This window comes from Pseudorca crassidens, chromosome 13 (genome assembly GCF_039906515.1).
Source record: "Pseudorca crassidens isolate mPseCra1 chromosome 13, mPseCra1.hap1, whole genome shotgun sequence".
Classification (NCBI taxonomy): domain Eukaryota; kingdom Metazoa; phylum Chordata; class Mammalia; order Artiodactyla; family Delphinidae; genus Pseudorca; species Pseudorca crassidens.
Window position 1 is genome coordinate 27,924,444 of NC_090308.1, and position 121,896 is coordinate 28,046,339.

General features: G+C 35.6%; 1 protein-coding gene across 8 annotated transcripts; it reads left to right on the forward strand.

Moving 5' to 3' along the window:
• Positions 1 to 40,448: 40,448 nt before the first annotated feature.
• Positions 40,449 to 121,210, forward strand: HBS1L (HBS1 like translational GTPase). 8 transcript variants are annotated; one of them, XM_067702030.1, is made up of 20 exons: positions 40,449 to 40,642; positions 44,067 to 44,132; positions 52,410 to 52,538; positions 55,646 to 55,840; positions 57,049 to 57,267; positions 83,358 to 83,480; positions 91,178 to 91,286; positions 95,675 to 95,937; positions 96,409 to 96,574; positions 99,281 to 99,398; positions 101,980 to 102,126; positions 103,804 to 103,878; positions 104,599 to 104,716; positions 105,340 to 105,408; positions 108,165 to 108,269; positions 111,129 to 111,219; positions 111,646 to 111,754; positions 115,826 to 115,926; positions 118,425 to 118,569; positions 120,543 to 121,210. In XM_067702030.1, exons 1-20 carry the CDS (start codon positions 40,600 to 40,602, stop codon positions 120,552 to 120,554), a joined length of 2,403 nt encoding a protein of 800 aa, XP_067558131.1. In that variant the 5' UTR covers positions 40,449 to 40,599; the 3' UTR covers positions 120,555 to 121,210. The 8 variants fall into 8 exon arrangements, with proteins under 8 accessions (XP_067558131.1, XP_067558127.1, XP_067558124.1 ...); XM_067702023.1 differs by lacking the exon at positions 57,049 to 57,267 and having other exon boundaries at positions 40,451 to 40,642; XM_067702024.1 differs by lacking the exons at positions 57,049 to 57,267; positions 83,358 to 83,480 and having other exon boundaries at positions 40,453 to 40,642.
• Positions 121,211 to 121,896: the final 686 nt, after the last annotated feature.

The window sequence follows — 121,896 nt, forward strand, 5'->3', positions numbered from 1 at the left end:
TATTCTCTGAATGCTTTCACATTGAAGAATGCCTGTACCTGTATATCTGAACGTAAAATTGGCAGGGAACAATATTCTTGAGTCATATTTTCTCTCCTTCAGAGCACTGTAAGCATTGCTCTACTGTCTTATGGTATTGAACATTGCTATGAAGATATGTGAGACCACTGATACACCCTTACCCCCTCACCTGTAGATAACTTCACTTTTCTGTCTGCCTGGATTTCAGAAGAATCCTTTCTTTGACCTTGAAGCTCAATAACTTGACCAGTATATGCCCAATGTTGGCAATCAATATCAATCTTTCCTAGTAGACAGTGTGTCCATTTGACCTGTTGAATCAGTTTTTCCTTCATTTCAGAAAAATTTTGTTGAATTACACCTTTCTTTCTTTCTCTTTCTTTTTCTTTTCTTTCTTTCTTTCTTTCTCTTTCTTCTTCTTTCTTTCTTTCCCTTTCTTTCTTTCTTTCTTTCTATTACATCTATAACTTTTTCACTAAGTTTGTTGAGATGCTATTTCAAGGACCAAATTTTCAATATGTTGGATAAATTATCTCTATCTTCTAATTACCTAATTATCTTTGTCCTCTATTTCCATAGTTTTTAAAATATCTTTATCTTTGGATTCACAATGGATATTTCAAGCTTTTTTTCATTGAGTATCAGACAGTTCAGTGTTCATATGTGCCTACATATATGCATATATACATTCAGATCCTTGTGACCTATAGATATTAAAATCTATAATAGTATAATTTTGTGTCTCAATTTTTTCATTGCTCACTAAGAGCAGGGGTCAGCACGCTTTTTTTTGTAAAGGGTCTGAGAGTAAATATTTTAGGCTTTGCCAACCATATTATGGTCTCTGTCATATATTTGTCTTTGTGTTTTACAATCCTTTAAAAATGTAAAAACCAATATTTAGTTGCAGTCACAGATTGTACAAAACAAAAGCTGTAGTGTGTGTATGCCTCCTTTAGAATCACTTTATCATCTCATTCTGTTGTTTATCAGCTTGACTTTCTGTACTTTTTATTAAATCTATACACATATTAGATTATTTTATATACAAAATACTATGGAGAAATCTGCTTCTGTTGCTTCATTTTCTTCTTTCGAACAAGGTTCTTTACCTAATTTTGATGCTAAAATATTTTCCTCCCTCCCGCTCTCCCCACCTCTTTCTCCTTTCTCTCCTTTTACTCTTTTTCTCTCTTCCTCCCTCCCTTCTTCCCCCTCTTTCTTTTCTTTTCTGTTTTCCTTCCTCTCTTCCTTCTTTCCTTCCTTCCTTCCTTCCATCCTTCCTTCCTTCCTGTTCCTTGCTCCCTCCCTCCCTCTCTCCCTCCCTCTTTCTCTTCCTCCTTTCCTCTTTCTTTCTTTCTTTTTCTTTCTTTCTTTCTTCTCTAGTGTGTTTGTCTAGTTGCTGTGACGTTTCTTTTCCTCTTATCCAGGTTTACTTGGACGGCTTAGTTCAAACACTCTGTCTTCTATAATAAAGTGTGGGTGTGTTCTCCCTAATTCTCTTCCCACTTATCCCTGGGACCTATTTGTTCTTTCCCTTCTGGGCTAATGTTTGAGGGTAGTTTTATTCTTTCAATTTGCTTTTTCTGTAACCTAACAACAGAGAGGAAGGAAGAGAAAGAGAGTGAGCTTAACTTGGGCTGGTACAGTCCATGCTGGGAAATCTTATTTTGCAGTCTTCCTAGGGTGTTACATGTCCTGTCCCATGGCCCACTCCGGTTAGCCAGAGGTATATCTCATCTATGGGCTTTGACTTACCACCCCAAGATACCACCGCACCTATAAGATGGTAAGTACTGCTAGCCTACTGCTTCAGACAAGCTTCTAAGTTAATTTTAGGTGATTCTACTCTTGAAGAATTTCTCTTGACTTTTCCCACCGCTAACAGTAGGCTCCTTGAGCCTACTCTACAAAATGTTTAGCTCATTTTTTTTACTCCTTACTGATTATGTCTGGGGAAAGAATTGGAAACTATACAATGTTAAATTGTGTCCCGTCAAAAATTTTTCCCTCCTATTCACCCCTTTTCTAATTTTATAGTCCAAGTTTATTTACTTTTCCTGGTATGCTTGGAAGGGAGATTCTGTGATTCTGCTTTATTCTACAATTTTTCCCCAGAAATCTTTAGAAAAATATATCTCCAAAATAAAGATCCTTATATGATCTACACCAACATAATGCCAATCAGTGTTATTAAATTTGAAAGCTATGATATTCTAAATCAAATAAGTGTTATAATACTTAAATACTGGTGTGAAACTATAATAAAGTTATGATTATGATTGAATAGGTAGCATAATCTTGGGGAAATTAAAAAGAAAAAAACATGGATCACAGGATTGGAAATGACCAATGAAGAACACATTTTGACTGTGTACTCTCTCTGGATCATGGGGCTAATGGCGTGTAGAGCAATCTGCTGTAGAGAGACTGGATAGATATAACACACACACACACATAGGGAAACAAGAGTGTAGCATGTGAACAAAGTGGCATTTCAAATCAATGGGGAAAGACAAAGTTATTCAATAAATGGTATTATAACAAATGACTAATCATTTGAGTGAAAAAATATAAATATATAGTATACATATCTTTTTATGCAGGAGTCTCTAATGTATATGTGTATTCCTACCTCAAGTAATGTCCAAAAACAGATGCGAGAGATATTGTGTTTGTAAATGTTAAAACCAAAAAAAAAAAGTTAAAACCCAAATCTTTAACTTCCAGAGAATAACTGTTGATATTTTTACAATCTCTGGGTAGAGTGAAACTTTCCAAGTTTGATGCCAAAGGTAACAGATTAAATTACATAAAAGTGAAAACCTTGAGTTTTTTTGATAACAACATCAAAGATTAAAAATCAGAAGGAAAGAGACTGATGAAAGTATTGCTACGTATGTAACAAAGGATTACTGCATAAAGAGTTCACAGAAATAAATAATAAAAATATCCAATATGAAAGTGACAAAGAACATGAATAAGCATTTCACAAAAGAAGAATATAAAAGAGAGATAAATATATTTTTAAAATTGGGTATTATTAGTAACCAAAGAAGTACAGGGGTTTAAAAACCTAGCAAGGTATCATTTAAAGAAAAACAACAACAGATAGACAAAGATTGTTTTTAGTGATAATATTTGTTGTTGGCAAGTTTTATTCACTTCTGGAAGTACTTTGGTGAGAATTCAAAGTATTTAAAATTTTGACCAGGTGATTCCACTTCCAGAATTCTATCCTAATAATTGAACTATATCTGTGCATAGGAATTTCATAGCAGTAGTGCTTATAGTAGTGAATAAATTGTAAGCAACTGTATGTTCAGTTAACTAAATTATTGTGTATCCATGCAATAGAATCCCACATAGCCTTTTAAGGTGATGCTGTACAGGAATATTTAATGACATGAAGGTATATCTACTCTAGAAGTAAAATGCAAATTATAAACATTGCATACACTTCAGAACAGTTCCCTACCCCGCCATACCACACACACACACACACACACACACACACACACACACACACACACACACATACACACACACCACACAGGCCTGTGCTTTTCTCAGAGATGGCATTTCTGGACATTTTTATTTTACTCTTCTTTTTTCCTTTGTACTTTCTAAGTTTTCTACCATAAACTCTTATAAAGAGAAAAATGTTAAATTTTTTGATAGTAAGTATCAGAAGTTTTTGCCAGTAAGTGTCTTCTGAGGGAACCGCCCTGATAACATTTTGTGGTTTTGATATTGTAACATCTGCTTTCTAGAGTGAATTTAATCCTGATGTAGTGTCAGTAGAACTCCTTAATCAGAAAGACCAAATTGTTTTGTTCTCCTGCAATGTCGCAAAATTATTTTCCCAATCAGGCTTAAAAACAGAACTTAAAAATGGTGTGCACTGAAACCATGGTGGTGGTGGTAGGTGAATGTAAAAGTTATTTAATTTGCCCCTAATAACCATAGAGGAGAAGAATAACAAAAGTGTCTGGGCAGGCTGGAAGAGAAATCTGAAGACCCAGCTTCTAGTTCCATTTGGTCCATCAGCTAAAAGAGTGATTTGCAGCTAATGAGAAAAAGAATAATAATTACAGGCATTATTATTATTAACCTCTTGATTACTATATATTACTTTCTACAGCACTTTATTATATTATCACTAATTCTCACAAGCTCTTTCTCAGGATATTAAGTATCCCAATTTTACTGCTGAAGAAACTGAGGTTTAGAAAGCTTGCTGACTGTTAGCTACCTTCCTAGTTTCAGAAAAAGGTGTGACAATATTTCCAGTTTGTTTCGTTCACTAAAGCCCTGATTGCCCCAATAAACACCTATTAAAGGCAGTAGCTTTAATTTACTTTAGATGCAGTGGCTTACAAAGAAAGGCTCAATAAATTATCCTGACCGAAAAACTTTCACTACTGTCATAATTCTATTCAACAAATACTTAATAAATGCTTCTAAATACAATGTACTGCATTCATTATGGCAGGAGCACATGATTGTTGAAAATGATCCTTGCTCTGTAGAAGTTTAAAATGCAGAGTGCTGGGTTTGGATTCCAGGTCCTTCACTTACTAGCTATGTGGACCTTTGACTTCTCTGTGTCCCAGTTCTTTATCCATAAAATGAGAACAATAATAATACCTACCTGAAACCTCTTTAGGAGGATTAAAAGAGTTATATATAATGTGTTTAGAATAGTGTTTGGTACTTATTAAGGTGCTAATATGTATTTATTGTGGTGAATTATATAATATTGATAGTGTTCATTGATAGAACTACTGGTCTACTTCTTTGAATTTGTAATTCCTTCAAGCCACATCCACATTTCTCTTGAGCAATGGCCCTGTGTGTGTGTATATATATATATGCATTGAACTAATTTATGCCTTTTTACTACCTGGTCCTCTGCTTGACTATAGTATCTGAAAAATAGGATCAGTAATATTACTAAATTCACCAGTCCATTGGCTAGGTTAAATAATACAAGATATTTGAAAAAAATTGTATTCAAAATGTGTATTTATTATTGGTATGTATCAGTCAGTTGTCTTCTCAGCAGCTTTTTTTTAAATACAGAGGTTTAAGAGAAGATAAAATTTCACTAAAAATCATAATTAGGGTCAAATCTAGAATGAACTCTCACAACAAGGTAGTTCCTAAGTGTTTGAGGTATTGCTTCTTTTAAATATGTTCCAAACATGCCAGACATTGTGAATAGATGTTCTTCTAAAATTTCACAGGATTCTGTGAGTAGGTATCGGGTGTAAGTCTTGTTTTAATACTTTAATAGGCTTGAACACTAGTCTTTTAATGAGTTTGTGATATCATACAAAGTTCTGAGTATGCATCCTCACCAAAGTTGGCAAGTACCAAGAATATAATATTCATACATTGATAAAGTCAGAAAAGACAGCCCTATTTCATAAATAATAAGAGAGTTATTCGAACAAACGTGAAGAAACAGGGGAGTAAGTGACTTGGTTAAGCACATGATGTAAATTAGTAGCAGAGCTGATTAGTTAAATATTGAAACTCTTGGCAAGGAACAGTTTTCTGTCCATTAAGTCAGATGAGACTGTTAAACTATATATACAGAAATGCACACTTTCTTTCTTAATCTGGTTTATTTTTCTATGACTTCATTGCAATTCAAAGAATAACAAAGAACAAGGACTGACCACACTCAGGAGATGATCTGGTCTTTGGAAAATATGCTTTTGCTATTCTTTAGAGTATTTAAGGTAATTTCCTTATTCATGAATTATCAGGCATTAAGAAAAAAAACTCAATTACTAAATGGAGAGTTCAACTGTGACCAATCTACCTATCAAGTGAACTCACTAACGAACAAATGGAGTGGTGAGAATATCTGAAGTGGTTAGTATCTCAGAAGATTCTCAACCTCGGGCCAGGCCATTTTCACTTAAAATATAACCATAATCATGCACATGTCAAAACTCATTTACTATGAAACTGATATTGGTTTTGAAATAGGTTTAAGTGTAGCCAGTGAAATATCTCATAGACTTCCCTACTGAGCTCTCTGTCTTCCTTTGCTTATCTTGAAATGCTCACTGTTTGAAATACATTAAAATAACATCTTATAATATAGCTTTAAAAATTCTACTTTATAGCTAACTTGCAATTTGAAAAATCTTTTTATTTTTTCAAAAAAATTCTCTAGAATAGAAACTCAAAATACATCCTGTATTACAAAAGTATAACCAAGTCTCATGTTAGACTCGAAAGGCTCAGAGTATTTAATCTTATTTACATTAAACAATGCAATAAAAATCCAACAAAGCCTCAAGTGTTTAAAAAATTGTTTTTGGAAATAAGAAAAGCTTAATTTAAGCAGTAAAGATAATTATCATGCTTAAAAAAGAATAAGTAGCAGTGAATCACCAAGGACCATTTTACTATGAGTCATAATGATATGTGATCAGAGTTTTTAGTGGGTAGACTTTTTTTTTTTTTTTTTTTTTTTTTAAAGAATACCCTTTGGTGGTTTTCTCCTGCCTCCGGATTTTTCATAATTTGACATTGCTTTCTGGGGTTGAGACTTTTCATCTCTAGAAGATTCACTACACTATAAATACAGTGCTTGTGGTTCACATGGTACAACAGAGTTGATCATACAGATGAGTTCCCTTCAGTGTCACCTGCTAAGGTGTTTTCTCCACCCCACTCTGTCTCATGTGCAGACAAGTAAAATGTTCAGTTGATAAACAGGATGGTTTAAGGTGAAAGGTGAGAAGAGAAAAAGGATAATGTGAAGTTTTTTGAGGGTAGATATATTACATCTTTGTATTCACTCCTTGTGACTAGCATGGTTACTCCGCCCGTAATAGGACATCAGTAAGTATTTGTTGGTAAAGAGAATAAATGGATAAATGAGTAATCATTGAGAATTGTTTGTAGCCTCTTTTTAAAATTTTTTTTATTTTTATTTTTTTAATTTTATTGAAGTATAAGTTGATTTACAATGCTGTGTTTAATTTCTGCTGTAGAGCAAAGTGACTCAGTTATACATATATATTCTTTTTCATATTCTTTTCCATTATGGTTTATCACAGCATATTAAATACAGTTCCCTGTGCTCTACAGTAGGACCTTGCTGTTTATTCATCCTAAATATAATAGTTTGCATTTTGTAGCCTCTTTCATTGTATTCGGGAAAGCAATTTGAATAAAACAAAATTGTGAATAAGGACGTTGGAATAATAATGTATGTTAATAGTGTTTTATAGTACATGTAAAACACTTTCACATAATTTATCTCATTTGAACCTCACAAAACTCTTGTAAAGGAGGCAAGTGTTATTATAGGTGGAAAATACAAGGTTCAGGATCAAAAGATGACAGTGTTTTTCTTCAATATCTCACTAACAAAGCACCGACCTCCGGGAGTGTCTATCTTCTGGATAGCATATCATTAGTTGTGGTCATTGTGGTGAGCAACAAACCATCCCAAAGATTAGAGTTACAGCAGTTTAGGGATGAAATAATTAGTCTAATGAGTAGCTTTATGTATATGTGGACAGAGTGAAAGGGAATGGAATGGAGAAGCTTATAAATTAATATTATGCAAACAATAAACATTTAATGAGAGCTTACTATGTGCCAGGCACTTTGATAGGTCCCTTCTCATACATTTTCTCCATTTTACAAATGAGGAAATTGAGGTTTTTAGAGATTGAGTGACTTTCACAAGGCCACATGGCAAATACATGGCAGGGGTAGCATTTTAACATCCAGAAAGAGTGATGAAGTTTTCTGTCTTAAAGAGCTTGAAATTTGGTTGGAGGAAGAACCATGAGTTACATGCATCAACTGAATAAGTAGAGATACAGCACAGAACAAACTCAGTTGTTCAAATAGTGTATATGGCATGAGCTAGAAGGATGAAGTTCTTAGGAGAGGTGGAAAACTTGAGTTGACCCTTGATAGGTGGGCAGGATTTAGTTACCTGTAATGGAAAGGTGTTTCAGACAAAGTGAAAGGCATCAGTAAATTATCAAGACAGGGATGAACATAACAGAGTCAAGGGACAATAAAAAACCTGGGAGGAGTTTCATGACCACTAACAGCTATCATCTTACATGATTTAGGGCATGATGCTGGATATGTCAGAAAATTCAGAGGCATCTGACATGTGATATGAGGGATCAGAGAGGGCAGTCAAGGGCTGGGTTAGTTGAGAAAGGCATCACGGCAGAGCTGGATCTTCAGCTCAATTCTCGTAAAATCTTAGAATTTAGATATGCGTAGAGGGGGAAAGAGAGACCAGGAGAATGCTCTCAATAAAGACATGCTGGGTTTATGGTATGTTTTGGTGGAGAGCAACATTGCTATGGGCCTTGGAGTCCATGCTAAAGGGTTTATGCTTTTTCAGTCAAAATTTCAAACCATTGAAAGTTTACAATTGCCTGTCAAGAAAGACAGACAGAGATAAGACTTTGTTTTTGTAAAACCTACTAAAGGAAAAAAGAAACAGCAGCTTGAGTTAGAACTATTAGGAGACCATTAAAATAATTAAGCATTAACATGTGGAATGGGCAGTGGAAAAGGAAAAAATAGATGGAAAGACCTCAGGACCTATTGGACGTGAATTGAGGAGAGGGCAAAGAGAAAAATGAAGGAGTCTGGTCTGGTGACAAGAAGACTGAGAGCATCTTGGTCATCTGCATGATATTCGGTAATATCCACCGTTCTTCACATTTATGATGTTATTTCACCCATCACCCTTATGGGTGATTTATTTCACCCATCACCCTTATGAACCTATGGAGTGGATATCATTTTTCCTGTCTACAAAAGAGGAAACTGAGAGGTTAAACCAGGGCCCCTAGGCCCCAGGCAAGTAATACCTCTGAGCACATGGAGCTGGCGGTGGGGAGTGGTGGGGATGTGAAGATCTCGAAAGCATGGTCCCTATCTTCCATACTGTAGAGATTCTATCCGTTTACATTTCAACATTTTTGAAATTGGGATGCATCTTACAATGCTATAGTCTTTGTCAATGGGGTGGCAGTTGTAATGTCCTTGCCTGAGCGTGCATGAACTTGTCACAGCTGTTTATGTTCTGGTCGATTCAATTTAATTACATGCATGTTGATACTACATATATTGAGTTTAATTGTCATATAAGATGTCTTTTAAAAGAGTATTATTTGGCATTGAAATCTGAAACTATTATTTGGAATTGAAATTAAAAGTGACTGTTTACAAAAAAAGGCATTTAAACAAGGCAGTGGGGCCTACCTTTGATATTTGTTGTATTAGTTTTCTACTGCTTCCGTAACAAGTTTACACAAATTTAGTGGCCTAAAACAACATGTGTTTATTATCTTATGGTTCTATAGATCATAACTCTGACACAGGTTTCACCAGACTGAAATTAAGATGTTGGTTGGGCTGAATTCCTTTCTGGAGACTCTAGGGGAGAAGCTGTTTCCAGCTTCCTGGGGCCGCTCCCATTCCTTGGCTTCTGGGCCTCTTCCTCCATCTTCAATGCCAGCAACAGCAGGTTGATTCCTCAAATCATATCTCTCTAACCTTCTATATTCACATCTCCCTCTGAGCCTGACCTTAGCTGGGAAATGTTCTCTGCTTTTAAAGACTTATGTGAGTAGGTTGGGTCTACCTACATAGGCTGGGATAATCTCCTCATCTCAAGGTCCTTAACCTTAATCTTTACACTTTTACTTCTTAATTTTTTTTTTTTTCCTGCGGTATATGGGATTCTCACTGTTGTGGCCTCTCCTGTTGCAGAGCACAGGCTCCGGATGCACAGGCTCAGTGGCCATGGCTCACAGGCCCAGCCGCTCCGCGGCATGTGGGATCCTCCTGGACCGGGACATGAACCCGTGTCCCCTGCATCGGCAGGCGGACTCTCAACCACTACGCCACGAGGGAAACCCACTTCTTAATCTTTAGATCCGTAAAGTCCCCTTTGTTTCCGTGTAATCTAACATAGTCATAGCTTCCAGGAATTAGGACTTGGATGTCCATGAAAATTATTATTCTGCTTACCACACTGGGTAAAGCAAAAATTTGTCTTTTGAGAAATGACCACAGCTCTATATTTCTTGCAAAGCAACAACAAATACTTTATAGCACCCCCAAAAGGAAGTTATCACAAAGCAGGTGCAACTATATTATGTTTTATTATTGAGATGTATGCAGAAGATTTTATCACAAGCCAAGCAATGCAACTAGGTGAAGGGGAAATTGTCCAGTCTGCCAGAATGGGTATAAGATATTTCAGTGCCGAGAGGCTTTCCTGATAGAGATTTAGAATATCAGAAGGATAATGATTTTCTAGACTGTGCAAAACCTGAGCCATGTGGGACTTCCCTGGTGGTCCAGTGGTAAAGAATTCACCTTACAATGCAGGGGACGTGGTTCGATCCCTGGTCAGGGAACTAAGATCCCACATGCCATGGGGCAAGTAAGCCCAAGCACCACACTACTGAACTTGCGCGCCTCAACTAGAGAGCCTGAGTGCCGCAAACTACAGAGCCCACGTGCTCTGGAACTCGCGTGCCACAACTACAGAGCCCACGTGCCCTGGAGCCTGCGCTCCACAACTAGAGAGAGAAAACCCACACGCCACAATAAGAGAGAAGCCCACATACTGCAACGGAGAGCCCGTGTGCCACAACGAAAGATCTTGTATGCGTCAGCGAAGATCCAGGGTGCCACAACTAAGGCCTGATGCAGCCAAAAATAAATAAATAATAAATAAATAAATCTTTAAGAAAATATTCAGCATTAAAAAAAAAATCTGAGCCACATAACTTCCCACTTCTTTAGTGTCTAAATTAGCTCAGCATTTTTTGCCCAGTTAAGTTCCAAATGTATATAAAACTGGCTTTGTTAGAACTATAAATTATCCTCTCTTTGCTTCTTGACCTCTTTCTATATAAGAGTAAAAGAACAAGACTAGCTTTATAAGTCGGAGTACGTGTTATTCCTGGGCAAGAGTACGTTAGTGACAATTTCCAGTGTGGGTGGATTTGAGCTTCTGAAAGATGAATATTTTCCAGTTTGACTTTCTATCAACATCAAAGACTCTATTGTCATATCTGCCCCCATTTACGGCTTCAATCTTGGGCCTCTTATAAAATATGTTCTCAACCTTAAGATCTTTTACAGAGGTCTTGTTTCACATATTTGTTTATAGTTAATTAAATGGAGGCTTTCTGAGTACCTACCTGGGCCAAAACTGTGCTAGAGGCTTCAACATGTGTCAGCATATCACAGTTAATCCTCAGAGTGTGTCCAGGAGGCATATAGCCCATTACTGGGAGCTGGGCCTTGTTTGTTCCCAACAGTGTTCCCCATGTTACCACTCACCAACATATAGCCTGGACTTGGCTCCATATGTTATTGACTACAGTAATCATTCCTCCTCCAATATCAAAGATTTGCTAAGGTGGAGGCTATTGAAAGCTCCAGAGGCTCTGGTAGATTTTAGAAATATTACAATACATAGGCAAGACCACTGCTTTTAAGAAAATAATAGTTATTTAGATAATTGGTTTCTGCTACTTTTATTTAGCAAAAATCAGTGTTACTTTTCAGTCATATACGTGTGAGGGTTGTAGGTGGTTAAGACTAACAACCTTTTGGATCTAAAGCCCTAGCTCCTATAGATTTTCTCAACACATGTGATCACTCAATAAATGTTAGCTTACATATGTGACTTAAAAGTAAAATATTAAGCACTACCAAAACCTAAAGAGAAGTAGCTGGCTAGATAGTGCATAAATAAATAAGAAATGTGAAACAGATAACCTGTTTATGTAAATTTTCAATTCCCCTTTCAATATTTCCATCTATTGCTCCCATCTATTGAGGCCCACAGAGCCTGTTTATAGAGTAAACATTATTTTCCTAGTATCAAATGAGCGACATTCTAAAATGAGAATCCGTGTTCCCAAGTCACTATTTCCCCAGAGTGCAAATGTGAATCTATGTTCCATCACACAGCATCTTAACTATATTTTCAATCCTACGCAGATTAAAAAATTAACATGCCATTCCTAATGGCGCTGGCTTTTCCTGGTGAATCATTCGCATGTGACTGTGTTTCATGAGCTCTCTGATTACATGCTACCAGAGGACAGAAGTTACTGTAGGTTGCTCTTTTGTCTATAGATATGATAAACCATAGCAACAATGCAATATTTAAGAATATCAAGAGTAGCCCTGGGTGCGAGGCAGCAGGAGGCTGGTGCTGGTTCAGACTGGCTCCTGAGAACTGACTGTGTACATTTCTTCTCAACTTAGCTTCAGTGACTTCCTGATGGTAACCTGAAATGGGATATGGTAGGAGTCTTTATACCATGGAAAATGGCAAACAATGCAAATCAGGTTCATTTGTTTGTTTGTCTATTTATTTGTTTATTTATTGGGAGCTGGCCTACCAGCTCACCACTGGTGTGGGTGATTTCTGCTCCCAAAGAAAGAAATGCACACTGTCTCTCAATATTTACTCACTTTATCCCAGCTGACCCCACGCTAGGTCAGCTAAGCTATTACCTTAAGAGTATGTAAGACTGCAGGCAACAAAAGGATCCGCAATCGTTAACAAATTTATACTGAGTGCCTGTTACACACTGTGGATGTACATGGAGGTGACAAGAGTCAGGGACGGTCCCTTGCTCCCAAGGTGCTTACAACTGGTGGAGGAGACTGATGTTAATCCAAGAAGAATATAAGTGTAAAACTCAGCTGTAGTAAGAGCTGTGAAGGAGAGATAAATAATATTTCCAGCGTGTATAAAAGGAGGATTTGAACTCTTCAGGGAAGGAAGGAAAGTCCGTACTAAATGATGATTCCTTGAGATTTAAAGAAACAGCCGGATTTAAACAGACAAAGATGGGGAGGTGCAGTACAAAGAAGGTGCTCAATAAAGATAAATGGTAGGTAAATTGCCTGCTTGTGTACTGGAATCTCTGTTCAACCTTGATAGCAATTTCTCGGGAAACCTGGGTTTCTTTCGATTTCAAAAGCGTATCACTCTGAGACAACAGCTGGAGGTGTCTTTCTGACCCCTCTTTGGTCTCTTAAAAACTGGCTTTCAGGGACCGTTGGCACCTGCTCACTGGAAGCACTCCAGCTCTGTGTGAGATCAGATGATAGGAAAGCCATGGCCTTTAGGTACACACCAACCACACAGGTAGCTGTGGTTTGCCTAGTTAAAAAAAAAAATTATTCTACATTAGAAGCCCAGAAACTGCCAGCCTCTTGAGTTGTTGTGACGCCGTCTGTCTTCATGTCTGGCTGTTTGTTCCCATGTGCACTGTGACTCATGTTCTGTCTTGTCCCTTTGCCATATGGTTTATAGAGGTAAAATTCCCTCAAGGAAACACACACACACACACACACACACACACACACACGCTACCATTGTTAAAGTAGCGGAACTTCGGTTTGGAATGCAATTGTATGTAGAATGTCAGAATATTTTGCAGAAAAAAAGAAAACATAATCATAATATATATTTTTTGGTGGTGAAAGGGCTAGGAGGTGTGGAAGGTAGGCAGGACACAAGTATTATTTGGTGAGAGTCATTGGTAGATATGCCAACTGGGACCTGTGGTGGGAGATCTTAGTTGCCTCATGCGGGAAGGTACAAAGCTCACACAGTAGTCTAAGAGTTGTGGGCTGGGAAGGGGAAGAAGATAGGTGTGCTCAACCATCAGGCACTGCATTAATTTAACCATTGCTGTCCTGACACTTAGCCCTCAACACTCCCAGCTCTTTCTTTCTCATTGAGTCTCATAAAAGGTTTAGAAAGTTCTGTCTTAATTCCTATATCCATGACATCACCACGGAACACAGTTTTTCCACGGAATCATTATAAATACCCTGATCCAGCTCTTAACCACTGTCTATACCATGAGCAGAAAGAGCCCCTCCTAATACTGACAGCATCCATATATTGCGTGTATACTGAGTGCCAATTATTAGAGTTCACCTATCATGCTGTAATCCTCACAGAAATGCCACGGAGGAGGTATCATCTCCATTCCATAGATAAGGAAACTGAAGCGTAATGATATTAAATAGCTTCACAAAATGCACTTACGCAGGGAGTGTGGCTATATGTGGCTCTAAAGCCTACACTCTTTCTACTATGTTAAAACAGTATTTTTGTTTCTCTCTTTTTTTCCCCCATACTCTAGTCATCATGGGTAAGAATTTGGAATAAATTATTTAGTTGCTCTTTCTAAATCTCAGACTAATTTTTCCTAGTTTTAACAATGAAGTAAACATACTATTCAAGTGATGGTGTCCAGAGTAAATTTCCTTATCTTCTTTCAAATGCTTCTGAAGTTAAGTAAAAATAGGTGTTTTTTTTTTTAACACATCTTTGAAATATAAAAATCTTTAAGGGTTTCTGAGAGCCTGGGGTGTTCAAGGGAAGGTTTCTGTGCTGAGTTCCTGTTGATGGAATATTTTAAACAGAGCCACTGGTGTTGACTTACCGTGATTATCTTTGAGACTTTAAAGTCCAGAGTGTAGAACCACAACAATAGTAACAGACACAAGGTGTGTAATATAGAAACACAAAGTTCCGAAACTTTGCCAAAATCATAATGAATTTAGAACCCAGCCAATCCAGAGTAAATTATTACATAAACAAAAAGAGAAAATGCATGAAGAGAACTACCTCTGTGAAAGCAAAGTGAAAGCAGGTGACTTTGTCTCTCTACCATATAATTGCATATGCAAAACACATTAAAACATCAGCCTGAATTAGGTGATCTTGAGCAGGCCATCCTTAGAGTCAATCCGCAGAAGCATTTTTGTCTGTCTGTAGACGTGGATGTGCCAGGGATGTCAAATCAGCATGCTCCACCCCAGACACCCCTCTGCTGAGGGGCTCCCCTACAGGCCCCAAGGTAGCGTAAAGCAAATCTTCTGAAAGTAAGCCCCAGCCCTAAGCCGAGAGCTTAACTGGAGGTAATTTTACAGCCTACCTTCTCTATTTGTAGGGGAAGAGGAGTCCCAGCTTTGACTCAAAGATGTATACCAATGTCACTGTTTTAAAAAAATGGGTTGTGGGCTTCCCTGCTGGTGCAGTGGTTAAGAATCCACCTGCCAATGCAGGGGACACGGGTTCGAGCCCTGGTCCAGGTACATCCCACATGCCACGGAGCAACTAAGCCTGCGCGCCACAACTACTGAAGCCTGCGCGCCTAGAGCCCGTGCTCCGCAACAAGAGAGGCCACCACAATAAAAAGCCCGCGCACCACAACGAAGAGTAGCGCCTCCTCGCCACAACTAGAGAAAGGCCGCTCAGCAACAAAGACCTAACACAGCCAAAAATAAATTTAATAAAATAAATAAATTTATTTTTAAAAATGGATTGTAATCATCATCCTCCACCTCTTATTTATCATGGATAATTTTTGCTTTGACAACCCAAAGTCTATCACATAGATTCTTTTTCTTTCTTAGGATTTTCTTGATGAAATATTTCCTACATATAATTATTAGTGAAAGGCAGCAATAAGTTACAGTGATTTTACTGCTACTTATTTTGATGATTGCAGCATCTCCACCAAGTTTACAAGATTTTTCATTAATTTTGATTTTTTTTTTTTTTTTTTTTTGGTCCATGCTTTAAATTTGCAGCATGAATTCAATTCTCAGCAGGTTGGTTAGAGTGACGATTGAATTTCAGAAACTACTATCTGTCTGTCTGTCTGTCTATTTATCTATCCATCCATTTATTTATTCATTCATATATATATTTTTTGTTTTTTATTTTTTTTTTTTGCGGTACGCGGGCCTCTCACCGCTGTGGCCTCTCACCGCTGTGGCTTCTCCTGCCGCGGAGCACAGGCTCTGGACGCGCAGGCCCAGCGGCCATGGCTCACGGGCCCAGCCGCTCCTTTGCACGCGGGATCCTCCCAGACCGGGGCACGAACCCGTGTCCCCTGCATCGGCAGGCAGACTCTCAACCACTGCGCCACCAGGGAAGCCCCATTCATTTATTTTTTCCACTCTTCATAAAATTATGGTTTTCTATATTTGACTAATACTATAAACACTACTTCTAATTAGGACGTTTTCATGGCTATTACATCACAGTTAAAATGTATTGATTTTCAGTAAATATTTATTTGGCATCTTCCCTCTGAATAGATGAAAGGTTGAGCAACTGTAAATAAAACCTGCAAAAGATTGAAGGAAATATTCATTCTAAGCCATTATACTTATTGAAATTAGCTGCCTATGCTAATCAAATAAATGAAAATACTCAATACAATTATTACTGTAGGACTTCCCTGGTGGCGCAGTGGTTGAGAGTCCACCTGCCTGATGCAGGGGACACGGGTTCGTGCCCCGGTCTGGGAAGATCCCACATGCCGCGGAGCGGCTGGGCCCGTGAGCCATGGCCACTGAGCCTGCGCGTCTGGAGCCCGTGTCCTGCAACAGCAGAGGCCACAACAGTGAGAGGCCTGCGTACCGCAAAAAAAAAAAAAGAAGTAGGGAAGTAGGGTGATCTTACATACCGATTAACCAGAGACATTTCCTATTTATGCCTTTTGTCCTGACGTAATTATTAACAATGTCCTGTGTTACTCTCAAAACTGCTTTGATTTCCATGATAAATTTTATGGTCATCTTGACAAATGAGAACTCAGTGGTTTAATTTTACCACATTAAGCCAAAGAGTTGAATGAAATTTGATAATAATCACCTGCCTTTATGTTAAATTGGTATAGTCTTGTGTTAAGATTTTAATTCCCTTGTTGTGTATATATACATACATATATATAAATATTTGTTATTTCTTTAGTGGTTTCCTTGGGATTATTGTTAACATGTAAGTTTTAAGACCATCTATTTGTATTGAGTGACAATTTCAATAGTATGCAAACATTTTGCTCCAATATTGCTCTGCTTCCTCCCTCTCCATTGTGTCAGTGTTGTCATACTAATTACATCTTTATAGATTATAAGCCCATCGATACAGTCATATGATTGTTGTTTATACAGTTGTCTTTTAAATCAGATAGGAGAAGAAAAGAATTACCAAAAAAAATGCATGTATGTAGTCTTTTATATTGACCTGTATATTTTTCATTACTGGTGTTTTTACTGCTTCATATGGATTCAAATTATTATCTAGTGTTCTTTCATTTCAGCTTGAAGGCCTACGTTTAATATTTTTTGTATTTTGTTTATTTTTTAATGTCTTAATTTCCTCTTCATTAAAAAAAATTGTTTATTTATTTATTTATTTTGGCTCTGCTGGGTCTTAGTTGCAGCACATGGGATCTTTGTTGAGGCATGCAGGATCTTTTAGTTGTGGCATGTGGGATCTTTTAGTGGTGGCATGCAGGCTCTTATTTGTGGCATGTGAACTCTTAGTTGCCACATGCATGCAGGATCTAGTTTCCTGACCAGGGATTGAACCAGGCCCCCTGTATTGGGACCATGGAGTCATACCCACTGGACCACCAGGGAAGTTCCCCCTCTTCATTCCTGGCTGGACATAAAATTCTTGTTTGACCGTCTTTTTCTTTCAGTGTTTGAATATGTTATCACACTGCCTCTGGCCTTATTAGATTCTGATTAGAGGTCAGAATCTTATAGTTACTGAGGATCCTTTGTACATGTTGAGTCACATTTCTCTTGGTTTTCCAAGATTCTTTATCTTTGCTTTTCTACAGTTTGGCAATGATTTGTCTAGGTCTTGATCTCTTTGAGTTTATCACATTTGGGATCTACTGAGTTTTTCGAATGTGCAGATTAATGTTTTTCATCAAATTTGGAAAGTTTTTAATAATTATTTGTTCAGATATTCCTCCTGCTTCTTTCTCTGTCTCCTTTCCTTCTGGGACTTCCACTATATTTATCTTGGTACAACTGATGTTGTCACACAGGTCTCTAAGTTTCTGTTTATTTTTTTTCATTCTCTCAACTTCTCTGCTCTTTAGGCTGGATAATCTCAATCTATTTATCTTCAAGTTCATTGATTCTTTCTTCTGTCAGTTCTAATTTGATATTGAGCCCTTCTGGTGAAATTTTTATTTTGGTTATTGTAATTATCAACTCCAGAACTTTCATTTGGTTTATATATTATAATTTCTACTTCTTTGTTGATATTCTTTATTTGATGAAACATCATTCTCATACTTTTCTGTAATTCTTTAGTATGGGTTCCTTTAGTTCTTTAAACATATATGTAATAGCTGATCTAAGTCTTTGTCTAGGCAATCCGAAGTCTGTGTTTCTTCAGGATAGTTTTTATTTACTACCTTTTTCCTATAATAGCCATACTTTCCTGTTTCTTTGTTTCTTAAGACACATCTTCTGTGTCTTAAGTTAAAAGCAATGTAAAAATTCCTAAAACATTTTTAAACAGCAAAAATCAGCGCTGCTTCTTTCTAGTCTATACATTGCCTTTGTTTTCTAATTTAAAAAAATGACTTTCTTACTGTACTCAGACATCCCTAGAACCATGTGGCAATGCTTACAAACACCTTCTTTCTATAGCAAAATACTTGCTGTTCACAGAAATAAATGTGTCAGGCTTACATTAGACTTAGAGTGTAAATAATTGGGCAAGCAGAAGTCTTGAACAGATTGTCTGCTTAAATACCATTGTTAGTATAAAAAGTGTTGCAGTGAAACCACGATCCCAAGAATTCACTGTAATTCTACAATATGCCCTCCAGCATATGGAATGGGGATGTTTCAGAATGTTTTAAAATGTTCTGTTGCATTTGATATCTTTTTGTGTATACCCCAAAGCATGATTAGACATTTAATGTTCTTTAAATTAATAAAAATTCTGAAGAAAACACTATGAAAAGCATCTGTAAAGGCTTGCTTCATCTAATTAAAGATTAAAGGGTTCTAAAGGAAATGCATGGTTAGAATTTGGAAGCATAGCTTCCAGGTTCCTTTTCAAACATCTTAGCACACTACTTTTCATAGTAAAACATATGCTTAATGCACAGAAGCTGCTGACTTTTGGGGTTCTTTATATGAGAGACTAAGTGAGAGAAAGGCCCCCCAAAATAAAGCATATCCTAAATACAAGCATGATATTAAATTAGCCTAAATATTTGTGATTTGTGTTTCCCATGTTTCATATAATTAGTAACGTCTAAGTTAATTGGCACATTTTAACTGCATCAAAATTTCACACCAGGGATATGTATTATCAATGGGAACCTACAAAGGTTTCTGAATCTCATACAAGAGTTCGTGCTTTAAACTGAAAATATCAATAGCTATTTAATGAATGCCTCGCCGAGATATCAAAATGTTACTTCAAAAGCTGTTTGTACAGTAGAGAATAATGAGGGAAGAATCTAAGATTTGTGGAAGAACTTCTCTTCTGAGTTATGTCTTTAACTCTGTTCCCTATTAGACACATGCATTTTCTGATTTTCAGCATTGCAGTGGTCCACTGTGTGCTGAACACCACCATATGTAATTTAGCTCTTATCACGCCAGTGTGGCACTGTATTTTTGCCAGAAACTGGGGTGCAGAGCACTCATTCCCTGCAGTTTGTGATACACTTTGTCATGTGGAAATCTAAGAGGTATCCCTAGTGCCTTGTGGTTTTTTTTGTTTTTTTTCTTCTTTTTGCGGTACGCGGGCCTCTCACTGTTGTGGCCTCTCCCGTTGCGGAGCACTGGCTCCGGACGCGCAGGCTCAGCGGCCATGGCTCATGGGCCCAGCCGCTCCGCGGCATGTGGGATCCTCCCTGACCGGGGCACGAACCCGCGTCCCCTGCATCGGCAGGCGTACTCTAACCACTGCGCCACCAGGGAAGCCCGTGCCTTGTGTTTTATGAAGACTTCATGGATATGATCTCTTTAGCCTGTTTTCATTTTCTCGCTCTCCTTATAGGATTCCAAATTTATCAAAGAGACCAAGCTGGGACTTGAATGCCATGCATACTCTTTATTCTCCAATTTCTCTGTATAGGCACTTGATCATTAAAATCTATTTCCTCCTCCTTGAGCCAAAAGAAATAGACAAAGAAGCAAACTAACAAATATATCAACTGATATAGATTAACTTCTCTTAGGCAAATCTCAAAAGCTCAGTAAAGATACTTAGATATCCCTGAATCACGATAATGGACATAGTCTAGGCTCAAACTGAGTTTTTTTTCTTCTACATGTTGTACCAGCCAGGCAGCACCTCCAACTTCAGGGCTAAGTCCCAGTTCCATGAACCTCTTCCTCTGAGTTCCTGGGGTTTCAGTACCAACAAGCCATGGCTCCTCCTCAGGGGCTCTGCTGGGTCCTTCCTCTAGGCTTCCAGGTTCTTTTAAGTCTTTTGGCAGTGCCACATGACATGTGGGATCTTAGTTCCCAGAGCAGGGATTGAACCTGCGCCCCCTGCGTTGGAAGCACGGAGTCTTAACCACTGGACCACCAGGGATGTCCGAGGCTTCCAGGTTCTGATAACTCCTCCTTTCTTTTAGCCTTTGGGTGGCAGCTGCTCCCTGGGATTGCTTATCTGTTTTACCTCAGTGTCCCCCTTTCGCTTTTTCAGTTTTCTAATACGTATTTGATCTTTCATTTCATTAACTTGGTGTTGTTTTTGTTTTCCTGACTGGGCCCTGGTTGTACCAGTGTGGGACACCACAAGGCTGACAGGAGATGAATCATTGCCTCTGCCAGGATGAGAGACCTTTGCTGAGACAACGCCAATGAAATAGGAAGCCGACAGGAAGGGGCAAGCCCTTTCTTCAGCCCCAGCCTTCCTGCCTTCCTCTAACATCTTCTGTTGGTTGAGCCCAGCAGGGAGCCAGATGGCAAAGGAAGGATGTGCTTTGCAGAGTCTCAGCCCCAGTAACACAAACCCAAGTATAAAGGGTGGGTTTGGGGCTGAAACCCTTTATAATCGGCACACACAGTTTTGATCATTGCTCTTGAATATCAGTGACCTCAGCTGGACTTCTGATAGCGTTAGAAGTCAATGTATTATGTTAGGCACCAGGAAAAGAGGCATTCCACAACATTAAAAAAACACTAATTTTTTTTTTTTTGGTCTTGAATACATATAGAGATGTACATTTTTATTTCATTACTAAGAATTTTCATTTAGCAAAAAAAAAAGTGAATATGTGTGCATACTTTCCAAGATAATTTGATGGTTCTATAATTAAAACTAGAAATCAGAAGGTAATAAAGATGGAGTTGTAGAGCTTAGTGTAACGTTCTGTTGAAAGACTTGAAAGTGCATGTGGACTCTGAACAGCAGAAAGTTATAGTGCTGAAGTCACAGTACTATCATGTTTTAATCTTTTTTTTTTTCTTAAGTAGAAGGATTTTTATTTCTTTTTTATTTTTGGCTGTGTTGGGTCTTCGTTGCTGCGTGCGGGCTTTCTCTAGTTGCGGCGAGTGGGGGCTACTCTTTGTTTTGGTGCGCAGGCTTCTCATTGTGGTGGCTTCTTTTGCTGAGGAGCATGGGCTCTAGGCATGTGGGCTTCAGTAGTTGTGGCGTTCGGGCTCAGTAGTTGTGGTGCATGGGCTTAGTTGCTCCACGGCACGTGGGACCTTCGTGGACCAGGGCTTGAACCTGTGTCCCCTGCATTGGCAGCCGGATTCTTAAACACTGAACCACAACAGAAGCCCCTATCATGTTTTAATCTTTGCTTTAAAAACTATCTTTTTATTTTACTCAACTTATTTGTTAAATTAATCCTTTTTTTTCTTTATAAATGTTGAACTGAATCTTTTCATTCATTTTTTCATTTAAAAGTATTTATTGAGCACTTACCATGAGCCTGGAAATGTGCAGGGTATTAAGGATATAGTAGCAAAAAAAAAAAAAAAATCAGGATGTTTCCTGCTTTAAATGTCCAAAGATAGACATTAAGCAAGTGGTATAATAAAATTGTTGGGTTTTATTATAAGGAAAAATTGTTAGTTTATAGCCCTTGTACCTATGTCTATGGAGTTAGAGAAGGTCTTCCTTGTGTCCAAGGAGCATGGTTTAAGTTGAAACCCTGAAAGAGGAATAGGAATTGAACAAGGGATGTAAAGTGGGATGGAATGAAGGAGGAATGTGGAGCAAGTGAGAAGAGTCAAGAGAAAGGGGAATGGAGAAAGAGGATTCCAGGTCAAGAATAGTTCATATTCAATGACAATATTACTTTCTCTAGTTTGGACTCTCCTACAGTTTTTTTTTTTTTTTCTTTTTGCGGTACGCGGGCCTCTCACTGCTGTGGCCTCTCCCATCGCGGAGCACAGGCTCCAGACGTGCACGTTCAGAGGCCATGGCTCATGGACCCAGCCGCTCCGCGGCATGTGGGATCCTCCCAGACCAGGGCGCGAACCCGCATCGCTCGCATCAGCAGGCGGACTCTCAACCACTGCGCCACCAGGGAAGCCCTCTCCTACAGTTTTATATTATCTTTTCTTTTTCAGTTTGTATCTCTGGTTTCTAATGAAAGGCTTATCATATAGTAGGTGTTCAACAAATGAATGAAAAATGTCTGAGTGAATGTGTTTTCCCTTTTCCCAATATTGAACCTCACTGATTTTTCTGGTGACCAAGATTCCAACGACTAGGCACTTAATAGTTTCAGGTTTAGGCATGCTGGTTTTAGGAAGCCCAGTTTAAAGTACAAAGTTCTCAACCCCTAAAAGAAAATAATACATTGACTCATATTCAGTCAATAGTAGAAAAATTTGAGACAATACTAGCATTTGAGGGTTCCCGAAAGCACTAGAGGTTCAGGACCTCAAAGAGGAAATCAGATGTTGTCATGCTTTGGCTTTACCTAAAACACTCAAATGTAAAATATCATCATTATTTGCTCAGTTCTCTAAAATGGAATTAAAAAATCCTTGCATCTAATTCACTTAATAACTTTTAAGTTTGCACTTTTAATGGACATAGGAATAGAAAGCTATTTATTTGTACGTGAATTTTTCTAATAAAATTCTTAAAGATGTGAGAGGTGAGATGCTATTCTATAAAGATAAAAATAAAAATAACATGAGTTTTTCCACAGGTCTATATAATCAAATGTCTAATTAGACAAAAGAAATAGGGACTTCCCTGGTGGTCCAGTGGTAAAGAATCCACCTTCCAATGCAGGGGATGTGGGTGTGATTCCTGGTTGGAGAACTAAGATCCCACATGCCGCAACTGAGCCCGTGTGCTACAATTACTGGGCTCGCGTGCTTCAACTAGAGAGCCTGTGTGCCACAAACTACAGAGCCCACGTGCTCTGGAGCCTGTGTGCCACAACTAGAGGAGAGAAAAACCTGCACGCCACAACTAGAGAGAAGCCTGTGCGCTGCAACAAAAGATTCCACACGCTGCAACAAAGATCCCATGTGCTGCAACTAAGACCTGACACAGGCAAAAAAAAAAAAAAAAAAAACAGTCAAAAAAGAAAATAAAAAAGAAATAAGCACAAACACACAATAACCAACCAAACAAAAAATATTTAAAAGTGAAAAAAAACAAGTACTTTATTTAAATTCCTAAGTTCTTAACTAGAGGAAGAAAGAAATGAAGGAAGGAAGGAAAGAAGGAAGGGAGGGAGGGAGGAGGTGAGGAAGAGGGGCAAGGAAGCAAGGATAATTTTTATTCCTGCTACCTCATGTCATAGTAAAATGGTAAAATGAAGTCAAGTCAAGTAGTCAACTTCTCACCTTCCTCCCTCCTTCCCCCCACGTAACACTTTGGTATGTATTATGCAAAAATATATGGTCATGGGTTTAGCCCACTTCCTGGGCTTTTCCCACCTAAACAGCTATATTTTCAAAGTCACTGAGTGCCTGACCTATCTTTGGCCCTGGGTCTTAACAGTCATCAACTCCTCTAAAGCATCACATTGACTTTCTGATTCGTTCCCGTTCTATTCTGGTTAACCTGTCAACTTCTGGTTGCATTTTTGGTTCAAGGTCCCAACCATCGTCCTGAAGTTAGAAGTCAAGTGAAAAAGTCAGGTGAAGAGCAATTAATTATCCATTCATGAAGTAAGGATAGAGATCCTAATTTACTATAATTAAAAAAAAAATTTAGGGACTTGCCTAGCGGTCCAGTGGTTAAGATTCCTTCCCAAGCAGCGGGCACAGGTTCAATCCCTAGTAGGGGAACTAAGATTCCACATGCCCTGTGGCACAGCCAAAAAAAAAAAGTTTTTTTTAAATCCCTGAGAATAGTACAGAAACCTGACCAATATGTCCAATAATAATACTCTTGTTTGACTATGTATGCATAGCTCTTGTTTCTGAGGTAGGGAGGGGCTGGCTGAAATAATTAGGAAAATGTGGCTTTTTAGGGCTGGACTTTGTGAACTTTTAAAAATGTTCCTATCTTAGATTCGTTTAATTAGATTTTAGAGGAACAGTTTTGAGACCGTGTACCGCACATTGGGACTTGAACCCACGGTCTTTTAATTAGAATCACTCACCTGGTGACTAGACTTACTGAGGCTCAGCTTCTTTGTGTCTCAGCGCAGAAGGAATTCATCGAGAGGCAAAGTGATAAGCAAGTGGATTTATTAATACAGGATGCTTGTGAGAGATTCAAGCGAGCAGTCGAGGAGGCTCTGCCCCGAGGATGAAGTGGGCTAAAATTTTATAATCAAAGGAAAGTGGGGGAGGGGAAAAGACCGCCTTCTCTGAGTAGACGTCCGGCTTACATCACTAGCTCTTCCTTCGTATTGGGCAGGAGAGTGTCTGACCCTATGATGTCAGACTGTCATAGCGCTTATTCAAATCAGTAGAAGAGTGGTAACATTTTTCTTTCACCTAATGACCTGGAGCATGTCTCATGCCTTTATTTATGTCTTCATAGTTAAACAAGCCTGCTTCGTTCCACAACGTTCCGATAGCTTTCTTGAGCGATCATCATCTTACAGTGGTCTCCCATAGTTTCCTAGGTTTCCCTATCTATAATCACCTACTGGAATTTCTACAACTACCTGCATATCCCTATCAGTTTCTCATTTGAAATTTGACATAGGTAAAGTGCCCTATTAAAGTATTAATGAATATATAGAAAACCACCCTCATTTTCAGTTATTGGCTATTGGACTTGACCCACGGTTGCTACAAATAAAATTAATTATAGTGTATTTACAACTAACTAAATAAAGACTCTGGGACAAGAAAATAGGGGAAACTGGGAAATAGAGGGGAGATAGAGCACATTTTCTACAAGAGAGCTCTCCTGGACTTCCCTGGTGGCCGTGGTTAAGAATCCGCCTGCCAATGCAGGGGACACGCGTTCAAGCCCTGGTCCGGGAAGATCTCACATGCTGTGGAGCAGCTAAGCCCTGTGCCACAACTACTGAGCCTGCACTCTAAAGCCTGTGAGCCACAACTACTGAGCCTGTGTGCATGCCTAGAGCCCATGCTCTGCAACAAGACAAGCCACCGCAATGAGAAGCCCGCGTACTGCAACGAAGAGCAGCCCCCGCTCGCCACAACTAGAGAAAGCCTGCGCACAGCAATGAAGACCCAACACAGCCAAAATAGTTAATTAATTAATTTTAAAAAAAGAGAGCTCTCCCTCCTTACTAGTATGCAAAATGGACTACAATGTTTGAAGCAAAGAAGAATTATAGTCCCAATTTCAAGCACATCATTTGAGAATGAGTCAGGGCAATATGTTTAATCTCAATTTTAAAATGAAGATAATGGCCAAAGTAAATAAAACCTTTCTAAAGATTTACTAATTTTTCAGGCAAAATGACAGTTTGTCTCTTTGTACTCATGTAATAAAGTCTGAAAAAACTTATTAGACAATTTTTTTGCCTGGAACTTAAATAAATGTTTCTTCTTTTCATCTTGTGGCTAATGTTTTCCTATTATCAAGACTTTGCATGCTTCTAACACCCACCCAGCCCCATCACATAATTTTTTTGGGGGGGTGAGTTCTGAGTGACAAGTGCATGGATACAACTGAATCATCCTTCTGCAGGCATGTTTTTATTATCAGATTGGTTTTCAAGTAAATTTATACATTTTAAAAGTGCATCCGTTGAACAAGATTAGTCTTTGCAAGATATGACATTTATCCTAGCAATGGGTGATAGAATTTTACACTTTAGACATGTGAAGCAAACTAGATAGTAAGCTGACATATTGTTAAGTAGTTCCTTTATTTCTGGTTATCAGAGTAATCTTTCATTAACCAAAATGAAGCTGAAAGAGTGTTATCATGAAAGTTTATTGGATTAGGGCCAAGTTTCCACCCTCCTATGATGCTAGGATTTTCCAATAACCAAGCCAAGTTAGGTCTTGCCTTAATGTAAAAGAGAATTCAGAAAGGCTGACAACTGAGAGGTGGAGTGAAGAAGCAAGCAGAAGTTGATATTTTCTTGGATTTCTATGGTGAGCCTTCCAAAGAGAACCATGCAAAATATAAGAAAAGCTGGAAGTTGCTTCCTATCATGTAATTTTAGGAAAGATGCCATCTTGCTATATAAAAATAATCATATTAAATTATATTCCTAACCATGATGTTCCGTAAACATATATTGCTAACATAATAAAGATATATATTACTAAATAAAGATCCAAAATGTTATTGTTGGGAAAAATATTAACAACCTAAATTTAAAGCATCTTTTTTGAGGGATATAAAGAATCTGTGGACTTTTAGAAATCTGAGAATCACATTCTACCACATAGTATAATGGTGTGAACAACTCCAGACATGTTTTATTAGCTTTTAAGGAAGTGAAGCATGACTTCCCTCAAATAAGCAGCGGAGGGTTTAGGTAGAGAAAATAAAATTATTTGACCTGGAATTTGACCAGGATGTGGAGATATTAGCACACCTTCCTCTTGAAGTAGTATGTAATCTTTAACAAATACAAGTGTGTAAATGACTTAGATTTTACTTATTTTCCAGAAAATAATTCCCTTTGCTTGACGGATAAATAAAACCATTATGTGTAAGTTCTGCAGGCCTTTTGGAAAGTTCTCTCCCTTACCTTCACACAAATTTCTCTCATCTCCTTTTCCATCCATTTCTCCCAACTTCTCACCTTCCTCCCTCCTTCCCCCCCATGTAACCCTTTGGTACGTATTATGCAAAAATATATGGTCATGGGTTTAGCCCATTTCCTGGGCTTTTCCCACCTAAACAGCTATATTTTCAAAGTCACTGAGTGCCTGACCTATCTTTGGCCCTGGGTCTTAACAGTCATCAACTCCTCTAAAGCATCACATTGACTTTCTGATTCGTTCCCGTTCTATTCTGGTTAATCTGTCAACTTCTGGTTGCATTTTTGGTTCAAGGTCCCAACCATCGTCCTGAAGTTAGAATGCTTTATTATGTCTGTCTAAATTTCTTTACTGATCTTGTCTTTTCCTATTCCATTCTCTTTTTTTCTGCTAATTCCCCGTTTATACCTCTGTTACTTCCCCAATGCTTTTCTTTCAGTCTATTATTTGCTTAAAATAATTTCTTGACTTAGCTTACTATTTGATTAAAAATTGAATCATAGACCAGAGTTGCATGAGCTTTTGAAAGGACAACTAGTGCAATCTCTAACCAAATGAAGAAATAATCCTAGAATTTTCTCGGTAGGATGTTCTCCATAATGGGAAATTAACTATCTCTTAAGACATTCCATTCCATTGCTGAAAAACTTTGTTTAAATTGTCCTTGTAGTCAACTGAAATTTCGTCCTTGTAAAGCCCACCCTTCTAGGGCAACACAAAATCAATTGATTCCATTACCTATAGGGAAGTTCTTAATATACTTCATAATAGCTGTTGTAACTTCCTTTGGTCTTCTCTTCTCTAGACTAATTAGTTCCAAGCTATTCAATCATTTTTTTCTAGAGTGTGGTATTCATTTTCTTACATCAGCCCTGGGTCCAGGGCTGAGAAGAAGAAAGAGGGGCCAATATAAAGGCCAGTCTGTTTGGCTCTTCCTGTTGGACTTGTTGGCCAAATTGTGATTTTTAAAAAAGAATCCTAATTTCCAATATCATTTTCCTCTTAAACTTTTTATTGTTTTCTCTTTTTTTTCCTCATTGACTGTCAGTGGTTATGACTTACCTATACTTACCAGCACATTAAAACAAATGTATGTACATTAATATGTTCTGAGTGTGGGAAAAGCATTGTCTCACCTTTTGCCAGGTCTAAAACACCTGACTGGACTTCCCTGGTGGCGCAGTGGTTGGGAATCTGCCTTTACCAATGCAAGGGACGTGGGTTCAAGTCCTGGTCCAGGAGGATCCCACATGCCATGGAGCAACTAAGCCCGTGTGCCACAACTACTGAGCCTGTGCTCTAGAGCCTGCAAGCCACAACTACTGATCCCATGTGCTACAACCACTGAAGCCCACGCGCCTAGAGCCCGTGCTCTGCAACAAGAGAAGCCATCGCAATGAGAAGCCTGTGCACCGCAACAAAGAGTAGCCCCCACTCGCCGCAACTAGAGAAAGCCCACACGGCAACGAAGACCCAACGCAGCCAAAAATAAATTAATTAATTAAAAATAAAATAAAATGCCTGCTAGGGAACAATTAATTCTTAAGCATTTTATTAAAGTTTTAAAAACATTCTTATAGAGAATGTTGTGTATTTATTGAAATTGATTAAGACTATTTTAGTGACATGGGTAGTGGTCACTTGCTTAATTTCTTGCTCTCTTTCTCTTTCACTACTCAAAAAATGACTTAAGGAATAAAAAGTCCTTGAGATAAGTTTGAATCAATTATCAGCACAATTAAAACGTAATAACATTGTAATAATATTTTTTTAAAAAATCATAAATGACCCATATTAAATTACTTGGGAAGGGGGCATTGTATCAAACGTTTCTTTGTTGAGTTGTGGTTTTTAAAAAAAGCATAAACCTTTGAATAAAATATTTGTTCCTTAATACTTTTCAGGAAATTAATGTGTTGGGTAACATGTTAAAGAGTAGAGACTACAGAATTTCATAACATAAATTTTTAAATTAGAAAATCAAGTCCTTGTTACACTAGCCTTCCTGAGTTATTTTAGTATAAAATATCAATGGAATGGAATAAAAAGATCTTTTGTGATTATTCATGGAATACCTAGGAGGCAGTTTTCAGAATTGTGGCTAGTAACCAAAAAAAAAAAAAAAAAAAAAAACCTACCACAATACCAAAACCCCACTTAAAACAGACTGTTGAAACTTTTATTCTTTGTCATACAAATGATCATAATCAATAGTGTTGAACATTAACTTTAACTAATGTTAATATTTTTATGAATTATCAGTCTGTAGGTATGTGAAGTCTTTATTAAAACATGGCAGTATTTATTGCTATCGCCCCCTGAAATATTTTTGGGTTGATAATTATTCTGGTTATCTGTTGCTACATATCAAATCACCCCAAAACTTATTGGTTTAAAACAAAGACAACATTTATTTTTGCTCATAAATCTGCAATATGAGTAGGATTGGTGAGGACAGGTTTTCTCTATTCCCCTCAGCATCAGCTGAGGCATCTGGAAGGCTGGGGCCTGGGATCATCTGAAGCCTCATGGTTGTAGATGCTGGCTGTCATCTGGGACCTCAGCTAAGGCTGATGCTGAAACACTGACACATGGTCTTCCCATGTGGCTATTTGGTGTCTTTACAATACTAAGTGGCTAAGTTCCAAGAATGAGCATCCCAAGAGGATTGGGTGGAAGCTGCATCATCTCTTATGGCAGCGTAGAAGATGCATAACGTTGCTTCCACTGTAGGCACTGGTCTACCCAGTTTTAAGAGGGGATATATAGCCCCCCTTCCATCTCTCAATGGAAGAGTGCCAGCATTCACACGGTAAGGAAAATATGTTGGACGGAACACACTGGTGCAAACATTTTAGGAAAGTATAATCTACCACAATTGTGATGGGAAACCATTAGGAGTAATTGCTCAATGTTCTACTTGAAAAGGATTAATGTCTATTCAATTATTTATCTAAATGCAAACATGGCTATAAACCTTCTAGTCATATCAATGTGATTATGTACATTTCAACCATAGTCAAAGAAACTCTTGCTTATTTAAATCATACCCCTAGAATCACAAATCAGTATAAGGAAACTAAGCAGAAAATGACTAATCACATTGAGAATTTTCCTGGTTCAAATAAAAATTAGGAGCCAAGCTCCTATATTACCTTTGGTCATAAAAAGTTAATCAGTATCAAGTGGCCTCTTCTCAGTGTGATGTTTTCAAAACTGCTAACAGATTTTATGGGATAGTGTGCAAAATCAGTGGTCTAATATATAGGCAACAGTGTTGTGTGACTGTCCCATACCCCAATTTGCCAAGATGACCAACACCTCCAGACTTATACACATATTGAGATGAGAAAGAAAAAAATACTTCCCTTCTGCTTTTCCTGTTTTCCAACTTTCCTCTTAAGAAATTCTAAGAACTATCCCAGTGGCTTAAATGGTTTTGATTTAAATTATTTTACTCTTGTCTTCTCAGAATTTTTCCAGATTTAGGTTCCTAGACAACCCATTGACACCATACCTCATCTCTGCCTTTTCAAAGAAAACAGAGCATGACAAGGCAAGGGAGGGAAATTCCTCAAACAGTTCACTGTTCTGAATGACTTCTAATGAGACCCTATTTTACCTTTTCAAACCCTACCTTTTATGTGTATGCTTTTTTTCTCCTTTAAATTTAATTTGTAAATTTTCTTTGCTTTGAATTTTCACTTGGGATTTAAAAGTGCTTTGCCCTTTGATGTGTTATTAATATCCTGCTGGTGCCTTGCAGCATTTTGTACCGTGGATACACCTCTTTCCCATGGCTAAGGTGCCGTATACGTCCCTAAACTAAACATAACACAGGCAGCATTCAAGGGGACACAAAGAAATGGACAAGCTGGAGATCCAAGAAGAAGTTATGTGTGCACTAACAACGTATTTCCAGCAAGCCTGAATCGAGACCAGAATGGACAAATAAGTATTTCATCTTCTCACTGAAGTATTTCCACCCAACTATCTTTCTTATCCAATGTTCTTCAAATTTCCAGTCAGAACTAATACGTTTCCCTTGCTTATGTTTTTTCAGACAATGCAACAATCAGACCACATGATCCTCCTTTTCTTATTTGGTATCTTCACCACTGCTCTACATTATTCCTTGTCTAAGAAACTGTAGACTTTTAAGGTGCAACTTCTGATCGATGCTTGAAGGAGAGGAGTAAAATGCAGGAAGTTAGCCCATTAATTCAGCTTATTTATCCTTGACTTTGCTTATCAAAGTAGATTCAGGTTTGGTGGGGTTTGTAGCTTATTAGCTTAGTTTTGGAGTTCTTCTTTAGGAAGAGAAACGTGAAATAATTATAAAATTATTTTGAAAAGTAGGTACATATTTAGATTGAAAAGAAGAATCTCAAAAGATTATAAATGTATTTAAAAAGCTGACAAATACCACCACCATCATAAAATCCTTAAAAATAACAATACATCTATGAATTGCCTATCACACTTCTATAATACTTTTTCCTATATCTTTATTTGCATATAATTTGATTACCTCTTCCCATGACAATAATTTTGTAATATTTCCTGTAGAGAGAATAGAAGGATAATTCAATCTTTCTATTTGTATAAAATTTTCAACAAATATTTTTTAAAAATCTATTATGTGCTTGGCATCGTGAAATATAAATATGAGTTTATAGTTTGGTGAGTTCAGATTTCTTGATGACTTGCTTTAAATTATGATTTGTTGGCATTTTCAACATTCTTTCAACATGCATCTTTCAAATGCATTTATGTTTCATGGTAGAATTCTACAGGTATAATTCAAAGCATCATTCCGTCATAAAGGCAACAAAGTACACATATTAACCATCAAATATAAGTACAAAATAATTCCATAGAAAATATGTTTTAGTGCTAAGGGAATGATCACTGTGGAATAAACTTATATTAGAAAAAAAGTTTTGAAGTTGTCTTGCTACAGCACAGAGCTGAGAAAACATTTGAGAATGATCAGCCCTGCCAAGGGGCAAGAAAGTACTAAACATTCTGATGGGCCAAGAGGCCTGAAGTAATGTTGTGAAGGCCTCATGGGGGCATTACCCCTGGAGGTAGTCGTAAAGTTCAAGGGTGTCAGTGTGATGGATGTCAGCACCAAGGCACGAAACCAGACCAATCCCATCTCAGTGGGGACTGACATGACATTCAAAGACAAGATGGGCTTCGGAACGCAACGGAAGTCAATGGGGCCTAAGGAGAATTGTTGGAATGCTTTCTATATAACAGGAGATGTTATATTTAAATCCTCACTGTCCTTTAAGGCTGTTCAGTTTTTATCCACCATCTTACAGCATGGTAAATAAGGCATCAGAGGACAAGCAATTGACCGAAGATTGCATAGTTGGTAAATGGAAGAACAAGGCTTTTCACTCAGGTAGCTCTTAACCACTGTAGTAAGTTGCCACTGTGCTAGATATTTCTCCTTCTCAGCTGAGAATTTGCAGAAGCTTCTCACTGCATCCATGTTCCTCAATTTCAAGGATGAAAATTTGATCTTCAAATTGACTAAATATTTATCTGAAAGAGATTGAATTTCACTGAGACTCTTCAAAAAAACCCAGCTTTATTGATATATAATTAACATATCATACATTTCACCCATTTAAAGTGTACAATTTTTAAAGCGTTTTTTATGTATATTTGCAGAGATGTGTAGCCGTCACCACAATCAGTTTTAGAACAAGTCCATTACTCCCAAAAGAAACACCCTGCCCATAAGCAGTCACTCCCCATTTGCCCCTAACTTCCCTAGCCCTATGTAGTCATTAACCTATTTTCTTTCTCTACGAATTTGCCTTTGCTGGACATTTCTTATAAATGCAATCATGCAATATATGTTTTCTTACTGACTTCTTTCACTTAATGGAATGTTTTCAAGATTCATCCATGTTGTAGCATATTATCAGTATTTCATTCCTTTTTATTGTCAGATAATATTCTACTGTGTGGAATTACCACTTCAAAAAAGAATCCCTTCATCAGTTAATGGATATTTCAGTTGATCCTGCCTTTTGACTATCATGGATAATGTTGCAGTGAACATTTGTCTGCAACATTTTGTGTGAACATGTGTTTTGTTTCTTTTGGGTATATATAAAAGAGACTTGTAATCTAGAAATTTCTACCCACAGCCTATATTTCCGTATTGTTCACTCTCTCTTTCTCATTCCTTGCAAAAAGTTTCTTTTTATCCTATTGATATTGATGTCTCCAAAGTTATGAAATTCTTCTACCTTACAAACATATTTATTTTATAAGTTATAAATTTACTCAACAATCATTCAACAAAATGTATTTTATTTTTTCCAGTTTTGTACTAGTCACTATATTGAATGCTGGAGATACAAAATAAGCTAAAGGATGTCCTGCTTTTAAGGAATTTACATCTAGCTGGGGAAACGGATAGATACTAACATAGACAATTAGAATATTATTAATATGTGTTATAACAGAGACTACCAGCAGGTACTTTGAGTGTCCAGAGTAGGGGTGCTTATTCTGTGAGAGTCAAGGAAGGCATCACAGAATGTGTGATGCTACTGGGGTTCTCCTGAGTAATATAAGAGGGCATGAAGATTGAAGGGAATTCTAGGCAGAAAGGGTAGCATCTGCAAATGTCCTGGGGCAGGAGGAGCATGAAACACTAAAAGCAAGAACTATGGTGTAGATTGACTCAGGTAGGGTGGAAGAGTGATGGCAGGTGATGTGTGAAACCAGGCAGCAGTGAAATTACAAAGGATGCCAATGCCTTTCTAAGGATTTAAACTTACTTTGTAAGTAATGTGGCTCCATTGAAAGATTTTAAACTGGAGGATTAGTTATTTTTAGAACACTTAGAACAACATGAACTTGAAAAAGTGAATCTTATAAAGAATTCCTGAACCATATTTACTGTCATATTTTATGACAAAGTGCTTGACAGTTAGACAGCCCAGGATTGGTGGTTGAAAGAACTTACCTGTGTAGGAAGGTTTTGCCCTCGCATTATTGTTTTGCTGGTATTCCCCAATGAGTGTAGTTCACATCTAAATGTAGAACACTTTGACTTCTATTTTGTTCTTGTAGAGAATCATTCTGCCTTATGAAGTTCAGGACCCCACCATTGCCTTTTCAAAGTTTTGATATGTTCTGCATTAAGCTCTATAATACCACACAGAAATTTTAAAATCACCCACTGAATTTCTTTGAAGATCTCTTTCAGCTTCCCTGAACACCTTCTTGTTTGTTTAGTTATGCTGTCAATGCTTCTGTCAAACAAGGAATCCCTGGATGGCCTCAAGCCCTTTGGGGGAAAAGCTTTATCTTGATGTAGCACCTATTCACTGGATCTTGCCAGTTTTCACTCATCTATGTGCATGTTTAAAAAAAAGAGAGGGGGCTTCCCCGGGGCTTCCCCGGGGCTTCCCCGGTGGCGCAGTGGTTGGGAGTCCGCCTACCGATGCGGGGGACGCGGGTTCGTGCCCCGGTCCGGGAGGATCCCGCGTGCCGCGGAGCAGCTGGGCCCGTGGGCTGTGGCCTCTGAGCCTGTGCGTCCGGAGCCTGTGCTCCGCGGCGGGAGGGGCCGCAATGGTGAGGAGCCCGCGTACTACAAAAAAAAAAAAAAAAAAAAAAAAAAAAAAAGAGAGAGAGAGAGAGAGGAAGAAAGTAAGAAAGAAAATAAATGAAAGAAAAAAGGAAAGAAGAGAAAAAAATGAATAATACACGAAGATAGGGGAAGTTCCATAGAGGAGGGTAAGAATATCATTAGGTCAGACAGAGGGTTACGTAACTAATTTAGAAGGTGAGTAGGAAAATTGTCACCTGTTTATAGTTTTACAGATATTTGGTAATAATAAAGATGAATAGATGTACATTATTAATGTGTAATCATAATCACAGAACTGCAAAGGACCCCAAAATGATCCTCTACCTACATATGTTGTTTTACATTTTGGACTATAGGCCATACTTTCCTAGGCATTTAATTAGAAAACTCTAGACTTTTCTCATACGCTGTGTCTACTGTCACAATTACAATGATTCTCCCTCTCTTCCAACTCTTCCTTTCTTAATGAGTAAGAGTAATTCCTTTATTTCTTTTTAAGAAGTATGGAGTACAGAAGTCACCATAATGTATTTTCCAAAATTCCTATGAGTATTTAAGTAGGTGCCAAAGTAGTGTTGTTTCAGCAACAATAGAAAATTCTAAATTTCAGTCTAAATTGATTGGTTTAGAATAGAAAACAGAAAACAAACTGCATTCTGGGAAATATTGATATATTACCAAATGAATTCTAACCCAGATATATCAAAGTTCTTAGTTTTTATATACATCTTAAAAATTGCACACTAAGAGGGTATAAAGGAAACATTTGAAAACTGTATGGTATATATAGTCTCTTATTCTATATCAAAGATAGGCTTGAATATACCAAGGATTTTCCCCCCATTTTTCTTTTTATTTAGTTTTTTTTATAGAGGTATAACTTATGTACTGAAAGGTGCAGATATCTTAAATATACAGCACAATAAAATTTTACATATGTATAAAACCTCCCTTGCTGTTTTTCAGTGCTGTGTATTTTCCTACTAAATGGACATGCCACATTTCATTAATCTAGTCTACTGTTGAAAACATTTGGTTTGTTTACATTTTGGAGCTATTATGAATAAAATTGTTATAAACATTCTTGTACACAAGCACTGATTTTTGTGGAGTCTGTACTTAGATGTGGCATTTCTGGGTCACAAGGCATACAAATGTTTAGTATTTGGCAATGCTGCCGAAAGTTTTCAAAGTGGTTATACCAATTTGCACATGCACTAGCTATGAGACTTCCAACTGCTCCACATCCTCGTCAACCCTTACTATTGTCAGTGCTTCTAATTTTAGTCATTCTGGTAGGGGTACACCCATTATGATTTTATTTGCATTTTTTGATGATGGATGACGTTGAGGATGCTCAATGCCCATTACAGATATTATTTTTTTGTGAAGTGCCTCTTTGGGACTCCTACTCATTTTTAAATTGTTGGGGTTTTGGGGGGGGGTGCATAGGCTTCTTTGTATATTATAGATACGAGTTCTTTGTGAGATATATTTGCTGCAAGTATTTTCTCCTAGTCTGCAACTTGCCTTTTTACTTTCTGAATGTTGTCTTTTGATGAACAGAAGTTCTTAATTTTAATAAAGTTCACTTTATGAATCTTTTATGGTTAGTGCTTTCTGTGCCCTGATTAAAAATCTTTGCCCCCCTTCATGCTCTAAAGATATTCTCTTATGTTTGTTTTTTTTTTCTACAGTTGTGATGAAACAACTTATTGACAAGACTATCCTCTTCCTTTCTAAACTGCAGTGGTATCTCAGTTGTAAATTAGATGATCACACGTGATGATTTCTTTCTTCACAGTGTTTCAATAGTATATTTGTCTATCCTTATCAGTATCACACTGTTGTACTTACTATGGCATTAAAGCAAGTCTTAGTGATAGTGTAAGTCTTCCAACTTGATTCTTTTCTGAGATTGTCTTGGCTATTCTAGGATCTTTGCAGCTCCATTTTTATTACAGAATATGTCAATATCCATCAAAAAACTTGTAGGATTTGACTAGGATAATATCAAATATAGATTAACTTGGGAGGAATTGAGCTGTCTTCCATTTAACATAATACTAGTGACTCTTCCAATCCATGGACATTGTATATTTTTCCATTTAATGTTATTTTATTTTTCTCAGCAATGTTTTCTAGTTTCAGTTTAGGGCTTACCCATTTTTCCTATATTCATCCTAGGTATTTGATATTTTTTATGCTAATATAGCTAATTTATTTTTAATTTTTATTTTCCTACTGTTTTTTCTTATATATATTTTGTGGGTATTGATGGTGCTAAACAACTTAATAATTTTAATAGTTTAATTATATATATTTACCTTGATATTAAAAATATATTATTCACAACAGAATAAAAATATTATGGAATAATTAGAATTAAATCTTCAAAAGTTGTGCAAACAAGTCATTGAAAACCAGAAAGCATTACTGAAAGAAATTAGACATATGATGTGCATGTGTTGAAAGACTGCATGTTTAAAATGTCAATTTTCCCCAAATTGATCTATAGATTCAACAAAATATTAGAGTCCCAGCCAGAATATCTGTAGTAATTGATAACCTCATTTTAAAATTCATATGGAAATGCCAGGGACCTAAAATAGCTAAGAGAATTTTGAAAAAGAAGATGAAATTTGGAGGATTAACATTACCTGATTTTAAGATTTTTGAAGCTACAATAATCATGACAGCATGGTATTGGTGTCAAGCTAGATCAAAAGATCAGTAGATCAATGGAACATAATGGAGAGTCCAGAAATAGACCACACATATATGAATAACAGATTTTTGATAAATAGCAGATGTAATTCAGTGGAGAAAGGACCTTCTTTTCAACAATGGTGCTGGAACCATTGAAAATACATATAAAAAAACAATCTTTGATCCAAACCTTACATTATATACAAAAATCAACTGAAAACAGATCATAAATCTAAATGTAGAACCTAACACTAATTTAAAAATAGGAGAAATTTTTTGTAACCTTGGGTTAAGCAAAGGTTTCTTATGTATGAAATCAATAGCACAATCCATTATTAAAAAAATTTGATAAATTGAACTTCCTCAAAACTAACTTCTCCTATTTGAAAGACACTATTAAGAGAATGAAAAGGCCAGTTACAAATTGAAAGAGGTATGTCCAAATTATATATCAAAGAAATTGTACCCAGAATATAAAAAGAACTCTCCAAAGTAAAATTAATATTGATATTAAAAATTGAAAAAAGATTCAAACAGACACTTTACCAAAGAGGATACAGAAATGTCAAACACACATAACATCTTTAGACCATACCAACTGCTGGCAAGGTTGTGAAGAAAATGGAACTATGTTGCTGGTAGGAATGTAAAATATTGCAACCACTTTGGAAAACAGTTTGGCAGTTTCTCAAAAAACTAAAGATAGGGGTTTCCCTGGTGGCGCAGTGGTTGAGAGTCCGCCTGCCAATGCAGGGAACACGGGTTCGTGCCCCGGTCCGGGAAGATCCCACATGCCGCGGAGCGGCTGGGCCCGTGAGCCATGGCCGCTGAGCCTGCGCGTCCGGAGCCTGTGCTCCGCAATGGGAGAGGCCACAACAGTGAGAGGCCCGCGTACCGCAAAAACAAAAAACAAAAAAAAAAAAACTAAAGATAACATCATATTGATAATCCAACCATTCTGCTCCTAGGTATTGACCCAGGATTAATAAGTTTATGTCCATACAAAGAGTTGTACATGATTCAAGCACCTACATGGATGAATCTCAAAATTACTATGCTGAGTGAATGAAGCCAGAGAAGAAAATAATACATATTACATGACTTCCTCTACATAAAATTTTATAAAATACATCCTATATCTATAGCGACAGAAAGGTGATCAGTTTTTGCCTAAGGCCAGGGTGAGGAGGCAGCGAGGTGCAGGAGGGAGAGATAATAAAGATACTTGAGGAAATTTTGCAAATTTGGGTAAGTTCATTATCTCGGTTGGGTTGATGGTTTCGCTGGTGAATATATATGTCAAAGCTCATCAAATTGTATATTTTAAATATGTGCAGTTTATTCCTTGTCAATGATTCTTCAATAAAGGTGTTAAAAACTTTATAAGGTAGTTATGCTACTTTCACTTATAATTTTTTTAAAAAATTGATATTAAGATGAATTAGTTGTATAGTTGTTTGTGGTATTTGTTAAATATCTCATAGCAAGATATTATATCTATTATATATTATATCTATCTTTTCAAATTCATTAATTTATTTAGCAAACATTCAAAGTGCCAGACATTAGGGTGCTAGAGAAACAAACATAAAGCTTTCCAATTAGTGGGGTAGAGAACTAGAATTTACTGAGTACTGAAGGAGTTCAGGGCATGTCACCCTAAAATATGCTTTGGTATATTGATTATTTTGAATTGAAGTAACTTGAGAAACATCAAGAAGGGCTCTCAGGCCTTTTCCTTTCCACCTAAAAGCAGGTCATAAAATTTCCTATGAGAAAACTGTACTTCCTATACCAGAAGACAGATAAGATACCATCCTTATCAACAGAAACTAGGAATTGATGCTGAAATGGGTTTGTACAAACTTACTGAAACATCCCTTATCTTCCACTAGTTTTGCTGCCCCTCCCTTGCCCCCAGAATACTTTTCCTAGTCACAATTTACAACCCATAGCCCAAACCTTTGTCTTGTCTGTGTGAAATCCTTCTACAAGGATAATTATTCACAACTCTGTACGTTACACACTATTACTATCGCCATTTTACAGACGAAGAAACAGGCTACAACATAAACATTACCTAAAAGTGTAAACACTTAAGCCATATGAAATTAGCAACTATTTTTGTGTAAAATTTTGTCTTGGAGTTACATTGAACAGCAATGATAGTTAAAAACAAACATTTGGTGGTTAGACACATTCAAACACATGTGTAAGTTACCATTCAAGCCACTTACAAATATGAGTTGAATTTGTATCATTATTTTTTTCCATTATGGATAATAAAAAGCTAAGTAAGCTTTTATTTCTAGAATTTGATATATCACCACTTCAAAAATATAAAAGTAAAACTAAAGTGTAGTTTCTTCAGTAAAATGAGGAGGTTGATTTTTTACATAGCATCATTCACTTTGTGACCTAAGAAATGATGCTTAATAATAGGTATAGATTTATTCATTAACAACATTCATCACCATTTAAGGCCAATATCTAAGAAGCTATATTTAGTAATCTTAGCATGTTACTGTGTTGAATGAGTGTTCACTGAATCCTCTATGATCTGATGATAATCATTTACATGGCTAAGGGCAGACAGGTGTTTACTAGAGGTATTAATGCAGGATGGAGCACATACATGAAACCACGAATTGCATACACAAATGCATGGTGACCTATTGTAGCCAGGTTCTCAATGAAAATATACCCGTTTATGAAGAGTCTTTTTTTCGCCTTTAAAACTTGGACTAATTCTTACACCAAACGTATACAAGTTTGTTAATGCCCATTAGCGCCTAAGTAGGCCGCAAAGATGAAAGCTGGGTAAGACAAGGTTCGTGCTCTTACTGAGCACACAGTCAGCTTTTTCACTAGATTATCAGAAACCAAATTTGGAAAATAATCTGGAACGCCGGCGTAGGTCAAGGATCCCGACTCGAAATATTAAGTCCAAACTAACAAATTATAAGCGGTGTAATTCGTCTCCGGCGAAAGCCCCGTCAGTCAATTTATCTATGGGCGCGGCCTCGCCGAAACGCACCCCTCCCGTGAGCATGAGTGCGCATGCGTTCTCAGAGAGGCGAATGACCCTGAGAGGTTGCCGTACTCAGATAAGACGTCGTGCGTGCGCAGGCGCTCAGCGCTGAGGCCTGCCGGAAGCCAAGATGGCGTATAGGTAATCGGCAGGCCGCAGTTGGCGCCTTGTCAGTATTAGAACTGGTAGTTTGTAAGCGGCTGTGGCGAACGCCCTCTCCGCCGTCATGGCCAGGCATCGGAATGTCCGAGGCTATAACTACGATGAAGGTAGGTGGCAGGGTTATGCCGGGCCGTCATTTTTATCGTTCCAGCCGGGATAGCAGCCGGTTGGCACTCACTTCCATATGTTAGTTTCTCGTCAGTGGTGCCAGGTTGGCGTTCAGAGGAGGCTCATTTGGAGAAAATTACAGGACGCCTGAGCTCCACCGAATGGCGTTGTTTTAAGTAGTGTTTTTTTCCTTCTGGGATTGGTTTTATTTAGGGTAGGGGAGATGCTGCAGGGCCTCATATGGGAAGGACTTTTGAAAAGGTTGGGATCCGGTGATAGTTACCCACGTAAGCATTATTACCTCTCCCATTGTTTCCCCCCAGGTCGGCTACACACTTTCCTACTTCGAGCTTCTCTCCCCGACCCTCCTTTCAAACAGGCCCATGAAACTTTCTTATTTGTAAAACAAGGACTGACCTAATGCTTACATTCAGCCGTTCTGCTGTAACTGTTAGATTTAAAGGGTAAATCTTGTGTGTTTGTTCCTACACACTTAGTGCAGAACCTGGCTTGAATTAGCTGACTAACTTATTTTGTATGCTTTTCAAGTTAAATTGGAAACTTAGGAGATGGTAGAAAAAAATACATATTAAAAAGGCCCAAAGAGTAAGTTGATCAGATGATCTTGAGGTGTGTACTCAGTTCTTGGTTGGTCATGCTGAATATAAATGTACTTTTTGGGGAAAAAAAGTAGTATTAGAAGAAAGGGGGCTTCTAAAAGGACTTACTGATTTTAAAAGTGAAATAAAAAAATATGAATGTTGTCCAGAAGTTTAATTTCTATACAGTGGATACTTGTAGGCATCACCAAGCATCACACAAACTAAAACTGTAAACAAGTATGAAGGAGTGCAAATGAATAAAGATCTATCACTTTGTTGAGTACAGGGCATGCAGTGTGCTTAGTATATTGGTGGTGGTTATTAGCATTCCCAGCAGATTATTCTAGAACATCAGTATGCTCTAATCATAGCGGAGGGCAGCTAATACCCTTTGCTGCATTTGAAGGCAGTGATCCAGTTAGCCTGGCACGTGTTAGGTTCCTGGTGGTCACTTCAGAATGGAATTCTTTTTCAGTATTGCGGTGGATGTTAAGTATTGCCTGTGGACCACTGTTACCTGAGAAATGACTTTAGCTTGGGAGATATTTTTGCAAATATGCTGTAAAAGACACGAATAGGTCTAATTACTACTTACGCATTTCTTTAATAGATATTTATCATGTCCTCAATCAACAGTGAGTGCTTGGAGTACTGTTTGAGCTTTGGGGACCAACAGCAAGATGTTTGAGGGAGTTTAAAGAGGGAGATACACAAGTAACGGATGATTATGAAGTGCTATGGGAGCTACTTAAGTGAGAACAACTGTTCAGAATGAGTCGGAGGACTTTAAGCAGAACTCGTATGTGAAGGAAGGTATCCTGAAGGAGAGGTGCTTGGCTTGAGGGAGTGAGTGCTAAGTATCTTCTCACCTTAGCCACCCCACATCAGGTGTTCAGATTTCTTTGGAACAGTTGACGACATCATAACCAAGCTGTTCCTATAGCATTGGAGGTCCATCCCCTTTTCTTGCTTGTGAAAGTTCTACTTATTTTAAGTGTCCAGTTTTTTTCTCTTCTCAGTTAAGCTTTCCCTTCTCTCAGATAATAATTTAAAAATTCTCAAAAGTAATATAACTTCACTACAGAGATTTTTTTTTTCATTACAGAGATTTTTATGCTCCAAAATCTATTGGCTCCTCTCCTTAACTCTCATTGTGTTCTTCTCTGTAATATGGGTAGTAGTTTACAAGACTGCCTCACCTACTAATTAATAAAAGTCCCAGGAAGGCAAAGCCCATACTTTATTTTTATATTTACTCCATTAGCCAGTACAATGCTTTATGTGCAGCAAATACTCCAAAATATTGTTGAGGAAAAGAACCACTTGACAAAAATCCCAGGAAAGAATTCTCTTTATCTTCTGATACTCTAACACTTTTAGGGTTCATTTCAGTAGTGAAAAATTGACCCAGTATAAAAAGATTCTTGTCTTTAATATCCAAATATATTTTTTTGTGAATGGCTTTTCATTTATTTGCTAATATTTTTTATTAAGTCGGGATTGTGATCTAATAATTTATTGAATGTGTAAAAATTTACACATTTTCATCCAATAGTAGCATTTATGTAATTTTTCTTTGCCATAAATATTTGGTCTCAGCCTTTGAACATGCTGTTCCTGCTGCTGCTACATGAATACCCTCAGAAATTAGCTAACTATCCTTTAGAATTGGTTTAAAATATGATATTCCTGGGAATCTTTCCCTAGCCACCCCACTCCCAATTCTGTTTTTGTTGTTCCTATGTGTGTTCCCAGATCATTCTGTATTCTTATGTCTCAAACAGTCGTAATATCGTTTTATAATTGCTCGTTTTCTCGTCTGTCTTCCCTTGTTAGATTTTAGGTTTGTAGAGATCTGGGAATGTGCCTGCCACTCAGTCTTGTACCCCAAATGTCTCTGATAGCCCCTGGCATAGTGTTAGTATTTGTTGAATGAATAAATACACTTATGTAAACATGTTTATGTTCTTTGTGGGGTTTTATAGATTGATTCATTAATTTATAATAAAACAAGTATTAATTTATGCCAAGCATGTGTCAGGTAGTTGTCTAGACAGTCTTGCCCTGAAGGAGCTTATAGTCAATGGAGTGAACCAGGTATGGTGCTTTGAAGACATTCAGTTAGAGGAGTGTGCTAGAGAATAAAAGTGGCAGGCAGGGCTTGCTGCTTTACCCGGAGTGGTCAGGGAAGACTTCTGAAATAGATGACATTTGAGCTGGAACCTTAACTAGGAGAAGGAAACAGCGGTAGGAAAATCTGGGCAAAGAGCATATTGTAGTCAGTTTGAAAAAAGGCCAATTAGCTAGAGCAGAGGGGAGTTTAGGATAAGCTGGGTTTTGTGCATTACCTAGCTTTACATGAAGAAAAACTGCCTTCATGGTCTGATTGTATACCCTGCGCTAGTCAGTTGTATGGAAAATAAATGTTTTGTTTAGAGCAGGCATCTGGTGAAAAAATGGATGGAAGGCTTATTTCAGATTTTTGTCAATACTGGAAGGACAATTCAAGTACATGGGGTATGGGATTATTCTTTGATCACACGGAGTGAAAACTTGGAAAAACTTCTTAAAACTCAATTAGCTTAAAAATCTAAAAACATGTATGTCTTTATAAATATAGAAAGTCGGTAAATAACTACTTTGGGTAGAATTTTTAGAATTTTTTTTGAAAAGTGGACATTCTAAGTTCCTTTAATTTAGATGAACAATTTAATTAATTTAATTTAATTTATTTCGGAGAGAATTCAGATGTTTCCTCATTAATAACTAAGAATATAAAAAGAACTTGTAAGTGAATTTATCTCTTGTATTTTTATTTTAGATTTTGAAGATGATGATCTCTATGGCCAGTCTGTAGAGGATGATTATTGTATTTCACCATCAACAGGTGAATTTTTAAAAATAATTTGATTTTCATTATTTGGGTATTTAAAAATGTTAAGTAAATGTTATTGTCATTCTAGGACAAGCATGTTCCAGGAGACTGTTACATTATGTACCCTTTAGAAAGATAATTGTATGTGAACTTTAAAGGTATATAAAATAATTTCTTAACTTACAAATGGAATTTAAAATTTTGATTCCATCATTTGACTTTAAACAGTTTGAAGAAAATTCTGAAAACTATGGTTTTCCGATATTCTTTGCAGCATGCAATTAATCTGAATTGACTAAAATGGTAATTTAGTCAATAATGCAAATCTAAAACTTCTGAAGGAAGACAGCAGTTAATTTTATATTCCCAGGAAAATCTTGAATATTAGAAACACTGAAGTGTTATGCATAGACTTCCCTTCATACAGTACTTTATCTACTGTAAATAAACCAAATACATGTAATTCAAACTTCTGATGGAACTGCAAAGTGATTTAGAGTTCAAATTCCTGTAGGATTCCAAATAAGAGCTGCATCTTCTGTCTCATTTGCTGAAAAATTTCTTCTTTGCGACCATATTACAAAAACATTTCCTATGTTCTTTACAGCAGAGACAGTGTCTTTATATATATATTTTAATGTCTTTATTGGAGTATAATTGCTTTACAGTGCTGTGTTAGTTTCTGCTTTACAACATAGTGAATCAGCTATACATAATGTCTTTATTGGAGTATAATTGCTTTACAGTGCTGTGTTAGTTTCTGCTTTACAACATAGTGAATCAGCTATACATATACATATATCCCCATATTTCCTCCCTCTTTTGTGTCTCCCTCCCACCCTCCCTGTCCCACCCCTCTAGGTGGTCACAAAGCACCCAGCTGCTATGTGGCTGCTTCCCACTAGCTATCTATCTTACGTTTGGTAGTGTATATATGTCCACACCACTCTCTGACTTTGTCCCAGCTTACCCTTCTCCCTCACTGTGTCCTCAAGTCCATTCTCTACGTCTGCATCTTTATTCCTGTCCTGCCCCTAGGTTCTTCAGAACCTTTTTTTTTTAGATGCCATATATATGTGTTAGCATACAGTATGTGTTTTTCTCTTTCTGACTTACTTCACTCTGTATGACAGACTCTGGGTCCATCCACCTCACTACAAATAACTCAATTTCATTTCTTTTTATGGCTGAGTAATATTCCATTGTATATATGTGCCACATCTTCTTTATCCATTCATCTGTTGATGGACAGTTAGGTTGCTTCCATGTCCTGGCGATTGTAAATAGTGCTGCAGTGAACATTGTGGTACATGAGAGACAGTGTCTTTGATCCAGACCTTTTCTCACTAATTTCCCTAAAAATGCGTTTGTCTTCAAATTTTAGCCTACTCCATAAACAGTTGGTTAAAATGCCTTGATAAATTTTACTATGCCATAAAAGTGGGTACAGTTACATATAGCTATGTACAGCATAAATATAATTCATAAAACTCACTTTCCACAAGTTGGAAGGTTTGATATAGTAATTAAAATTTCTGTCAGTGTGCCTTGTCTTTAATAACTTATCGTCTCCTGAGCTGTTTTGTGAACCTGCTTTATGCCTCCTCTTAGTCTCTGAAGACCAACTATGTCCCTTCTGACTTTTTAGAATTTCTTTTTCTTTATAAAGGCATAGGTGCTCTAGAAGTTGTCATAGCACCTCTACTCTTCCTGTCATCTTTTTTCCTGTTAACTTATTACTCTGTAATGCATCTAGCTCTTTATGTGTACTTTAATCATTTAGCCTAACTAATCAGAGCCTTTCTTCTCTTCCTTTAGTGTTACACTGTTATCAGTCACGATTTTATTAGAAGATAGAAATTACACCAGTTGTTTTGCCAGAGATTCTAATGTAAAAAGTTGTTAACTAGGTATTAGAGACAAAAAATGCAAACCAAAATATCAAGGAGGTAGTAACTTTAGGAAGCATTTATCATCTCTAGTTCCTAGGGGAACCAATGGACAAGGTTGAAGCCAACCTTTAGAATCTGGTGGGGGGCTCCTTTGAGCTGGGACCTAGATGTGTAACAAGAGGGTTCTGCTTTGTTGCTTTGCCATTGAAGTTCAGAGGAGGGACTGTAGAGCTGGGACTGAGACCTGGGGAGGGGATGCTCTGTGGCTGGTGTCTCTGAAGGGACACTGTGAAGCTGGGCTTCAGCCTTTTGAAGAGGGAATTCTAGCGGGCTGTATGATCATGGTTGAAGCTGGTTCTGGGAGTTTTGGAAAAACTGCAAACTGATATAAATTGCAGTTACTGGAACAAATGATTTCTGCAAGATGAAGTGTTGCTGGGGTGATGGTGACCAGATAAGAAACAAAAAGGAAAGGAGCATGTGTGTTCCTCTTCCAGCCTTCCAGTCTCCCTTTAGCATCTGCCCGTTGGCTCATCCTAAAAGGGAGCCAGCTGTCATAGAAGAAGTGTGCTTTGCAGACTTCAACCCCAGCGTCACAGGGCAGAGTAAAGAGACTGGGTTAGAAGCTGAGAGGCGGCTTAATCAGCATTCCTTTAAAGCTTCTTATTCAGTGATTCAAAAAGACCATATTTTGTAGGGATTAGGGATAAAAGAAATTTCAGTTTTTCCAAGGAACCTCCCAGGCACTTGTCATTTGCAGTGTGTTAAAAAAAACTATGAGTTAACCTTTTGGGGTGCCTACAGTTCATTATCATCAGTTGACAAGGTGACAAAGTAATGTCTGGTAGCACTAACTAGTGTTACAAGTGAAGTAAAGGTCATGGCATGTTCATGAAACTGAGAAGGTGATGTGGGTGTGATAATTAGATTTGAGTTTTTAAAAAAAATCTCATATAATAGAGACTGGATTGAAGGTGGTACATAAGTGGTTGTAGATAGAGTAGTTAGGAGACTATTATACTAATCTAGAGGAGATGAGGATATTTCAGGACTGTGTTCTCAGAATGTGGTCCATGTATCATTTGCATTACTTGAGGATTTGTTCAAAAAGTAATTCTGGGCCCCACCCCGTAGTCAGAAACTCTTGAGGGTGGGACACAGCTACTGCTTTGAGAACCATTTGTTTAGGACAGGGGTGACAGCAGGGGATTTGCAGATAGATTCAAGAGATAATTGCAGGAGCTAAGGTCTACTTGGAAGTTGGTTGACTATGGCTTGCACAAGGAAACCTTCATAGGGAGAGGGACTACTGAAAGACATCTTAATATTGCAGATTAATGCATTCATTTATCTAGGCTTGTCTAAATAAATCATGCTTAACCTTGAGTAATGAGCTAACACTACACAAGGTCAGGCATTCTGAAGGTGTTTTTCTGAGATTTGCTTTTATGGCCTACCTTTCTTGAGGTCATAGTTTATCCCTTGTCTCTCACAGCCCTTGATATGTGTCTTGTCTGTGGTTCATATTCAGGACAGACTGACTCTTTGAGAGTTACTTTTGTATATACTCCAGGAAGTCAACCGACTTTATCAAAGCATGAGATAGTTAAATGGTTTTGACTTTCTTCTGTGACAAACTGGTATTTTTAACAAAAGCATGTAGTTTTGGATTTTTAAATTTTCCAGAACATGTATAAAGTAGTAGTAATATCAGATCAGACACTTTTCCTCTTTAGTGGTATATTTTTCCAAGCAATTTTCAATTAAAAATGAATAGTTTTAGAAGGATACTTTCTGTTCTTAAAGAAGCAGCTAATGTCATCGAAGAGATGATTGAATTCATGGTCTAATGAATTCTGGTAATTGAATGACTTTATCAATTAATAGGAGTTTCTCTAAATTTTATTATGTATTTTTTTAACTCTGCTAAGCACAGTTTTCTTGATGGAAAGGTGATTTCTAAATGTTGTTGCTTTTTTTTTTTTCTTTAGAAAGATTGACTTTGATGCTGAATATTGAACATACATTAGGGAGCTGGTGATAGCAAAAAGAGCCTATAAATAAAACTTTGAACAGTTACAAATCTTGTTTCAACTAATATAATTAGAAGTGGTAAAAGATAAACTGAAGCATATTAACATTTTTAAGAGTTTATTTGAGCAGATATCAGTTTGAATCAGGTAGCTCCAAACTGGAAGTGGTTAGGAGCACTCCACCAACAGGAGCTGGGGCAAGGTTTTTATAGAGAAGACATGAAGCAAAGCAAGGAAATTATTTGGTTGGCTGCAGCTTAACCCATTACATTATTTGGGGGAGAGTAGTTGGCTTTCTGTGATTGGTTGTTCTTAGTTCTGAGGCCTTTGCAGGATTGACTCTGGATTGGTTTTCCCTTTGCAACGAAGGCGTTAGAGCCACTTCAGTCTCATGGCCACCTTGTATGATTAATTTAACAGTAGTTAACCTTATTCAGTCCATTCCATGTTAATTTATTGAGCATCAATTAACATGTAAGGAAGCTTGTTAAAAGTTCCCTTCAAATGACAGTATGGTGGGTAAAGAAGTAGTCCTGCCTGAAGGAGTCTGGAAAGGCTTCTGGAAGGAGGTGGGATTGGGACTGGTAAATTTGGGAGTGAGAATGGCATTCTAGAGAGGAAACAACAGTGCTTGAGCAGTGGCCTCTAAGTGAGGCATGTTTGGGAAGACTCACATGATTAATGCAGTTGCAGCACAAAGAGGGCTCAGAAAGGAAATAGCCAAATTGTGGAAGATGGTTTTTAATTTTAGGTGTGTAGTTTTAGCTTATTGAAGGTTTTTTAGTTAAGGGGGTCATGTTTTAGGAAAGTACCTGATGACAGTATACAAAGTGGACTACATCTGGGACAGATGAAAGGGGAGACTTGTAGGCTCTTTCCTACCTTCCCTGATGATACCAGTCAGCTGGGAGTAATTGTAAAAATAGAGATTCCCTGCCCCATTCCAACACCACTTAACCAGAACCTCCAGGGGAAGAAGCCTAGAAAGCTGTATCTTTAATGAGTGCCTCACATGATTTTTATTTTAAGACGTTTAGGAAGCAATATTAGGCAATTGCAGAGTCAGGTTTTGAATTCTCTGAATTTTTATGTTTAGCAAAATGCTTTAAATTGTAAAAGTCACTATGAGTGTCCAATTTTTCAGAAAGCATTTCTGTCAAAGTTTGTGATTAAATTTTTAGAAAAGAAGAGCACTTTATATTTATCCTTTTCTCTCCATTGCTTTTCTCTCACTCTTTTTTATCATATTTGTTGCCTTTTGGCTCTCATTTCAACTTCAGAGATCTGGATACTTCTTTTTTCCCCCAGCAACTATTTTCCCTGGGGAATTTTCCTACCCACCATCCCTCTGCACTCCTGGGCAAATCCAACCATCATTTACTTCTAAAACAATGGCCACAGTTTCTGAGTTGGATTTGTATGTGGGAGGGGGTAGGAAGCCTCCAGGAAGAATAGCTTCTTGGGGGTAGAGTAGAATTCTGGATTTTGATAACTTCCTTTTTCCCTGTCAGTATTTCCTAAGTGAAAATTGTTCACGGACGTATCTGATTTCTTCTCTCACTTAATTTTTTTTTTTTTTTTTTGCGGTACGCGGGCCTCTCACTGTTGTGGCCTCTCCTGTTGCAGAGCACAGGCTCCGGACGCGCAGGCTCAGTGGCCATGGCTCACGAGCCCAGCCGCTCCGCGGCATGTGGGATCTTCCCAGACCGGGGCACGAACCCGTGTCCCCTGCATCGGCAGGTGGACTCTCAACCACTGCGCCACCAGGGAAGCCCACTCACTTAATTTTTGATTTGTCTTAGGTTTTTCCTCACAGTTCAGAGCTATGAGAGAAAGTTGGGGAAAGTATATTTGTTACTTTTAGGCTAAACTGAATAGTTAATTACAGCCAGGAAAGTAGTTTGAAAATCATCAGGCACAAAATGGCCTGGTTTACATTTTTTAATGCTACCACATTTTATTGTATCTAAAATACCATGGATTGTAAGACATATTGTTATTTTACGTACCACTTAAAAAATAATCAGCTGTCAGTCTAAGTATTATATAATACTAAGATGCCATTTGATTGTAAGACATCCCTCATTCTGAGATTTTTAACATATGAAAAAAGTGGTCATCTTAGAAAATCTGTGAAACAGGATATTTTTCCTGCTGTTTAACCATGTTGACTTTATAATGGCAGTATTGTATTTTACTTGCACAAGAGGGAGGGAAAATAGTGATATGTATATAGCATAATATGTACATTTTTGAAAAAGCTTGTGGTCTTTAAAATTGTATACTAAAAAATAGCAAAACCTCTGGGAAAAAATAGGATCATAACAGACCACTCAGCCCGTAAAGTATCAATACTAATAAACCAGTAATCATCTAATAAAAATGCTTGCACATTTGGAAAGTTACATTAACTTCCTAATAAAGATATATTCCAATATATATGGGACTTTACATTTAACAAAAAGGTAGAAGCTTGATAGAGGTGTAAGGAAGAGTTGAAACTAATGAGTAATGTTGCAAAGGCAAAATACTCACAGGTCTTAGAGAACCAAGCGGTAAGCATGCACAAAACAGGACACATGGCCAAATGGAGCCAAAAGGAAGAATGTGGGGCTATCTGGCATTAAAGTACAATTCCAATTACAGTATAATGTTCTATGGTTGGTGTTACTGAACTTTGTATTTGCATTACAAAGTGTTGGGGGGAAAATCTCATAAACCAAAGCAACTTGAATGTTACTGTCATCATTCCCCTGTTGACCATTTGATATAAACTAGTTTATGTTAAGGAAACATGCATTATAGCAGAACAGATTAAATTCTCTCAACTGCTCTTTATTTGTCTTATTCTGTTCTCCTTGTTCAGGATGTCTTCCACCTCTTCTTCAGTTTTTCTGATGTTCTTGCCTTCTTTATTATAACTGCTGTAGTCTTCAGTGATTACTTAATCTTCTATGCTTCTGTAGCACTTGTCATCTGTACTACTCATTTGGCTTTATAAAATATGTCATTACCTTTTCTTTTTTTGCCTTTCCTGCTAATCTGTAAGGCCATCATTGATTTATACTATAAATAAGCACTTACGCCATGACCGTCTGAGTATAGGTGTTACCCTTAAGTCATAGTATTTTCTATTGTCTATATATGTGTTATCTTTACATTTTGAATGCAGTTAGAGATTCCCTTTCATGAATAGTGCCTTCCTGAAAACATGCACAAAAGTCAAATGTGGGAACTCTGAGCAATAGACATACATGTTATGTGCTCTTCCAGAAAGCTAAATAATATAAAATCCTTGATAACACCTTGCCTTTAGAATACTGTATTGATGTTTTTATCCTTCTTAAACTTATTCTTTAATTTTATTCCTTGGCAATTGAACACATTCTCCAGGACTTGAGTTCAGTGGGCATCCAGTTGACGTGGAAGAGTGAACACTTTGGGCATTCATGATGATTCTCTCCTTTGCTCACACGTATTTCGTGTATGATACTCAAGCATATGTTGGCACTTTGATATTTTGTCTTTCTACCTATTAATGAAAAATATAATGCCCAGTTATATATTGAGTAATGACACTGCCAATACTGCAGAGTAGCACAGACTTCTGTCTGAAAGTCAAAGTTAGGTATATGACATTAATATACAGTCTCAGTGTATGATTGAAGTATAAACTGTTTAAAAGTTAAGGCCTATGGGGACTTCCTGGGCGGTCCAGTGGTTAAGACTTCGCCTTCCAATGCAGTGGGTTCGATTCCTGGTTGGGGAGCTAAGATCCCACATGCCCTGTGGCCAAAAAACCAAAACATAAAACAGAAGCAGTGTTGTAACAGATTCACTAAAGGCTTTAAAAATGGTCCACATCAAAAAAAAAATCTTAAAAAAAAAATAGTTAAGGCCTATGATTTTGGTCAACTCTTGGGTTCAGGCAAAATTAGTAGTTCTTGGAAAGTGAAAATCTAGTCTGTTTTTGGTATTTTTTAATTATGCAAATGAACAAATTTGATATGAGGTTTAAAGTATTTGTATCAAAGAAACAATTTCAGAGAAGATGGAATAGCAGGCAAGGATTAGGAAAGATAATTTTTGAAAACTGTGGAGAAAGTAAGCTCAGTGTTTATGAGATAGAAGGAAAGAAGGGAGACAATTATAAGAGGCTAGTGAATGGTTAGGTTAGTAAGGACATTTGAGCAGAATTTGGGTGTGATATGTTTTGTCTTTGTTTTCATCCATTATTATAAATGTGGGCAAATGGCTGTAGGTGGTAGGTCAGAATCTTTGATTTTTATTTTAACTGTTGTTAAAGAAAAAAGTTAATGGGAAATGGCTATAGTACAACATTCTTTAATCATTGTATATTCTAGCTGCTCAGTTTATTTACTCACGACGTGACAGACCTTCAGTTGTTGAACCTGTAGAAGAATATGATTATGAAGATTTGAAAGAATCCTCCAATTCTCTTTTGAACCATCAGCTAAGCGGAATTGATCAAGGTATAGTAAAAAGTAGTCTATCTATGTTTCTTATCTGAAAATGATTAATAATCAGTTTACCGGAAATTATCAATTTTATTTTTCATAATAATGATCGTGGGTAGTAATGGTATGAACTACCATTATATCTTATATCTTCAAGGAAAATGTACATTTTATTATATTTTGTGAGGACTAGATGGTTAACAGTATGGTTGAAAAATTGTGTGGCTGTTATTTAATAACTGGAATTTTTTATTGAAATCTCCTTAGGAGAGAAACTTCAATGATTTGTTTTCTTTTAGCAATATTTATTGTTTCATAAGCTCTATGTAGAGCTTATGGTTAGATTACAGAAGCTCATTTCCTTGCAAAATGTTAGGTTCCAAAAGTCTGGTTTTTATTAAAAAAAAAAATTAAGTCTGAAGTAATACTATACAGTGTCCTGATTGGTCACAGTCATGTAAATTAAGTTTCAAGGTAGAACTCGTAAATGGTAATGGCATTGGTTCTGAGTTTGCTTCTTTTTAGTTCTCTTAAACATTTTAACAAAGATATATTATATTTTGGTTTTTGCCTTTTATAAATAAATTTCAAATATGACATTGTTTCAAACATACTACTCAAGCTATAGATTGATGAACAATGTAGTAGACCTAAAATCACCAAGTATAACAGTAATGCCATCCGTTGGTAATGAGTAGGGCTGAGCTGATTTGCTCTTTCTGTGGAGTGTGGCTTTGTTCTAGAAATGTTTTTAAATTGAAAATTTATAACAATTTAAAAGCAGGAAGGGGGGAGTATATGAATCTGAGAGCTGATCTTTGAATAAATTGGTAAAATATATGTCAGCTGCTAGCCAAATCAAGAAAAATGGAGGAAGCACAAATATACAAAATTAGAAAGCGGAAAGGGAAACAACAGAGAATAAAAAAATTCATCAACTCGGCAAATACATTTGTCAATCTGGATAAAAGTTTGTAGAGGAGCTGCTGTATAAATTCCTTGATAGTTTCTATTATATTTTTAAAGACTGTGTTATAGTTGTCATTGTCGGGGGAGAGGGTAGGAATAAAGTAGAATCTCTGCTGTGCCTCAGAATGATTAAGGAGGTATGAAATTCAGAGTTATGTTTGAGAATGAAAGTTAATCATTCCCACCTGACATATGTGAGTAACTGCATGATAACAATAATGATTGTAGCTCACCTCTACTAACTGCTTTCTGGGTATTGTTCTAAGTGCTGTTCAGGTAATTGCATATTTAGTCTTCATAACAACCTTATGAGGTAGGCCAGGTATTGTCTTCATTTTACAGGGGAAAAAAATGAGACGCAAAGTTACTTGGCTGAAGTTGCACCAGCTAGTAAGTGGCATTAGGATATGAACCAAGACAGCCTGACTCTGTATGTCTACTCTTTGTGTATGTGTAGACAACAGTTACTATAATTAATTAGAAGAGGCCCTGATGCTAGCTATATACTAAGTATTCTTAGTATTACTATACTAAGTAGTATTACTATATTAATATAGTAGTATAATAGTAGTATTAGTAGTATAATAATAGTATAATAGTATAATATTATAATAGTATAATAATAATAATAGTAGTATTACTATACTAATAGTATATACTATATAGTATATATATATATACTATATACTGTACTATAGTATACTATTAGTATACTAATAGTATACTATATACTAAGTATACTAAGTATTCCAGTTTTAGTAATTCATGTATTTATGAAATAGGTATAATTTTTCAAGTTTAGCTTATTAGCCTATAATTAATTTTGGACTCAAGCAAAGCACAATTACCCAAATATTTGAGAATTTATTTTTAATAATTAAAAAAGGGAGCAATGGAAAAAGTATTAAATACTTCTTTTTTTAAAAAGAAAGTATATTGTGAGTAGATTCCTTGTTCAGTATGTAAGCATGTAAAAATGTAATGTACAGTGCATTCTGTGAACTGGTTTCATTGGATTAGGGAGTCTGAAAACTTGAGTTATATTTTGATTACTGCTAAACTTAGTAGTGCCATGATTTTCAGTCCTCTTTATGACTTAGAATTTGATATATCTAAGTCATAGAGTTACCGTGAGGATTACAAAGGATATATATACATATGTGTATATGTATAGTGCATATATATGTATTAATATTTTGAAAATTGTCAACTGCTATACAAATATAAATTAATATATTCATGCATTTTTATTTGGTGGCCCCTAGGTACCAGGTACTATTTTAGGATCTAGGGATATAAAGCCTTTGCTGTCGTGGAATTTACGTCATTATTGAATGTTATTAGTAATTACTTTTTATAGTAACATAGTCATCAGAAAATAAAAATCCTTAAATATTTTAGACATCCAGATTTAAATTTTTGTGTTTAAAATGAATGTCCAGGGACTTCCCTGGCAGTCCAGTGGCTGGAAATCCATGCTTCCACTGTAGGGGGTGCGGGTTTGATCCCTGGTTGGGGAACTAAGATCCCACATGCTGTGCGATGTGGCCAAAAAAAAAAAAAAAAAAGAAAAGAAATGTCCATCCTTTCCTTAACCTATTGGATTTCCTAATATTTATGGCATTTTTATGCCAAGTTATCTTGCCCATTTTTAAAGCATTGTTAAGGATGATTTTAGTCGGCTGAGTAGAAACTGAAGTTAGCCTAAAATAGAATGTACTTAATAATAGTTAAGGTAGTAATGCAAGAAATTTAAGAAATGTACTTAGTGATTAACTGGGTTCACTAACTCGTTAGAAATATTTTCATAATTAACCCTCCCTTTCTACACACGTAAAAACTCATCAGTATAGACCTCATCATCCTCATTGACTGAAATAGATTTTAGTGTATACAATTTACGCTTTTTTCAAGGATTAGTCAGTATTACTTTGGAGACATTTATTGTAGTGATTTCTTAATTATTGAAATTGTTCCTCTGATAAGGGAAGCTAGGTATATTGTGGATAAAAATATAATCACTGTAATTTTTGCCAAGGGAAAATGAGTTGAACATCCTACTATAGTTTCAAATCCTTTTTTCAGTTTTGAAGATTGAGGGTTCTTTCATGACACCACGTAGTATAGATTTTAATTATTGTTGTCTGTTCTAGCTCGTCTTTTTTCATGCCTTGATCACATGAGAGAGGTACTTGGAGATGCTGTGCCAGATGACATACTGATTGAAGCAGTTCTGAAGAACAAGTTTGATGTGCAGAAGGCTTTGTCAGTGGTTCTGGAGCAAGATAAAATGCAGAATTTGAAGGTCAAGAGTGAGGGAGCAATATCTACAGGAAAGATAGCAAAAGGTATGCTTTTACTTGTTCTCTTTTAGTTTTACAGTTAATGCTTTGAAAGAGGCTTTGATTTGATTGAGCTGTTAAGAAAAATGGGCAGAAAATTTTGCATGTTATAATAATTCTTAATTATTATCAATTGATTTTCCAGTTTGTGAATTTTTAAGCTCAATGGCTGCGTTCCCTTCACTCTGTTAAAGCCTGTTTTTTAATTTCCTTGCTTGTTCTTGTAACTAACAGAATATAAGGGAAATAAAATTAGATAACAGCAAGACAGAACACTTTTTGCTTTTAATTATTGGGTTTTTTTTTAACTTTAATGGGTCAGGAGATAGAAATTAATAGCCAGACAATGTCAAAAAAATCCCTTTATGGTTATAACATTTTATGAATATAATTTAGTTTTATTTAAATATCCTAAGTATTATAATCCTACTACTCTTTCATTTTATAGCCAGATCTTTAATTTTAAATTTTAGTATTTGGGGTTAAATTTAGAACTTAGTCCACAAGAGAAGGGAACCAATTATATTAATTGGTATGATGCCTGTCAGTAGGAGCATGGTGATTTGTTAACTGGGTTGATATTTCTCATAACCTAAAGACTAGATTTTTGCCATAGCGAAATTGTATACAGTCTGTTACTATGAAATAAGGGTCATTTTTATGTAAATTAAGATTTTTTTATTTTGGTGGGGGATGGGATGCACTTTTAACTGACCAGTAATATGAGAATGAGTCTGTAATGTGTCATCTATATTAATAGTTTATCCCAGATCACAGTAGAAACTATAGGGTATTATTTGTTTGCATGTTTTTAATACATTAAAAATACAGAAGATGAACCTAGTTCTTTCCATTGGTTTTTTAAACGTTTTGAATTTGAGACAATCCTGACTATAGTTTAAGTATCTTAAAACCTCACATTTATAAAACTTGTGAAAATTAGAACATTGACTAACTTGGTAATTACCTTTGTATATATCAGTGAACAAAGTATGAAGGTCACTTAAGATGGTTAAAGGAAGGTAAAATCCTTTTTTTTTTTAGAATGTTCGCTTTTTATTAAATAATGATCAAGTGTCACTTTATTCATGCCATAATCAAAAGAAACATTTAGTAATTAAATGCCTCATTTCATGTTTCCTTTTGGTTGCTGTGACTGTCTTCTGCATATGTGAACCTATTCATCTGAAAATTAATGGCTCTTGTAAGGTAAGGAGTCTTATTATCTTCCTCTGAAGTTTCAGCTGATAATGTTCAAAGCTCTTGTCCTCAATCTGCAAACCATTTGGATTGCAGTAGCAAACCCTTTGATTTTTCTGGCCCAGTAGCGAAATATGGATTATATCATAATTCTTCGGTTGTACCAAGTCACTATTTACTCCGTAAAAAAAAGAAACTTGACAGACCTAAAAGTGAAAAGAAACTAGAATCATGTAAGTTAACAAAAGAGCTGTCGCTAGCTGACCTAATTGATGATATGCCAAGAGATTCTTGTAAAAGTCAGCCATCAGTCAGATTATCATCCACAGATAGTCTGGAGAGTCTACTTTCAAAGCGTCTAGATGCTGATTTGTTAAGACCTCATGCATCTGAATGTATTTCCAAAGATGATTCTGCGTTCAAAGGAATACCAGATTTAAAATCCTTGATGATAAAGAGCACAGCACCTAATAACTCTTTATTTATTCACAATAATTCAGTACCTGATTTGCAAAACATTCCAGTACAAAACAGTTTAGGAAGTTTAAATAATCCTTTGCTCTTAACTAGCTCATTGGAAAATATGGCTGTTGGTAATTTAAATGCTAGTAAAATGACTGAAGTTGGAAGTGTTTCTTCAGTTGAACAAAGCACCAAGAATTGCATATTAAAAAATGACAACTTGCAGTTTTTCCAATGTGAAAGTCCATCCTTAGCTGAACTGTTTCAGGAGCACAAAGAGAACAATCCGAGCCAATGCTTTACTTTATCTGATCTTTGTAACCAACCATCTGCCAGTTTCACAGATCTAAGTTTGGGATCCTTTCCCTTGTCACAACTAGCAAATCAGTATCAGTCTTCAACTGGAATATCAGAATTAACAGGATCTCTGTCATCTTTGGCGTTTTGTAAAGCTTCTCCAACAAGAGACGTTGAGAATTTGTCACTTTCTGATTTGATTGCAGAAACAATTGATATAGATAGCTCTCAGATTAAGAAAGATTCCTGTATGCTCAGTTTATGTGAAATGAGGTCACCTGGAATAGATTCTAATATCGATCTTAGTGTCCTCATAAAAGCCCCAGATTTTGTTCCAAAACGTGTAGTAGACCAATCAGTTGCTCCAATAGCAGGAACTAAAGTTCTAAGTTCAAAATTAGGGAAAAGTTCCAATTCTTCTGATGATAATAAGAAAAACACTAAAGGCTCTCTGACTAGGAAACCACCTTTTTCTGTCTCTTGGACCAAGGCCCTTGCTGCCAGACCTTCAGCTTTTGCTGCAACACTGTGTCTTCGTTACCCATTGAAAAGCTGCAAGCGACGCACCCTTAACCTCTATAAGACTTTTCTGTATAGTAGACAAGTTCAAGACGTAAAGGACAAAGAGATAAGTCCTCTTATAGCAATAACACCATTTGACTTCAAATCAGCATCTCCTGATGACACTGTGAAAGCTAATCAAAAGAAAGCTTTTACTAGAGAATAGTAACAAAAGGAAAACTTAATAACTGTTGTAGAGCTTTTTCTTTTAAAGTCTTTATAGGATTACTTTATATTATGGGATTTAAGTTGTGATTTTTGTATTAAAATTGTCTTAAGTCAGTTGATAACTTCAGTTGATATGTACTTTTGCACTGAACTATTTTTTTTTACTCTGTCTTCTTTTAGTGATAATTGGCTTTAAGTTGATAGCCTACAATGGGTGTATGTTTACAAAGTGCTTATGGAAACTTGATATTGTGAAATCAAACCGCAGCTATTTTTGTTTAAAGCATTCAGCTTTATAAGTTTTTACGATGAGACATTTTCTTTTATAAAATAATTTTGTGCTTTGTTCTTAAATGAAAATGCCACCACTTGGGATTATTACGGTTTAGTGATGAAGATTTTTCTTATGATATGTGGCATAGCATAGCTGAGACCGTATTATATTTTAAAATATTAGTGAAATCATTCCCAGTTTCATTATTTTTCTGCAGGTGAGTACTAAAACTTTTCTATTAGAAAATCTTAAAATTTCTGACTTTTAATAATAGTGTGGAGGTTGTTGAAGTACATTTTTCATGATAATGAAATGAAAATCCTTTTAAGGGACCATGTACATATTAAAGATGGATTAATACATAAATTATTTTTATACATTTTCAAAACCATTTGTGCTAAATGAACACTTTAAAATAAATATATATAAAGTCTTTTCAAGTATGGTTGCATGTTCTTGACTAGATAATCTTATCAGATTTCCTTCACTTTTTTTACTATAAGTAATGAAATGTGGAGTTTTCCTCTTTGCTACTGACAGCTTTATGTGCTATAATGACAAAGTTTCAACAGTGGCAGGCCAAATAAGAGCTTTTCTAGTCAGTAGAACAAGTACGTAATTCATCCCTTAAAGCAGTCATCCTCAACTAGCAGTCAGAATCACTGGGGGAGTTTTTTTCAAAACACAGGTACTGTGGTTTCACTCCAGCTATGGTGAAATCAATCTCTGAGGGATGACACTTGGGAATGTGTATTTTCAAAATTGTCCCCAGTTGATTCTGATGAGTTACTTCTACTTGAGAACCGCTGCCTTAAAGAAATCAGTAGAATGAAAGAAATTACTAATGCTAAGGATAACATTGGCCAACTTGAATTTTTAATTTGTATTTTCCAGTAATTAGGAATACCAAGGAATATTGCTAATTAGGAATTTAGGGTCTTTTGCCTAAGAAGATGCTGTTTTCATATTATTAGTTATTTCTTGCAGGAAAAAATATATAAAATGTTATTTCTTAATGAGAATAAAATAGCTATATTTTCCCAGTAAAGAAATATTTTTCTGTCACAACTACTTTACTATGCATTTGATAATTTTTTTTGTTGTTTCTTGTTTATTTTCAGAATGACATTCCAATCTTTTTTGTTGTGTATGATGTTTTTATATCCAGTGTTTTGGTGGGAAAGCTTAAGCCAGCCTATGTCTTCATTGTTCTTGACCACTTTCTTGTGATGTCTTCAGTTTTTGTTTTTAATTGCAGATTTCAGTATGTATCATTACTGATGCTTAGATAATATAAATCACAAGTTATATTTTATGCTTGATTTTAAAGTTTGAATTACTCCAACTGCTGATTTTGTTTTTCTAGTCTTGAACCTTAATCAAACATTTTAGTAATTTTGAACTATTAGTCTATGACTCATCAACTAGGTTTATATAGTGTAGGCAGTCTCCAGTTTAGAAGTGAATTATATTCTAAGTGTTTGTTTGGAACTGACAATAATTCCCGATAGATTAAATGCTACACAAGTGGTCCCTTTACTTATGAATCCACAAATACTTGTTTAATCCATATTGAAGTTGAATAGTGTTACTGTTATATTACCTTCTTTTATAACAAACTAATTTTCAAGTGGAAATATACTTTTTAAACCATATAGCAGATCTTGTAGAGTGAACTAGATCTCCTTTTGTTGGCTGATCAGAATTGTAACTACTATTTATGAGATTAATTTTTTTAGGGGAAAAAGTTTCTGTATTACAGGGTGATAGGGAAGGTAACAATTTTTAAATGTCTCCCTATTTCCGTTTTCACGGCTACTGGTCTGTCAGGCATGTATCTGACATGCTCTTGTCCTGTTGACTGAGATCTCTGAGATTCAGAGACTGGAACCAAGAAGACCCACTGTCCCTTCTACCCTTGGCCATTGGCCCTAGGTAGACAAGTGCCTGCTTGTTCACGGATACATTGCTAGTGACAGCAGTTGTTTGCACTAAGTGCATATTCTGCACCAGCTGCTGTTTATTGACTGACTGCTGTCTTGGTAGCTCAGGTATGCTAAGTTTTTTGGTTTATTTTCCAGTTCAAATACCAGTTTTGAAGTGCAAAGCCATTTTTATTTGCATTATGATCAAGTGCATTAATAGTTTAGGAATAGAAATAATGTAATTATCTTCTAAATGATATAAAATACAAAAGACTTAAAATGACCATTTTTCCTCTTCACTTTTTTTGGTTTTTAAAAGAGCTGGTGTTCATAGATGTTTTTCCCTCTTGCATTCTAAAGTCTTTAGTGGGCTTTTTTGGTTATGGTTCTTACCATTAATTGCCAAGAACCAGGGTTTCACTTCTGTACAGAATATTTTGCTTAACTTTTCTTTCTTAATTGTTATATCTTTTTCCTATTTCCTAGTTACTGAACTGGTATTCTAGCCTCTTTTCCTCCCTTTAGCTTTGAATCTTTCTTTCTTAAACTTTTCTTTCACCTTTTTTTCTCATGTAAATACTAATAACCATTTCCAGTGTTTTATATTTAACTTTTAGTAGTCAGTGGGAGGTCGTAGAACTAATTGTCATACCAAGGATAAAACTAGTCCAGTGCTTTTCTATATGTGGACCATTGCAAATAAACAAGTACACAGTTTATATATTGAGGAGGAACTATGTATCAGGTTTCTGTTTTGTGTTCACACAAGTGTATATTTACTTGTAAAATCAGTTTTGTAATAACCTAGAAATTATTTTCTATTACTTTTATAAACAAAGGTAATGCTGACTAGACGGGGGGATTCATATGAATTTCTTTAGTAGTTTTCTTTTATAATTATATAAGGCTCAGTGTATGCAGTTGTATATTGTAATTTTAATTTCTAGGGTGTAAAAGACTTGTTACATTTTGAGAGTATATATACATTTTTATAAAAGTACATTGAAATAAATTATAATTTCAGAGGTTTTCTAAAATCAGGTGTGAAAACATCACAATTTATCCATTAGGATTTTTTATGTAGGCTTGATATTTCAGATTGGTATTTTAATAATTTATGATGAAGGTTTCTGTAAACAAATTGGAAAACAAGCTACGTGGTTGTGAAGACTTTCTTTGAAGATATTTGTCATTTAGAATTCTTGTTTTCCAAAAGGTAGAATTTTATGTTTTTACTTTTTAGGACTCACATAGAAACATTATTAAAGTATAGAATATGGTGACATGGGTAATATTGCAAAGATGGCAGTGGAAAGTAAAAGAATCGATAAAACTACACATTTGTGATGTTGACATGCCTGGTTTATATGACTTAAAGGAAAGTGTCATTTTAGTTATAGGACATGTCCTGAGATGAACAAAGATCTGATTCTCAAATGGGAGGGGAAAATGGGTTCTTAAACACATAATTATATTTGTTACAGTGTGTGTAGCATGCATGACATTACACTCTCCAGAGCTGACATCTTTGTCTTCCTGATGCAAGCTGCCACCTCCTCCTCTGCTTGCTGTCTTTATAAGCAGTATCACCGTCTTCCAGTTGCTTAAGCCAGAAACCTAGTTAGCATCATCCTTGATTTCTCTTCCTCATTTACTTCTTATAGCTGATTACCAGTCCTATTATTTCTGCTTTACAAATAAGTAAATATATGTGTGTAGATATATAGTTGATTGTTGTTATTTGTGGTAGTTATGTTTTATAAATTCATAAATTAGTGAACGAAATATGGGAACATTGACTTGGTGAATACTGAACCATTGCTCCTACAAGAAACACAGGGTTAGGTTCCTGTGATCCTCTGGTCACAACATTTTTGTCAGCCAATCAATACATAACCTTATTTTATGTATGTTTAAAGACACTTTATTTAATATATATTATTTATATATTATTGATTAATTGACATTGAACTCACAGCCAGTAGCACTATAACTTAATGCCTAAACAAAGTGTTATCTAACATGAATCTTTTATTTGTAAGGCATATTGCAGCTGCCTTGTGCTTAGGAACACTAAACAGTGCTTCAGACTACTCTTGGGGACCATTTTAAACAGCAAAACTACCAACTAACAGCTCAGTGTGAAAAATGTGGCAATAAAGAGGCCATGAAAAGGGCACTTGCTTATAGTATGAGAGCTGAAACAAGAAGGCAGAATGTCACCTTGTTTGACCTCAGCTGGGAACGTGCCTATTGGGCTACTCAAATTTTGTCCTGCTCTGCACTTGTCCACAAGAGACTACAAAATTGTCGAAGTAATGATTTTTAGTGAGTAGTTGAATTCATGAATATGGAATCCTAAAATGAGGATTGATTGTACATTTTTTGACCCACTACTCTGTGGTCTTACTGCTACTTTTTCTCTTAAAGGCTATTAGCTTTGCAGAATTACTAAAATATTTAACTGGCTTCTTTACTTCTCAGTTAATTTTCTCCAAAACAATTTCTGCAATACAGCCAGAGTAACTTTTGTAAAATGTAGCTCTAATTTTCTGTTCCCCATATAAACCCTTTATTTTATAAGACCTTTTATCAACTGGTTTCACTTTGTGTAACCCACTACCCAAATCCACCCAAGAACACCTACCTGAGTTTCCTCTGCTTCTATAGTACTTTGCCCTTCCCCCTCCATTTCTCCACCTGGCAATTAGCTCTTGAGGTTGTAGTTTATATTCACTTTACTCCTAATCCTGAGATAGGGGAACCTTCGTATGTACCCATAATTCACTGTATTCCTTTTTATTACCACCCCATATAAAATCATAACCCCCCCATACATATAGTTCCTTTCCTTTGTAACCCTGCTTTATTGTTCCTCACAACCCTTACATCATCTGACATTGCGTGTGTGTACACAGTTTTTATCTGTCTTCCTACTGCTCCCCAGTCTCCCCCCACCCTCCCACGCAATTTCTATGAATGTAGGGTTTTTATGTGTTTATTGCTGTATTCCCAGCTTAGAATACGTCTGGCACATAAATGTCGGAAAGGATTTTTAAAGTAAAAAGTAAGTCCCACTCTTAAATACTGTCCCACATCTTGTTCCCTAGAGGAAGCTGTAAAACCTGAAAAGAAAATTTCTTTTATATTCTTCTAGAAACTATTTGCATGTTACACATATCAAATGTATATATGTCATTACACAAATGGGAAGATATTAAACACTTCAGTGTCTATATCACTTAGCAAAGTATATTGCAGATCTTTCCTTACCAGTGTATAGAGATCAATCTCACTCTTTTTAAAAGCTGTGTAGAATTCCATAATATGTTTGTACATTAAACAGCCCCTGTTGATAAACATTTTAACTTGCTATCACTAAATGATCCCAAAATGAACATCCTATGTTTCTAGAAATTGAATTTCTATGCCAATGAGTATATACTTCAAAATTTTTGATAAATACTGCCTAATTGTTGTTAATAGCGGCTGTGCTAATTTCCTTCCCACAAGTTCACGAGTGTTTTTGTTCAGATTCTCACAGATAGGATTATTACTCTTTTTGGTGTTTTTTTCCTGATAATTGGAAAATATTTTTTTCATTTATTTATATGTCTTTAATGAGTGAGGCTGGCTGCTTTCTCACATATTTAAATCTATTTGTATTTCTCCTCCTTAGAACTACCTATTCCTAATCCTCACCCATTTGTCTGCTAGCTGTCTTTCATAATGACTTATATATGTGTGTGTGTGTATTTAATATATTCAATTTTTATATTTAAATTCTTAGAAAATCCTTTTGTTATATGCATGGCATATACTTTTTCTTACTTTCAGTTTGTCATCTTTTAAATCATTATTTATAAGACAAATTGTTGACTTTATTATATTCAAATTTACTAATCTTTTCTGGGCTTTTGTTTGAAAGTTCTACTTTACTACAAGATAATTTTAAAAAATTATTTCTTATATGTTTGACAGTTTCTCTCTGTTTTTTAATTTATTTTTTTAAACATTTGAGTGTTTAGTCTAGCTGCTATTAGGGGATAAGGTAGAAATAGAGTTTTTCTGCCAACATCTTTTCTTTTTTGATGGCTGGATTTGTCACAGTTACCTTTTGTTGTGTTACACATCCTTTTTCTTTTTTAACCTGCTTAGAAATGCCATCTTTGAAATATGCTAAATTCTTCTCTCTCCATCTGTCTTGTCTGTTTTGGGACTCTGTACTATTCCATTTCTTTGTCTTGTTCTATGCCAGTATCAGCTTTTTAATTACTGTAGCTTTTTATTACTATTAGTTTTTAAATATTTTATAGGCTGTCCTATTTTTTTTCTCCTTTTTCATAGTTTTCTTGAATTACCTTACGTGGCTCTTTTTCCCACATGAGCTTTAGAAACAACTTATCAAATTACTGAAAAAAATCTAGTTCTAATTTTTATTGGGATGTTTAATGTTATCGAAAGATTTTTGGAGGAAAAAATAAACCATTTTCATAGATGTAAAAGGCTTTAGCATTACACTAATAGACAGTAAACATTACATTATTTAAATAGGTTTTCTAGTATTGGTCAACACTGGAACATTCCTAATTGGTCATGGTGGTTTATTCTTTTAATGGGATGGATTTTATTTGAAAATATTTTATTTAAAATTGTTCTATCCATAAAATTAATTTACAGTTTTGTGTGTGTGTGTGTGTGTGTGTGTGTTGTCAGGTTTTGGTTTCTCGTGGTTTTATAGAGAGCTTAGAAAGTTTTCCTGTATCCTATAATAATTTGAAGAGCATTAAAATTATTTGTTTTATGATAGGAATTATCTTTCTCAGTATTCTAAGCTTAGTTTGGGAAGCTTTAGTTTTCTGAGAAAGCTGTCCATTTCATCCAGGTTGACAAATGTATTTGTTTAGCATTGTAACAAACATTGTCTTACTATTATTTTAGATTCTTCTATACTGTGGTTAAATCTCCATTCTTATTTTAAATATTGTTTTCTTTCCTCTACTTTCCCCCTCTGCCTGCTCTTTTTCCTCTTGAGTTTTACCTTGTAATTTAATTTTCTTCCCCAAAGATGGGCTCCTAAATTGGTAATTAGTTCTGCTGTTTTTAATTCATTAGTTTGTGAGTTTATGACCTAATCTCTTCTATTTTTAATATTCTACCTTTCTGAGTAGAACATTTAATTTAAATACATTAAAGTTTTTTACCATAAAAATTAATATTAATTTTTGAAATTTCCAACACAGATAATAATATAACAAACACTCATGAACCCACCCACCATTTAGTTTCAACAGAAGGTAACATTTGCCACACATACTTCTGATCTCTCTCTCTGTTCTAAGAAATAAATTGTTAGATTAGAATCCAAGTTCTACCCTTTCCTTGTTCCTCCCCACTCCCTTGAAGTTGATAATGCGTGTTTCTATTTTCTCTTGCTTAACTTTTGTCTCTGTAGTTATTGTTTTTCTTATGAATACTGTGTTTGCTGTAGCATATGGGTTCTTTTAGATTTACTGTTATTTTCTGGATAATCCACAATTTAATTTTGATTTCCTTTTTAAGCCAAGAACCTAATTATTCTTTTATTTTTTAAAATTTTTATTGGGGTATCACTGTTTTGGAATGTTGTGTTTCTACTGTACAGCGGAGCAGAGTTCCCTGTGCTATACAGCAGGTTCTCATTAGTTATCTATTTTATACATATTAGTGTATATATGTCAATCCCAATCTCCCAATTCATCCCACCACCCCTTCCCCTGCCCCCGCTTTCCCCCCTGGTGTCCATACGTTTGTTCTCTACATCTGTGTCTCTATTTCTGCCTTGCAAACTGGTTCATCTGTACCATTTTTCTAGGTTCCACATATATGTGTTAATATACGACATTTGTTTTTCTCTTTCTGACTTACTTCACTCTGTATGATAGAGTGAAGTAAGTCCATCCACGTCTCTACAAGTGACCCAGTTTCGTTCCTTTTTATGGCTGAGTAATATTCCATTGTATATATGTACCACATCTTCTTTATGCATTCGTCTGTTGATGGACATTTAGGTTGCTTACTGTATTTGCTGTAGCATATGGGTTCTTTTAGAGTTAACTATTATTTCCTGGATAATCCAGAATTTAATTTTGATTTTCTTTTTAAGCCAAGAATCTTCTTTGTTTTTTTAAATCCCAGGTTGTGGTGGGATTTTTGTTTGCTATTTTTGTTATGATTACTGGTTTCATTGTACTGTTATCAGAGAATGTGGTCTGTACCTTTTACTCTTTGAAGTTTATTGAGTTTCTCTTTGTGGTCCAATGTAGTTTTATAATGATTTCATAGACCTCTGTCAAGTATACGAATTCTGTTTTAAGAAACCAAGATATGATATATTTCTGTTACTTTTCAAATTTTTGTAGAATTCAGTATTCTTACTTAAATTCTATTTCCTTGATTGGCTATAGGCAGAGAGGTAAGTTAAAATATATTTTATTGCATAAGCATTTCACCCTGTACATTTTGATAGAAGATACCTGATTTTTCCGTGGATTTGAAATTTTCATTAATATAAAGTTCCTGGTTTGCTTGTTTTATGCCTTTTGCCTTAAATTCAGTTTGTTTAACATTAATATCATGTTTGCTGCTTTCTCTAAGTTTTATTTGTCCATTCTTTTGCTTTCAGTGTTTTGAGTCACTTTGGTTTAGTCGCGTTTTCTATATTTGTGTGTAATTTGGTTTGTCAGAGACAGATAGTTTTTTCCCATTTATGGCATTGATACGATAGATGTAGTACCTTCTGTCACTTAAAAAATATGTTGTTGTCTTTTATATTTATGTATTTTAATATATGGTCTGTGTTTGTTTTGAGTTTGTATATACCCTTTGATAAACTGGAAATATTGTAGTTTATCTTTTTGTTTGTTTTTTAATTTCTTTTCTTTTGGCTGCGTTGGGTCTTTGTTGCTGCATGCAGGCTTTCTCTAGTTGTGGCGAGTGGAGGCTACTCTTCATTGTGGTGTGCAGGCTTAGTTGCTCCGCGGCATGTGGGATCTTCCTGGACCAGGACTTGAATCAGTGTCCCCTGCATTGGCAGGCAGATTCTTTTTTTTTTTTTGCGGTACGCGGGCCTCTCACTGTTGTGGCCTCTCCCATTGTGGAGCACAGGCTCCGGATGCGCAGGCTCAGTGGCCATGGCTCACGGGCCTAGCCGCTCCGCGGCATGTGGGATCTTCCCGGACCGGGGCACGAACCCGTGTCCCCTGCATCGACAGGTGGACTCTCAACCACTGCGCCACCAGGGAAGCCCCCTGGCAGGCAGATTCTTAACCACTGTACCACCAGGGAAGTCCCTATCTTTATAATGTAATAACATGTTACCATTTAAAAATTTTGCCAACTTTAAACAGTATATATGTGTTGATCTCTCATGAAAGATGAAGAAATTAACACACTTATACTTCACCTCCTCTTTATTTCTCATAATTTTTGTTAATATTTTAAGTTCTTAGGGAAAGTATTTACCTTTACACCTTTTATAATATATTTAAACTCTTATTAACTGAATTAACTTTAAACAGTTTTTTAATGAGTCCTGGCTTTAAAAGTTGAGCTCATCAGAGTTATACTTTTTCATACTTGATCTCTTCTCTCCCTTTATCTCCTAATAGTTTTAGTCATTATATACGTAGTGCCAAGATTTATAGCATTTTCTTAGATTCTGTACTCAAAATTTCCTTAGTTTTAAACCAACCATAGTTATCTTAAAATTGATTGGTTTCTCGTGATTAGGCCTCTGTTTATCTCTTGTTCGACTTTGACATCTTTTCCACCTCTCACCTTCCCCTACCCCCAAAATATACATGTTTGAAATATTTCCCAAATCATTGAATGTATGAAAATGATTCTGTGACCTGTATCTGCATTATAAATAATAGTTCCTGGTTCCTCTTTCTTTCCTGGAAGGCTTTGCAGACATTGCTGTATCATTTTCTATTATTATATGTTGCTAGCTAGCCCATTCCACTGCTTCTAGTGTGGCTTTTTTTATTTCTGTAAGTAGTTTTTTTTTTTTTTTTAATCTGTATTTCTTGTGAGCTCTGCTGGCTTACTTTTCAACTTTTTCTTCTGTTGTTTTTATCATCTTTTCTTTTATCGTGTGTGTGTGTGTGTGGGGGGGGTATGTTTTTTGGGAAAAGTGGGATAGAAACATCTTTACTTTGTCTCTTTAACTGGATATATCTTTCCGGCAGCACTTGATTAGATTAAATGCCCCTATCAACTGTGAAACTAGATTAATTTGAGAGGCTTGTGAATAATTTCTTTCTGGGTGTGTGCTATGACAGACCTTGTTCCAAAGGTTTAGATGCTTAGGTATAATAATTCTACTGTCCATATCAACATGACTTTAAAATGACATACCATTGAACAGTCTAGGAGAAGTTTCTTTTATTATACTTACTTGGAAAATTTTTCAGTATTTTTAGAATTTTGAATGAGAACTTAATATCTGTATGAAAATTAACCTTTTATCTTATAATAAGTTGGAACTCTTTAATTTCTAAAATGATGTATTAAATGTTTATGTGTCTTCTTAGATAACGTTTTAGTTCATTTTATTAACATATATAATATTGAAAGTAACCATTATAGCAAATACAAATAACCTTAGAATGGGTTATCATATAATTTTGTTATACATTCATATGGATGAACTGCTAAAAGAGTGTATATTTAGGGGGTAAAATCATGGAACAATCTGTTTTCTGTTGGTATTTTCCTTGCCACCTTAAACCTACCAAGGGCAGGGGGATTCATTGCCAAAACTGTAAAACTAAGTAACATAGACTCTTGGGTTTTTTTCCACAAAAAATCCAGCAATTGAGATATACACAGTATTATTGTTTGAAAGGAAAATTCTGGGCAGAAAAATCTTACTATTTATGGTTTAAAATTTTATGATTAGAAGAGAAACTTGGAAGAGAAATAGTTTTCGACAAAATGGATATTACTGTGTGAAATGAGGTTTAACTCTTTTGATTGCTGTTGAGTCTTTTTCTAATGTTGGGTTTACTTTGATTCTTTTAGAAAAATAGTTGATCTAAATAAAAGTAAACATTAAAGAAAAAATAGTTGGTCCACAAATATGGAAAAGGAATCATGCGTAATTTAACATTTTGGGGACTTCCGTGGCTGTCCAGTGGTTAAGACTCTGCGCTTCCACTGCAGGGGGCATGGGTTTGATTCCTGGGGGTTCAATCCCTGGTCACGGAACTAAGATCTTACATGCTGCGCAGTGTGACCAAAAAAAAAAAAAAGTTAGCATTTTATATGGTTCTTAAAGTTGATATTTCCATTTGCCTCACAAATAAAGTAGCCAATAAATGTTTATATTAATCATATCATTAAGGAAATTCATTGTTTAAAAGCGTTGGAGTCTCTGGAGAAATATACTTTAATACTGGACAATTCAGGTACTATTTTTTTTTAATTAATTAATTTATTTATTTTTGGCTGCATTGAGTCTTCATTGCTGCGCGCTAGCTTTCTCTAGTTGTGGTGAGCGGAGACTACTCTTAGTTGCGGTGCGCTGGCTTCTCATTGTGGTGGCTTCTCTTGTTGTGGAGCATGGGCTCTGGGCGTGCGGGCTTCAGGAGTTGTGACATGCGGGCTCAGTAGTTGTGGCATGGGGGCTCCAGAACGCAGGCTCAGTAGAAAAGGAATAGTAGAAGAGCCTGTGGTGCGCGGGCTTCTCATTGTGGTGGCTTCTCTTGTTGTGGAGCACGGGCTTAGTTGCTCCGCGGTGTGGGTGACCTTCCCGGACCAGGGCTCGAACCCGTGTGCCTTGCATTGGCAGGCAGATTCTTAATCACTGCACCACCAGGGAAGTCCTCAGGTACTATTTTTGCTAAGATTTGTCTTGAGTAGTATTGGTTTGCTCATACTGTTTAGAAACCTATTATGCATCATTTTCCTTTCCCTTTGAATTTCATCATTTTTCCTTCAAACAAAGTTTTTTCATTTACAAAAAATAAAGCCTAATTTTACATAATGAGGATATAGTTATTTGCTAGCATTGTTTTGCTAGTTTTGTAGTATTAATAGTCTATTAAACAAACGTCATACAGTTTATCTGCATAGTACTATTTGAATATCTGTGAAGTATTATTTGTGACTATACTCAGATGATGATTATCATATTCTTGCATCTCAATGGCAGATTGTTCCCTAGAGAAGGTACAAGAAATTAAAGATAAAGCAGAGTTGTAAACACTTGGAACAAGGTCATTTTTTTTTTAACTTGGTTATTGTGCCGTATTTGTCTCTTTCTTCAACATTACCTGAGTAACTAAATAGGAGTGCTAGTGATGTTAGATCTTTAAGAAGAGATGTAACCTCTTTTTTCTCCCTTCTCCGGTCAAATATGAGATTTTTATCCTTATCCTGGAAATAAAGACTATGATTAATTTGAAAAGTCGGCGTTACAAAGAAAAATTATTACTATAGGATGTTATGAACACTTCTGAATCTGTTATGTATGAACTTTTCAGTAATGTACTTAAAATATATTATTTTGCTTTAATTCTTTTTTATATAGAGCTATATTTAACTACGGTTTTTCCGATGTCCCCTTTTAAATATATTTTTTCCTTGAAAAATATTTTCATTAATTTTTCTGTCACTGAGTAATTTTATTAAAGCAGTTAGAAGAATTTTATACTTGTACAGAAAACTTTAGAATTGGCTTTCTGCTTTAAAATTCTGTGGGCTTTTGAAAGGAAGTGGTTTATTTCAGTGAAAAAAAGTAGTTCAGAATGTTCTCAGATATGTCTTAAGATTCTCTTTGTGTATACACCTACACTGGAAAAACTGAAGCATTAATTGCTTAATTTAAAAATAATTTGCTTTAGACTCTCAAAACAGCTTATCTTCTTCGAATAGCTAGTACCATATAAGAATTGCATGAATGTTAAATGCAGTTTTCTTTTAATCCTAATTACCTTGCTTTTTTTTAAACCATAGAAATTATAATCAGATTACATATATTTGTATATACTTTCTTGTTTCATTCCCAGGCAATTATATATACTTTTTAATATTTTTTGAGTGCTTGGCATGTGCTAAAGAATTGCTAAGTATTCAGTAAGGGATTAGGATTAGAATGGGAGCCGATAAATACAATTCAGTTTAGCCAACATTTACTGCATGTTCGCTTTTTATCAGAAAAATGTGGTAGCCATTGAGGACATAGATTTAAGCCCCAGACTCTTTCTTAGAACTTTATAGTAGCCCCTCAGGGGCTAAGTGTGGTTTAATAGAAGCACCAAATATAGCCAGGATGTTCTCCCTCTGAACAAGTTGCCTGTTGCTTTTTATTGGCTATGTGTAAAAGTATTCTGTTCTGGGAGCTGCTACTTCTCAAGGGAAGATAGGGAAGTGAATTAATACATTGAATGTAAACTTTGTGTCGGGCTTTGTGTATATTTTATTTGATTATTATGAGAATCTGTGAGGTAGGTGGAAGAAACTGAGGCTTATATGAAATAGTTTGTTATTTCACACAGCTATTAGAGGCACATTGTAACTCAAACTGAGTTCTTTTGAACTTGAACACCCCTTTAAAATTATTTTTAATTTTAATTTTTTTAATTGAAGTATAGTTGATTTACAATATTGTGTTAGTTCATTACCCTTTTCATTGTTATATATTACTTGCAACAAGTTTTTATACTATAATTACTCAATCTTATTTTGTATTTGTTGGTAAGTATCTTACGGATAAAATTAAATCCCTTGTTAGGGAAACCAGTTTTATCATTAGTGAGGTACTTAAAAATTACTTTCAACTATTTTTTTCTGCTGGTATTACTTACAGACTTTGGCATTCCTATAAGAGAATTGATGTCAATTTCTAAATCCTTGCAAATTAGTGGTCCTAAGAAATGAAGTCCTTTTCTAGTTCATTTAATCTTAAATCACTATGTTGTCTTCTACTCCTTACTTAAGCAACAATTCTGTTTGATTTAAAATTCTGAAGAATTTAATTTTTTAATAGTTGCTAGCTTGGTGCCATCTTTAAGCACATGCTTAAATAATAAATAACAGTGTTTATTGAGTAAAGCTAGAAAGTCCAAATGAGCCAATGGATACCTAATCCCATTATTCAGAATTCAGAACTGTTAGCATTTTGATGCATTTAAGCAATAATAGTAGGCACTATTAATGAACACTTACTACACACCAAATATTGTACTAAACTCTTTATATCTGCTATTTTATTTAATATTAACAATAATCACATAGGGATTTTTATTTTTTATTCTCATGTCACCAGGAGGCTCTGAGGCTGAAAAATGGCTAAACACCTTGCCCAAGGCCACAAAACTAGTAAATGGTGGAGCCAACATTCAGAATAAGATGCTTCTGAAGTTCTATCTTTTATAATTTGTGTATGTGTTTCTACGTATAGGGAATATTAGTTTTTTTTTTTAATGGAACCACTCCACTTTTTAACCCATTAACTTAATCATATGCTGCAGACTTAAACAATTTTTTTAACTTTGTTAAATTTTATTTTTAATTGTGGTAAAATACAGAAAGCATAAAATTTACCGGGTTAACCATTTTTAAGCCTATAGTTCAGTAGTGTTAAGTATATTCACATTGTTATGCAACCAATCTCCAGAACTTTTTCATCTTGTAAAACTGAAACTCATACTCATTCAACAGCTATCCATTTCCCCCTTTCTTAGTCCCTAGCAACCACTCACAGACTGTTTTGGTATACCAATAATTTAGGCTTCATAGTATTGTTATTTTATCTACCAAATACCTATTATAGGAACTTAAGTTTTTCAATGTATTTTTACCAAAAATGCTTCAGTAAACATTTTTGTACTTTTTGTGCATTTTTTTCAATTATTTTATAAAAGATTTTTCTAGAGTAGTATTGCTGGATAAAAAGGTACAGGCATTTTTAATGCTTTTAGTACACATTGTGAAGTTACCTTTGGGAAGACTGTACTAATTTACTTCTTGTATTTAACTGTGAATCATAATAGCATTGATAGCATTAGTTTATAAAGGATAATTATATTCCATGAAAGGATTTTATATTCATATTGATGTTTTCATTCATTAACAGAGTAGGTAAGAGTCAGATCGATTATGCCTTTTGGGTGGGGGAGCTTGTTGTGATGACAGTCACCTTTGTGTCCCTGAAAATTGTATCCATGGTGCATTGTGCATGCTGTTATAGGTTGGCAGTGTTAAAATACCATTTATTCATGAGAAAGCAGTACCTAACTTATAAGTTTCTGTAAGTAAAATAACCCATGTAATGCAATTGGCACAGTGTCTGGCACATAGAGAATGCTCAACAAGTGATAGCTGACCTTAGTTCAAAGAAATAAAGTGTTCTTTTACTACCATCTAAGGAACAAGTGCTATAAAAAGTGACTATATTAAAGTCGAATGCATTGAGGGGCTTATATTACTTCCACTCACTTTTCTTTTTTTTAAGTCATTCATGATGTTTTGATGTAAGCTCTTTTGAGGGGATTACCTATCTTCTCAGCCATTTTTAACAGCTTGATATAGATTCTTCCATGTATTTCTTTATTTTCACCTAATATATAAAAACAGACATATACATAGAGGGATTTTTTATTACTATTGTAAAAAAATGATGTACTATAATTTTCATTTTCCTTATAATACACTGTCAACTGGAGTATTTTCCAATGTATTCTTTTTGGTAATTACATAATATTCCGTGGTATGGCTGTGCTACAATTTATTCAAGATTTCCCATATTGAAGGATATTCATTTTATTTCCAATTTTTGCTTCTATGAACTATTCTGTTTACAGAACATCTATGTACATATCCTTAAAAACTAGGGCTTTTGATTCTATCAGATAGATCCCCTGTGGTGGGATTGCTATTTTAAAGGTATACTGTTTGCTTTAAATAGATATGGCCTTTGCTTTATGAGAGGTGTTATGTTTCATTTTGGACAGTCTGACAGGTAAGAAGTTAATGTCTCATTGCTGATTTAATTTTCATTTCCATGACCATTAACGAAGTTGAGTATGTTTTCATATATTCACTTGCAATTTGAATTTGTGAATTGCTAATTATATCCTTTGCCCATTTTTTAATTGGGTTGTCTTTTTCTTATTAATTGAAGTCTTGGTATTATAGATATTAATCTTTTATTAGTATATGCATTGTAAATAATTTTCCCAATCTTTTCATTTTCTTTATTTATGGTATCTTTCCAGAAAAATTTAAAAATTGGATGCCATTATATCTGTCTTTTTTAACTTACCAGGTTGCAGTCTTGGATTAAAAAAAACCCAAAAAAACCTTAACCACTAGGTTATAAATATTCTCAGTTTTCTTTTGAGAGAACTATTATGTGAGTTTTTTACATTTAAGACATTTAATTCCTCTAAAATTTATTTCTGTGTAAAGTGGTCGAACTTTATTTTCTTTCAGAGTTTCATTAGAATTTAAAAGATGCATCAACTTTATGCTCTGACCGGTGGCATGTGGTATAGTAGAAAAGGATGATAGCTCTCAGATTATAGTTTGTAATCTAGCTCTTTCATTTGCTATCTGTAAACTTACTGGATTTCTCTGAGACTTGGTTTTTTTCTTTAAAATGGCAAAAATATTATCTATCTCAAAGTATTATGACTTATCCTTAACCCAGCTTGTACCATATAGTAGTATCTTAAAACAATATTAGTTTCCCTTTCCTTCCCTTTACTAATTGCTTTAAAGTTCATTACATTTGTTATTATGGAGTTATTTCTGGATATTGGATAATATTGGATATTACTAAGTTTTCTTAAGTTATTTAGGAATGACTCTTTGCCCCAATTATGAATTCAAGATGAAGTGTGGAGATGGTTGTGACCTACCATATATCTTTTTTTTAATTCTTTTTCTTTAAAATTGAAGTCTAGTTGATTTACAATGTGTTGGTTTCAGGTGTATGGCAAAGAGATTCAGTTATATGTATCTATTTCTTTTCAGATTTTTTCCCTTATAGATTATTATAAGATATTGAGTATAGTTCCCTGTACTATACAGTAAGTCCTTGTTGGTTATCTATTTTATATATAGTAGTATCTATTTTATATATAGTAGTGTGTATATGTTAATCCCAGACTCTTAATTTATCCCTCCCCCTTCCCATTTTGTGTATATCTTTTTAAAACTTAAATTGTTTAGGATTATTCAAATACAGCAGCCTCTCCCTTTTTACAGTCATGTTCTTGAAAATCTCAAAGATAGAATTTAGGAAAGAAATTGAAGACAAAGTTGAAATAAGGATTAAATTGAATCTGTATAGGCCCATGTATGTGTGCACATGTGTGTATTTTACAGCCACTAAAATAAAATGGTGTAAATGACACCTAAATAATGAGAATATTAATGAAAATTCATGTCTTTAATTTGATTATTAATGCCAGTTTAATTATCATTTATCATCTCTTGCTAGTTGGACTCCTTTCTTGAAATTTTCAGCAAGGTTCTTATTAACTCTTTTCCTTATTCCAGCTCATATGCATACTATGAGCCTTTTATTTCTACTGTGCCTTTTCCTCTACCTAAATGTTTAGTGTTTTTCTGATTTTATGACTAGAAGTTGTCGATTCTCACTGCTAGTTTCCACAGTAATTTGGAAGAGCATAGCTGCTTGTGTAGACTGGATTTACATTCTAGTGGAACCACCTATCTGTTAGCTGTGTGCCCTTAGCAAATTACTTAACATCCTGTGTCACAGTTTTCTCATTTGCAAAATTAGGATAAAAATAATTCTTATTTTTTAGGGTAGTTTTGATGTTAAATGAAGTCTTAAATGAAGCAATTATAGCATTTCTTGGCAGACAGTAGGAGCTCATTATATTTAGATTATTCTGTGTTGTTGAGGAGGCATTTCTCAAATATACATTCTTAGCTTTGCCCTTAATAACATCATGCCGAAGCTTAAGACATGAAGGATTAACAGGACTTGTTAGGGAGATGCTTAAGGGTAGATAATTCCAGCGATGGTGATATAGATTAGAGCTCTCAGGGAGAGTTTAGAATAAGTTAAAACAGAAGGCCTAGGGAAGAATGGTGAGGAACACTGCTACATTTGTCTAGTTTTTTGAAAAAGGGTTTTGGTATATACAGTTTCACTCTGTAAAATAAAACGCTTTGTTTTATAGGCTGTCCTATTTCTGGTCTAACAAAATTTTTATTACAGCAGTATTTAAAAATGAAATATAAATGGCTTTTTTAAAGGAAAATTATTAGTAACATAGTATTGCCTTTATTTCTTAACTCTTGAAGTAGCAAGAACTCTTATTGGTCCTAATATAATTTAAATTAATTACATGGATTATAAAATTTTGTGGATACTACTTCAAGGCATATAATCCAGCCCAATATAAGGTTGAAATCTATTTATCAAAAGTTTCTTTTAATTTTTAAGATTGCCGGCTCAATGATATTCATAGAAAATTGAAATTGATCCCAGTGAATATTTTTTTAGGATACAACATTTTTGTCTTCTGTGTCATAGGAGATGGATACTGCATAATGGATTTGATGAGGCAGTTTATGCTATATGAAGGTTGTTTTAAAATGAAAACATAATTCATACTAAAGAAATCACAGTGTGGTTGTAATATTGAAGGAAGTGGTTTATTCTTTGTAGCCTAGTTGGTGTGCTTTCTGAATGTACATCTGGTAACTAGAATTTAAACGTGTAGTCAGATTCAGTGAAATGATTTTCTATTTGAAATAGTTTTTCATTGAAAATTTAACACTCATTTCTTTGAAATTTTGAAAATCTTTATTTTTGTGGGTATGCCCATATTGAAACATTTATAGGAACTATAATGATTGATGGCAAAAATTGTATTTACCTGGAAAACCTCAGTTTAAAAAAAAAGAACCTTAAATGTTTTTTAAACTCAGGGTGTTTTGATCTGAATGATTTTAAGTTGTAAACTTGTCTTCTATCTTAACCATATAAATACAAAAAGAATTTCTTCCTTTTGAAGTCTTTCAAATCACCTATTAACTTACTATTTTCCTAAATTTCAAAGTAATATATTTTTAATGTAGAAAAAGGGGAAAAATCACTCATGATTTGCTTTCTTTTTTTGTCATTTATTTATTTGCTGCGTGGGGTCTTCGATGCTGCGTGTGGGCTTTCTCTAGTTGTGGTGAGCGGGGGCTACTCTTCGTCGTGGTGCGCGGGCTTCTCACTGCGGTGGCTTCTCTTGTTGTAGAGCACAGGCTCTAGGCGCACGGACTTAAGTAGTTGTGGCACACGGGCTCAGTAGTTGTGGCTTGCAGGCTCTAGAGCGCAGGCTTAGTAGTTGTGGCGCACGGGCTTAGTTGCTTCGCAGTATGTGAGATCTTCCCAGACGAGGGCTTGAACCCATGTTCCCTGCATTGGCAGGTGGATTCTTAACCACTGCACCACCAGGAAAGTCCCACTCATGGTTTTCTTACCCAAAGACAAAAATCTTGTGTTTTGCCACATTTCCTTTTAGTTTTTTTTCCTATGCATTTTTATTTTTTATGTTATTAAGGTTTGTACATACAGTTATACAATTTTGTATCCTGTGTTTTCCCTTTTTTCATTTTCTAACTGCAGCACACATTTTTAAACGTGGAGTCAATTTTTACGTCCCAGTTTGATCCACAGACTACTTTAAAAATATTGATTAAAAAATTATAAAGGGCATTTTAAATTTAAACAAAAACTACTGTTCTGAACTAGTGTTTCAACATCTTTATAGGTCCTATTCAAATTTGAAATTACTTAATGCCATCAGGTAAACAAGCTTATTTTTTTAAATGTCCCTTGTAATCCTCTCATGTTTAGTTATGGATTTTATATGAAACAAACCAAAAAACAAACCTTGGTTGTTTTTAATTGGATTTAAGAATGTTATTTCCTAGAGAACAGTTTTAATTAACTAATACCCTATTTGATGTGGCTAATAGTATTAAAATGTTCAAACATTTTACAGCTGATGTCATTTAGAGATTTAATGATATATATGTGGGGGAGAGATTCTCACTGAATAGGCTAAGTAGTTATTTTTTAAAACTAGGAGTATGAGGGCAGGAACCTTAAAAGGTCATTTGAACTAGTTTCCTGACTTGAGACAGATCTTCAAACATCTTTTTAGTTATGAACCTCAGACCAGGCAACAAGATATAATTTGCAAAGAATGTTAAACTGGACAAATTGTTTAACTTACATGAACCTCACTTCTTCATCTATAAAATTAGTTTTATACCAGATAAGTCATTCTCAATAATTGTTTCTGTCCCAGGACACCTGAGATATACCACTTTCTTGTCAGCATCAGATCTGTCAGTGACAATGATTTTCAGAGGGGGTGGGGGCAAGGCTGTGCTTGTTTTCTTGATCTACCTTGTCCTCCCAAGCTGAGAATCCCTGGCTCAGAGAATATATTACTTTTTTCCATATATCAGATTATGTAATCTTAGTAAATATTTGAGTGTCTAGTATGTACTAGGCCACTGGACTGGATCTTGTGGAAAAAGTTTTAAAAATACACTTGGAACTCAGAGGTTAGTTGGAGAGGTAAGGCACATACTTATATTGATATTTTACAATACAGATGAAAACAATATATGCTCCCATCAAAATATACAATAAAGGTTTTTTATTTCAAGTCACATCATTTTGGTCTGGAATTATCATTTTCAAGAATTTGGGGGGCTTCCCTGGTGGCGCAGTGGTTGAGAGTCCGCCTGCCGATGCAGGGGACACGGGTTTGTGCCCCGGTCCGGGAAGATCCCACATGCTGCGGAGTGGCTGGGCCCGTGAGCCATGGCCGCTGAGCCTGCGCGTCCGGAGCCTGTGCTCTGCAATGGGAGAGACCACAGCAGTGAGAGGCCCGTGTACCGCAAAAAAATAAATAAATAAAAGAATTTGGGATTATCACGTGTGACCTAAAATTGATAGTATTATGCTATAACGTATGCTTTAGACCCTAAATGTCATGTTTCCCACCTAAAATGAGCATAAGCAAAAGGTTAAGAAGATAGTATCTAGATGTTTGTTATTAGAGGAAGACTAGCCTACCCTTGTAATTTCCCACTGGAAATTAAAATTGTACTAAATAGAAACTTCTTTGTTATGCTGAGAATGATTTAACTGCTAGGCTGTAACTGTATTCTTAGGAGATTTTGAAATGCAAACGTTAAATGAAGTCAGCATTACTGATTTGAACATTATTATCAGAAGAACGGAGAGGGTGCCTTGGAAACAGCCTGGAGAAAAAGACTCCATTTATCAGGCACGTGATCTTTAGAAATCTACTTAAATTTTCTTCTGTAAAATGGTGGACTGCACCAAATGACCTTTAATAATACAACCTGCAAATTTGCATGATTGCATGAACCTCAATTCCATGTAGGGACTGTACAAGGAATGTGAACGCTTATTTTCTGCCTGGCTCTGTTAGTCAGCATTCCTTCATTGGACATTTGCTACCTTCTCACCTTTCATTTTCTGTAAGTTATTTCATCCATTTCCAGGTCTCAAGTTACTTCTTGTGTTTTAATGGTGCTCTCATTTCTTCTGTTCTGCAGACTCAATTATCCAGGTTCTATCCAATTTCTATTTGTCTTGAAAGAATCTCAGATCCAATGTGTTCTATATTCATATCTAATTTAGAGCCCTAGGGATTTAGATCTCTGTTTTTTTGCCTCCCTAACATTTAATTCATCACCATATTCTGTTACTATATTGTCTCTCATGCTTGTCCCCTCTTAACTTATTTCCTATGCTCTGGTGCTTGCTCAGCTGTAGTCATAGCACTTGTGGTCTCATGCAAAATTCTCTTAATTTCTTTGTTTATATTTTCTTTCAGTCTTGTCATTCTACATGTCCATCACATCTAGAATGAAAGCTACCTGATAACAGAGAGTATTAGTCATCTTGTGTCCCCCATGCCAAGTAAATGTTATAATTTAACTTGAAAAACTCTAAAGACCCGAGATAGTGTCTAAGCAGTGTTTAAAAAACCACAAAATATTGGTGGCAATCTCCATCTATTTAGGAGGAAGCAGTTCCTCTATGGACTGCTCTAATTTTGCACTTGAATAAAAGACTATCGAAGAGAAGCAATATCCTGACCAGCAGACTTCTTTAGCTCTCTGGAATGTATTCTCTATTGGGTAATGACATAGGCATCCACTTTTCCTTGCTAGAAAATTTGGGAACTGTTCTTTCTCTCACTTTCCTACATACATTCCGGCAGCAAACGTTCCTAATTTTACCTTGTAGTATCTTTTAAATAACCCTTTCTCCATCGCCATTGTTCTTATCTTACATCAGTTCATAGAATTCCTTACGCATATCAGTACAACAGTTTTCTATGTGCTTTCTCTCAGTCTTGTCTCCACAATTCATTTTAAAGCACAATATGGTATGTCATACCAATGCTTAAATTCTTTTAGTGGCTCTTAGGTTTCAAAATCAAGTTAAGTACCTAAATGTTATATGTGGCCCTAAATGAGTTGCCAGTTTTTCTGTCCTTAAGTCTCACACAATTAATCTCTTTCCCTATATCCCAGCCATGCCGATCTACTGTCAGTTGTATGCATTGTGTCACGTTCCCTGAACCCCTGTTCCTTATTTTTCCCTCCAAGATTCATTAGGAATCTTTTGAAGGAAACCTTGCCTAATTCTTCCAGTATGGTGGGTTAGTACCTTTCCTATGCACTGTCACTGTACCTGCATTATAGCAGTTCATACTGTAATAATGTTTGTGTGGTATCTCTATTAGACTTAAGGTTTCTTGAGGATAGGAATCATGTCTTATTCTTTGATCTCTCTATTCCAATACCTAGCACAGTGTCATACAGCTGACAGTTTCCCTCCCCACCATGAATTAATATGTGATTGTCAGAGAATAATTTGTGTCTATAGATTCAATGTGGTGTGAATCATTCAGTACTTAATATATGCCAGGCATTACTCTAAACACTTAACATGTGTTAACTCATTAAATTCTCTTAACATACCTATTAGGTAGGTTCTAATATTGTTATCATTTTACAGATGAGGAAACTAGGCACTGAGGGAAGTGAAGTGACTTACTTGAAGTCACATAACTAAAGTGGCAGGGCCTGTATTCAACCCAGGCTATGTGGCAGCAGAGTCTATGTCTTACCTACTTTACCAGACTCTCAAGTGAGAGTTGAATTGGAGGATTTTGACATGGAGTGGTTATTGGGTGTATAATATGTATTTAATTCTTTTGTTAATAACTATTTAGAGCAGTATTCAACTGGAGGTGATTTTGCCCCACAAAGGACATTTGGCTCTGTCTGTAGACATTTTGGGGATGCTGTTAAGCATCCTGCAATACCTGGGACACCCCTTTGCCTCCATCAGAAAAATATCCTGCCCAAAATGTCAGTAGTCCTGAGGTTGAGAAATCCTGCTTTAGAAAATCTGAGAAGAGCAGGATAGATTTGACCATGTTTTTTTTTCCCCGTAAGAGATGACATGTTCAAAGACGTCACATTTATAATTCCCTTTAGTTTTCACCTTCATTCCTTTAGGAATTTATTAGAGCATTGAAAGAGCTATTAGGAAATTATTTTGTTTATTCAATTCAGCATTCAACAGACATGTATAAATGATGTGCCATGTATCACATGCTTTGGTTGCGGAAATAGAAAAATCCAAAAGATTCAGTCCTTGCTGTCAAGAAGCCTCAGAGCCTAACAAGGGGTTACTTAACACAAAAGACAAAACTGTTTAGAGCATTACTTTCAGCCTTACTAGAGCATTCTGAATATAAAGTTGTCATTGGATTATTGATTGGATGAAATTTGTACCTTTGTTTCAAACATGAAATAAGAAAAAATCAAGAGCATGTCTGAAGAATAGTATAGAAATAAGTTTTTAGTGTTTTGAAATGTTTTAATATATATGCTTCTCACTTAAAGGTTTTTAATTGTAAAAATTATACATAGTCATTGTAACATAGAAGTACGTAAATTTTGATATGAAATGTCACTTCCTCTCTTTCCTAATATCACTCTCTAGAAGTAATAACTTTTTTTAAAAACTTTTAATTTTATATTGGAGTAAAGCTGATTAACAATGTTGTTATAGTTTCAGGTGCACAGCAAAGAGACTCAGCAATACATATACATGTATCCATTCTCCCCCAAACTCCCCTCCCATCCAGGCTGCCACATAACATTCAGCAGAGATCCCTGTGCTATACAGTAGGTCCTTGTTGGTTATCCATTTTAAATATAGCAGTGTGTACATGTCAGTCCCAAACTCCCTAACTATCCCTTCTCCCTACCCTTCCCCGCTGGTAAGCATAAGTTTGTTCTCTAAGTCTGTGAGTCTCCGTTTCTGTTTTGTAAATAAGTTCATTTGTATCATTTCTTTTTAGATTCTTCATATAAGGGATTCATACGATATTTCTCTTTCTCTGTCTGTAGAGGTAATCTCTTTTAAAAGTTCATTTACATTCTTGTAGACTTTTTAATGCCAATAACATAATAATATAGCATCTTTGCTGTATAATATTGCAATTGCTTTTCCCATTTAATGTGTTATTGTTTTCTTTTCAAGCATGTAGGTTTACTATTTTATCTGAAGCAAATTATTTCATTGTTTGGATACATCATAATTTGTTTAACCATTTCCTTATTGAGGTACATCTACAGTTTTTTCACCATTACAGACAGCATCATGGTAAACAATGTTGTTCATATATTGTTGCACAGTAGCGTTAGTATTTCTGTAGAATGCATTCCCAGAAATATAGTGTATATAGTAAAGTTTTTTATTTTATCAAATTTTCTCCCTGCCAAAGGTTGTACCAGGCTGTACTCTTGCCAACGGTGTCAGATAGTGCTCTTTTCCCCATTTCCCTTTGCAACACTGGATGCTAATAAAAAAAAGTAGAAATCCTTTTACTTATTCCTCTGTGCCGTTTTTCCGTTTGTCCCCCCTCTTCCACCATCGCCTCTTTTCAGTCCTCCCCTCGCTCCTCCTGCTTATCCGTCCCCACCCCCCCCACCCCTGTTTCTTCTGCCACACCTTTCTTTGACTTGTGTATTTTGAACTGGTCTATTTATTGGTTTGTAGGAGCTCTTTATATACACACACACACACACACACACACACACATTAACCCCTTGTATGTATTTCCTCACATACTTTTATGTTTGCTTGTGGTATCTTTAATCAGGGAAAATTTTAAAAAATTTTATGTAAAATTTGTCAGTCTTCCTTATTTGAAAATTAAATATATTTTTATATTATTCTTCATATCTTTAATCAACAAGGAATTTATGTATGAAACACCATAAACGTATGATAGAGTCTTTTTCTCAAATGGATAGCCAGTATTCCCAATACAATATTGAATATAACCCATTCTCTTCCCACTGATTTGAAACAGCTCTTTGCATATGTTGAATTCCTACTTAAAACTGTGTAACCTATATATTCCTGTAAGAACATTCAGTTCTTATTTTTATGTATAGCAAACATAAATATATTACTATTAATTGGTTCATTTACAGATGCTCTATTCTAATTCATCAAGCTATTTTTGTGCCATTACCGCATTTTAACTTACTTCAGCTTTATGATGTTTGATATCTTGGTAGTTCTAGTCCCCTATCATTATCCTTAACTTAAAAATTTTATTGGTCATTCTCTCACATTTACTTTTCCAGATGAACATCAGCTTAGCATGTTCTTCTCTTTTTTTGTATGTACTCTTGAAACTTAACTTGTATGACACTTAAGTGAATTAAAAAAACTACTGGGTTCAAGCCAAGGTGAGGTATACTTTTTGTGTTACTGCTTATCTGTGACTAGGTGCATGTTTATTCTAGCACTTTTTGATCCTATAAATGCCTAAAATCATTTAAAAAATAAAGGCGGTTAATGGGTGCAACAACATCCAGTCAAACTAAAGATACTTACAGTAAATATGTATTGACCACAAACTTCAGTAATTATTTTTGATTTATGAGTTTTCTGGCAAGGATATTCTATGAACAATGATGAGATAATTCCATAGAATAAGGTCTTTGTTGTTGTTGTTGAGAATATTTTAAAATAGTTGGTGTGCTTTTACAAGTATAATATTTATTACAAAATCTTTGTCAGGTAGATGGTATTGGTGGTGATACCCTTATTTTGCACATGGGATAAACTCAGTCTCTGGAGTATTTGATGACTAGGTCAAGGCTCAAGGTCGTGAATGTTTTGGTGGCAGAGCCTTAGATTTCCAGCCATGCTGATTAGAACTGATTACTGCAGGGTGGAAGATATCCACCCTGCGCTCTAAACACTAGGAGGTGGCTGGTATTTTATTTATTTATTCATTCATTCACTTATTTATTTATGGCTGCGTTGGGACTTCGTTACTGCACACGGGCTTTCTCTAGTTGCCACGAGCGGGGGCTGCTCTTCGTTGCGGTGCGTGGGCTTCTTATTGCAGTGGCTTCTCTTGTTGTGGAGCACGGGCTCTAGGGGCTCAGGCTTCAGTAGTTGCGGCACCTGGGCTCAGTAGTTGTGGCTCGCGGGCTCTAGAGCGCAGGCTCAGTAGTTGTGGTGCACAGGCTTAGTTGCTCCGTGGCATGTGGGATCTTCCTGGACCAGAGATAGAACCTGTGTCCCCTGCATTGACAGGCGGACTCTTAACCACTGCACCACCAGGGAAGTCCAAGGTGGCTGATTATAAGTGCAGGAAGTAGGTAGAGAGTAAATTGAGGTTATTGCCTTAAGAAGAGAACTAAGATAACTTGCAAAAACAATAGAGATCAACTCATGGTTTCAAAACTTAAACCCTTAGGGGTTGATCATTAAACTCTGTTTCTTGAATGCTTGTTGTGAGTAGAGCACTGTGTTGTGTGCTTTGTACTATGTGGACAGGTGTATGAGGCACTTCTTATCCTCAAAGAGCTAGTTAGTCTAATATTGATTGTGTTGTAAAGACCAAAGGAATTAGTCGAAAGAGCGTAAATCTTGTGGATATGTAAGCAGGGAGTTTCATTAAATTCAGCAAGTCTATGACAATCGTGTGGTGCTAGGGAAATTTGGCTTTGAATCCTTTACAAAGGAATATACATTGAAAAATGTCTTCAGGAAAGGGACCTAGATAACTTCATATTCAAGAGACAGAGCCAAGTAGATTTTGCTGCTTAGATCTTAGCCCCAGGAAGGAAACAGTAGAATTCTGGAAGAAGTAGTCCAGCAAGGGGTAACCACTAGGGATAGAAGAAGCGTTGCTTTAGAGACAAATGGAGTATGAGAAAGGAGAAGTGGACAGGTAGGTGAGCTGATTAATTAAGTACATGCCCTGCTGCTAAGGTGAAGTCACTTCTTTGTTCCTTGGTTTTGTTGTTGTTGTTTTTTTTTGTCTACAAAACAAGCAGGTTGGACTTGATTAACTGGGTAGCTGTTATTTTCATCCAAATGAAAAATCTAAAAGATGATCAATTCTTCATCCTACTAGAGACTGAACACTAATCACTAATATATTAATCACTAATATATGAATCTTCAGAACATGTTTCTTTCTGGTGACCATGATTTGGTGGGTGGGTTTTACATGACTTGGGGGAGGACATTGGTACTTTTCTTTGGAATGGCACATTTTAACCTCCTAGTAGGCTATTTGATTTAAAGGACACCTTAATGGTTTGGGAGTCACAGACACATACATCCACAGAACTAGAAACCGTTTAATTTACTTCATTATGTAGACGAGAAAACGGAAGCTAGTGAAATTAAATGAACTGTTTAAGCTGTAAGGTAGGTAACAGTTAATTAGTGGCAGAGCAGGAATCAGAATCCAAGCTCCTTATTTGCATCCAGTACTCATTCCATATGCTGCCATTATTTTGGGACTTTCAGTGCTCAGTTTCTTGAGGTTGTTATACAGAAAATGAATTTGTTATTTGGTTGGGGAAGATGAAGGAATACAGTAAACATTTTACACTTTTATGTGATGGGTATATGTATCTCTTACTGATCCATGACTGATTATTTTAGTTATTAGTTCATTTCTGACCTGTCAGTAGATTTTGCCTGTCATCAGCATGATGCTAGTTACGAGGGGGACTGTGTAATGCGGTTGGATAAGTCAAAGTATGTCACATTGCCATTAATAACAGCTTAATGGAAAATTTACTAAATGTATGTTTTCATTGACTATGGAGAACATCAAATTGAATTAACATATTTCCAAAATAGCCTGAATCAAGGTTATCTCTCAAGTGGAGGGTTCTAGGATTGGAATTATTGAACCCCTTGAAATAGCATGCAAAATTTTGTGTGTGCTGTATTTCTCTGCCAAGAGTGTCCCATTGTTTTCATTAGCTATTTCAAAGGGGTATCTGACCTAAATAAAAAAGTTTATGAACCATTGCTTTAATGGGTTATATTCAGATCTGTAGTACTTTTTCCTCTAAAAAATACTTTCATTTACATAACCAAATTTTTGAAATACTACATCTTAGGTTTGAGGTTTGATATCCTCTAGATAGGATCACCAGAAATGAAAAATAATATATTTACTGCATCCCCAGAAATATTACAGGTTCATATTGTGACTTTTCTTTGCTTAAAGATCCACCTACTTTTTTAAAAAAGTCAACATTAACAGTATTTCAATGTACTAAATGTATAAGTGAGTCAAGGGATTTTTTACACACAAAATAGAAGGTATTAAAATTAATCTTAATAGGAAGTGGGGATTAGCCCTGTATAGCCTGGACTGAGACGTTTTTATGCTTTATGGTTCTTTTTCCCTGTTTTGACAGAGGCCAAAGTCTGCCATGCCTCTATCAGTCAGGGTGTTCTCCCCACCTACACACACCACTGCCCTGCCCCCTCCTCTCCATCACCATCACCATCACCATCACCATCACCATCACCATCACCATCACCATCACCATCATGCTCTCAGTTTCCTCCTTCCTTATCACTCACTCACCTCTCACTCTTTTTTACCTTTGCTAGAACTTTGGAACTGCTTTTATCCTGGAAATCAAACCCCTCCACAATTCTCAATCTGTTTTCCTAGTGTTTTTTTCTACTTCCTTGCCTTACTTCGTGTATATCCTCTCAAACCCCAGGGTCTGGAAGGTCAACTTTATTTTCTTTTCTGCCTTTTCCAACAATTATTCCTTCACCCACCCTCCTTCCTTTTCTCCCCTTCCATCTCTGCTCCTTTGAAGTTTCTGTCTTTTGCCTGAACCAGCCTTTTATTACTCTTCACTGCTCTCATCTCCTGAACAATCTCATGGTTACTTTTCCTTATTCATCAAGACTTTGGAAGCTGGCTGACAGTGTTCTTCTACACCCTAAACTCTTCATGATCATAGCTTGTGCATCAATGTGAAAAAACAAGTCCAGCGGCCTGGACTTGCAGTTCCTTGACCCCCTCATTTCCAGTGACCTTCCCCTCTCGTTAGCAATTCACTGTAACTCCGCCTCTTCCAAAATCATGAAACCGCTTGTCCCATTCTGACAACAGCCACCTAGTTGTACTTCTTACATTGTTACTTTTTCTTGACCTTTGGACCCCTCAACTTTCTTTCAGTACATCAGTACTCTTCCTTTGTCATTTTATTTGTTTAATTCAGCTTAGAGCTCATTATTTATCATTTCAATAACTTTCCCCCCTTTTGTTGCCAGTACCTTCAACCACCTTGTTACTCTGCCCTTTTTTTGTACCTGTTGGGTAGAAACTTCACTCTGAATGAAGCAGTCAGTGTCTTCTCTGTGCGTGTTCCTGAATGGCTGAACCTTGCTGGAAAAAGCCTCATGGATAGGCAGATGGATTCCACTGCAGATTCGTTATTGCAGATCTTAAATGGACCCTCAATACTATCCAACGATTCCCCTATTTTTGTGTGTATTCAACTCATTCTTTGTGCAAAGATTATTGAAAACTGTATTTGCCTCACCAGTCTTTTTACTTTTCTCATTCACCCTCAATCTCACCAGGTAACTTGTTGCTATGTTACGGAGAGAATAGAAGCTAACTGTCAGGGGTTTTCATCTTCTAGCTTCTCAACATTGTATGAGAATGTTGAGATCTGGCTTCTATTACAGTAAAAGTGCCCTTCTCCTATTTTAGTTCAGTTTCTACCTGTGCTTTATGTCCCATCCCTCTCTACATTCTCAGAAATTCTAAAATATCTGACATGATCTTTTTTCTTCCTGATATTTTCAGCCAGCCCTTTCAGTTTTATGTTCTCCATCAGATGATGCCATGTTTCCCTTTTGCTACTATTCTACCACATTCCTCCCTTTCCGACCAGGTTTTTTTGAGAGGGTCATTAGTCCATATCTACAATTGCTTATCTAAAGCCCTTGGGACCAGATTTGACTCAGAAATCAGATTTTTTGGATTGAGAAAAGCATTAACGTCTGTGGTATGATCACCCCAGTGGAATTTGGGGCAGCACCCTTTAATCATCACATTGTTATTTCTGCACTGAAATGTATGGCTTTCCACTTTAAATGGGATAAATAAGGGCTACAAAAAGCTTCACTTTAGTCCAGGTCAGGTTTTGCTTCCAAATGAGTTAAAACAAAAAACCTTAATTTTTCAGAGCTTTTGGATTTTGGAATTATGCGTAAGAGATAGTGGACATGTACTTGCTGCCTGTTTTCTCACCTTCTTTTTTTTAACCCATTCTGGCTTTGCCTTCCCTCACTTCTCTCAGATGGTTCTTGCTAACTCTACCAATGACCTTTATCTAAAGGAATCGTGTCACTAGTGAATGTTTTCAGTCATCTCACTTGACTGAACAGCAACTTCAGACTCTGATGATGCCACTTCCCTTAGCTTCCTGGGCACCATCCTCCCCGGCCCTCCTCTGTCACCTTTTTGTAGGCTCACTGTCCTCTTTCTTGCTGTCCTCTATCTGTGATTAAAGGTTGAATTTCTTCCAAGGCTTTGTCCTGAGACCACTCCTTTTCTTACTCAGTATTCTCTCCCTTGGTGATCTCACTTATGTCAGTGCCTTCAACAACTAATTATGTGCTGATGAATCATAAATATATGCTCCAGCCCAGACTTCTCCTTTGAGTTTGACCCTTTGTTTTATCTTCTCCTCTCTTTCCCTTCCCCCCACTTTCTTACATCATTTTGTTGGCTTCCAGATGTGTTAGAAAAAGCATTAGGATCTTTGCTGTGGCTTAAAGGTCCTGCATTGCCTGGCCATTGCCCCCCTCTTCAGCTCCATTTAACTATGTTCCCTCTCCCCTCTGCTTTTACTCGCTCTGAAGGCCATGCTGCCTCCTACAGCAGGGCCCTCATACAGCTACTCTCTGTTTGGAATGCTCTTCCTTTCTGGGTAGTTTATTCTTGCTCATTTTTTGTGTCTTCACTTAACTCTCATTTTCCTATGGAAGCACTCTAATTCATGTGCCCTGTCACCAAATCTGATAGTACCGTATACAGATTATAACACTAATAACAGTCGTAATTTTATTTTTTGTGATCAGTTTTCTCCACTAGACTGTAAGCTCTCTCAGTACAAGGATTATGTCTGCTTTTGTTCACCACTATATTTCCAGCGTAGTGCTTGGCATATAGTAAGCAAATAGCAAACATTTTGAATGAATTATGTACATTAATTTATCTTTTCTAATTTTTAAAAGTAATTTCTGTATATATATTTACCAGTGTAGCAATGCGGTTTCCATAGTTTTATGTGGACCCAATCCTGATGGTACTCTTACTGAAAATAATAAAGATACATTCTGAAGAATTTCATATCTATTTTTTAAAGGATCAAATGCATAAAAGTCTTACTTTGATCTAGCTCGTAATTTATTCTCCTTCATGTTCTTAATTTACTTTTTCTATGTTGACTTCTTCCCCCGTATTCTGTGGAGATATCAAATATCTTACTAAGTCTAGTATTGTGAGCAAGTGAAATATATGCAGTATCTAGCACAATTCAGCAGACTCTCAACTTGCTCATCAGTTTGTAGGTATCACGATTAAAAATAGTTTAGCCATCTGCTAACTGACTGGACAATTTTAGTATTGTGAAAGGGTGTGGTAGGAGAGGGAGATACAGGGTCTAGGTATAATGTCAGAATGAGGCTCAATGCAGAAACCACCTTGTGACCTCTTAATACTGAAACTTAAGAGTCAGTTCAAAATTAGGAAGAGATTTGGTGGAGGTTAAGCACAGCAGAGTCCTGACAATGGGGGATTTCCCAGAATAAGGTGACAGAAGAATTTCTTTCAGCATTTTAAAATTTCGCTGAATATTTTTTAGAGAAAAAATACGTATAAAGATGTGATTCTGTGAAAATTACCATAATATGTATTTAATGTGTAATAAATATTTCTAGGAATCAATTTGAATTAACTAGACTTTTATATTTTACTCTTTCATTAGGAAAATCAATAGATTCCCAGTCATCTCGAAGTGAATCTGAAATTGTGCCAAAAGTTGCTAAAATGACTGTATCTGGAAAGAAGCAAACTATGGGATTTGAAGTGCCTGGGTAAGGTTTTTAACCCCTCCCCCCTTTTTTGAAATTAGTATTGTCTTCTTGTTAGACTGTAAGAAAGAGAATCTATTTCAATTTTGCATAATATAATCATTGAAGTATAATGGGTCCTCAGTATGGCATAGTACAAAGAAAAGGGGATGAGAAATTAAGCTTGATTCTAGACTTACCTATGTATATTAACCTACCTCACTGTCAATTTCCTTATACAAATTAAATATAGCTACTTTAACGTTAAAAACCTATGATTTTGTGAAATCTAGCACTGTGAGGTAGGGAATCCTTTGCCACTAGATGGTGTAAGCAAGCAGTGTTTGGGAATTAAATGTAGTTGGTGAATCAAGGAATCATTAATTAAAATTTTTTTACTATTATCTTTAAACTCTTTTAGATTTTCATACTGAATAAAATGGATCAGTATAACAAAGACAAAATATAAAATAAAACTTACCTAGAATTGCAAATATCTAGTGAGAAATGATAATAAGTCATACTTTAGTAGCACTCATTTATTCTTTCTTTTCACAGTCTTTAGGATTCTCTCAGGAGTTTTTATAGACAAGGAAAGTGGGTTGCTTGAGACATAACAGCACAGTTTAAAGACATTAACTTTAATTTTTTTTTTTTTTTTTGGCCGCACCGTGCAGCATGTGGGATCTTAGTTCCCCTAAAGACATTAACTTTAAACTTCTTTAAAAGTTTTCAGGTTTTTCAATCATTTCCTAAATCTATTATTTATAAATTATATATATTTTGTCTATCAGACACGAAACACTATTATCAAATATAAACAATAGAGGATTTTTTTTCCCCCAATTTCAGGAAATACAAACTCAGCAGCCATTTTTTTCTCCCTTACAACATTCTTTTATGTAAATTAATAGAAGTATCCATGAGTCTTGGTTGGGAAGAATGTTAATGATTACCTAGTTCATTTTTTTTGTTTTATTTTATAGAAGCAAGACTTTATTCATTAGATTTCAAATTTAGTGAGGGAAAGAAGTCCATATCTAGGACATAGTAGGCATTCAGTATATGTTAGTTAAATGAATGAATGAAAACGTTAATTTTTAATTTGAGTAACTTTAGCTCGTTAAAATAATTCTGAATCCTGATTCAGTAACAAAAAGCTCAATGTATGTCTTTTCTCTCTGAATGAAGGTTGGGTTGTAAGAATCATAAGTACCTTTTTTATTCTCATGTCTTGAGTGCCATTTAATCCTATTATGGAATTATTTTCATTGAGAGAGGAAAAAATAAATAGAATACACAATTCCTTGTTCTAAGGATTTTATAATCTTATGCAGAAGGTTTAGAAAGCAACATGCAGATGAGCATAGTACAAAGAAAAGGGAATGAGAAAATAGGCTTGATTCTAGACTTGTCTATGTATATTAATCTATATATTAGAAGTAAATGCATAGTTATCTATGTGAATATTTATAAAAATAATGGGTAATAAATGATCAAGAAAAAAATAAATAGTAAATATAAGTAAATAATTCTTAGAAACCCACCTCTATGCTTTACAAGTATAATGCAAGCGTTTCAAAATCTTACAAGACTATATGCTTCATGAGGACAGGGACCATTAATGTTCATCATCATATTCCTTTCGTAGAATAGTTGTTTAAATATTTATTGATCAGAGTCCTTGGAGAAATACATTTTATTTTAAAAATAAACCTGGAAATAATATAAAGGTAAAAGGCAGCCTGTGAGCCAATATTTTGATGTGGCCCTGTGGGAGACGTCATCAGAATGTGAAAGGTCTGCAAGTACAAATGGAGATACTCAGAATGCATATAGTTGCTCAAGGACCAAGCTATATTTACTTCAAATACTTTTATAGGATTTTGGGGGGACATTTATAGTAGAGATAATACTTAGGCTGTTGTTTTGATTTGGTCTCAAGAAAGCACAGAGAAACATAAACACTTTTGAGTCAAGATTTCAGCATCATAGATTTCTACATAGTGTGATTCCCAGTGGCAGCTTATAAAGAAAGAATAATGCATTTCTTAGAAGAAACTGAAACAGCAAACTTTTTCTTCACTAATAGTAAAGATAGTAAATATTTCTCTAGAAAGTGCAGTAAGTAAAAATCATTAGAACCTTGCATAGAGAACAAATAACTCTGTGCTTAACCTCTTCAATCTAAATTATTAGCTTTCCAGTATCATTTAAATAACTCTCAAAGAAAGATTAAGCCTCTAGATTCATGTAGAAATATTCCCACTCTTGGAAAGACGGTTTTAAAAAAAACAGACCGGTCACTTTAAAATAGTAGATAAGGTTACAAAATTATATCAGAAAGCACCTGAAAAAATATTCAACCAACCTATACTTTCTTTTGTACCAGTCAGTAATTATAATCCTGAACCCAGAATGGTCATTTTTAGATCTCATCTTTGAGATTTTTCAAAATCTTAAAACATTAGCTTTTACTTCATATTACGCAGGAGTTTTTACTAAGTACAGACTTTCGTCGATGCTTTTCTAATTACTTTGACCCTTTTCTCTAACATTGTACAGTTTAGTGAACTAATTTGCAGTTTGCCTAAAATTTACTTGAAGGGAATGTTATTATGAAAGTGAAAGAAAAGCAAACCTTTCATGTTACTGAATTGTAAATGAAATAATCGAGTCAGGCCATGTTTTGTGACGCTCTTCCTATCCTGAGCAGGGCTGCCTGGATGGGTGGATGAGCTGAGTTTCAGGCCTCAACCCACTGTGTCAGCCATAGCTGTTCTGCTTTTATCTGTTTTCCACGTTGGAGTTAGCGTGAGCTTTCCTTTGAAGAAAAGCCTCTGTCACTGAAAACAGAAAGATTTGCAGCCAGAGATTGTGATTTCTCTCAGGTCTGATCAGAACCACGTTCTGTGACGTGACTAGTCATTCTGGTTGAATACTTTCATTGTAATTTGTAGGGTTTTTTTTTACTCCCCTAAATGCAGAGTTATCATGTTTTTGTTTTAGAGAACTAGCTGTGGTCATTCAAATAAATGTTTGCAAATTATAGTTTAAATTTGATTTACTTAACTTGGTTGGACTCTTAAAAAAAAGAATGGGAACATTTTCCACATACTGATATTTTTTCCCTGTAGTTTGAGATGAAGCTAATCTGTCTAAGCAGTGTTAAAAAGTGAACACCAAAGTTGGTTAGTGGAGATTTGCAAAACCAAATAAAATGGGAATGAATATGAGGCTTTTAATGAAGTTGCAAATATAACGAATGTGATTTTTTCCTGAGGCATAGGAGGAAGGGTCAGTGTTGAGCACGTAAAAACACCCTGAGGGGGAACAATGAATCTGTTTTTGTTATTGTGGGCAAGAAGAAAATATTGGCAGATTCACTGTTCGTATACATTTCCATTAGCTGCAATCCTTAAGTTATTTTTGTAAACTGCTTTCTGTATGTAATTCTTCTCTGCCAGATCCACATTGAGTCACATGTAATTGGTTTCATTCTTAATAACTTGCAATTTAACCTGTTCTTTGTCCTAATTCTGTGTCCTAATTCTGTGAAAGAAAGGTAAGACAAATCGTAGTCTGGTTGATTAGATTACATCCTTTATAGCTATCCATGGCATAGCACTGTTATAGTTTCTATGGAGGATAGTCCAAGAACTATCGAAGAAATAAGATCAGTGTTTACTTTTGGAGGCAATGTCATTGTCAAGGAGGAAATAAGTTAAGCTAGATGGTATTGCTTCTACTTTACATATCTGAGTTCCTCAATAGATTGTAAGCTTTTGGGATCAGTTGATAACTTTTTCATTTCTTTATCTTTTCTTCTCAACATCAGTGCTAGTATATGTTAATATAGTTTTTAGTGAATCAAGTGTTTGTTGAATTAATGAATTAAAACTCTTTTGCCAAAAGTAATAAGAAAATGTACACATTTAGCAATATCTCCCTTAAGGATAGTGTTTGAGCAAAAAAAATTGTAAGTCTCTGTCTGGTTGGAGGAATGAGTTAGGGATAAAACTGATAAAGCTATTTTTTTAGTACTGATTTATCTCCAGGAACACAATGCCAATTTTTACAAAATATCTCCTTTATGCCATCTGTTTTGATAGGATTGTATGGCTAAGCTATGGGCTTACACATTGAATTTCAGTTATTTTATGGGATATTTTCTTCTTATCTTAGTTTTTGGTCGTCTGTTTTTCTCTTGGGATCTTCCATGTATGTATTTGTGTGGTTTGGGTCTAGCTACTTATCATTTCCACCTTAACAGACTCTAGCCACTTAGTGAAGATCATTTTTTGGTCTGCAAGTGTAAGGAATATGAAGAGACAACTTCCCTGCCCTTCTGACATTATAGGATATCAGTCGAATTGTTTTAAGCACTTTATTCCTATCTATGCTTTCTGTAGAGTAACTGCTGAAGAAAATGGTCATATTTTCCACACACCTCAAAAAGGACATTCTAGTGAAGATACCGGCCTTGTTTCTTCTGATGTACTTGAGACCGCTTCTAAATCAGCCCTTCCATCCCACACCATTCAAGCATCAGAAGAGCAGAGTTCAACACCGACACCAGTGAAAAAGTCTAGCAAGCTGAGGCAACAAATAGATATCAAAGCGGAGCTGGAAAAGCGGCAAGGAGGGAAGCAACTCCTCAACCTAGTGGTCATTGGTAATGCCCTTTGTTCCTCTGGATTGTCAGTCAACGGCTTAAGCCCAGAAACCTTCTAGTGGCAGCATGGAAACTCGTTCCACTCTGCATTTCTCTGTGGGTGTAAATAGACATGAAGCAAGGAGGCATTGCATCATAATGTCAAGTTTCCAAGGTCACTCTGGGTGAAATAATGCCAAGTCACTAAAGAGGTCATTAGACTTGGTTGTGGCATTTTCATTTTGTGAACATTTGAAAATTGCCTGTCTCATTGATAATCTTAATTTCCAGAAATAAAGGAAAATTTCCCCCCTTTAAAGAGACATGCTTTTTTCCCTCCATTTAGACATCTTAACTGTTATTTGATAAAAATTGGTATTTATTACTCTAAACACTGACATGAACTATTGAATTACATATTCCTGCAATGCCTCAATGTGAACAACATCTAGAAAATGTATCTAGTATTAATCCTCAATCAATTTTCCTTAGGTCATGTTGATGCTGGGAAAAGTACTCTGATGGGCCATTTGCTTTATCTTCTGGGTAATGTAAACAAAAGAACTATGCATAAGTATGAACAAGAGTCTAAAAAGGCTGGCAAATCTTCGTTTGCATATGCATGGGTCTTGGATGAGACTGGCGAAGAAAGGGAAAGGTAGGCACTATATTTCAAAATTTTCATTCTGAAATGGTATATAGTCTTTTAAATAAGTATGTAAATATGTTGAATATGCATGAAACAAAGCATGAAATATTTTAGAGACTATTTTTAGAAAAAAGTTTTCAATTATCAGGGAAATGTTTTTATTGTAGTTTTCATTGTAGTCTACATACATTTTTTACTCTTCCAAATTCTATGAAAATAGTTTAAAAAATGTTTATTAAAAATTTTTTTTAAAAGCAGAGAAAAAGGCAGTAAAAACCCTTAGCTAATTATTCTGTGGGAGAAGTTTCGGTTGTCACTTCCCTGAGTATATGTCAAATTGTCTTGATTTTGAATGAAAATTATGAGCAAGACTCTTAATTTAAAATTAATATATATAATGTTAATATACATAAGATTATTATATCAGGTTATAAAGGAAAGGTAACTTTTTGTAGTAAACTGTCTTCTGTCTAGAATCAAAATGACCGGTAAATTCAAATTACCAGGCTTAATTCATCTTTATACTTTCTGTACTATGCTTTTATGAGACAGAGTCAACAAACAAGTAATTAAACCTGTCTCCTACCAGGTAGATCTAATCCATTTGGTTACTTCTGTATGTGTTACTGTGTTCAATGCTAACTTTGGTGAGATTTTAGGAGAATATAGATATTCATATACCTCTGGCCAAAGTATTTCTTTTGAAGTCTTTTTAGATATTTCATGTTAGAACTGGTAGGGATGGGGAAGCCAATGGCACCTTTGTCAGGAAAGAAAGAGGACACTTATAATTAAGTGAAATGGCAAATATACCTACTGTCTCAAAATAATAAAGACTGAAGCCCTCTGAAAATCCTGAATCAACAAAGAAGTTACTCTGTTCTCTGATGTCTTCATTCTGAATATGATTAGAGAACATATTTGGATTTTCATACTTTTTAAAAGTATGTTTATTTTCTTGGAGTATTGATATAAGATAATTCTCAATAAAGCAGGTCACAATATTCCTTAGCTCTTCTGGTAAATAGAATTTTATATCATAGTGGTTTCAGTTTTATTTTGTTTTTTTCTTGTAGGTGTCTTTCTTATTCTTCATAGTATCACAAGCTTATTTTACAACCTAGTAAGAAAAAATAGTTGGACAGTTACACATTTTGGGAAAATGAATATTGGAAAACAGAATTTTGTATGATATCAGTATTAGAAGACTAAATTTCCACCTATCAGCTTATTAAGCAGATTATTGACATATGGCTTTTTAGTTTTTTTGTACTATCTATTAAGTAGGTAAAGAGATTGAGGACAGTATAATTAAGTTAGAATGGCTTTGTTTGAATTTACTTCATGTGTGAGTTGAGCAGGCAAGTAAGCTAATAATCTATCTCCTAGAATAATTAATAATTTTAGTGTTTTTTTAACAATAAATCTGCTAGTTGGCTGTCATATTTTTGCTGCTGGTAGTTTTCTGTTGCTCAGCATGCTACAATTTTTAGAATATTCCTTTATTCTGTAGGTAGCAGAAGCTTCCATATACATAATGGGAGTTTTAATTCACCACTATATATTCCTTAGTAGCATTTCAAAAATACAGTGAATTGCTTATCCTACCATGTTAAATATTTATAAATCCTCTGTTCTGCTCATGTGTTGGACAGAAATTAGTAGCCTGAGTGACATTTTCATATCCTCTCAGTTACAAATGCAGAGCAGAGCTGGGTCAAAAGAGTATGGTCAAAGCAGTCCAGGGAGGAGCTCAGACTCAGTCTTGGTTCATCACTATTCTCAGGCACTTACTTGGGGATTATTAAAGAGAATTAAGTATCATTTTTGCAAACTCAAATGGCCCATGGTTTCGGATTAAACTAGAATAACTTGACTAAGGAGACCCACAGTTACCTGACTGCTAGGGTGAACACATAATTTACCATTATAATTGTTGGGACACTTTGGTAGTAGAAGGGAGTGCTCATTCCTTACTATGGACTATCCTGGGCAAACCAGGATGAATAATTACCTAGTTTATTGCCCATGTGATTTCCCTTTTTAAATTCCTGCAGTCTAGAAAGACTTGCTACTTTTGTAGACCCTCCTGGGCTTCCTTATATCTGAATCTATGTTTTTGTGGCTAAGAAGAGGCACTGTGTTGGACTCCAAGAGGATGACATGGGATGTAAAACCACTACTGTCCCTGTCTCTCAATTGTTAAAAAATTGTTCATCTCCTTTGATATTTCCTGTTTGCTAAATGTGTAACATACTGACCAGCCTTACAAATGAAAGTTTTATAAGTTTATTTCTATAATTAGTGAAGCATAAATGTAAGAAAATGAGGAAAGGTACATCCTGATAGTGGTCATTCTTCATTTTTATCTTTTCTCATCTGCAGTATTTATTGTTTCCCACTCCAGATATGTCCCTATATATCTTTCTTTGTTCACAATCTGTACTGCTTCTTACTGAAAAAAAAAAGGAAATGGGAAGCATCAATCATTTTGATTAAGCTCTTGTTGTATCCAAACCTTGTTTTAAAGCCATACCAGTGTAATCTGTTACAGCAGAAATTCCAGATAGCCTAATTATTCAAAATAATAGACTATATAATAGAATTCCCATTATTACTTAAGAATTTAGACTGTCATTTCACCTATATTATTAAATAATCCATAACACTGATTATCTCTATGGTGCATTCTAACCATTTTATGTTTTCTTTAAGGGGAGTAACAATGGATGTTGGTATGACAAAGTTTGAGACCAAAACCAAAGTTATTATATTAATGGATGCTCCAGGCCATAAGGATTTCATTCCAAATATGATTACAGGAGCAGCCCAGGTACCAGATATTTTCTTAACCAAAGTACACTGATTGTACATAAAATTTCCTGATGCTGAGGTTATAATGCTAGGATTATAACTTTTAAAATATTAAAATTTTAACTTTTTAAAAAATTTGAAAAAAAATAGAGAAATGTATTTTTCATGATCTCTATTGGTGCTTTATAAAACCTTTTTTAATTTATTACAAAGAAGCAAAGGTATAAAAGCTACAAATTTCTTTGTAGTAAAAATAATGGTAAGGGCTCAATGAGGCATAGCTTTATAATTCATTTATTACTAAGTTGGAGTGAATATTTCAACATCTGCCTTTTTACTATATTTATATTCAAGTCATATATCTTTTTAAAGAGCTAATTTATGCAGAAATAGTGAAGCTTGGGAGTCTTCCCCCTGTGGTTTATTTGCTTTCTTAAGATTAAAAAACCATTGCAATTTGTAAGCTTACATGATTCTTAATGAGGATACTGAAAAAACCAAAGATAATAACTTTAAATAATTAAAACAATGCAAATAGCACTACACATATAGGACATTGATTTCTTCTATAATAGATGACTACTGGAAAATATGGAGAGTTCAGAAGTTTGTGTCACTTGGCAAAAGTGTTCAATGATTGACCGTTTTCTGAGTTCTTCCACCCATTTAAAGGGAATGTTTATCAACAAATGTTATGAGCATGTCAACCTAAAAAGGATGTTATATGAATAAATTAGAATATATTTGAAGATAAATAAGGAAGTATTTGATTCTATTTAAGGAAGTTGACATATAATTTCAGAATATTAATTTACAGTCCATGGACTGAATGAGATAATGAAGATTGAAAAGTAATAATTATCACGTTGATTGACTACTGAATACAGGCCAGACTCTGTACTAGGTATTTTGCATGCATTTAGTTTAATCTAATCCTTGTAACAATTCTGTGAAATACATATTAGCCCCATTTTAAATTGATATACTTCTCATTGCATTTACCAAAGGGTATATTTTTCTTTGTTTCCTTATGTGTATGTGTGTGTACGTATGTATGTATGTGTGTGTGTGTATGTATGTGTGTGTATGTGTGTGTATGTATATATGTTTTCATTCAGTGAAAACTTACTGAATGTGCCAAGCACAATGGTAGGCAGTGTGGAGATATGATGGACTACAAAGCACATTTTGATAGTTTAATGGGAGAGGCAAACACCAGAACATACAATGACACTGAAATGTTTTTTAATCCTAGAATCTTAGAGTCCGGAGTAATCATAAAGAACATTTACTCCAAACTCCTGATGGAATTAGGGTAGGAAAGGATTTTAGAGATTATTTAATTGAATTCCATTATAAGACAAATGAAGAAATAGGCTCAAAGATATTAAGTAACGTACCCAGTGTATGAGGTACTGTGGTAGGCTTTTCTGGATACAGAGATACATATAGCACATGTTGCCTCTCCTCAAGGAAATCACAGTGTAGAAAGGTAAGACATGTAACAATGAAAGGCTAACACAGATGTACTACAAGAAGAATATACACAGTATACATGATGGATGAGGAGAGATCGCTTTTTACCACTGAAAAGGCTTCCTTGAAAATGTATAGCCATTTAAGCTCCCAAAGACAAGCTGTTGCTTAGAAAGAATAGAGAAATTGCCCAGTAATGTTTTTTGAGATGTTAATAGGAAAGAGGATCAGGAAGGATACTTACTGACTTAGGTATCTTAATACCATTTCAATGACTTTCAATTTTTAATCTAAAAAAGTAAATATAATTTGACAGTTATTAGCAAAACCTGATGAGAAGGAGATTTACAGTCATTGAGCCTAGGATTTGGATGGTCAGGGCTTTAAGTAAACTACATTTATCCCCCAGTGTTTCTGTGAGGTGAGATAGCTGTCTATTTGCCTGAGGTGTGAGACCTGCTAGTGACTACACATGAGTGAAAGAGCCAATTTTCACATTGATTGCTTTAGTTTGTGCTCTTAACTAAGAATCCTTGATCAAAAGAACTGGATCTCATTGAAGAAATTAGGAGTTTAACATTAGAAGTCATGAAGGATTGGGTATGAATGATGCACTTAAGAGTAGATATAAAGCAGAAGGAATATTTGGGTAAGAATTAAAGGAAAAAGAATAGAAATAATAGTGTAAATTGCCCCCACCAAAGTATGTACATGATACTTCTGATTTAAATTATAAAGTTCTGTTGTATCCCGAACAAAGTACCTGATAAATTCTTTACTTACTTTATGATCATTTTATTTCCTATTATGGTGTGGATTATATGATGACATGTGAAAATCTTTAAAAACTGATAGCAGAAACATAACCCCTTTGCCTGGTTATAATAATTATTATGTAATCAAATATGGGAATTTTTACTTTTTTATGTCATTATTTTTTTGGCACATGCTCGTGCCAAAATTTTAATCCATTTGTGTAATTCCTTTGATTTGCTTTGTGTTTGGTGTCAGGTTGGAGTCTGCCTTTAAAATCTCACCCACACAACTAATTTAATAATCTGTCCTTTGAATTAAAATGCTGTGACATTATTTGCTGTTTTGATTGTTATTTTTTTCTTTTTTAGGCAGATGTAGCAGTTTTAGTTGTAGATGCCAGCAGGGGAGAGTTTGAAGCTGGATTTGAGACTGGGGGACAAACACGAGAACATGGCCTCTTGGTTCGTTCTCTGGGAGTGACCCAGCTTGCAGTTGCAGTCAATAAAATGGATCAGGTATTTAAAGGCTTCTTGAAAATTCGTTTTCCATGGTAGTTAAGATGATGTTCTGCCGTACTGATGACCTCAGGTGTGACTAGTATACATTTTCTTAGTCCAGTTGTCATATTTTAAAAAATAAATTCATGATGCTAATAGTAAATAAATGAGGTATTAGTAATTTTTAAGCAAGAAGATAAATTCTCACTTTCAGAATTAATTTATAAATCTTAAAGTCATTTTAAGTTATAAAAATGCATATTTATTTTAGTATAAAGAAAACCTGAAATAACCTATATTTCTAACTCCCCCGCCCAATTTTTAACTTTTCATTTTGTACTTCCATCCAATTTATTTTTACACGTAAAAATCTTTTTTTAATAATATTGGGTTCTAGTCTGTTTCATTATCTACTGTTTCAAAAAATTGACAATATTCTTGTTCATGTTTCCAAGTAATTAATAATTTTTATGCAAAGAGGCAAAGAGGTAGTTTTTATAGCTTTATTCTAGTGTATTTTAAAGATACACTAACATTTATTCAGACAGTCCCCTACTTTTGAATATTTCCAGTTTTGTGTATGTGTGTGTTTAGAAATAGTCTATTCTATGGAAATTTCTGGGCCTAAGGATATAAATATATATTTTAAGACTTGCTGTACATGATGAAAATACCTTTGAGAAAAGTTCTAGTTATTTACTTCTATATGATGTGTTCACTTCCCCAAATTCTCATCAACACTGCTGTTATTAAAAGATTGTATTCCAATTTGATATATAAAACATGATTTTTCTTCTTTAAACTTACTCTTCTATGAATGGTCATAATATTTAAATATACCTTGTATATTATCATTTGTATTTTTTCTTTTGGAATTTATGTAGTTTGCTCATTTTTGAAACTTTAAAAAAATCAATTTGTAAGCTTAATTTAAAGATATTACTATTTCCTTTTGATTTCTTTCATTATGCTTAGGTATTTTCTTACCCTGGGATCAAATTCATATTCACCTAAGTTTTTCTACATGCTCTTTTATAGTATCATTATTACATATACCTTTTATTTTTTCCCAGTACTTTAGTATGTAAATTTTCAGACATAAAGAAAAGTTGAAAGAATGTTACAGTAACACCCATATTATACCTGCTACATAATATTCTGCCACTTGCTTTATCTCATTTTTGTCTATCTACCCCTGTATCCATCCATTTATCTATCTTATTTTGACATGAATTTCCATGTAAGTTACAAGTTACAGACAGTGTTACATTTACTCCTAAATACTATAGCATGGGAATGGTTATCTAGAGTTCATATTACATATACATACACTAAGATGTCTCTTTGACTTGGGGGGGGTGTCAGTAATTTTATTTTATTTCAGCAGTTGGTCCAGGCACAATTTAATAAGTTATTCACTTTTTCTCCCCACATTTGAAGTCACTTTTAGCATATCCAAAAAATTCTATAAACATTGGAGTTTGTTTCCAACCTTTCTGTTGTAAGAAAATTTACTTTTAGATCATATTAATAGTAAGATCTGACATTGTGAGCTTTAATTTTAATAGATTTCATATTTAATAGATTTTATAATTTTATAGTCTTGACTGTTTATATTTTATTGCAAAAATTTTAATTTTTTATATATAGCATGGTCTGAAGCATAGTTTTAAAAATAAATTGGATCTTTATCAGGTTAATTGGCAACAAGAAAGGTTTCAAGAGATTACTGGAAAACTTGGGCACTTTCTTAAGCAAGCAGGTTTTAAGGTAAGATAATTTTAAATTTATTTGGGTACTTTCCTTAAGTCTCATCTTACTGATATGAGAGAAAAAACTACTTTGCTATTCTTGTTCAGTATTTTAATTCTTTTTGTTTTTATTTCTCCCTGATATTATGTATGTCTTACATTCTTTGGATTACTTTGTTTGTTTGTTTGTTTGTTTGACTGACCGTTTATTGCCATGCCATGCGTGGCATGCAGGATCTTAGTTCCCCAACCAGGGATCCCTGCAGTGGGAGCGCAGAGCCCTAATCGCTGGACTGCCTGGGAATTCCCTGGATTACTTCATTTTAGAAAATTGCATACATTTTATAAATTGGCTTGGATCTAGTATAAGTAGAAGACTTTTTCTCCACCTATTAAATTAGATGTATAGGTTTAGGGAGGTCACAGAGGAATGTGGAAACTAGTAGAGAGAAATTTCTCCAGCAAAAATGTGAAATATGCCTACGTTACTAGGTAAAAATGCTTGAGTGTTTTGGAAACACTCAATGCTTAATGCTTGTAAGTTTCCCTCCCACAAAATCAAGAAAGTTGAAAACTGTTGTATCAGATAACTTCAGGGCAGTAGTTCTCTGATTTCTATTACTTTTTAAAAAGTACACTGTTGCTTTTGCAAACTTGGTACAGTTATGCTAATAGTGAACCTTTTAATTTTTTAAAAACAATGTTGTATTGAGTTTCATATGTTCAATCTTTTTTATAGGAAAGTGATGTAGCTTTTATCCCTACAAGTGGTCTCAGTGGTGAAAATCTAATCACAAGATCTCAGTCAAGTGAACTTACAAAATGGTATAAAGGACTATGTTTATTAGAACAAATTGGTAAGAATACTGCCATATTAATTTTAATGCATTATGAACTTGATATTAATTATTATTTAGAGTTCTTTATGGGGGACAGTGATATGTGTGAAAAAGCATAGGATTTGTAGTCAGAGGAGCTAGGTCACCGATTTTGAAATTATATGCAATATTTAAACTGATGCTAAATTTTTCTTGTTTAATTAATGCCTGCCCTACCTACCTCACAGACTGTTGTGACATTAATGAGAAAACACATGTGAAAACATTTTATAAACTAGAGTATTATATGAATCACAGTCAATTTGCTGTTAGTTTTTATTAAACAATTATTTTCTGAGAGACATGGGAGTATAGTGGACTCATTGGACATGAGTCAAAAATTACTTTAGGGCTTCCCTGGTGGCGCAGTGGTTGAGAGTCCGCCTGCCGATGCAGGGGACACGGGTTCGTGCCCCAGTCCAGGAAGATCCCACATGCCGCGGAGCGGCTAGGCCTGTGAGCCATGGCCGCTGAGCCTGTGTGTCCAGAGCCTGTGCTCCGCAATGGGAAAGGCCACAACAGTGAGAGGCCTGCGTACCGCAAAAAAAAAAAAAAAAAAATTACTTTAAAATTAAACCTTGCCATTTTACCATTTTTTCCAGATTCCTTCAAGCCTCCTCAAAGATCTGTTGACAAGCCTTTCAGATTATGTGTATCTGATGTTTTCAAAGGTAAGTGCTACCTCTATTGGCCTACTTCAGTATGGTCCCTGCCTTTCCATTCACTCCTGACCTCTTTTGTTGGACAAAATTATTATGTTGTCTTCAGATTCTTCCTTCTTTATGCCAGTGGTATACAATTATAGTTACTTAACACCCCTGCCTAGAAGAATCTTCAATTTACTTACCATTTCCCCATCTCATACTCACCTTCCAAGTATAAAAAAACCCTGACCCTTTATCTGTCTAGCCTCATAGTTTTTTTCTCCCGTTGGATTCCTTTAGTTTCTGTATCCTTCAACTGAACTGGATCATTCAGTATTTCCTAATCACATAGGGTTTTTATTGCCACTATGTCTACCCATGTTGTGCTCTTCTCTCTCTTTACTTGTCCATTTCCTACCCATATATAGCAGTCTGGGTCAGGAAATAGACACCACACATATGTAAAATGGGAAGTTTAATATCAAGGATTATTAATATATTAAAAAGAGTGACTATAAGATACAAGGGCACTACATGGTACCCTAGGGCTGAGGAAGAGAACCCAAGGAAGGACAAACCCAGAAGAGGTGTTGTAGGAGGTGTATTAAATACCTAAGAATACATCCAGTTTAATGTGTACAAGGCCCTACACAGAAAAATATAAAATGGAAATGGAATAAAAGGTCTTAATAAATAAAAGGATGTAACTTATTATTCCAATATATAACTTATATATTGGAATAATCGGTATGGTAAAGATGTCAGCTGCTCCCCAAGTCTCCATTATCACAGAGCAGGAAGTAGAGAGTAGATTTGGAACTGAGCAGCAATAAATTGATAATTCTGGGGTGATAATTGAGGTCACCCACACACATACCCTAAGGTGTTGCTCTGTGTTCTCTGTATCCTCTGTCACTGCATTTTTCATGCAGTTTTATAATTGTTCCTGTGCTGTTTATTTCACTTAGATTGTGAACTCCTTGAGGGCAAGTACTGTCACTTCTATATCCATATTTGCAAGACCTAGCTCAGTGCCTGGCGTATAAAACATACTTAATAAATGTTGTTTAATAAATGAATAAATGAAGGTGCTTCACAAAAATCATTCAATGAAATTGAAATTTATTATTATCATTTTCCAGCATTCTAGTAGAAGAGGAAGTACGGTAATTCTTTTCAAAATGCTTATTATCTATTTAAAATATAAGAGGTGCTTAATTTTCTTTTTGATTAATAGGGTTTGCTGACTCTACTTGTTTACCTCTTCTTTCTTCAGGCAGCTTCCTGGCTTCTGCCTGCATTACTTGCCTCAATCTCAGTTCCCGCTGAGATTATCAAATGAACTCTTGGTTGCCAACGTCAGTACACATTTTTCAGTTCTATCTTACTTCCATCTTACTTGAATTTGGCATTACTTCTGAGGCTTGTAGCCACATCCACCTTGAAACTTTTCCCCCTTGGTTTCTGTGACCGACTTTCTCCTGCTCTTCTGTTCCTTTCACCTCTCTGTATCCTCTCTGTGGGCTCCTCTTTCCCTGTCTGTCACTTCAGTCCTCTTGTTCTGTCACTTCAGTCCTCTTCTTATTCTACATGCTCCCTTTGGACCGACATCCATGATTTCATCTATCTCCTGCATCTTGATGCTTCCCAAATCTCCAACCCAGACCTGTTCTCACTCTGCAGATACATCTGCTAACTGCTGCTGGGCATCTCCACAGGGAGTGTGCTCCCAGGGTACCATTCTCATGGGTTTGGTGTGATTGGTGCCCCCCTGAATGCATCTTCTCCATCTGTATGTCTTGCAGATACTTCAAATTCACCAAGGCTAAAATGGATCTTGTTCTTTAATTTTCTATCTCACAGTTAATGCGCATCTCAGATTTTTCTGTTTTTGCGATTATCCCCCATTTACCTTATCACCTTAAATCTGTCATACCTTATTCTCAAATTCTTGAGTTTCTTCCCTTTCTGTAGTCCATGTATGCATTTCAATCAACCTCCCCATCTCTCTGACACAGAAACACCATCATGTCACTTTTCCATTCACAATTCTTTTCTGGTTTCCCGTTACTTAACTGAGGATGAAATTCAAGCCCTAAGTGTGATTTATGAGGCCCCGTTATTATTTGTCCCATGTCTACCTCTTTTGCCTCCTGTCTTGCCCTTTCCCTCATTATTCCAAATGGTCCCCATATAAATTCCATATAAATGACACATGGGTCTTAGCACGTCCCACATTTGGTTATGACTGTGCCTTTGCACGTGCACACAAACTATCTGGTAAACTCCTGTTCCTTCTTCTAAGTGCCTTGCTAAAGTGTAGTCATTCCCCATCATCATGGATTCTTTGATGAACCTTGTTTTTTTTCCATTGCACATTATAAATAACATTTGTCTCAGGACAATGTAATTGTTTTTGCCTTTCTCTTCACTAGTGTAAACTCCTTGTAGGTAGGGGCTTATATTTTCATCTCTTTATTCCCAGAGTTTAGCACTGTGCCTGGTACTTAGTAAGTATTCAATAAATTTCATTTCAATAAAATTGAAAAAGGAATGAATTCCCACTTTTTCTAATATAAATATTTTTATTTATAAGAAAATCAAGAGTAGAATGTGGTGTGTCATATTTAGTAGATATATTAAAAATTCTGAAATGATCATTGCTTAATGTTCATTGAACTACTAGTTTTATATAACTACTAGGAAACTTAGTATAGCTAGCAGTATTAAACATAGATGATATTGTTATGTGAACCATTATAAAATTTTGGCATGTTTTGTAGATCAAGGATCTGGATTTTGTGTAACTGGTAAAATTGAAGCTGGTTATATCCAAACTGGTGACCGACTACTAGCAATGCCTCCTAATGAAACTTGTACTGCAAAAGGTATTCCTCTGCAAGATTCTTTTGTTAAATAACCCTTAAGTTGAGACAGCGGATTTTTAAAAGTAGTTTAGTTATTAACTCCAGAGTAAATAACCTCTTACTGAAATTGTAACTGACTGTCAAAATGATACTAACTGTTGAAGGTAAAAATGTGAAACATTAAACGATTTTTTTCTGTTGTGACTATGTGTGTATAAATGTACATATAACATTCTAACTGTGGTAGCATTTTTTTTTCTTTTTTTTGACATTGATTCAAGAAGGCTGGCTAGGATTGACCCAGATGTATAGACACCTGTCAGATACATTTAAAATAGTATTCAGTAGCAGAAATTAAGTCTGACCCCATCCTGGCACTAAATAGTCAATGGCAAAGCAGAGTGCTACAGTCTGTTGTTTTGAAATGTGTATTTCAGAATTACTATAAGTTAACAACCTAGATCATGTTTATACCAGAAGAAATTTTTCACAGGAAGACTTAAGAAAATAAGATGCAAATGGAGAGAATCCTAATGTTGAAAAGAGAAATTGAGCTAGTTTTAAGTGCCGCAGTTATTGCTTTTGCATGTATATGACCTTTCATAATAGCTCATAACTGTTTCTATCTTCTGATCATTTGACCTTACCTGTATACATGTTCTTCTTTTTTGAATTCTGCTTAAAAGTTTATAATTCTGCACTTACCTTATTCTAGCTTCCAACTAAACTTCTGACTTCAACATAAAACTGAAGATCTGTTTTATACTATAAAGTAAACTTGCAAACAAAAGGTCTGTGGAAAATGATTCTTTTTTAAAAAGTGTATATTATTTTTATCAAACAAAATTTTCTTGATCTCTAAGCAAGTAGAAAGAAAAAGGTTAAATGGAAGTAACTTGGCTTTCATTCCCTTATTCATCTTTAAATTTAGGTTAAATTATCTCTGCTGTTGTTTCTTAAAGTGATCAAGAGCTGCAATACTATTGAAATACAAATTTCTTTATATGTTAAAGACCTTTTTGAGAATAGGAAATTTTTTTTAATATAATCAGACATGAATTAAAACCATGATCCTAAACCATGGTCATAGACCTTACAGATTGGCTCCTTTGTGAGCTCCAAAATCATAATTTGGTCACCTCTGAAAGTTCTACATTCTTTCCCTGTTTCTTTCCTGTCCCTACCCTACCAGAAAAACTCCAACCACTTATCTTTAACCCAGTGGTTCTTAAAGGGAAGCCATATGAGAAGCACTGCTTCACTCCTTGAGAGCCACCCTTCTAACCCAACTTGGAGATTCTCAGTCCTCAATTTCTCACCCTAATGCTTTTGATTGATTTATTTGATTTTTTAATGCACGCTTTTGTCTGAACACTTTAGGTGCTACTATGGCTCACTAACCAGTAGTGTCCTAAAAAAGAGAACTGACTAAATCTGCTACCAACAAATGGAAATTCGAAATTACATTTTCACTTTATTAACATATAAGTTCATAGAGTGTTAAAAAAGAACTTCTTTCTCCAGTGAAGAAAGTGCTTAAGAAGATAAATATCACAGGTAGGACAGTGTAACATGTTTGGGGGAAGGAAGTCAGATTATATATTATCTTCAGAAAATTTTATATTGTTAATTGAACTCCTAGTATGAAAGCTCTTAAATCCTAAGCTAAAGGCAATCTCTAGTCTATGTAAGTAGCTAGCTCCTGACTTGAATTCCACATTTCATACCAAAACTCAGATATGGTCATTTTAAATTTACATGTAAAAACTAAATGTAATTAGTTGAAAATTTGACAGACATTTTAAAATATCATAATTGTTAATGTTTTTAGAGTCAGGAACCTCTTTGATACCTTGATGAAAGTATGGCCCCTCTTCTCAGATTAATGCAGATGTGCACCTACATGAAACTTTGAATAAAACTTTAGGTTGTCTCAGAGCCCTTAAAGTTCTCCTTGAACTCCCAAAAAGTCTCAAAGAAACTCACTTAAGAGTATGCTATATGGAAAAAATAAGTATTTTCAGGAGGAGATGGGTGAATTGTAATTTACTAAAAACATGTCAATCAAGAACTGTTCCCCAGTGGTTGGTCTACATACTGTCTTCATCGTTAAGACTCAAGTTCCTATAGAAAGGAACTTACCCCACAGAATCAGAAAATATGAGAAACCTTTTAAAAGCCTTTATTCAAATACCTGAGTTTTATTGCCCTTTGCAATTATACTCTAGGATTTTCCCTAGGTAATAAAGGTAGCAATAGCTGGGATCATTTTTAAATTAAATTTTCTTACACTATTAATCTCCTCCTTTTCATAAAACTATTTATCATTGTGCATCTGTCTCTCTGGGAAGCAGTTCTTTTGAGCCATGAATAATGAAGGGGCCTGCCGAGGGTACCATCTGACTGAGTACCGATGCCCTGTGGGTTACTCAGAGATTGTTTACGTCGTTGTCTAATTAGAGCAAAGCTTAAATACTACTAGACATCTTCCCCAGTCTCATCTATTATGTTTTGAAAATAACTGGGACTGTACTATTATTCCTGTATCCATTAATAGAAGAGAAGTATTAGAATGGGGCCTATTTAATGAATATACCAGTCGTATAAATGAGTTTAAAAATCTTGATTAAATAAGTAGAAATCAGCCTTTTATGGACAAATACAAGTCACTTTATGTTTAGGGTGGTGGTCCAGAAGAGTCAAGTCTAGAGGAAGTGTGTTTTCCTCAGTGCTTACAGTTAACACTTCTCAATCTCAATCCATTCATATTGAAAATGATGAGTAGTGACTGATGAGGCACAAATCAGCCAAACTCCCTTGGTTGTTATGGTTTGATATTGAGATGTTTCACTGTATGCTTTGGTTCTTACTCATTTCCAGGAATCACTCTGCATGATGAACCTGTCGACTGGGCGGCAGCAGGCGATCATGTTAGTCTTACGTTGGTTGGGATGGATGTCATCAAAATCAAGTGAGTGAGAAAATGAGTTTAAGCGACCATTGTTTTGGATGTAGGACCTCAAAACGCGTAAAATTTGCAATTCACCAGCTCAAATGAAAGAATTGAGTGTTAATTCTGAATCTCATTTGGCCAGAAATAGGCACTGTGGAAGTGTAACAATGATAAGCAGAACCTACTAAAATTTAAATTAATACGTGTCAACGTGTGTACCTGACATGTTCTTTGAGGGAAAACAGTAATGTATGAAAATGACATAAGGTTAATAATGGTGTAAAGCCATGCTTTAACCCAAAAGGGACTATTTAGAAAAAGTCCCTAATTTACTGGATTGTTTTACCTTGTTAATGGTTTTAAAGGTTTCCTATTGGATGTGTATTTAATTATCCCCCCAACTACCTGCTCTCCTTTTTTGTTTTTGTTTTGTTGTTGTTACAGTGTTGGCTGCATATTTTGTGGCCCCAAAGAACCCATTAAGGTTTGCACTCGTTTCAGAGCCCGAATCCTCATCTTTAATATTGAAATTCCTATCACTAAAGGATTTCCTGTAAGTTTCAAAATGTTTGTTACTGTTTTTATAAATTCAATATAACTTTATCCTAAAAAGTAGTAACTCTCTTTATAGGTGATGTTGCTATTGTTATTTTCAACTAACATTTGTATTACTCTCATCCAGAAAAACATGAAATTGGAATTTGAAAATCATCTTTATTGTGTTTTTTTTAAAATTTTGATCCTTAAGTCTGGGGATGTTTTCTTCAAAAAGGCATTGAGAAGAAATTTCATAATCAATAGGATACAAACTGATGATAAAAAAATTGTTTAGGGAAAATCGTAGACACTTTTTTGCTGAGTTCCAAATGTTACTTCTTAGATTGGGTCTTTCTGTTTTGGTTTTTTTTTTTTATAATAAGCTTATTTGTAGTTTTTCTGATTATAAAAGTAATACATTGTTATGGAAAATTTTGGAAAACACAGAAAAAATAAAAATGATAAGAAAATTCTGGGACACAGCAGTTAAGAATCCTCCTGCCAATGCAGGGGACACGGGTTTAAGCCCTGGTCTGGGAAGATCCCACATGCCATGGAGCAACTAAGTCTGTGTGCCACAACTACTGAGCCTGTGCTCTAGAGCCCTCGAGCCACAACTGCTGAAGCCCGTGCACCCTAGAGCCCGTGCTCTGCAACAAGAGAAGCCACCGCAATGAGAAGCCCGTGCAACGCAACGAAGAGTAGCCCCCATTCTCCACAAGTAGAGAAAGCACACGCACAGCAAAAGACCCAACACAGCCAAAAATAAATAAATAAATTTAAAAAATCATATTTAACATCTTATTAAAAAACAGAATCTTCTGTAATTGTGTAACCTATAATTATCTGTTCTTTACATTTCAGAGTATTTTTTTGTGTACATTGGTATCTATGGGTATATTTTGGGGATGCTTGACCTAGGTAAACTTTAATTACGCTGAAGCTGTGAGGTTGGTTTGCAGGTTATCATTGACTAGCACCATTTGAACATGCACATTTATGGGAAGAGGGGAATTTTATACTACATTGTTACTTATCCAGAAAAGATACTACTTGTGAATAGCATGAATTCTTTGTTTTATGTGTAAATTTTTTTTCAGCTATTTGGGGCCGTACTCTGTTTATAGTTTGGTACCTTGCTTTTGCCATTTAACTAATGGACATTTTCCCCATTAGACTTATTTTTCTTTTCTTGATCAGCTTATTATATAGTACAGGTTCTGCATGAGAATCAAAAATGTTTCTCGGTGGAATTAAATGGCTTGCCTTTAAAAATATAAACAGATCATTTTCTCCATTTGATGCATCTTTGAAATAAAAGTAAGGGAGTAATAGTAATTGACCTTTAAACTTTATTTAAATTAGTGATAGTATTTTAAAGATTGGGAATAAATTTATTTAGCACATTTAAATTTATTTTATACCTCTGCACCTTTATTTGAGATAACCATGTGCTTTGCTTATAATTCTTTGTAATTATCTCTATGTAAACTTGATCCTATAAAATTATATTTATAAAATAGTGTTTAAGTATTTTAGTTTTATAATTATATTCCATTTCTCCCATATGCTAAAAAAGGGGAGGGGCAAAAGCTGTGTCCAAAAAAACAGTTGTTGTTGCAAATACTTCTTTTAAATATTTAAAATTCATGTGTTGATAAGCAAGAAATTGCTATGAACGAATGGCACTCATTCTTAGAAAGCAGTATGTCCAATGGAGAGAAGCTGAAGAGGTTGGTTACTGTGTTTCTACTCATGCGGCAATAATTTTTGCCAGTGGAGAGGTAGAGAGGTCAGGAGGTTGGTAGTTACTTTGAACAGTAATACTGTCTTCCTGTGTACTGTAGTTCCTTTTATGAATTAAAAGTTTTTCAGTGCTGCTTTATGAGATTCTACTTGCTTATGTTGATTCACGAATACCAGGATGAAATTTGTTTCAGAAAAAAAACATCACGTTTTGCCATTTAATCCACTCTCTGTGGGAAGAAACTTAAACAATTTTTAAAAATTTAACCAAGGAGAGGCTTCCTAAGCAATTAAATTTCACTATTTAGGGACTAGTTCCTTAATACATAAATATTTTTGTTTCCCTTAGCTTATATGGTAAACTGTCTATATATTTAAGAAGAAAAAAAAAGAATGGGTTAGACTTTAACTAAATTCATGTTTTGATTTATTGTGATAAAATATTTATAGCAGAAAATTTACCATTTTAACCATTTTTAAGTGTACAGTTCAGTGGCCTTAAGTACATACACCTTGTGCAACCATCACCACCTCCCATCTCCAGAACTTTTTCCTTATCCCAAACTCTGTACCCATTAAACAATAACTCCCCCTATCACGCTTTCCCCCTGTCCTCTGGTAACCACAGTTCTACTTTGTTTCTCTATGAATTTGCCTATTCTACATCCCTCATATAAGTGAATCATACAATATTTGTCCTTTTGTGTCTGACTTATTTCACTTAACATAATGTTTTTGAGGTTCATCCATGTTATAACATGTATCAGAATTTCATTTCTTTTTAAAACTGAATAATATTCTATTGTAAGTATTTACCACATTTTATTTATCCATTCATACGTTGATGGATGTTTGGGTTGTTTCTGTCTTTTGGCAGATGTAAATGATGCTTCTGTGAACACTGGCATACAAGTATCTGTTTGAACCCCTGCTTTCAATTCTTCCGAGTATATATCTCGGAATAGAATTGCTTGATTGTATGGAAATTTTGTGTTTAACTTTTGAGGAACCACTAAACTGTTTTCCACAGCAGCTGCACCATTTTTACATTCCCACCAGCAGTACACAAGGGTTCTAATTTCTCCTCTTCCTTGTTATTTGCCTTTCTTGTGTGTGTGGGTGTTGGGGGGGGTGATTTTTTTGTTAGTTTGTTTGTTTATAATAGGCATACTGATGAGTGTGAAGGGGTGTATCGTGGTTTTGATTTGCAGTTCCCTAATGGCTAGTAATGTTGAGCATCTTTTCATTTCTTTATGTATTTTGGGTTTTAATTTCTTATCAGTGTATGATTTGCAAATATCTTCTTCCATGTGCTGTGGGTTGTCTTTTTACTCTTAAGTATCCTTTGATGTACAAGAGTTTTACATTTTGATGAAGTCCAGTTTATCTACACTTCCTTTTGTTGCCTTTACTTTGGTGTCATATCCAAGAAGTCATTACCAGATTGAACATTAAGAAGATTTCCCACTCTGTTTTCTTCTAAGAGTTTCATAGTTTTAGTCCTTTTGTTTAGGTCTTTGATCCATTTTGAGTTAATTTTTTATGGTGTAAGATTCTTTTGCATGTAGATATCTAATTTTCCCAGCACCGTTTGTTGAAAAGACTGTTCTCTCCCTATTGAGTGGTCTTGGCACCCTTATTGCTGCTTAACCTATTTGATATTAATTTCCTTACATATAAAACATGAACAGTAATAGCTAATATATAAGGCCGTCAGTTAACTTCAGGTTTACCATGTGTTAGGCCCCACTTTAAAATAACATTATTGGGTTTTCCTCATTTAGTGACGAGACCCCTGATGCTGGGGATATTGGGGGGAAAACGGTTATTACAGGATTTGCCCCAGATCACACAACTAGAATGTGTAAAGTTAGGATTTGAACTCAGGTCTGCCTGACTTCAAAGCCTGTCTAAACTCCCATATAATATTTTACTCTCATTATCCAGCAATGAATACAATTCGTTACTGCTGAATATCATGCAATTCCCCTTCCCTCATTTTTATGGTGAAACAATTCACATTTGTTGAACATCTGCTGTACCAGACACTGTCTCTTCTGTTATTTAGTTCTTATCATAATCCTATAAGGAAGGTTATGTAATTTACTCAAGTTTACACAGTAAGTGGTGGAGGAGAAATTGGAACTGCTTCCTATGACCTTTTCCCCTAGTGAGTTAAGGGACAACCTGATTGGAGTGGTGGGACTTAGGGGAAGCAGCTGGAGATCCTGCAACTCCAGGCAGTAGTGCTGAGGCTAACGTGATTCCGTGTGAGTGCCAGAGTAAAAGACCAGAGATGCTGCAGCGAACAACTTTGTAGTGTTACAATTTTTTGTTTTAGGTGCTGTTACACTACCAAACTGTCAGTGAACCTGCCGTGGTTAAACGATTGATTAGCGTCTTAAACAAAAGCACTGGTGAAGTCACAAAGAAAAAGCCTAAGTAAGTGTTTTAATGCATAAATAATAAACACAGTTTAAGCACATTCCTTACAGATTAATTCATTTGTGTAATATTTCTCTTTGCGATAAGTGAAGTCTGTTTTTACTTGTTCCAGAAATCATTTTTTTAAAGGACTAGATGAAAACACAAAAACAAATATTTAAGCTCCTGTTTAGGTAGGAATGCTAGATATAATTTCAGTTATATATGATGGTGATGGGTGTGAATTGTAAATAAAAATGTAAATGTAAGTTTACATGTAAGTATCAAGCCCTAGATACTGATGATGTAAAAATGAAGGCATTTAAAAAATCAGTCCTACATTTTTGAAGATGAATTTGATTTATGCCTAGCCACTTGTCCCAAATTCCAGCTGATTGTGCTTCTTAACTTTCTTGTCACCCCCTCATGGGAATCATGCCCTATGCTAAGAATACCTCAGGAAGAGAGTGAACTAAACACTGTTTTTTTCCCACCTGGAAAGTACTTTTGTTTTCTGCTTGAAGTCCACCTGGTGCCTAGGCTGAGGTGGTCACCACATGTTGGTCCCCTCTGCTTACCATTAATAGCTAGGTCTAGGTGTGGACAGTTCCCCCTTGGCTGGGATAGGCACGGGATTTTTCAGAGGAGGTGCTTCCTGAGAATCTTGAGTTTCTTACTCTAATTCAACTAAAGGTTGACCACAGTTTGGTTTGGCTGCTTCAGCTTTGGGGTTTTCCTCACTTCAGCCCTATGGGGAATCCCACCCAAAATCCCCTTTTTTTTCAGTCCTGGGGTGTTCCTCCTCATTTGCACCTGTGTAAGAGGCCAAGGTGGTTAGAGGGTTAATTCAGGATTGGCTGCACGTAGAAGAAAGAATCTTCACACTGTTCTAAACCCATGCCTGTTTCTCCATTAGTTAGAAAAAAGAGGCTACTTCACCTCTCTTTTAAAGATAGTTCTTTATTTTTAACCTGAGTCTTTAGCTTCTAGCATGAGTGTCTGCCATAATGTACTGAGAAGTGTGATAGAGCTAATGGCTGATGTTTCTTGAGGACCACTATTTTCTAGGCTCTGTCATAAGTGCTTTCACATGGTTTTCATTCTCAGCAACCGTATGAAGCAGGTATTATTATGTTTCCCATGTTTCAAATGAGGAAGCTGAGGCTTAAAGAGATTGTGTAACACGTTTGAGATCACAAAGCTAGCAAGTGGCAGGCCCAGGATTCTAATCTAGCTAGTTGGGTCACATAAATTCTTTTGGCAGGAGGCGGGCTGTTTGGCTTGGAAAATTCTCAATCTGACATTGGCTCATCAGATGTAATCCTGAATTTTACCCTCCCTGCTCATGCTGCAGAGTCTAGCTCAATGATGGTAACTCTAGGTTTTCATATATTCTCATGCTAGTTTTTCCTGTCACCGTATTTGTAGCTTTGTCCTTTTATTTTGCACCAACACCATTTGGCCTTTCCCCTTTGTTTCCATTCCTGGCACATTGTAGACTCGATTGCTTCATATAGGATGGAATCAAGCTTTCTAGAACCAAACTTAATGCAAATTATGAATATATTAGATGTTCTCCTTCCTAAGGAATGGGACCTTAAGCTGAAATTGCCCAAAGCCAATATTTAGAATTTTGGGAATACGTTTTTTAGAAACTTTGGCTTATTGTATCTGTCTGTCCCTGAATTAATCTTTCAGAAGGGGAGTTTATGAATGCTGTTCTCTATCCTTCTAGAACACATCAAAATTGAATTAGGGAACATTTCAGAATGTCCCCTTAGGGTTCTCCCTCTTTCAGTAAGTCTGGTGGGGCCCGTGCACAAGGATGCTTGGTGGTTTTGCTTATTTGTGTGAAGCTGTTTGCAATCAGGCCCATGCCTCATCTCCCTTCATTTCCTACAAACATCATACTGTGAAAGAATCTTATATGATTTTATCCTGAACGTCTGTTAAAGAACCACTCTTCCTATGTGAGAAAAGAGAGAGGAGGGAGGGAGAGAGAGATCTAGGGTAGTGTGTTGGCACTAGGAGATTATCCTCTTTAAAGATAACTTTTTAACACATAATCTACCAATTAGGATTTCACTATGGAAGACATAGGACATTGCATTCCTTTCTTTAAATGCAGCTGCATCACTCTTCTTTAATTTCATGAGGGAATGAAAGGGAAGACTTTGGTGGAGGTGTCTTGAGTATTTTAGATTATAGTGTCCTTCAAAGGATAGAGTTCAATTTGGAGGATTGTTTAAAACACACACACACACACACACACACACACTCATACTCATACACACACGAACTAGCTAATATTTCTTAAATCTAGAATTACTCCTCTCATTTCTTTCAACTAACCCCCTAAAATTCAAAGGCATATATTTTCATTTTAAGAAAATCCCTTTTTACTTTTTAAGTTTTTGAAAAACTAAGTTGATGTGTAGATGGAATGTGAAATATTTTTCAGGTTTTAATTACATTTCTTTACCTTTATTAAATTTCCATTTTATTTTTCGTGATAGATTGTTGACCAAAGGCCAGAATGCATTGGTGGAGCTACAGACACAAAGACCAGTGGCTCTTGAGCTGTACAAAGACTTTAAAGAGCTGGGGAGATTCATGCTGCGCTACAGTGGTTCTACCATAGCTGCTGGTGTAGTCACCGAGGTATTTTAAAGTGACTGATTATGTATCCATGGTTATTATGTCTTTTTCTACTTTCTTGTTAAAATTTTACTTATTTATTTTTATTTTTTGGCCGCGTTGGGTCTTCGTTGCTGCGCACGGGCTTTCTCTAGTTGTGGCGAGCAGGGGCTACTCTTCGTTGCGGTGCGCGGGCTTCTCATCGCAGTGGCTTCTCTTGTTGCGGAGCACAGGCTGTATGTGCATGGTCTTCAGTAGTTGTGGCTCGCAGACTCTAGAGTGCAGGCTCAGTAGTTGTGGCACAGGCTTAGTTGCTCCGCGGCATGTGCGATCTTCCCGGACCAGGGATCGAACCCGTGTCCCCTGCATTGGTAGACGGATTCTTAACCACTGTGCCACCAGGGAAGCCCTCTTTTCTACTTTTTAAGAATGATTACTGAGATTTTATGGCTTAACGGGAGTGCAGTTATATTAGAACAACATTTTAAAATTTTATTAAAGATTAAAAGAATGACGGGAAGAAAATGTTTCATCTTAGATCTTCTCATAACGAAACTTCCAAACTGTCTTCTCCACCAGTAATATTGCTCAAAATTAAAGGAAATCCATTGAAAAATACATCTGTATGCAGTCCAAATCATGAGAATAGACTTTAATAAGAGTCAAATGAATTGGGGGTAGTGGTTTTGTTTAACAAAGTGCCCTCATTACATTTTTTTTTTAATAACTGGTTCTCAGTTCATTCATTCAGAAAGTTAATGTATCAGTAATGTTTCTGAAACATTAATATATAATGTAAGGTACAGTTGAGTTTTGGAGAAAATAGCCAGAAATGAACCAGAATTTCAGTGATTTAAATTTTCTCCCACACTATCATGATTAATATAGATCTTATGAATACATGCATGCCTTATTTTATTGCACTTCACAGATACTGTGTTCTACAAAATGAAGGTTTGTGGCAGCCTTGCATTGAGCAAGTCTCTAGGCACCATTTTCCCAACAGCATTTGCTCACTTCATGTCTCTGTTTCACACTTTGGTAATTCTTGCAGTATTTCAGACTTTTACATTATTATTATTACATATTTGTTATGGTGATCTGTGATCAGTAATCTTTGATGTTATGCCTACAAAAAGGTTATGACTCACTGAAGGCTCAGATGATCGTTAGCCTTTTTTAGCAATAAAGTATTTTTAAGTTAAGGTATGTACATTGTTTTCTTAGACATAATGCTATTGCACTCTTAATAGACTATAGTATAGTGTAAACATAACTTTTCTATGCACTGGAAAACCAAAAAATTCCTATGACTTGCTTTACTGCGATTCTCACTTTATCGAGGTGGCCTGGAACGGAACCCACAATATCTGCAAGGTATGCATGTATTTTTAAAAGGGGCTTCATTACTTCATATGCTTGTTTTCTGCATAAAAATTACTCAGTTCATTTAACTGGATGGATACTTTGGACATAGGGCTTTAGGTTGTATCAAAATTCAGTTATACATGTACCATGAAAAAGGCTCTGGAGTTAAACTTAAGTCTAAGTCTGAGTTACTGCTCCACTAATTCCTAGCTGCAGAAGAACAACATTTGTCCTGTAATTTATCCATCTATGAAAATGGGGTAATAGAATCTACCTTCTGGAGTTGTGAAATGAAATGGTCTGCATAAAGCACTTGGCACAGTGATTGCATTTAGAAAGCATTCAGTAAATGTTACCTAATAGCAGCAGCAGCAGCATCACATTTAACTGTCAAAACATTCTTTATAAAAGAGCATTCTAAAAATAAGATGCAGTCTCTTGTGGAAAGTAATGGAGAGATTATAGAAAATCTCAAATAACAAGACTAGGGAAGGAAAAAAGTTGCAGGAAAAACAAAAAAGTTTCACCTGATGTAATGATTACTCCACTGCCATTTTTTCCTTTTGTTGTTGTTGTTCATATAATGTGGTTGGTTAAATTATAGCAAATGCTTTTTTTTTCTTTTACAGATAAAAGGCTGATGGGTCAGAATTTCTACCATGTTTCTAAAGACAGTGAGATAGTTAACCTCCATGTTTTGAAAGAATCCAGTTATTCAGTTAAAGCAACAATGTGCAATTGATATTTTTTTAAATGAGAAAATTCAAGCTATAATCAGCTGCAAAGAAGTATTATTCACCACTCCTACAAAAATTTTAAGTTGCCAACTGGCAAAGAAAGGCTAATATTGCACTTTCATTTAAAAAACTAGCTTTTCCTTTGAAATGTTACTAATGGATTTACCTTTCTGAGACTTACGGAAGTTATCAGAAATATGTGTTAGAAGACATTGAATCATCATGACGTGAACTCTACTTCCAGCCAAACCACCAAATGTTTTCAGTTTTCTCTTTTGATTTCAACTTACAACACACATTTTTAAGGAAGAATAACTAAAATGGGTTATTGAGGTAGTTAATATTTGACCTGAGCAGTTTTTTAGTTAACTGTAAGAAAAGATTTGTTGAAGGTTAATAAAGGTATTTTGTGTTGAGCAGTGAGTGTTCTTCCTTCAACAAACAACCATTTGGAACTGCTTAGTTTGCATTTATTGGAAATTGTTCCTTTGGTAACCAAGATATTATTTAAGGTGTAAAGCCAGCTAATAAAATGCCTTTGTTTGAGCATAACAACAAAATGTGTTGTGTTTCTTCGATGTTTATGAGATTCTAAGTAGGACTTGGGTTTTATGGGATCTTTTTCACCTGAGGGTTTCCCCAGTCTTTCACGTGAATTCTTGCTTTTTATCCTAGTAGCAGATCAAATTTAATCTCATCCATTTCTAACCATAACTTAATTTTATTTTTCCCATTCTCACTTTTATAATTACATGTATGATGACTTTATCTCGTATTCCTTGTAGATTGTAAGTCCCCTATGAGTAAGAGTCATGTTTTTCTTTAAAGTTTCAACAAACTCCAAGGTATATTTAGTTAACAGGTATTTGTTGAGCTCCCTCCTGGGTACCATTGCTTTCGAGTGGATTTTGTCCTCAGCTGAGGCTGGGACTGTGTTTTTTTTTTCCACATCTTTATTGGAGTATAATTGCTTTACAATGGTGTGTTAGTTTCTGCTTTATAACAAAGTGAATCAGTTATACATATACATATGTTCCCATATCTCTTCCCTCTTGCGTCTCCCTCCCTCCCACCCTCCCTGTCCCACCCCTCTAGGTGGTCACAAAGCACTGAGCTGATCTCCCTGTGCTATGCGGCTGCTTCCCACTAGCTAGCTATTTTACGTTTGGTAGTGTATATATGTCCATGCCACTGTCTCGCTTTGTCACAGCTGGGACTGTGTTCTGATGGACCATATGATACAATT

Bases quoted from the DNA above. Each gene is read 5' to 3' on its own strand.
- HBS1L (XM_067702030.1), top strand. From the start codon at position 40,600: ATGGCCAGGCATCGGAATGTCCGAGGCTATAACTACGATGAAG. The intron at 40,643-44,066 runs GTAGGTGGCAGG...TTTTTATTTTAG, and splicing joins AGGCTATAACTACGATGAAG to ATTTTGAAGATGATGATCTC. The intron at 52,539-55,645 runs GTATAGTAAAAA...TGTCTGTTCTAG, and splicing joins GCTAAGCGGAATTGATCAAG to CTCGTCTTTTTTCATGCCTT.